Source organism: Ranitomeya variabilis, chromosome 6 (genome assembly GCF_051348905.1).
Source record: "Ranitomeya variabilis isolate aRanVar5 chromosome 6, aRanVar5.hap1, whole genome shotgun sequence".
NCBI lineage: Eukaryota > Metazoa > Chordata > Amphibia > Anura > Dendrobatidae > Ranitomeya > Ranitomeya variabilis.
The window spans coordinates 399,715,269-399,859,447 of NC_135237.1; the positions used below are offsets into that span (position 1 = coordinate 399,715,269).

The 144,179-nt window shown below is 44.7% G+C and overlaps 2 protein-coding genes across 7 annotated transcripts; one reads left to right on the top strand and one right to left on the bottom strand.

Moving 5' to 3' along the window:
- Positions 1 to 783: 783 nt before the first annotated feature.
- RNMT (RNA guanine-7 methyltransferase) lies at positions 784 to 60,173 on the bottom strand. Its single transcript, XM_077270129.1, has 11 exons — positions 59,880 to 60,173; positions 55,909 to 56,008; positions 52,583 to 52,718; positions 37,702 to 37,827; positions 31,598 to 31,710; positions 16,800 to 16,981; positions 15,538 to 15,702; positions 14,023 to 14,140; positions 6,145 to 6,246; positions 6,022 to 6,055; positions 784 to 1,221 (listed from the first exon to the last, which is right to left on the bottom strand). The coding sequence occupies exons 2-11, from the start codon at positions 55,981 to 55,983 to the stop codon at positions 1,184 to 1,186; spliced, it is 1,089 nt and encodes a 362-aa protein (XP_077126244.1). The 5' UTR covers positions 55,984 to 56,008; positions 59,880 to 60,173; the 3' UTR covers positions 784 to 1,183.
- FAM210A (family with sequence similarity 210 member A) lies at positions 60,107 to 110,924 on the top strand. 6 transcript variants are annotated; one of them, XM_077270133.1, is made up of 6 exons: positions 60,107 to 60,283; positions 80,394 to 80,504; positions 83,723 to 83,989; positions 89,005 to 89,439; positions 95,897 to 96,008; positions 109,181 to 110,924. In XM_077270133.1, exons 4-6 carry the CDS (start codon positions 89,018 to 89,020, stop codon positions 109,445 to 109,447), a joined length of 801 nt encoding a protein of 266 aa, XP_077126248.1. In that variant the 5' UTR covers positions 60,107 to 60,283; positions 80,394 to 80,504; positions 83,723 to 83,989; positions 89,005 to 89,017; the 3' UTR covers positions 109,448 to 110,924. The 6 variants fall into 6 exon arrangements, with proteins under 6 accessions (XP_077126248.1, XP_077126247.1, XP_077126246.1 ...); XM_077270132.1 differs by lacking the exon at positions 83,723 to 83,989 and having other exon boundaries at positions 60,123 to 60,283; XM_077270131.1 differs by lacking the exon at positions 83,723 to 83,989 and having other exon boundaries at positions 60,123 to 60,277.
- The last annotated feature ends 33,255 nt before the right edge of the window (positions 110,925 to 144,179 follow it).

A 144,179-nucleotide genomic window follows, 5' to 3' on the forward strand; every position in this document is an offset into this window, starting at 1 on the left:
TAAACAATTTGAAAAATGTTTCTGGATTCGCTTACTCATCCATAGAGTATTCCATGATCTGGGGTACATTGATGTAGCAAATAACACTCCAAAAAAAGCATTAAAAATGCTTTCTGAATTCAATTTGCCATCCATACAATGTGACGTGCTTAGTGGACAACAAAGATGACACAATCACACTAGACTCCACAGGGCGTGATTGGAAGAATGTCGAGGCCAGAGGAAGCTGGCATGACAATGGAGGTGGGAGGAGCCTGTGGTCTGGAAACCCTTCTTGAGGAATGTTCGGGCTATGTCCTCGAGATGGGCCACTACCACCTCCGAGGGATCGTACTATCCTTGGGGTTCCTCCATCACTTATGTGGGAGCAGGTGATAGTTCAGGTGACACAGGGGACTGTTGGCCATTTCTATATATCGGGGGCTCTGGCACTACCGGAAGCTGGGTCACTTACAGCCCAGGTGCCTTGGAATCGGGCTCCAAGAAGCAGGTAGAGGCAGTCCCATCAGCCTCCCAAGTAAGGAGAAGAAGTAGTAGACAATTGAAGGGGATTACTAAATTACCTGTATTTTTCTGGTTTTGCACTCATCCATATACCATTACGTGGTCTGTGATACATTTCAGTGTTACATATGTCACGGACGTGGTTGTGGAACCACTGTGCCTCGGACCGCATAAATCCTTGGCTGTGGGGCAAATTGATAAAGCTCCGAATATGGAGCTCCCCTATAATGTAACAGTTAATCTGAAGTGCACCAAAGAAGTGAATACCAAAACTGCAAAGTCTTTCATTGTAGCTTTTACTGGAGGTGTGAAGAAAAAGGATTAAAATGAGAAATATACTTTCTATTTTAATTGTTCCAGTCTGTAAATGTATAACCACAACAGAAAACAGGAGACATTGAATAATTGTTGCACACCCAAGTTAAAAAAATACACTCTGCATGCAAGACCTTTCCCATCCATCCCCCAACAGAAAGGAGTACCCCTGGAAGAAGGAAAAATCCCATGGTCATATTTTCATATTTACACTCCAGCCTGTCGCAGACAAGTTTCTGCATCTGACACTTTGCTGTGAACAAATATATGAGCCAAACATGATATACATAAGCAGAAACTACCAAAATTAATAACATAACATTAAAAAAAGAAAATCCAATTGAATTCTTGGAAGCATATTCATTCATGTCTGTTTTTCAAAAGCAAATAATAAATATAGACCTGGAAGATAAAAAAAAAAAGGCACATTAAGAAACACAAAGAGTAAGAAAAAATCTGAACAAGAAAAAACGCAAGAACATACAGTAGCAAAAGTTTTATACGATGTAGGTCACAAATATTCATATCGAAAATAAAAATGAATCCCTCTGATGACACCTGCAGGTGCACCAAATACCAGAGTGTCATTTTAGTAATATCTTTAAAAAAATAAAAAATAAATAAGAGTCTTGAGCTAAATGTAGGCAGTAATTATGAAATGTAGATTGCAAGTATTCCTTGTGCTGACAGAACCTTATAGATTCTGATTAGGTTACATCTACCAGACTCTAATAGGATACTGGACAGCTACAGATGTATGTGTAACACCTCTTCTGCCACACGACATACAAGTACAGTATATATCGTGTACGGAGCGGGCTCAGGAGCTGAGCCTGCATCACACACAGCAGAGGCTGCCAGTGATACACAGCTGACATCCTTTTGTAATAGCAGTTCTCGGAGTGCACTTCAATCTCAGCTGTTTAACCAATTAAATGCCCCTTTCAATCACTGATGGCACTATTTAAATAGAATGATCAATGGTGTGCCATCAGCCTCCCATGACTCAACTGCAGGTGTCCGATGGGTTGTCAAGGCAGCCGGAGGCATGCTGATGGATTCCATAGCTGTCAGCTTGGACCTCCTGTGAAGCACAGCCTGTAACTGGGCTTCATAAGAGAACCTCATTTTATCTACATATTGCCTTTATCTACATATCGCAATACAACTGCAAAATACCACACATAGGACAGCAGCTTTTCTATCAGATGAGGCTGATGGACTGATCTCGTCACAGGCTGCTCCACCAGCAGTCATTGTATGGACAGAAGTGATGGTCCATTTGTGAGAAAAGCTGCACTTTCAAAAAAGTGGTCAACACCTTTAACTGGTTTTCAGCGTTAAAGTGAACCTAACAGCTGATACATGCTGCTCAGTCCATGGGCAGCAATGTATCAGATATTGGCTGCATGATCTCAGCCAGACATGTTTGATTCTGAAATGCTCGGACATTTAAACACACTTAAAAGGGAGCTAGGGACAGAGACACTTGGGAAACTAGTCGGACAGGCAGGTCCCCAGCCGCTTCTCCCCGCCCGATGCCCTGGATTGACAGGTCTCTCCATACATTCGAGTACAGCGAGCGATATCAATTCAGGCCACCAATGCGCTCGGCCCCCAGAAGCTTTTAAATATGTTTTTCTCTTCTTAAATGCCAAAAAGTTTCAGAAACAAACGTTCAGAGCTGAGACCATACAGTTAGTGACTGATACCTGCTGAGTGTGGACGTACAGGAAGCAGGAAAAATAACTCCTAAATGGAGAAAAAAAGGCATATTTTGATTTATCACAAAGTATCTTATCTTCCACTTCAATTCTTGATTTATGGCAGTTTGTTGAAATTACAGGGTCCATCTATTTCTTTCATTGTTTGTAAAAGCTTATTAATCTATAATGTCTGGTAATATGGCACCTGTAAAACCCTATTTATACCAGCCTAACCCTTTAAGGGCCCAGATATTTTTTGCTTTCGCTCTTTTGTTTTTGTCCTTCTGTTCTTCCAAAAGCTGTCACTTTTCAATTATTCCATCAACAAGGTCATGACATGGCTTTTTTGTGGGACAAGTTGTAGTGTTGAGATACACCATTCGTTTTACTATATAAAGTACTGGAAATGGAAGGGGGAGGTCTAAGTGGTGTCAATTCCTTAAGAAAAAAAAAAACACACCCTATGGGGCCCGTGAGTTGGTGGAGCCCGATGCAGTCATTGGCATCGGGCCCACCCCCCTCAGATTCTCCCCTCTCCTTGTTCCCGGCAGGAGCCTCGAGCCCTCAGACTCTGAAACCGACGTCTCAGGGCAGAAAGGGTGATGACGTCATCACAGCGCGCTCAGCCTCTCTGTCCTGACCACTGCAGTCAGAAGAGACACTGAGTATACTGGACCTGCGGCGGGAACAGGAGAGGGTAGTTGATTTATTTTTTTCATGTATGCAGCATTATATGGGGCTCATGATCTACTGTATGGAGGACTACGTGGTGCCCATAATACCGTATGGTGGACTATGTGGTGCCAATAATACCATATGGACGACTATGTAGTGCCCATAATACCGTATGGACGACCATGTGGTGCCCATAATACCGTATGGAGATTATGTGGTGCCCATAATACCATATGGACAACTATGTGGTGCTCATAATACCGTATGGGCGACTATGTGGAGCCCATAATACCGTATGGACAACTATGTGGTGCCCATAATACCGTATGGAAGACTATGTGGTGCCCATAAAACAGTACTATACCTGTATTTCTTATCTGTGCCCACAGACTCTTTCGCTCAAGGCCCACGAAAGCCGGCCTGGTGACGACGCACTTCAAGATGAAAGCGGGCTGCAGCAGTGACAGGCAGCGTGCTGACGTCACATAGGAGTAACATTAAAAGGCCCCTGGTAGGAGTCAGCGTGATAGGCTGGCAGCCATTTAACGTAACTGTCATCAGCATCTGCATGCTGACTCCTGCCACTGGCCTTTCAATGTTACTCCTACGTGACGTCAGCGCACGACCTGTCACAGAGCAGAGCGCCCTGTCACAGCTGCAGCCAGCGGACATTTTAACGACCACCCCAAATATGAAGCCATAAGACAACGCCGGGGAGCACAGCAAGGTGAGAAGAACCCCACTTGCCCCCTCAGTGGATGTACTGAACATCATAGGGGCTGACACTGGGGTCCAGGATGGGGACTCTAAATAAAAGGGGCCCTGGATCTGGCACCTTAATAAAGGGGTGACAATTACTGTATGGGGGTTAGGATGAGGAACATACATTATTGGTTATGGTGGCAAGTGGGGACATAGTTACTGTACGGGCCAATTACGGGACATTATTACTGCTGCAATTAAATTTTTAAATTTAGCTTTGAGGATACGGTCTTCCATGGGGGAGAATAAAAAGGGGGTCCTGTTACTGTGTAGAGGAATGTGCTCTGGAAGCGATCAGCCAGAGAGAACTGTGTCTTATATTTTGCAGAGGCCAGTCCTGGCTGGAAGAAGTGAGGGTGGTCTGCACTGGATGAAGATGAGGGACTTCAACTACAGATGTCACTGGTGACTCAGTGAATTATCTGTACACTGACACTATATACTGTACACTGTGTACAGAGCTCCTATGTATAATGTTACTAGTGGTAATATTAGTGTTATTAGCATTGTGGGTTTCATTAATAATCAGTATTGCAGTATTATGTGGTTTTGATATGTGATATGGTCAAGGTATAGTGGCATTTCTCTCTTGTATATGGTATTACTTAGCCACTATGTGGTCTGGTCATGATTTGGCTGTTAATCCCCTGTATGTGGTATTATTCAGTCACTTTGTGATGATAATATGTAGTCTGGTCACGGTGTGGGGGTATTTGTTACTTGTATATGGTATTATTCAGTCACTATGTGGTGGTAATATGTGATCAGGCCACAGTGTGGCGATATTTATTCCTTATACGTGGTATTATTTGGTCACTGTGTGGTGATAATATGTAGTCTGGTCACAGTGTGTTCCTTATATGTGGTATTATTGGTCTTGGTATAGGGGATTGTGTTGTGTATGGAGGGCACTTGCTCTCTCTGATTTCAATAAGGAGAAGATTCTTGATTTCCAATAGAGATTAAATACATGGACGTTAAACCCCTCCCTGTGCTGTGACTATTACACAGTAGCAAATATGCACTTACAGGGGTTCTACGGTGAAAACAAGTAATCACCTTAACGTCATGTTCACACGTTCAGTATTTGGTCAGTATTTTACATCAGTATTTGTAAGCCAAAACCAGGAGTAGGTGATAAATTCAGAAGTGGTGACAAGTTTCTACAATACATCTCCTCTGATTATTCCACTTCTGGTATTGCCTTACAAATACTGATGTAAAATACTGACCAAATACTGAACGTGTGAACGTGGCCAAAGAATAAGTGATACATTATAGATTGGTGGAACCTGCACTGATATTGCAGAATGTGAACTTTTATCCCCATTAGTATGGAGCGGCATGTGCAACTCGACCACTGATCCATTCATTTCCTAAGGGGCTGCACTTGGCTTTTCCTGGAAGCCCCCAAATAGGATGAATGGAGATGCGGTCAGACATTCCACCTGCTGCTCCATTCTAAAATGGTGATAAGTGTCCTGTCAGGGATAAAAGTTCCCCAAATTTCCGATAGGTGCGGTTTCCAATGGTCGCATTCCATCGATCAATAAGTTATCACCGTCCTAATCCGTGGCTCAGTGATCACTTGTTTTCATCAAAGAACACCTGTACTGCAAACTACCATAACTGTACATCCCAGTTATGATAGCGCAGAATAGATGAGCAGGAGCCCCCAGTGTTTTACAGTCGATCCTCCAGTATATCAGGGATACCAGCTAACAGATATTTGCAGATAGCTGTAGGGTGGGCCTCTAGGGTCAATTTCCCCTGTGGGCCCCAGACACCCCAGTCCGACCCTGTGTGCAGGAGCCTCCTGTGTTTTATAGTCCACGCTCCACTATATCGGGGTTAACGGCTAACAGATATTTGCATATAGCTGTAGTGTCAATTCCCCATGTGGACCCCAGTCCTACCCTGGCTCAGCTCCTACGCCTACTACACACACGCCGCAGTGACCTATAATTAAAATGTACGTCACAGGTTAAGGGGTTATAGAAATATAATGTTATTCTCGTCCAAGACACAGTTACAATTAATGAAAATAAAAACAACTTACTTGTAGCATCCCATTCAGATTTGCTTAATGTACCCTTAAAAAAGAAAAAAAAAATGTTATAGACACCGTTATAGAGTGTGGGGTGTCTCTATTCTTTAGAAGAATAAGAAAAAAAATACCTACCAGTGGCAGCTTGGCATTGCCACTTTCCTTTACAATTCTAACATGTTCATAATCCGCTTCATCATTTGAAACTAAACTGGAGTTAGGAGCAGGAGGATATTGCTGAAATAAGAAGGAGACATGCCATTGTGTTATTCCTAATCCTAGAAGCTTGTATCTATCACATAAGGATGCACAAAATTGTAGGAAAGCAGAAGCAATGAAATATAATTTGCTATGCACGTCCGATTTTGGTTGCATTGTTTAATTAAACTTGGCACGTTTTAGAATGTCTTTCACGCGCCCTTTTTCCAAGACACAGCTTAATAAATCGCTTCCTTTATGTATAGTTTAGAGATTGTACTGGTTCTATATGTGGAGACCAGGCGAATATTACACCTTACTGGCAATGCTCCATGGGAGAAAACTATGCAAACTAGCTCTCATAAAGAATTTTTCTTGCAAGCACCACCTAGAAAAGATATATACCCTATAAACCAATGCATTACAACACCACCAGAAACAAATGGCAAGTCACAAACTCAACTATTCAAGATCAGTTTTCGGACCCTCCGTTTTCGGACTCTAACTTACAGGGTCACCAGGGGGTACTTGCCAGATAAATTCTTTTGTTCTACGAGTGTTCCTTTGTATAGTTCAGGGGAGACATATCCAATTCCCAACTACGCTTACAATTAGTAGAAAGGAATAAAATTAAAAAGATTTCAGCCATGCATGAAAACAATGTCCATTTCCAGTGCCGGCTTGTATGATTTATTTGAACAGCACACAACATTTAAAAACCCTATCTGACATCTATCATATGTGCAGATGTCTGGTGGGCACATATGGAGTTGGCACCCCGTTAATGGTGGACGTGGTGGGAGCCAGCAGTTTCACCTCTTCGATTTCCAATCCACAGAGTACAATCCCCATTTGGACATATCCTAACTAGTGATGAGCGAATATACTCATTTCTCAAGCACGCTCGGGGGTCCTCCGAGTATTTTTTAGTGCTCGGAGATTTAGTTTTCATCGCCGCAGCTGAATGATTTACATCTCTTAGCCAGCTTGATTACATGTGGGGGTTCCCTAGCAACCAGGCAACCCCCACATGTACTTATGCTGGCTAACAGATGTAAATCATTCAGCTGCGGCAATGAAAACTAAATCTCCGAGCACTAAAAAAAATACTCTGAGGACCCCCGAGCATGCTCGAGAAATCTCGAGTAACGAGTATACTCGCTCATCACTACTCCTAAACCATGCTGAAGGAAGACTATATTTTTTTTTTTACCACTTCATAAAAAAACACCAAGGTTACTTACGGGTAGCCGGTTTTTCCGGAACCCATGACGGCACACCTGAGAGAGGGGATCCGCCCAGCCAGGACAGGAAACCCTACTGAAAATAAAAGGGCGGTACCTCTCTGTCGCTTCAGTTGATTTTCAGAGCATGAGAGGCCCCCCTGGTTAGTACACATGGCAATCCAACACCACATTATATTAACTAAAAACACCCAAAACGATAGTGCACACCGAAAAGGTGAAAAAAGGGGGGGAATATACGGGTGCCGTCATGGGTTCCGGAAAAACCGGCTACCCGTAAGTAACCTTGGTGTTTTCCCTTCCCCCATGACGGCACACCTGAGAGACTTTTGTAGAAAGAAAAACCCTTAGGGAGGGACCACCGCTTGGAGTACCCTTCTACCAAAGGTTAGGTCAGCAGAGGAGGAAAGGTCTAGCCGGTAGTGTTTGAAAAAAGTTGAGGGTGAGGACCAGGTAGCGGCCTTGCAAATTTGGTCAATTGATACCTCAGCTTTCTCTGCCCAGGAGGTAGCCACAGCTCTGGTGGAGTGAGCCTTGATGCCGTCAGGAACCGGAGTGCCACTTGCAGAATAGGACAGACTAATGGCCTCCCTGATCCATCTAGCAATGGTACTTTTAGCTACCCCACATCCCTTTTTACTACCTTGAAAGGCTACAAATAGGGTTTGATCTTTCCTCCACTGACTAGTCATGGTTATATATTGTAACATGGATCTCCTCACATCTAGCATATGGAACTTTAGTTCACCCGGATTTTTAGGATTATTACAAAATGATGGTAATGTGATCTCCTGACTCCTATGAAATTTTTGGACTACTTTGGGGAGATACGCTGGATCTGGTCTTAAGATTATTCTGTCATCAAAAACCTGAGTGTAAGGCGGGCATATTGATAGAGCTTGTAAATCACCTACTCTACGGGCCGATGTTAGGGCTACCAGCAGGACCGTTTTCAGGGTGAGTAATTTAGGTGATAATTTCTGTAAAGGCTCAAAAGGATCTTTGGTTAAAGCCTCCAAGACTAGATTTAGATCCCAAGGAGGGATTTTGGGAATAATAACTGGTCTAGACCTGCCACAGGATTTTATAAATCGTGAAACCCATCTATTAGATGCTAGGTTGCAATTATATAGGGCCCCTAAGGCTGAAACTTGAACCTTAAGGGTGCTAGTTGCTAACCCTAGCTGCAAGCCTGCTTGTAGAAATTCTAGGATGGGACCCACTGGAGCTACATCCCCTAACGGCTCCCCTAAGAAATCTAAAAATTTCTTCCAGGTCCTACCGTAGATTCTAGACGTTATAGGCTTTCTGCTTTTTAATAGGGTGGAGACTAACCCTGGTGAGAAACCTTGGCGGCTTAGTAGCGCCCTCTCAAAAGCCAGGCTGCCAGATGGAAGCCCTTCACCTGAGAGTGGGTCACTGGTCCCTGGGTTAACAAGTCCGGCACATCTGGCAGAATCCATGGGTCTGTTAACGACATCTGCCTTAGAAGGGAGAACCATGGTCTTCTTGGCCAGAATGGAGCTATGAGTATTATTTTTGCTCGGTCCTCTCTGATTTTCCGGACTACTGTTGGAATCATCACTATTGGGGGAAATGCGTAAGCCAGAGAGAATTTCCACGGTATTAGTAGGGCATCTACTGCGAAAGGATGTTCGTTTGGGTTCAGTGAGCAAAATTTTTTCACTTTTTTGTTGCGTGAGGTGGCAAACAAGTCTATCTCTGGTGTACCCCAGGCCTGTATTATTTGTTGGAATATCTCGGGATTCAGGGACCATTCCCCTTGTCTCAGAACTCTGCGACTCAAAGTCTGCCTGAAAGTTTTCTACCCCTCTTATGTGTAGAGCTGTTAGGGAAGATAGGTGTTGTTCTGCCCAATGAAATAGTGAGTTTGACACCTCCATGAGGTTCCAAGACCTCGTCCCCCCCCGGTGATTGATATAGGCCACTACTGCTCGATTATCCGTCATGACTCGAGCATGGCGGCCCTGGAGCCGGGGAAGAAAATGTTTCAAGGACTTTACTACTGCCAATAGTTCTTTTACGTTTGAGGCATAGCTCTTTTTTTGGGGGGACCAAGTTCCTTGAATTGAATGGGATCTTAAGTGAGCTCCCCAACCTATGTTGCTTGCGTCGGTCGTGATTACATCCTCGACCGGTTTCTGCCATTGGACTCCCATAGTGAGATGTTCCTCTATGGTCCACCACTTTAAGGAATTTCTTACATCCTGAGGAAGACATAGACTTCCTTCCAAATGCCCTCTTAACAGTCTTTGGGCTGACAGAACTTCCCACTGCAGTTGTCTCAGGTGGAATTGTGCCCATCCTACCGCTGGAATGCAGGACGTTAACGAGCCTAGTAGGGACATTGCTTTCCTTAGGGTCATTGCTGGTTGATGTATGGCTGCAGTGGTCAAATTGATTATTTTGGTTACTTTGTTCTCCGGGAGGAGGCAGAGTTGACGTTCTGAATCTAGTATCAGGCCCAGGAAGGATTGTACCTTTATAGGAACTAACTTCGACTTGGGACATTTATTAACCAACCGAGTTCTGTTAGAGTTGATATTACTGTCGTTATCTGATGGGAGCAATCGGCCTCTGTCTTCCCTATCACAAGAAAATCGTCCAAGTATGGGACAATTACAATATTCCGAGAACGGAGATATGACATTATCTCTGCCATCACCTTGGTGAAGACCCTGGGAGCAGTAGATAGGCCGAATGGAAGGGCTGTGTATTGGTAATGTTTCACTTGGTTCTGTATGTAGAGTGCCACTCTCAAGTATCTCCAGTATTTGTGATGTATTGGAATATGGTAATATGCGTCCTTTAAGTCTATTACTGCCATGAAGCAGTGAGGAAACAGAAGTTTTGTGGTTGTGTTGATGGACTCCATCTTGAAGGAGTGATTGTCTATTGAAAGGTTGAGTTTTCTTAGGTTGATTATGGTCCTCCAAGAGCCATCGGGTTTTTGTATTAGAAAGAGGGGGGAGTAAAACCCTCTTCCCAACTCCTGAACCGGGATTTCTTGCAAGACATTCTTTTGAATCAGTCCGAGGACTTCCGTTTCTAGAGCTAATTGTTCCTGCCAGGCTTTCCTCCGGGGAGTTATTACGAAATTGTGCCTGGGTGGACGGATAAATTTTATTTTTAGGCCTTCTTTTATGATATTTAAAACCCAGATGCTCGGGGAGATGTTTATCCAGGCTGGATAGAAGAGGGAGAGCCTTCCTCCAACCTCTGATGTAATGTCATTGGGGGGACTTTTTGGCTGATGTAGAGGGCCCTTTGAACATATAGCCTGATTTCCTTTTATCTTTGAAGTCCCAATTTCTCCTATCTCCTGGAGGTCGGCCTCTGTTAAATCTCCTCCGAAAAAAAGAGTTTTTTCGGATCTTTCGGGAAGGTTGGAAAGGCTTTCTTTTTGTCTCCTGCCTGTTCCAAAATCTCCTCTAACTTTTTCCCAAAGAGGAGTTGACCGTCACATGGGATGGAACATAGCCTATGTTTGGATGGCAAATCTCCCGGACAACCCTTAAGCCATAGGGCTCTTCTGGCCGCATTGGACAGGCCCGCTGCTCTAGCTGTTAATCTCGCGGAGTCCACAGAGGAATCTGCCAGAAATGCTGCTGCGCCTTGAACTAGGGATATATTTGCAAGAATGTCATTCCTAGGGACTTTATCCCTTAGCTGGTCTTCTATCTGCTGTAACCAGACCATAAGAGCGCGAGCTGTACATGTTCCAGCTATAGCCGGTTTCAAGCCCTCTGCCGCTGCTTCCCAGATGTGCCTCAAAAACCCATCTGCTTTTTTGTCCAGTGGATCTTTTAGGATCCCTGAATCTTCTAAAGGAAGGGATGATTTTTTCAGGGACTTGGCTACCGCACCATCAATCTTAGGGATTTTCTCCCAGGATTCGGAGTCTTTTTCTTCAAAAGGATATCTCCTTTTAGATGAAGAAGGTAAGGTACCAATTTTTTCGGGTTTTTTCCATTCTTTTTCGATCAAAGCTTTAATTTTTGCATTGACCGGAAATGTCCGTTTTCTTTTTTCCTCTAAACCGCCAAACATGACATCCTCAAGTGACCTAGGTGTCTTTTCCTCTTTAAGTCCCATTGCAGATCTGACTGCTTTGACTAATTTTTCTACATCCTCAGTTGGGAAACACGGGCGACCTCCTGTATCACTATCTGAGGAGGAATCGGAGGACTGGATAGAGGCGGAGGAGGCAGAGGGAGATTTCTGACTCTCCTGTTTCTGAGAGGCCTCCGAATCCGTAGACACTTTACGGCTCTTCCTCCCTGATTTTTTAAGGGCCAGTTTTAGGGAGTTTTTAATTTCTGCCTGAATTATGGCCTTGAGGCTAGTGGCGAAATTAGGAGTCTCATCATGTATGGTTTTTTGAATGCAGTCAGAGCAGAGGTCCTTCTGCCACTGAACTGCAAGCGGGGCTTTACAAAGGGCACATTCGCGGTTCTTTGTTTTGCCGCTAGATTTCCTCGGGTCCTAGTGATCAAACAGAAAAAATGGACCCTGTTACCATAAGGGTGACATTCACGAAGGTCACTCACCACCGCCGTCAGTCAAGGGTACCGGTTTTGGAGGCTGGACAGATGCACGTGCAGTGTCCCTTCTGGACGCTGAAGAGTCTTGCCGGACAGGACGGCTGCTGCTCCTACCACTTGAGCAACTGCTCCTGTGCTGGTGGCTCGGCAAGGCATCTGGCGAGAGCTCCTGACGCTGCTGTTGCTGCTGTGATGGCGGCGGCTGCTGCTGCTCTGGTTGTCCCACTTCCATGCTGAAGTTTTTGGACATGAGCGCGTCTTCTGTGGTCAGACACCCATTTATGGGGGACCACTGCACTCCCCGCCTCCTCCGGTGCTCAATGGTGGCCCCGCCCCTCCTCTGCCGCGCCGCCGGAGTCCTTTTTCCACCGGCCGGCGTTTCTTCATGGGCGCCGCCATCTTGGATCCGGCTCCCGCCCCCGAGGTCACGCGGGCACGCCCATTCCCAGCGTGCCTTGCGCGTGACGTCAGACGGGCGACCCGGAAGCGGCCTGCGCACCTGGATGCCGGCAGAGGGAGGAGGGCGGCGTGGCAGCCACGGAAGGAGCCGGGTCCGACCGTGCTGCACCAACGCCCGCTCGGACGCAGAGACCCCGGGGTCCCTGCGGACGGTGCTTCCAGGCTCCCGAACACCGACGCACAGGCGCTGCCTGCTCTTCCACGCCGGGACGGGACCTGGGTGAGTGGAATCACCGCCGTGTTCAGCACGAGGGTCCCTGTCAGGACAGGAAACCCAACTGAAGCGACAGAGAGGTACCGCCCTTTTATTTTCAGTAGGGTTTCCTGTCCTGGCTGGGCGGATCCCCTCTCTCAGGTGTGCCGTCATTGGGGAAGGGAAAACTAAAAATCTTAGACCAGTGTGGCTGTTCCTTCCAACAAGAATGAAGCAAAATTTAATGACAAAATTATAATGTATGTAAAGCGCAGTGGAATATGATGGCGCTATATGAGCAATGCATAATTAATAAATGAATAAAACCTGCAGAGTAACCGCTCACCATTTACAGCACCTCCTGTAACACCAGGTCATTAAACCAAACCTCAGCCTAGAACGGACAGTAATCCCTGTGAACACGGAGGAGAGCGCTGTACAGGGACTAACAATGATATTAATTCAGAGAAAAACATGTTGGCAGACATGGAACAAGTCAGTTTCTTATACAAGTAACTAACAAAAGCCCGAGAAGCTAAAACCAGAATTGATGTTCTTCTGTAGCCTTCAAATTGGGTGACTGTATCGTAAACGCCAATGTAGAATGTAGAAGAGGAATCTAGAAGTGAGAACACTAATCTGTCACCAGGTTTTTGCTACCTCTTCCAAGAGAGGGGATGCATATTTTAGCCAAAATATCTACCAATACCTTCTGCATTCTATACATCCTTTTCAGCTTTCATTAGTGCCCATTTTCCACCTTTTGCAGGGTGCAGCTAGGCCCTATACTGTTGATTCGGTGAAATGGCGTGTCACTACAAAGACACCCAAAAAGTGACATAACTAGAATCTGGCCCTCTGCCTCTACATCATGCTGCTCTCAAACGGGGCAGCAACAATCTGCTGATAGATTCCCTTTAAGGTGAACAAACTGCTGTTCAAGCCAATGACAGTGTGCACACAGAGGAATATTAATGAATACCTTTGGAGAAGTTTTAAATGGTTTATTGAAAAAAAAAATTACAAATTGATGCAGTGTGTGTATTTGCATCCGTAAGAATCAATGTAATTACGGTATACTCGGGTTATAGTCATTAAATCGCATTTACATGGGTAACGCCAATGCCTTCATAATTAATTGTCTGCAGCAGCAAATATGCAGATTATGGCCAGGGCTTGCCTTTTCTTGGCAAGCAGAAACGTGGAAATTAATGAGGAAGATTTTCTTCTTCAGTGAATATTCCTGGGGCTTTCATGTGAATGTACCCCTGAGTTTTTCACATTTTACTTTACAAATCTAACATCACACAGAATATGACAGACAACAGTTTCCTTAGTCACCGTAACAAATTACCTCCAAAGCCAGCATTTTTCTCAGCAACATTTTCTGTTCATCATTTTTGACCTTCTCTTCAAAAAATTCTTTAAACGTTCTCTTGTAAATTAATTTCATTTTATATTTCTTGGCCATTCTGCAAAATAAGTAGATGTGTTAGTTCCGCCCACGCTCTCTACCCTCTAATCCATCATGACCCTGGTTTCAATTTTCGGCCCTAAACAAAGAAATAAAACTTTGGAATAAGCACAGCGACACCTTGTGGACAGACGCAAAACTACAATCATATTTTCAGGTCAATCTCTGACATTCTGGGAACATTTTTCTAAAAAATAACATAATAATAACGTGAACCAATGACTTAATGGATTTCTGCAAAAACGATAATATATTGCACTTTTATAGAAAGTCAATTTTCTAAAAAGGTTTAAAGCATTTGAATATGAAAATGACAAAATCAGGATAAACTTAGATAATGGGTGAAAATTCCATATAACCCGCTAAATGTATGTGTACACCTTGAGTATTTAGAGCAGATTTTTATGCACAAAAAACAGTGTTAGCAGTAAAAACATTGCGTAAAATAAGCACTTTTTTAAAGCATTTTTACTTCTGTTTTTCTCATTTATTTGAGTGGGCGAAAAACACTGTAAAAACACAAAAAATTGAAATACTGCAGATTTGGAAAAAAAAAACACTGATGGATTAAATTATTAAGTGGAGCGTTCTTCACCCTTGACTAATGTAAAAAAAAAAAAAGGCAAAAAATCAGCGTTTAAGTTTTAACAGTTATACTAAAATTTTGATGAGGAGTAACCAATTATGTGTAGGTTTTTATTTGATCAAATAAAACGTTGTGTAGGAAAAGGTTTTCTTTTATCACAAAGTTTTCTTACCAAAATATTAAGAAACAAAAAAAGTTTTGAACAGCTGAATCATGGAGTCAATAAAGAGAAAAATGAACAGAAGTAGAGTTGCAAATGGCAACGTTCTCTTTCCTCTCCTGGCAAGAAAAAGCCCTCTCCATCCCCTTCTGAATAATAAGGAAGGGGGGAATCATACAAGTTCATGTTAGTCTCCCCCCCCCCCCCAAGCTCATAAGGATCTGTACCTCGTTCATTAACACTAGTGATAAACGACCGTGCTTGGATAAGATGTTATCTGAGCATGCTTGAGTGTGAGAAGAGTATTTTCGGAGTGCTGTAGTACCATGTAAGAGTTCCCGTGGCTGCAAGTCTCACGGTAGTTCAACAGCTACAACACATGCAGGGATTACCTGCTTGTTAGACGAGACATGCAGCCACGGTGACATAAACATAGTATTCGAGCACGCCGAAGACCCTATTAGCAGACAAGCATGCTTGCTCATCACTAGTTATACCATTTCCAATTTGGAGTCCATCATTGTACAAGAAGATTATTCACAAGTGGAAAATACACAACACTGTACTTAGTTTTTCTCATGACTGTATATAGAGATTATACACCACTTCACGATAAATGTATGGAGGAAAGAGATAAATCCACACTTACTCTACGAGCACAGGAAAGTACACCAGAAACTCGGGGACATTAACCACACCTTCTAACTTAAAGTCATATTTGCATCCAAATAATGGGTAATTCCCTTTGTCTTGAAAAGTTACACTGTATACATCGTTCCCAAATGAATTGGTATCAGAAGCTTCAAGGCGTTTCCTGGAAAAAAGACAGAAAAGCATTTATTTAATGTGGCAACTACAATATGTAACAACCAAAATCTTTAAAGGGAACCTGTCAGCAGGATTGTTCTCCGTCACCTACAGACAGTGTCAGGTCAGCGCCGTTGTACTGAATAAAATGATACATTGGATGATGAAATCCGTCTTGTGGTTGTTGTTTAATCTTTATTTTTAGTTTTGACTTCATGAGATTCCCGTGCTCCAGGGCGGCCTGTGGGGGGGTCTTCATGTGGTGCCCTGCTTACATATTCATGTGTATAGCTTATGATAGCTCCATGATCCCTCAGTGACCTACCCCCCTAGTTTACATAATGAATATAATAAGTTTTGAAAGAAAAAAAAAAAATCACATTGAGCAGGCAGGTGCCATCTTGCTAAAAGAAAATTGTCTCCACCAAGATGGCGTCGGCGGCACCTGCACAGTAGCATCTATCGGAAATTAGACATCATAGATGTGATCATGCTACAGCACAGGCGTCTGTCTGCTGAATGTGATTTTTTTTTCAGCTTCTTCAAAACCTATAATATTCAGTAAGTAAAATAGGGGGAAGGCCGCCCGGGAGCATGAGCATATCATTAACTCAAAACTGAAAATAGAGATTACACAACAACCACAAGACAGATTTCATCACCCAAGGTATCATTGGAATCAGTATAATGGCGCCAACCTGACACTGTAGGTTACTGTGCACAATCCATAACCCTTTACTGACCTATCCGCAGGGTGATCCCACCAACATGTACGTACTGAAAGCATACAAGGGAACAGCTGCAGAAGCAGTTCACTAATAACTGGTGAAGAACGGGGCAGCACAGTGCAGTTATGTTCTAATCATTTTTATTATGACAGTCATTAGCAGCAGTTCATTATTCCTGATCTCATTAGTGCGCTCATCTTTCCCCGTTCTTTACTTGCCAAGTGTTAATAATCAGAACTTATTATTTGCCATCAACACTCCTCGCTAGAGCTGTCACCAGGATGCCTGTTTACCAGGGCTTGACAGCATAAAGAAACCGACAGCTCATTTTCCTGGACAGTTTAAGTAGCAATAAAAAAGGATCAAAAACACTTACACCAGCTCAAAGCCATCTGGAGTTGTGCCGATGAAATAGCCTCCGGGACAGAGTCGCTCACAAGCATTTCTCAGCATCATGTCAGCCTGCTCATAGGTCTCAAAGGAGTAATGATACACAAACTGACAGCTGCAAATGTCAAAGGTGGTGTCTGGACTCCTCAACTTCTCAGATAGAACCTCCTACAATACATAACATGGAAATTAGGAACGTGTTCCGTTACCTTAGAGTAATGGTTATTTCTATGCAGAAAAGCCAAGTATATTCAATACAGTTCATTCAGTATTCAGAGGGGACTTTGCGCACAGCCCTGGCTCCATGCTGCCACCAAAGGAAGACGGACGAAGAAACAATAGAAAAGTCGACAATTGGCACACAGGGGTCTAATTACATATGATTACAGCCCCGACCGTCTCCATCAGGAAGGTCCATGATCGCCCAGACTTCTATAAAGCTAAACACGTAGGAGATACTGAATCGTCACAGCAAATGCGAACAGCAAGCGTCCCCCACATGAAACACCATGTACATGCTACATTGTAACCACAGACATTGATATCCCCCAGCAATTGCTCCAACAAAGCAGCCCTCATATGAAGATAATGTAACATGATCATCTGTAAAGGAACTGCTGAATAGGCAGGTAACAAAAGAGGGGAAAAGACAGACACAGGTTTGCTGCGAGCTTTCTACATCACATGAGGATTAGCACCTATTCCTACTGATGGGTCAGGAAAGGGTGCATTAACCCAGTCAGGCATCACATCAGAAGTTGTGGAATATGGCTTATATGTTCATGCAGCGATCAATAATCCGGGAGCGCCAACTGTTGAGTCACAGGCTATATGAGCTTGCTGGGAGTTGTAGTACCACAACAGCTGGAGCACTGCAGATTGTTAACTCTTGCATTAGTGTATATATAGGATATGTGACTAGTAGTCAATGGATGAGGGTTCCCTACATTTGCATGGGTATTCCATACATTGATGACCAAATGCTCAATGCAATTTTCACATCTACCATACAAATGAAGGGGTGCGTGACAGAGCCCAATCAAAATGTATGCAGGTACCAGCCATGGGAACAGCACCTATCAGAAACGTAATGTATGAACCAGAACAACCCCTGTAAGACAAGCTTGCAGTCATCTGGGAACATTTATTCTAATGCGGAAAAAAAAAATAAGATATATATATATATATATATATATATATATATATATATATATATATACACACACACACATCTATATATCTCTGTCTCTATATATATACTTATACACACACGCACACATATATACACATTATATATATATGTGTGTGTATATACAGTTAGGTCCATATATATTTGGACAGAGACAACATTTTTCTAATTTTGGTTATAGACATTACCACAATGAATTTTAAGCAAAACAATTCAGATGCAGTTGAAGTTCAGACTTTCAGCTTTCATTTGAGGGTATCCACATTAAAATTGGATGAAGGGTTTAGGAGTTTCAGCTCCTTAACATGTGCCACCCTGTTTTTAAAGGGACCAAAAGTAATTGGACAATTGACTCCAAGGCTATTTCATGGACAGGTGTGGGCAGTCCCTTCGTTATGCCATTCTAAATTAAGCAGATAAAAGGTCTGGAGTTGATTTGAGGTGTGGTGTTTGCATTTGGAAGGTTTTGCTGTGAAGTAAACATGCGGTCAAAGGAGCTCTCCATGCAGGTGAAACAAGCCATCCTTAAGCTGCGAAAACAGAAGAAAAAAAACATCCGAGAAATTGCTACAATATTAGGAGTGGCAAAATCAACAGTTTGGTGCATCCTGAGAAAGAAAGAAAGCACTGGTGAACTCATCAATGCAAAAAGACCTGAGCGCCCACGGAAGACAACAGTGGGGGATGATCACAGAATAATCTCCATGGTGAAGAGAAACCCCTTCACAACAGCCAACCAAGTGAACAACACTCTCCAGGAGGTCGGCGTATCAATATCCAAATCTACCATAAAGAGAAGACTGCATGAAAGTAAATACAGAGGGTTCACTGCACGGTGCAAGCCACTCATAAGCTTCAAGAATAAAAAGGCTATACTGGACTTTGCTAAAAAACATCTAAAAAAGCCAGCACAGTTCTGGAAGAACATTCTTTGGACAGATGAAACCAAGATCAACCTCTACCAGAATGATGGAAAGAGAAAAGTATGGCAAAGGTGTAGTACAGCTCATGATCCAAAGCATACCACATCATCTGTAAAACACGGCGGAGGCAGTGTGATGGCTTGGGCATGCATGGCTGCCAGTGGCACTGGGTCACTAGTGTTTATTGATGATGTGACACAGGACAGAAGCAGCCGAATGAATTCTGAGGTATTCAGAGCCATACTGTGTGCTCAGATCCAGCCAAATGCAGCCAAACTGATTGGTCGTCGTTTCATACTACAGATGGACAATGACCCAAAACATAAAGCCAAAGCAACCCAGGAGTTTATTAAAGCAAAGAAGTGGAATATTCTTGAATGGCCAAGTCAGTCACCTGATCTCAACCCAATTGAGCATGCATTTCACTTGTTAAAGAGTAAACTTCAGACAGAAAGGCCCACAAACAAACAGCAACTGAAAACCACCGCAGTGAAGGCCTGGCAGAGCATCAAAAAGGAGGAAACACAGCTTCTGGTGATGTCCATGAGTTTAAGACTTCAGGCAGTCATTGCCAACAAAGGGGTTTCAACCAAGTACTAGAAATGAACATTTTCTTTAAAATTATTTAATCTGTCCAATTACTTTTGGTCCCTTTAAAAACAGGGAGGCACATGTTAAGGAGTTGAAACTCCTAAACCCTTCATCCAATTTTAATGTGGATACCCTCAAATGAAAGCTGAAAGTCTGAACTTCAACTGCATCGGAATTGTTTTGTTTAAAATTCACTGTGGTAATGTCTATAACCAAAATTAGAAAAATGTTGTCTGTGTCCAAATATATATGGACCTAACTGTGTGTATATTATATATATATATATATATATATATATATATATATATATATATATATATATATATATATATATATATACATATATATATATATATATATATATACATACATACATACATACATACATAGATATATATATATTCCCCCCCCCCCCCCCGTATATATATACATTTAGGTCCATATATATTTGGACAGAGACAGCATTAAAATTGGATGAAAGGTTTAGGAGTTTCAGCTCCTTAACATATGCCACCCTGTTTTTAAAGGGGCCAAAAGTAATTGGACAATTGACTCCAAGGCTATTTCATGGACAGGTGTGCGCAATCCCTTCATTATGTCATTCTCAGTTAAAGGGACACTGTCACCCCCTCCAGCCGTTAGAAACTAAAAGAGCCACCTTGTGCAGCAGTAATGCTGCATTCTGACAAGGTGGCTTTTAGTTATTGGTGCAGTTAAAGCCAAAAAGGAGATTTTTGTATACTCACCGTAAAATCTTTTTCTCCGAGCCACTCATTGGGGGACACAGGACCATGGGTGTTATGCTGCTGCCACTAGGAGGACACTAAGTAGACAGAAAGATTAACTCCTCCTCTGCAGTATACACCCCTTCACTGGATACAATTTCAACCAGTTCGGTAGTAAAGCAGTAGGAGCATGAACAAAGACAAACTATGTCAAAACCAAGAAGTAACAACAAGCCAAAAAACAGGCTAACAGGGTGGGTGCTGTGTCCCCCAATGAGTGGCTCGGAGAAAAAGATTTTACGGTGAGTATACAAAAATCTCCTTTTCTCCTACGCCTCATTGGGGGACACAGGACCATGGGACGTACAAAAGCAGTCCCTGGGTGGGGAGCAATATGCTAATACCCCATGTACCACTGGCCTACGGCTTAAGGTACTGCCGCTTGCAGAATGCGCCTGCCAAGGGCGGCGTCTGCAGAAGAGATAGAATGAATGTGGTAATGCTTGGTAAAAGTGTGCAAACTGGACCACGTCGCAGCCTTGCAGACCTGCTGTGCTGACGCCTGGTGCCGAATGGCCCACGAGGCGCCCACCGACCGAGTAGAATGGGCCTTGATCCCCTCTGGGATAGGAACACCTTTGACACGATAGGATTCTGGAATGGCTGACCGAATCCATTTAGCCAGAGTGGCCTTTGAAGCGGGAGAACCCTTCCTGGGCCCCTCTGGAAGTACGAACAGGACGTCCGATGTGCGGAAGGGAGCCGTCCTTGAGACGTACCGACGAAGAGCCCTCACCACATCAAGAGTGTGTAGAGCCCTTTCGATGCGATGGGCTGGTGCCGGGCAGAACGAAGGCAGAACAATCTCCTCATTGAGGTGGAAAGAAGAGACAACCTTGGGCAAAAAGGTGGGAGAGGTCCTCAATACCGCCTTGTCCGGATGAAAAATTAGAAAGGGAGGGCGGCAGGAGAGTGCAGCCAACTCCGAAACCCTTTTAATGGACGTAATGGCTACAAGGAAGACTACCTTCCAGGAAAGGAAGGTCAAGGAAACGTCCTGTAGCGGTTCGAAGGGAGTCTCCTGAAGAGCTCCGAGAACCAAATTAAGATCCCACGGATCCAAGGGCGATTTGTAGGGAGGCGCCACACGGGAAACTCCCTGGAAGAAAGTTTTCACCGGCAACCTATTGGCAATCTTCCGCTGGAAAAGGACTGACAAAGCCGAAACCTGACCCTTTAGGGAGCTAAGGGCAAGTCCCGACTCTAGTCCAGACTGAAGAAACTCTAGTATGGAAGGAATAGAGAATACCAGAGGAGATCGTCCCTGAGCATCACACCATGAGAAAAAAATTCGCCAGGTACGGTGGTAACTGCGCATGGAAACAGGTTTCCTGGCTCTGATCATGGTGGAGGACACCTTGGGAGTGAAACCCGCTTGGCCTAGAATCCAGGACTCAACGGCCAAGCCGTCAAAGACAGGGCCCCTGAGTTCTGGTGGTAAATCGGGCCCTGCGAGAGAAGATCCACGCGATCTGGAAGACGCCAGGGGACATCGGCTACCAGCTGAACCAGTTCGGCGTACCATGCCCGACGCGGCCAGTCTGGCGCGACGAGAATCACTGGCACCCCCTCTGCCCTGATCTTTTTGATGACCCTCGGTAGCAGGGGAAGAGGAGGAAAAATGTACGGGAGGCGGAATTGGCGCCAAGGCAAGACCAGGGCGTCTACTCCGAGGGCCCGTGGGTCGAGGGACCGAGCAAAGAACTGAGGAACCTTGTTGTTCATCCTGGAAGCCATGAGATCCACATCCGGGGTCCCCCAGCGATGGCAAATCTGCTGGAAGACCTCCGGGTGAAGTGACCACTCTCCGGAGGCGAGGCCCTGGCGGCTGAGAAAGTCCGCCGCCCAATTCTCCACACCTGGAATGTGGATCGCCGAGATGGGCGAATGGTTTGACTCCGCCCAATGAAGAATGTGAGACACCTCGAGCATGGCCGACCTGCTGCGGGTTCCGCCCTGACGGTTGATGTACGCCACGGCCGTGGCGTTGTCGGACTGGATTCTGACTGGGTGACCTGCCAGAAGGCGGTGAAACTGGAACAATGCTAGCCTGATAGCTCGAATCTCGAGGATATTGATGGCAAGGCGAGACTCTTGAGTGGACCACCGCCCCTGGGCTGTGTGATGGTTGAAGACTGCTCCCCAGCCTATGAGACTGGCATCGGTGGTCACCACCAGCCACCGTACTGGGAGAAAGGACCTTCCCTGGGTTAGGGAGGACTTCAGCGTCCACCACCTGAGGGTCTTCCTGACCCGTGGGGACAGGATGAATCGACGGTCGAGGGAGGACGGGTTGCCGTCCCAAGCCGACAGTAGCGCATGCTGCAGGGGACGGAGGTGAAACTGCGCAAATGGGACCGCTTCCATGGCAGCTACCATCTGCCCGAGAACTCGCATGCTGGTACGAATGGAGTGGGAGACTGGACGGGAAAGACTCTGAGCTCCCTGCTGCAAGGCCAAAGCCTTGTCTTGAGGGAGTATGACCAGACCGCGGGAAGTGTCCAGTATCATCCCCAGGAAAGAGATTTGTTGAGCCGGAATTGGAGAAGATTTTTCAAAGTTTATCTTCCATCCCAGGCGAGTAAGAGTATCCACCGTGAGAACGACGGACTCTTTGCACGCTGGGTAGGAAGGACCCTTTATCAGTAGGTCGTCCAGGTACGGAATTACCACCACTCCCCTGGAATGAAGAATGGCCATGGCAGCCGCCATGACCTTCGTGAAGACTCTGGGAGCGGTGGCGAGACCGAAGGGCAAGGCCACAAATTGGAAGTGTTCCCCGCGAAAAGCGAAGCGGAGGAACTGCTGATGCGGAGGGAAGATTGGTATGTGCAGGTAGGCATCCTTGATGTCTATGGATGCCAGGAATTCTCCTGTTTCCATAGACGCGACCACAGAACGGAGGGACTCCATCCTGAAGTGTCGGATTTTTACGAATCTGTTTAGTAGCTTCAGGTCTAGTATCGGACGTAGTGATCCGTCCTTCTTTGGGACCACGAATAGATTCGAATAGAAACCCTTGAATCTTTGTTCTAGGGGAACCGGAATGATGACTCCATCCCTTTGTAGTGCCCGTATTGCCTGGAGAAACGCAGTGGCTTTTGACCTTTGAGGGCAAGACTGGAAGAAGCGCGTAGGAGGGGGGGAGGAAAATTCTATTTTGTATCCGGTGGACACCAGTTCTCTGACCCACTCGTCGGAAACGACTGAGAGCCAGGCTTGGCGGAACAAGAGCAGGCGTCCGCCTACTTTGTTGGTGCCCACCGGCTGTTGCAAGGAGTCATTGAGCGGAGGATCCATGGGATGTGGATCCCTTAGACCCGGGTGGTTTAGGTCTGGGTCTCCAGGTGCGATTAGGTCTGTAAGAGACCTGGGTGCCGCGGCCACCGCGCGAACCACGTCCTGATGCGGAGGTAGAGGATGTAGAAGACCAGTTGGCATTGGGCCGAAAAGGCCGAAATGGAGGTTGCTGCTGGTACCGAAAGGGCCGGGTAGGTTTTTTCTGGGGGAGAAAATTACTTTTTCCTCCGGTAGCATCCGAGATCATTTGGTCCAATTTTTCTCCAAATAACCGACCAGCCTGGTAAGGCAGGGCTGTTAGAGAACGCTTGGAAGCCGAATCTGCTCGCCAATCCCTGAGCCACAAGGCTCTCCTGATGGAGATTGCATTGGCGGCTGCCTGTGCAGCGCAATTGGCTGCGTCCATAGAGGCGTTGACTATGAAGTCTCCAGCCTGCACTATCTGGTTAACCAGGATGCTGGCTTCTGGAGGTAAGTCACTGGCTTGGATGGTAGAGGAAAGAGTCTCGGTCCAGGAGACCATAGCCTTCGCCACCCAGGAGACGGCGAAGGATGGGAAGAGAGACGCTCCTGTGGCCTCGAAGGCGGAACGAGCCAGATAATCAATCTGGCGATCAGAGGGGTTCTTAACGGAGGAACCGTCCGAAAGAGACAGGATGGTCTTGGACGCGAGGTGTGATACAGCAGGGTCCACTGAGGGAGACTGCAGCCAGTCCTTGATTAATTACCGAGAAAAAGGGTATTTTGCCTCAATGGACCTTTGTCCCATGAAACGTTTATCTGGGTGATCCCTATGTTTTTGTACAATCTCCTTAAAGTAAGGGTGAGTGACAAAAACTTTTTGAACACGTTTAGTCCTTTTAAAAGACACCACGTGTTCGGGTTCCGATACGGAGTCCTCAGTCACCTTCAGGGTCTGGTTGACCGCCTCGATGAGAGAGTCGAGAGACTCTTGAGAGGAGGGGGAGTCCTGAACATAGGAAATGTCGGACTCATATTCAGAGTTATCAGAGGTCGGGGAAGGGGACCGAGAAGCAGAGCTTGCAGGCACTGAAGGGTCCGCTAGCTCATGGGCAGGGGATGAAACGTGAACACGTTTTCTAGATCCCCGGGTAGAAAGTGACCGGGTACGCCCCCTGCTGGTAGACGGATCCGTACCGTCGTCTGAATCCTCCGCGGTCCGACCTGGAGAGGGGCCCCTGAGGGAGTCAATTGCCCTGGCTAGGGAAGCCACAGATCGTGACAGAGAGGCTGCCCACTCAGCGGGGCTAGGCTCTACAGGGTCGACGGCTGCGGCATCGGCGACAGTACCAGCGGCGGCAAGAGGCGGCTGCACAGAGGGCGAGGCACAATCCGCACACAGTCGGCTACTGTAGGCACGGGGCAGGGCCGCATTGCAAGTGGCACATACAGTGAAAAACAATGTGTGCTTTTTGTTACCCTTTTTGGTCTCCTTGGATTGAGACATAGTGCCTTTGGAACAGAGCGGGCAGTATACGCAGGGAAGGGGGTTAAGCCTTCTTGAAGCAGCTTACCCACGGTCCAGACTGTGTCCCCAGGGAGAAATATGGCGGTGGAGCGCTGTAGAAGCGTGGGCTCCGTGCAGAGAGATTGTGGAAATATGGCCCCCGAGATTTGGAGGGCGCTTCTCGTCCCAGGCGAGAAGCGCCGGTGTAGGGGGCGGAGCTACGGCCGCGAGAGGGATTTTACCCACTGTGGCCTACTCCGGCTGAAGAAGTCGGGGACTAAATTTTTGGGGCCTGCCGGCGATGTGCGGCCGCGGCCGAGCTCTCTGAACCTCCGCCCAGCACCGCCAACCCCCGGTCGGCGGCGCCTCTCCCCAGGGACCCGGACCGCCTAACTGCCGCACAACTGCCGCACACGGGGGAGCAGGGGGGAATGTACTTACAGCCGCGGTGCTCCCCGGTTCTCACATCTGCAGTGTGTGAGGGTGTGAACTCAATCCATGCACCCTGGATGGGGATGGAGAGCTGAAGCATCCTCGTCTGATCAGAGGGGTTTGTGCGGCACATCTTCCCCTCCAGCTGCATTTTCTCCTGAGCACAATACTCTATTGCAGGCGGGAGGGGGGGGGGTTAAATCGGGACCGTATAGGAACCGTTGCCCCGGCGCAAGCTTTTCGTGCGCCATACGTCGCAGGAGAGGGACGGGGAGGTATACTCGCCGTGCTCGCCTGTTGCTGGTTCGGGGGAGAGCGGGTCCCATAAAAAAGGATCCGTCGCCCCCTTCACTCCGTTGAATAAAAAATAAAAATTTACAGAAAAATCAAAATTAAAATTAAAATAAGAAAGTTGGGGTCTGAAAACAGACCCAAGTGCCTCCTACAGACACTAAGCAAGAACTGGTTGAAATTGTATCCAGTGAAGGGGTGTATACTGCAGAGGAGGAGTTAATCTTTCTGTCTACTTAGTGTCCTCCTAGTGGCAGCAGCATAACACCCATGGTCCTGTGTCCCCCAATGAGGAGTAGGAGAAATAAAGCGTTTTATAATTTCGCCAAAATACCTGTCTTTAGCCCTGGAGGCAGGTCTTAACCCCCCTGTTGCACACGCCACACTGCCGTCATTCAAATCTTCTTCGGCGCCGGGCGCCGCCCCCTCCGCTCTATTTTCCAATGAAATCCGGCGCCTGCGCTGTTTAGTACTGGGTGGGGCAGGCGCAGTGAGTTCTGGCCGTCTGACCTCCGATGCATTTGCCCAGATAGCGTGGCGACATAAGGGATTGTATCCGAAACATTGCCACGCTATTTGGGCAAATACATCACTTTTTTTTTCTATGGAAGTCTGCTGTACTGTTCCCCCTTTTTTTCTACTACTACAAGGAGCCTTCTGAGATTGCTGGCTGGGGATGCGTGCACTTTGTTAAGGTACTGTGTTTGGTGCCGTTCCAATTTTTTAACATTTGGATTCTCCAGGTCATTACGAGCTCTGACACCAAACATGTCTAGGTTAGGCTTTATCTAAGTGGTAGAAAAAATTCCAAACTTTGCTAAAAAAAAAAAAAAAAAAAAAAAAAAACATTGTGCAATTTTCCAATACCCATAGCATCTCCATTTTTCCTGATCTGGAGTCAGGGCTTATTTTTTGCGTGCTGAGCTGACAATTTTAATGATGCCATTTTGGTGCAGATACGCTCTTTTGATCGCCCGTTATTGTAACCCCTTCACCCCCAAGCGTGGTTTGCACGTTAATGACCGGGCCAATTTTTACAATTCTGACCACTGTCCCTTTATGAGGTTATAACTCAGGAACGCTTCAACGGATCCCGCTGATTCTGACACTGTTTTCTCGTGACATATTGTACTTCATGAGTGTGATAAAATTTCTTTGATATTACCTGCGTTTATTTGTGAAAAAAAACGGAAATTTTGCGAAAATATTGAAAATTTCGCAACTTTCCAACTTTGAATTTTTATGCCCTTAAATCACAGAGATGTCACACACAAAATACTTAATAAGTAACATTTCCCACATGTCTACTTTACATCAGCACAATTTTGGAACCAACATTTTTTTTTGTTAGGGAGTTATAAGGGTTAAAAGTTGACCAGCAATTTCTCATTACATTATTTTTATGGCCACATCTCATTTGAAGTCATTTTGAGGGGTCTATATGATAGAACATAACCAAGTGTGACACCATTCTAAAAGCTGCACCCCTCAAGGTGCGTAAAACCACATTCAAGAAGTTTATTAACCCTTCAGGTGTTCCACAGGAATTTTTGGAATGTTTAACAAAAAATGAACATTTAACTTTTTTTTTTTCACAAAAAACTTACTTCAGCTCCAATTTGTTTTATTTTACCAAGGGTAACAGGAGAAAATTGACCCCAAAAGTTGTTGTACAATTTGTACTGAGTACGCCGATACCCCATATGTGGGAGTAAACCACTGTTTGGGCGCATGGCAGAGCTCGGAAGGGAAGGAATACCGTTTGACTTTTCAATGCAAAATTGACTGGAATTGAGATGGGACGCCATGTTGCGTTTGGAGAGCCCCTGATGTGCCTAAACATTGAAACCTCCCAAAAGTGACACCATTTTGGAAAGTAGACCCCTTAAGGAACTTATCTAGATGTGTGGTGAGCACTTTGACCCATTAAGTGATTCACAGAAGTTTATAATGCAGAGCCATAAAAATAAAAAATAAATTTTTTTTTCAACAAAATTTTTTTTTTATCCCCCAGTTTTGTATTTTTCCAAGGGTAACAGTTGAAATTAGACCCCAAAAGTTGTTGTCCAATTTGTCCTGAGTACGCTGATACCCCATATGTGGGGGGAACCACCGTTTGAGCGCATGGCAGAGCTCGGAAGGGAAGGAGCGTCATTTGGAATGCAGACTTAGATGGATTGGTCTGCAGGCGTCACATTGCGTTTGCAGAGCCCCTAATGTACCTAAACAGTAGAAACCCCCCACAAGTGACCCCATATTGGAAACTAGACCCCCCAAGGAACTTATCTAGATGTGTTGTGAGAACTTTGAACCCCCAAGTGTTTCATTACAGTTTATAACGCAGAGCCGTGAAAATAAAAAATCTTTTTTTTTTTCCACAAGAATTATTTTTTAGCCCCCAGTTTTGTATTTTCCCAAGGGTAACAGGAGAAATTGGACCCGAAAAGTTGTTGTCCAATGTGTCCTGAGTACGCTGATACCCCATATGTTGGGGTAAACCCCTGTTTGGGCACACGGGAGAGCTCGGAAGGGAAGGAGCACTGTTTTACTTTTTCAACGCAGAATTGGCTGGAATTGAGATTGGACGCCATGTCGCGTTTGGAGAGCCCCTAATGTGCCTAAAAAGTGAAAAAACCCCAATTATAACTGAAACCCTAATCCAAACACATCCCTAACCCTAATCCCAAAGGTAACCCTAACCACACCCCTAACCCTGACACACCCCTAACTCTAATCCCAACCCTAATCCCAACCGTAAATGTAATCCAAACCCTAACTTTAGCCCCAACCCTAACTGTAGCCTTAACCCTAGCCCTAACCTTAGCCCTAACCCTAATGGGAAAATGGAAATAAATAAATTTGTTTAATTTTTAAATTTTTCGCTAACTAAGGGGGTGATGAAGGGGGGTTTGATTTACTTTTATAGCGGGTTTTTTAGCGGATTTTTATGATTGGCAGCCGTCACACGCTGAAAGACGCTTTTTATTGCAAAAAATATTTTTTGCGTTACCACATTTTGAGAGCTATAATTTTTCCATATTTTGGTCCACAGAGTCATGTGAGGTCTTGTTTTTTGCGGGACGAGTTGACGTTTTTATTTGTAACATTTTCGGACACGTGACATTTTTTGATCGCTTTTTATTCCGATTTTTGTGAGGCAGAATGACCAAAAACCAGCTATTCATGAATTTCTTTTGGGGGAGGCATTTATACCGTTCCGCGTTTGGTAAAATAGATAAAGCAGTTTTATTCTTCGGGTCAGTACGATTACAGCGATACCTCATTTATATTATTTTTTATGTTTTGGTTCTTTGATACGATAAAAACTATTTTATAGAAAAAATAATTATTTTTGCATCGCTTTATTCTGAGGACTATAACTTTTTTATTTTTTCTTTGATGACGCTGTCTGGCGGCTCGTTTTTTGCGGGTCAAGATGACGTTTTCAGCGGTACCATGGTTATTTATATCCGTCTTTTTGATCGCGTGTTATTCCACTTTTTATTTGGCGGTATGATAATAAAGCGTTGTTTTTTGCCTCGTTTTTTTAATTTTATTTTAAGGTGTTCACTGAAGGGGTTAACTAGTGGGACAGTTTTATAGGTCGGGTCGCTAAGGACGCGGCGATACTAAATATGTGTACTTTTATTGTTTTTTTTTTAGTTAGATAATGAAATGTATTTATAGGAACTATATATACTTTTTTTTTGGGATTTTTTTTTTACACATGTGAATTTTTTTTTTTTTACACTATAACATTGCCCTATAACATTGCATGATGTTATAGTGTAAGATCGCCGATCTGACACTTTGCTGTGAACTGTGTCAGATCGGCGATCTGACGTGAACAGCTCCTGGAGGCTTCCCGGCGCCTGCTCTGAGCAGGCGCAGTGAAGCCACCTCCCTGCAGGACCCGGGTGCCGTGGCCATCTTGGATCTGGCCCTGCTGGAGGGAGGAGGAGGTAAGAGACCCTCGGAGCAACGCGATTACATCGCGTTGCTCTGGGGGTCTCAAGGAAGCCTGCAGGGAGCCACCTCCCTGCGCGATGCTTCCCTATACCGCCGGGAACACTGCGATCATGTTTGATCGCAGTGTGCCGGGGGTTAATGTGCCATCCTGTCGGTGGTCATATGGGCCCACCCCACCTCGACGGGATAATACGTCCGATGTCAGAAAGGGGTTAATGCAATGTTGCGGCGACAAAAAAAACGTAATTCTGGCGTTTTTAATTTTTTTCTCGCTAAGCTGTTTAGCGATCAGGTTAATCCTTTTATTTTATTGATAGATCGGGCGATTCTGAACACGGCGATACCAAATATGTGTAGGTTTGATTTTTTTTTTATTGCTTTATTTTGAATGGGGCGAAAGGGGGTGATTTAAACGTTTAAATTTTTTTTTTATTACTTTTGCCATGCTTCAATAGCTTCCATGGGAGGCTAGAAGATGGCACAACTCGATCGGCTCTGCTACATAGGAGCGATGCATAGATCGCTCCTATGTAGCTGAATTACAGGCTTGCTTTGAGCGCCGACCACAGGGTGGCGCTCAGAGCAAGCCGACACCAACAACCATAGAGGTCTCAAGGAGACCTCTGGTTGTTATGCCGATACATCGGTGACCCCTGATCATGTGACGGGGATCGGCGATGCGCTAATTTCTGGCCGGATGGCCAGACGCGGTAGTTAAATGCCGCTGTCAGCGTTTGACAGAGGCATTTAGCTAGTTAATAGCGGCGTGTGAATCGCGATTTCACCCGCCGCTATTGCGGGCACATGCCAGCTGTTCAAAACAGCTGACATGTCCTGGCTTTGATGTGGGCTCAGCGCTGGAGCCCACATCAAAGCGGGGGTACCGACCTCCGCAGTACTAGTACGGCGGAGGTTGGGAAAGGGTTAAAAATGGACATTATTATTATTATTGGGAGGGGGGCAAAATAAACAATGGTACCAGAGGAAAAATACAAAGTCTGACGTGCTTGGACATGGTAGCCGACATCTGTCAGAATGGGTAGTAAAATAATATGTGCCAGCAGCTGACTGCAGCCGATAGTGAGGGGTGTGCAATGTCAGAGGCCAATACCTTCAAAAGCGATCAGCAGTACTGGCCTGAAGGAGTTTTTATTACACGTTCCTATAGGACTCGGTGCTGAATGGAATTAAATTTGACTAATTCATCAGTAGAGGATGGCACAATTCTGGTTTTTGACAGAATCAGAAAATAGAGATTTTTGGTACTCTTTCTCGTGGCCTTCACTCGGGCACACATGAACCATGGGTTAATGTGCTGACACTAACAATACATCTGGGCAGCCGACAATTAGGCAGTAGAAAGAATAAAACCACTCCTCATAAGAAGGGAGGGTACTAGGTCACGCAATAATGGCAACGAGCGAGATTTTACAGTGAGTACCAAAAATCTTTACATCTCAGTCAAATAATAGGGGGCTATGGGAACCATGCAGTACTGCAGAAGGAAGAAAGAGGAAAAGGTTAGCTCCTAAGGCTACGCAGACCCATGTCTGCCTCCGAATGACACCAAGCTAAACTGTATAACTGGGTGTCGGCTGCCCAGGTGTAAGCTGATGGGGAGGATTCAGTAGTTTGGGGGTTTTTTGTTTCTAAAATATATTATTAGTGTCGGCCTCTAGGTGGCAGCATATTCACCCCATGGTTCCTGTGTCTCCCAATGAAGTGACCGAGACATTGATTTTAGCTCCGCTCCCTGTTCTCCTTGAGTAATTATCAAACTGAATGCCAAGTTAATTCCCCATTCTTAAGCCCCTAAACAATGAAAATAAAGTGCACCTTTGTAGAATCTGCAGTTACAAACTCCGCTTCAAAAATATAGTCCCGGTGGTTGCGTGCTTTCATATCGGAGTACCGCTGCTCACACTGCTGGACTGAAACTTCTGCTATATCTGTAAAGATGATTAAACAAATACAATGAACCTTAGCAAAGGCGACAGCAGCATGTGTTTTGTTATAATCCAAAGCTGGTCTACGACTCCAGCTAATTAGTGGTAGAAGTGATTAGGTCTCGGAACAATGGCGACCGCCTGGTGCACACTGGTGTGAAAACCGATCCGTACATAATTAATATTCTCTGCGGGCTACCATACACAATGAAGAACTTTCTTACAAAAACAAAGAGCTGTAAAATGTGCCTCATCATTGCTACCTGCAAATATAAGAGCAGCAGAACAGTGGCTAACAAATAAAGGATGGGGAAATACATACAAAAGGTGCACAAATCTGGGAAGTGTCACACATCCAAAGTAATCACAAGTAAAAATGTGAAATAAGGCTTCTACAGGTAACGGGCAGCATCAATAAATATCAGCCAGAATACACGGGGTAAGTGTTCTATTACCACAGGCATATGCTGCAATGCTTTCAGGTGAGAACAGCTTTTCCTGGACCATGGCAAATGCCACAATGCTACAGACACAATGGGGCATACACTGGCATGTAAAAGTATGGGCACCCCTGGTTAAAATTACAGTTAAGCAAGTTGAAGATGAAATGATCTGTAATAGGCCTAAAGTTAAAGATGACACATTTCCTTTGTATTTTAGGCAAAAATATATATTTACATTTGAAAAATTACAAAAAAGGAAATTGGCTGTTGCAAGAGTTTGGGCACCCTTGGGAGATTTAATTAGACCTTAATTAGCCTGCTAGAGTTATGGCTTGTTCACCATCATTGTTAGGAGAGGCCCAGTGATGCAAAATTGCCCAGCTTTATAAAAACCTAGCCTCCTCTAACCTTAAGCCAAAAAAAAAAAAAAACAGCAGTCATGGGTTCTCCTAAGCAGCTGCCTAGCACTCTGAAAATGGTGGAAGCCCACAAAGCAGAAGAAGGCTATGAGAAGATAGAAAAGCATTTTCAAGTTGCCTTTTCCTCAGTTCAAAATGCAATTAAGAAATTGCAATTAACAAGAACGGTGAAGGTGAAGATAAGGTCAGGAAGACCAAGCAAATTTTCAGTGAGAGCTGCTCGCAGGATTGCTAGAGAGGCAAATCAGAACCCCTGCTTGACTGCAAAAGACCTTCAGAAAAACTTAGCAGACTCTGGAGTTGTAGTACATTGTTCTTCTGTTCAGAGACACCTGCACAAATATGGCCTTCATGGAAGAGTCATCAGAAGAAAACTTCTCCTCTGTCCTCACTCTAAAATTCAGGCTCAGAAGTATGTAAAAGAACATCTGAACAAGCCTGGTGCATTTTGGAAACAAGTCCTGTGGAACGGTGAGGTTAAAATAGAACTCTTTGGCCACAATGATCAAAGGTATGTGTGAAAAGAAAAAAAGGCATTGAATATCAGGAACATCTCGGCAACCATTAAGCATGGGGATGGATCTATCGTGCTTTGGGGTTGTGTTGCAGTCAATGGCATGTGAAACATTTCAAGGGAGGAGGGAAGAATGTATTCAATGAAATTTCAACAAATTCTTGATGCAAACATAACACCATCTGTGTAAAAAAAAAAAAAAAAAAAAAAAGCTGAAATTGTAAAGCGGATAGTTTTTACAAATGGATAATGATTCTATACACACACATCAAAATCCACAATAGACCACCTCAAAAGGTGCAAGCTGAAGGTTTTACAATGGCCCTCACAGTCCCATAATGTGAACATCATTGAAAATCTGTGGCTAGACCTCAAAATAGCAGTGCATGCAAGACAACACAGGAATCTCACAGAACTGGAAGAATTTTCCAAGGAAGAAAGGCGGAAAATCCCTCAAACAAGAATTAAAAGACTCTTGGCTGGCTACAAACAAGCGTTTACAAGCTGTGATACTTGTAAAAAGGGATGCCACTAGGTGCTAACCATGCAAGTTGCCCAAACGTTAGCACTAGCCCATTTTGCTTTTTGTAATTTTTAAACTGTAAACGATGAAAATATATATATATTTTTGCCTAAAATAAAAAAGGAAATGTGTCATCTGTAACTTTACTCCCTTTGGAGATCATTTAACCTTCAACTTGATTAACTGTGCACAATAACAGTAATTTTGACCAGGGGTGCCGTAACTTTTACATGCCACTGTACTAATTTTGGCACAAATTTATAGCACAAAGTAAGCCAACGAATAGGTGGTGTACAGCATGCATCCAGTATGAATCCCTATGATAAATCTGGTGCATTTTAAGACTGTCTAGGTTTGCACCTTAATTGGCTGAAAAAAATCAGCCCATCAGAATGTGAATTTTCTAGAAATCCATGATTGGCCTCAGCGAACAGACATGTTTATTTCTATAAGTCACTAACTTCTCATCTGCTTTCTGTACTACAACCCATCCGAAACATGACCCAAGGTTAGCAAATAAGGATATATACAGTCGCGTGATGGCCGCTCAAACTGGCAAGCGGAGCCAAATTCTAGCACTGTGGATACTACACTGTTAGGATTTTGCAAGCTGCAGTGTTTGTGGAAATGTCAAAGCAGAATAGTCCTTTAAAGTCAACAACTGGAGCAGTTTGCTCTTGAGGAGTCGGCCAAAATACCTGTGGAGAGGTGCGGAAGTCTCATTGACAGATACAGGAATTGTTTTGATTGCAGTGATTGCCTCAAAAGGCTGTGCAACAAAATATTAAGTTAAGGGTACCATCATTTCTGTCCAGGCCTATTTCATGAGTTTTATTTTTTTTTAAATTCTGTGGAAGCATGGTTGAAAAGCAATATCTGACTTTCATTTGCTCATTTTCATAGATTTTTTATTTACCGTATATACTCGAGTATAAGCCGAGATTTTCAGCCCAAATTTTTGGGCTGAAAGTGCCCCCTCGGCTTATACTCGGGTCACGGTCGGCGGTGGGGTCGGCGGGTGAGGGGGAGAGGGCGCTGAGGCATACTCACCTAGTCCCGGCGATCCTGTCGCTCCCCCTGCCCGTCCCACGGTCTCCGGGTGCCGCAGCCTCTTCCCCTGAGCGGTCACGTGGGACCGCTCATTAGAGAAATGAATAGGCGGCTCCACCTCCCATAGGGGCGGAGCCGCATAATTCATTTCTCTAATCAGCGGAGCCGGTGACCGCTGTCAGAGGAAGAGGCTGCGGCACCGAAGACCAGCTGTCCGGGGGAAGGAGCGGGACGCCGGGAGCAGGTAAGTATCGCATATTCACCTGTCCGCGTTCCACACGCCGGGCGCTGTCTCCATCTTCCCGGCGTCTCTCCTCACTGACTGTGCAGGTCAGAGGGCGCGATGACGCATATGGTGTGCGCGCCGCCCTCTGCCTGATCAGTCAGTGCGGAGAGACGCCGGGAAGATGGCGCCGAGGAGCTGCAAGAGAGGTGAGTATGTGTTTTATTATTTTTATTGCAGCAGCACAGCTATGGGGCAATAATAGACGGTGCAGAGCACTATATGGCAGAGCTATGGGGCAATGGTGCAGAGCACTATATGGCACAGCTATGGGGCAACGGTGCAGAGCACTATATGGCACAGCTATGGGGCAATAATGGTGCAGAGCACTGTATGGCACAGCTATGGGGCAATAATGGACGGTGCAGAGCACTGTATGGCACAGCTATGGGGCAGTAATGGTGCAGAGCACTATATGGCACAGCTATGGGGCAATAATGGATGGTGCAGAGTACTGTATGGCACAGCTATGGGGCAGTAATGGTGCAGAGCACTGTATGGCACAGCTATGGGGCAGTAATGGTGCAGAGCACTATATGGCACAGCTATGGGGCAATAATGGTGCAGAGCACTGTATGGCACAGCTATGGGGCAATAATGGTGCAGAGCACTGTATGGCACAGCTATGGGGCAATAATGGATGGTGCAGAGTACTGTATGGCACAGCTATGGGGCAGTAATGGTGCAGAGCACTATATGGCACAGCTATGGGGCAATAATGGTGCAGAGCACTGTATGGCACAGCTATGGGGCAATAATGGTGCAGAGCACTATATGGCACAGCTATGGGGCAATAATGGTGCAGAGCACTGTATGGCACAGCTATGGGGCAATAATGGTGCAGAGCACTGTATGGCACAGCTATGGGGCAATAATGGTGCAGAGCACTATATGGCACAGCTATGGGGCAATAATGAACGGTGCAGAGCACTATATGGCACAGCTATGGGGCCATAATGAACAGTATGGAGCATCTATTTTTATTTTTGAAATTCACCGGTAGCTGCTGCATTTTCCACCCTAGGCTTATACTCGAGTCAATAAGTTTTCCCAGTTTTTTGTGGCAAAATTAGGGGGGTCGGCTTATACTCGGGTCGGCTTATACTCGAGTATATACGGTATTACTGCTTTTGTCAGATTCAAGTTATTTCTGTGACCATTGTGGGTTTTTCTGTCATTAAACGAGTGATACCAACAATTTTGACCACGTGTGTAGCTGGCAAAGGAGAAGACAGAAGTAGTAATAAACCACATCTGTCTTCTCCCCACAGTCCTTGGCTGTGTCTGACAGCTGGAGGGAAGACCTGCTCATGCTAGATTGCAGGAGCTTTAACCCTGTGCCGCAAGTTTACAATGGCACCTGGTTACATACTGGGAACAAGCTTGGTTGCTATCTGGTCATCCTAATACAAACTGCATAGAGTATGTAATAGATCTTAGACCTGATGATGTCGTTGAACTTACTCTCATCATCTATGTCCGATTAACCTGGTTCTGAACGTTTAAATGGAACCAGTCAGAGATAAAAGTTTATCTTATCTTTTTGTTTTAAAACCACATTTTTTTGTTCTTTGCTAACATTCCAGTATTTTCTGTGGTAAAAACGGTAAAAAGAGATTTTATATATACTTCTCTGGCTTTATATTTCTAAATCTGTGTGGTTTCAGCAATGAAAACCCAGTTGCAATGAGAAAATTACCTTTAATCCTCCCGGCAGAATCAGGATTTCACTCAGAGGCGCAGCTTCAGTCACCACAAATCGTGAGTGGCAGCTGTAACCATGCCCGACACGGACTGACAGTTGGCTCTATACTAATGCACTGCAGATCCAGCTGTCAGTCAGTGCCGGAGCGTGGTTACAGCCTCCACTGAGCTGAGCAGTGACTGCACCTGTGCATCTATGACTGAAAGCCCGAGACTGCCGGGAGGAAGAAAGTTCATTTCCTCCTGGCCGGACGGCTTCTGAAGGTTAATAACTTGAAGGTTAACAGCATTTTTCCTAACAAGCTACAACTGTCACTTTGGCTGGGTGAAGAGGAGACAACATCTATTACAACTTATCAACTCTCTCACTTTTAAGTTTATTATAACATTTCTAACACCAGGATTCTAAAATTGATTTTCAAAGTAAGTACACCAGCCATAAGGTCAAAGAGATTATTTAATAATTAAGAGACAAATCTACTAGGAGATCAAGTGAGACCTAGTAGCTTAAAGGGAATCTGTCACCAGCTTTCTACTACCTATTTGAGAGCAGTATAATGTATAGACAGATGTATGGTTGATTAAATTACTGTTTTTGTAGTCCTCTGTATTCATGACCTCCATATAACCCCACTCCCACCAGTGAATTGCAGTTTTCTGCCTATGCACAGTGTACACAGAAAGGTACTAAATCAGTGGTGTGAACGGAGTTACAAAAAGCTCAGCCATTCAGAGAACTGGTAGATCTGCAGCAGATAAAACAGGGATTTCATAAAAACTGCAGCAAGCAGCCCGGTAAATGATACATCGCTGGATTCAGGGTGTCTGTCCTTAAATCGTGCTGCTCTCAGAAAATATAGCAAAAACCTGGTAAAAAATTACCTTTAAATCTTTTTAATTGATCAGTCCCTAAAATAGGAAAAATAGTGAACATGGATTTAAAAAAAATCTGAAAAGATATCAACGATGGCTTAGTAGAAGAGAATAGAGAAGAGAACTGTAATGTAATGGTCAGAGAAGATAAAAGCGGCTTTCACCAGATCATCACCACATCATACCTGTACACACAAGCTTATCAATTCTGCCTTTCTTCCACTTCAGGAGATCTCCACCTTTCCCACAACCCAGATCCAGCACTGTGATATTTTGATGATTCTTCCGCCGTACTCTATCCAAAAACTCACCTAAGGATCAGAAGATACAGAAAAATCACTGTCACTTTTGCCTTCTCACTCACAGATATATCATAAATAGCGAGCTAGGTTTTCTCTCAAAGGTCAGAAGATACTAAATTAGTGGTGGTCCACACTTGTACCATGGTTTCCATCTATACCATAGTTACATAGATAATACGGCGAATCTCTCCCTCCCGAGTCCTCCATGCACAGGGGCACTGGGTACGTCCTAGCGCTCCTGTGTGCTCTATGAGAGACAGGATGGACAGCCCGGACTAAGGTTTTGGCCCCTAAATTTAAGCAGGATGGATACTCCTTTTCTCGAATATCATCTACTGGGGGAGAGTTGAGCGGGTCCAATACACATTAGATGACCAGTCGATATTGGTGTATTGGGCAGACATTAGCCTAACGTTTCTGGGGACTTAAAAGGCTGGATCCGTCCAATATCATCAAGGCTAATGGAAGGGAATGTATGGAGCATTACGCAGGCTAGCCAGACACCATTAGCAGTGACCATATTAATCCAGTTTTCCCTTCTCCTATCTGAGACTATCGTTAATAGGAGTGGGACAACTTTCTTTATCTTGCATTGACTTATGACACCACTATTGGTGGGCTTACGCTAGTTCACTAATATATTTTTTTTCACGGGTAACAGGGTGTATTGGGACATTTTTTCCATGATAGGGATTAATAGGGACTTCAGGGAAAGCCGCCAAGAGTGGGGGCGCCATACCGCAGAAACTAAGGGTGCAACCTCCACTGCCAGGCACGACTCAGTACAGTGACCTAGTAGGATACATATTTTATATATATATTTTTTTCTTCCCTGATTCAGACCCACTCCCTATATTTGATTTATTTCATTTGTCCTAAATTTGAAACATGATTTTAGCTTTGCTCTGACAAAAGATATATTTTAGGGGTCCTTGTTCTTTATGGTATTTTGCCAGTGACCATATTACAAGGATGCAAATTATTTAAAAAAAAAAAAAAGTAAAATTCTACCCAAATAATTAATTAAATAGGTCAACTCGATGAGTGTAATAAGCAGATTTGTACTATTAATTAATGCGGTATCACGGCGTACCCCAATATGATGTGACAACTCTGTGTATGAGAAATACCTGCGAGCATCTCCAGGCTTCTCACGGTGTGCCAAGACATCACTTCACTCGTCCTCTCAGAAAGGATCTATGTTTTCTTCCAACTTGCCTATAATGGAAACTGATCACAAGGCTCTGACAAATGGAGGCGATGTTGACTGCATAGCTGTCCTGTCTGGAAGATCTATATGAGGAGAGAACCCGCCTAGAGCTTGGCCATTGATAATGTGCAGTGCAGGAGTGAGGTGGCGTGCAGGGAGCTACTTTCCAACTGCGCAAGCGCGGCCAGGAACGCCATAGTGGCGGTAATGGATACCTGAGTGACCAATACCCTGCACATGAGGTACGCAATATAACTAAAAAACAAGATACAGAATATCTAATTGGGGGTAGTTACTAATACTATTAGTACTACACCTCGCAAATACTGAAATAGGATCTCGGAGATGGGAATACCAATTCAAGAATCCTATGGAATTGATGGTATAGTTTCCCATTGGTTCATTTCCTTCCTGGGTGGAAGGCCACAAAGTATCTATTGGCTCCTCATACTCTCTGGGTTCTCGTTCTAACGTGGTTTGCAACTTACTTTCTACCATTAGGCAAAATAATCCAGAACGACGGTCTGGCATTCTACGGCTATGCCAATGATACACAATTATACCTGACATTCAAGCCAAGAGCAAGTGACCCAACTCCAGCGTTAAATTCCCACAAGTTCTTATGGTTAGAAGTCAGTACAGACTAGGTATGCAGTTTAGGTGTAGATACGGCCATGGACCTGTTATTTATAAAAAAAAAAAAAAAACTAGCTATTGCTAAGCCTTCATTTTTCCATCTAAGCAACATTAAAAGAACACACATCTGTGGTCTGATCAGGATAAAGAGTCCTTGCTCCAACAGAGGCAGGACTGCTGCGCCCTGGAAATCACTGCAGTGGCCATGACTTGAGCAGCATTAGATCCAATCGGTTGGGCAACTTTTCTTTTTGTCTAAACAACCCTCTTAAAGCAGTTTTTCCCATGAACAAAGTTAATTTTAATAAACAGATCTTTTAATAAAAATAAGAACCATAATTGGATGTGTCTAAAAATCTTTAAAAAAATAAATCTAAAAAAATAAAATCATTTACAATCCTGGGCTGTAATGTCTGTATACTCTTGTTTACTCCCCTGCCCAGGTGATGTGGTATGATCAGACACAGCCATTGCACAGTACACAGCAGGGGCACATTTATAAGATCATCTCAGCACAGGAACATATTTTATTAATACATCCATACGTGGAACTTATTTTTCTTCCAAGATCTATTCATTAAAAAGTACTTTGTGCATGGGAAAAACCCCTTGAATCCATTATTTCCTCTACCCGTAAAATGTTCCCTGTGCCATTGGCTGCACACAACCCCAAAGCATGATTGATCCACCAACATGCATAATGGTTGGCGAGATGTTCATGACATGTGCCCGCAAGAGGCGTGGGCGGATCACTATTAACTAGTTAAATGCCCCTGTCAAACTCTGACAGCGGCATTTAACGCACGCTTCCAGCCATTGGGCCGGAAATGCACGGATCGGTGACCCCCATCACCTGATCGGGGGTCATCGGTGCGTCAGCATGGCAGAGGTCTCCTTGAGACCTCTATGGTTGTTGCTGCCAGATTGCTGTGAGCTGGCGCTCATAGCAATGCTGTAATTCTACTAAATAGTGGCGATCTGAGCATCGCCTCTATGTTGCAGAGCCAATCAAGTTGTGTCAACTTCTAGCCTCCCATGGAGGCTATTGAAGAATGGCAAAAGTAAAAAAAAAAAAAAAAAAAAAATGCTTTTAAATATATAAAAAAATAAAAAAATATAAAAGTTCAAATCACCCCCCTTTTGCCCCATTCAAAAAAAAAATAAAAAAATCAAACCTACACATATTTGGTATCGTCGCGTTCAGAATCGCCTGATGTACCAATAAAAAAAAAAAGAAGGATTAACTTGACTGATAAACGGCATAGCGATAAAAAGAGTCAAAACGCCAGAATTACGTTTTTTTTGGTCGCTACGACATTGCATTAAAATGGAATAACGGGCAATCAAAAAATCGTATCTGCACCATCTGCAATGGTATCATTAAAAATGCCAGCTCGGCACGCAGAAAAAAGCTCTCACCCAACCCCAGATCACAAAAAATGGAGACGCTACGAGTATCGGAAAATTGCGTAATTTGCTTTTGTTTTATCAAAGTTTGGAATTTTTTTCACCACTTAGATAAAAAAAAAAGAACCTAGACATGTTTGGTGTCTATGAACTCGTAATGACCTTGAGAATCATAATAGCAGATGAGTTTTAGCATTTAGTGAACCTAGCAAAAAAGCCAAGCAAAAAACAAGTGAGGGATTGCATTTTTTTTTTCAATTTCACCACACTTGGAATTTGTTTTTCCCGTTTTCAAGTAAACAACCTGGTAAAACCAATGGTGTCGTTCAACAGTACAACTCGTGCCGCAAAAAAACAAGCCCTCACATGGCCATATTGACGGAAAAATTAAAAAAAGTTATGACTCTGGGAATGAGGGGAGCGAAAACGCAAAACCGAAAAAAGTTCCAGGAGTTAAGGGGTTAAACTTATCGGTTAACAGGACTTGTTTCCAAAATGCATCATGCTTTTTAAAAAAAACAAACTAACCAAAAAAAAAAAAAATCAGATAATTTTTTTTTAAAAAACTTAAATAACAGACAATCTCATTATTGCCAAATTTAGCAGGGTCACAAATTTCACAGTAAACCTTCCTTCCCCTCCCATTACACACATGAACAGCAAGTGATTGATAGTACAACCTTCAGTCGGGATCATCTTCTCTCCACCCATGGTGTCCAATATGTCTCAAATGTTTTTCCCCCTTTTCTTTAAGCATAAATACCATTTCTGTGTTCACAATAGAATCAGACTAAGAAATTCTCTCAACACCAGCGGTTCATTATTTATCCAGTATCTGGCAATTAGTTTCCGCACAATATATAATAATCTAGCTATTGCCACTTTATATTTATTATGTACCTGAATCTCCTCCACATAACCCAAAATACACACCACAGGATCCCTCTCAATCCTACAGCTATACGCTCCCTCAATGGCACTGGCCACTGTCATCCAATACTGGTTCAGCCTTGGACACTGCCATAGCATATGAAGGATCCCTAGCCCTTCAGCCTGGCATCGAGGACACTCAGAAGTCTGTCTGAAACCCGCTCTATACAGCCATTCTGGAGTCCTATATACTCTATGAAGTACATATATCTGCGAGAGTCTGCCCGGGCCCACTGAACGACAGTTGTGGTACATATTCCATAATCACCTCCCATTTGTCCTCTTCTATCCTTCCCAACTCCTCCTCCCATTTTCCTTTTGCGTTAATTGGATAATTATTTAAGACGGTATATAATAAATCCTTATAGATATCTGACACCACCCTTTTTGTTCCACCCACGGCGCACATAGTCCACCAGTATATCTTTATGGATCTCCAAACTGACAGTTTTGCTCTGAGTTACATATGCATGTCTAAGCTGTCCATACTGGAACCTACAGACCTCTGGTAGCCCATAGTCTTCCTGTAACCGCTCAAAAAACACTAGTCCCTGGCAATCCCGTATCTGAACCACATATTGTATTCCCAGCCTCTTCCAATTTTTAAATTCCCCCATTTTATCAAACTCCAGCAATGCATCATGCTTCTTTAGAGACCAAACCGCTGCATGACCAGCTCTATCCTCACCTACTGTATTCTCACCCATCCCTTGTAGATTGTGAGCCTTCGCGGGCAGGGTCCTCTCTCCTACTGTACCAGTTATGACTTGTATTGTTCAAGATTATTGTACCTGTTTTTATTATGTATACCCCTCCTCACTTGTAAAGCGCCATGGAATAAATGGCGCTATAACAATAAATAATAATAATAATAATGTTCTTTTACATACTTCTGATGCTGAATTTTATTTTGAGGACGCAGGAGAGTTTCTTCTGATGACTCTTCCATGAAGGACATATTTGTGCAGGTGTCTCTGAACAGTAGAACAATGTACCACAAATCCAGAGTCTGCTGAATCTTTCTGAACGTCTATTGCAGTCAAGCAGAGGTTCTGATTTGCGCCTCTAGCAATCCCTCGACCAGCTCTCGCTGAAATTTAGACTATATCGTGACCTCCACTGTTCTTGTTAACTACCATTTCTTAAAGGGAACCTGTCACCCCCAAAATCGAAGGTGAGCCTAGCCCACTGGCATCAGGGGCTTATCTACAGCATTCTGGAATGCTGTAGATAAGGCCCCCCCCCCCCAGATATCACCCCCCCGATGTCAGTGATAACAAAAATTCCCCATTCAGGGTATGTGCACACGTCCGGATTTCTTGCAGAAATTTCCTGAAGAAAACCGGAAATTTTCTGCAAGAAATCCGCATTTTTTTTTTTGCGTTTTTTTGGCATTCTGCAAGCGTAATTAGCTTGCAGAATGCTAAAGTTTTCCAAGCGATCTGTAGCATCGCTTGGAAAACTGACTGACAGGTTGGTCACACTTGTCAAACATAGCGTTTGACAAGTGTGACCAACTTTTTACTATAGATGCTGCTTTTGCACCATCTATAGTAAAAGATGGAATGTTTAAAAATAATAAAAAAAATAAAAAAAATGCTTATACTCACCCGCAGACAGCTTATCTCCTCACCGGCGTCCGTTCCGTATAGATGGTGTGTGCGCGCAGGACCTTCCATAACGTCGCGGTCACGTGAGCGGTCACATGACCGCTCACGACCAATCACAAGACAGTGACGTCATCACAGGTCCTTCACCGCACACCAGCTACAGGAACCGAAGCGGCAGCATGCAGCTGAGAGGCGGGAAGACATCGAAGGTGAGTATAGGACTATTTTTTATTTTAATTCTTATTTTTTGACCACTTATATGGTGCCCAGTCCGTGGAGGAGAGTCTCCTCTCCTCCACCCTGGGTACCAACCGCACATAATCTGCTTACTTCCCGCATGGTGGGCACAGCTCCGTGCGGGAAGTAAGCAGATCAATGGACTCCTAGGTGTGCGGAATCCCCTGCAATTCCGCATTTTAATGAACATGTTGCTTTTTTTTCCTGCAATGCGATTTTTTCGCACAAAAAATGCGGAATACACTGAAAATAATGGGAGGCATATGTTAGCATTTTTTTCGCGTTTTTATCACGTTTTTATAGCGAAAAAACGCGAAAAATACACGAAAAATACTGAACGTGTGCACATGGCCTCAGTGTCACCTGCTTAACCCAGCAGGAAGTACGGCGACGTCTAAAAATCACTAAAATTGACAAATCTCCGGGCCCGGATGGGATACACCCCCGAGTACTGCAGGAATTAAGTACAGTCATTGATAGACCATTATTTTTAATCTTTAAAGAGTCCATAATAACAGGGTCTGTACCACAGGACTGGCGTATAGCAAATGTGGTGCCAATATTCAAAAAGGGGACAAAAACTGAACTCGGAAATTATAGGCCAGTAAGCTTAACCTCTACTGTGGGTAAAATCCTGGAGGGCATTCTAAGGGATGCTATACCGGAGTATCTGAAGAGGAATAACCTCATGACCCAGTATCAGCACGGGTTTACTAGGGACCGTTCATGTCAGACTAATTTGATCAGCTTCTATGAAGAGGTAAGTTCCGGACTGGACCAAGGGAACCCAGTAGATGTAGTGTATATGGACTTTTCAAAAGCTTTTGATACGGTGCCACACAAAAGGTTGATACATAAAATGAGAATAATGAGGATAGGGGAAAATATGTGTAAGTGGCTTGAGAGCTGGCTCAGGGATAGGAAACAAAGGGTGGTTATTAATGGAGCACACTCGGACTGGGTCGCGGTTAGCAGTGGGGTACCACAGGGGTCAGTATTGGGCCCTCTTCTTTTTAACATATTTATTAATGATCTTGTAGGGGGCATTCAGAGTAGAATTTCAATACAGGGGAGGACAATTTTATATTACAGGATGATTTATGTAAACTAGAAGATTGGGCTGATAAATGGCAAATGAGCTTTAATGGAGATAAATGTAAGGTCATGCACTTGGGTAGAAGTAATAAGATGTATAACTATGTGCTTAATTCTAAAACTCTGGGCAAAACCGTCAATGAAAAAGACCTGGGTGTAAGGGTGGATGACAAACTCATATTCAGTGGCCAGTGTCAGGCAGCTGCTACAAAGGCAAATAAAATAATGGGATGTATTAAAAGAGGCATAGATGCTCATGAGGAGAACATAATTTTACCTCTTTACAAGTCACTAGTTCGACCGCACTTAGAATACTGTGCACAGTTCTGGTCTCCGGTGTATAAGAAAGACATAGCTGAACTAGAGCGGGTGCAGAGAAGAGCGACCAAGGTTATTAGAGGACTGGGGGGTCTGCAATACCAAGATAGGTTATTACACTTGGGGCTATTTAGTTTGGAAAAACGAAGACTAAGGGGTGATCTTATTTTAATGTATAAATATATGAGGTGACAGTACAAAGACCTTTCTGATGATCTTTTTAATGATAGACCTGAGACAGGGACAAGGGGGCATCCTCTATGTCTGGAGGAAAGAAGGTTTAAGCATAATAACAGACGCGGATTCTTTACTGTAAGAGCAGTGAGACTATGGAACTCTCTGCCGTATGATGTTGTAATGTGTGATTCATTACTTACATTTAAGAGGGGACTGGATGCCTTTCTGGAAAAGTATAATGTTACAGGATATATACACTAGATTCCTTGATAGGGCGTTGATCCAGGGAACTAGTCTGATTGCCGTATGTGGAGTCGGGAAGGGATATTTTTTCCCCATGGTGGAGTTACTCTTTGCCACATGGTTTTTTTTTGCCTTCCTCTGGATCAACATGTTAGGGCATGTTAGGTTAGGCTATGGGTTTGAACTAGATGGACTTAAAGTCTTCCTTCAACCTTAATAACTATGTAACTATATGTATGTATCCTGAAAGATGAGAAAAAGAGGTTAGATTATACTCACCCAGGGGCGTTCCCGCTGTTGTCCGGTCCGATAGGCATCGCGGTCCGGTCCAGCGCCTCCCATCTTCTTACGATGACGTCCTCTTCTTGTCTTCACGCTGCGGCTCCGGCGCAGGCGTACTTTGTCTGCCCTGTTGAGGGCAGAGCAAAGTACTGCATTGCGAAGGCGCCGGGAAAGGTCAGAGAGGCCCGGAGCCTGCACACTACAGTACTTTGCTCTGCCCTCAACAGGGCAGACAAGGTACGCCTGCGCCGGAGTCGCAGTGTGAAGACAAGAAGAGGACGTCATCGTAAGAAGATGGGAGGCCCCGGACCGCGATGTCCATCGGACCAAAACCGGACCAGGACCACCCCTGGGTGAATATAATCTAACCTCTTTTTCTCATCTTTCAGGTTACATCGGGGGCTTATCTACAGCATTCCAGAATGCTGTAGACAAGCCCCTGATGCCGGTGGGCTTAGCTCACCTTCGATTTTGGGGGTGACAGGTTCCCTTTAAATACATTTCAGACTGAGGAAAGGGCAACTTATAGCCTTCTCCTGCTTTGTGGGCTTCTACCATTTTCAAAGTGCTAGCCAGCTGCTTAGAAGAATCCATGGCTGCAGTTTCTTGGGACAAGGTTAGAGGAGGCTAGGTTTTTATAAAGCTGGGAAGTTTGCATCACCTGGCCTTTCCTAACAATGATAGTGAACAAGCCATAACTAACAGGCTAATTAAGGTCTGAAACCGTGGTCAAAGTTATCGGAGCACACAAATCTCCAAGATTCCAAACTTTAGCACTGGTCCGTTTTCCTTTTTCTAGTTTTTAAAATGTAAAAAAGGACAATACTTTTTTTTTTAACTAAAATAAAAAATGTGTCAAATGTGTCATTTTTTACTTTAGTCCTTTTAGAGATCATTTAATCTTAAACTTGCTTAACTGTTCACAATATCAGTAATTTTGGCCAGGGGTGGCAAAACTTTTACATGCCAGTGTATGGCAAATAGCCTTGACTATTTACACAATGTTTACTATTTTCATATGCATGTGTGGTACTGCCTTATGTCACTATTGATTACAGCCTTATGTCATGTTTCATATACACAGTTTTTTGTACCTTGCACAATATGGTCAGAAATTACCTCCACCCAACCCTGTATATGCCATTTTCCATGCCTGCAATGCCCATGGTCTCCTTTTTTTTATCTTTTTACATTGCTTTTCTATACATGTCCGGCATTTTCTTTTTCTCCATTTTGATGATGCAGGGATAAAAGGAGTTATTTCTATTTTGGAACTCTAGGATCGGAGTCACCCATCTTTAATGGGCACCAAGCAGTATTCCATGGACAAGTGAATTGTTGTGCTGTTTGGGAAAGTGTGCTGTGGTCATATTTATTCTTATAACAGGACTAGAAGACAGTGTTACATCTCCTAAATAGACAGGAATGTCGTATGAGTACAGAGACAATTGATCTTCCATATTACAACATTTCAATCCAATAACCTCAGGAAATTATCTAAGTAACCATGCAAGTGGCCCGATCGCTAATGTGAACCGGAGGGGAGACAGGTAGCACCCTTGCAGCGTGCCCCTTCTCATCGCAAACACGTACCTCCATTAGCCCATAATCTGGCAAATGGCAGCCTATACAGCAATTTAACGTAGAACAGAAATCCTAATCTAAATCCCATTTTTCCAACACTGTCCACACGTAGTCGCACTCTACACTGTCAGCTCCTGTGCAAAGACCGCTCTAGCCCCTGTATCTGCAGAAGAGCATTTCACAAATTAAGACTAGTTTGGCATGAAACCTACCTGGTCCTCATATACACAACCTCATCGATAAAAATATATCAATCTATTAGCAAGGACCTTAGCAGTGAAATGAGATGATGAGATGCTAACAAACATAGGTCCTTAATCAGTTTAAATGTGACCCTCACTCCCCAAACCTAAATGCGAGTATATACAGTATTTCCCATGTATAGCCACAATACAGTAACTTCTCTGTTCTGCAGCTGCTGCCTCCCCCAGTCAGTTTGGTCACCCATTCCCTTCTCCAAAGTCTGGCAGATGGCCTAAATGTGTTATTAACCTAGCCTGAAGAAGTAAAGTTGGCGCAGTGGTTAACACTGTAGCCTTACAGAGCTGGGTTCCTGGGCTCAAATCCCACCAAGGAGAACATCTGTAAGGTTTGTATGTTCTTCCCGTGTTTCCATGGTTTTCCTCCGGGTTCTCTGGTTTCCTCCCACACTCCAAAAATATACTTATAGGGACTTTGCTTTGAGCCCCAATGGGAACAGCAATGATAATGTCTGTAAAGCGCTAGGCGGAATATGATAGCGCTATCTTTCTCTAATTCCAGGCTGTTAAATGCAGCTTGGACACCTGAGGAGAGAGAAAAGGCCCTTGGGACAGAAGATCCTGCTCCTCAGGAAGAACCCACGGATCCGATACAGACATTGTCCTCAGCCAAAAGAACCACGGTCTTTTTGGCCAAAAGGGAGCTATTAGGATACAGTTGTGCTCAAACTTTACATACCCCAGCTGAATTTTTGCTTTCTTGGCCTTTTTTTCAGCGAATATGAATGATAGCACCAAAACTTTTTCTCCACTCATGGCTAGTGGTTGGGTGAAGCCAATTATTGCCAAACTACTGTGTTTTCTCTTTTTAAATCATGACAACCCAAAACATCCAAATGACCCTGATCAAAACTTAACATACCCCATTTCTTAATACGGTGTACTGCCCCCTCTAACATCAATGACAGCTTCAAGTCCTTAGCGGTAGTTGTGGATGAGGTGTTTTTTTTTTTTTTTGTAAAGCGGACCACTCTTTTTGGCAAAAAGCCTCCAATTCCTGTAAATTCCTGGGCTGTCTAGCATGAACAGCGTGCTTGAGATCTCCCCAGAATGGCTCAATGATATTGAGGTCAGGAGACAGATGGCCACTCCAGAACCTTCACTTTATTCTGCTGTAGCCAATGACAGGTCGACTTGGCCTTGTGTTTTGGATCATTGACGTGTTGGAACGTCCAAGTATGTCTCATGCACAGCTTCTGGACTGATGAGTGCAAATTTGCCTCTAGTATTTGCTGATAATGTGCTGCATTCATCTATTCTTCAACTTTGACCATATTTCCTGTGCCTTTGGAGCTCACACATCCCCAAAACATCAGCGATCCACCTCCGTGCTTTACAGTAGGAATGGTATGCCTTTAATCATAGGCCTTTGTTGACCTCTCTCCAAATGTAATGTTTAGGGTGGTGGCCAAAAAGTTCAATTTTGGTCTCATCACTACAAAATTACCTTGTTCCAGAAGTTTTGAGGCTTGTCACTGTGCTGTTTTGTGTATTGTAGGCAAGATAGTTTGTGGCATTTGAGCAGTAATGCCTTTCTTCTGGTGACTCAACCATGCAGCCCATTTTTCTTCAAGTGCCTCCTTATTGTGCATCTTGAAACATCCACACCGCTAGTTTCCAGAGAGTCCTGTATTTCAGCTGATGTTATTTGTGGGTTTTTCTTTGCATCCTGAAAAATTTTCCTGGCAGTTGTGAACGACTTTCGTGGCCTGAGACAACTCCCCACCAGGTGTGGAAACTGCCCACTTCAGCAGCTGCGGATGGCCCCTTCTCCACCGGCGCGCCGATGTACTCCGGGAAAGCGTGGCTGCAGGCACCGGTAATCAGCTGCTGGTGCCTCGTTCACTCCCTTTCAGGGAGGGCACCCACTGTGACCTCCTTGGTGCTACCGGAACCCTGGCAATGGCCGTAGCAGAACCGTGCCTGCCAAACCCCGGCAGCCCTAGGCATCCTCTTCTCTTTGCATCTTCACCGCCGATTAAACTGAGGGTTTCCCATCAAGGACAGGAAACCAACTGATGCAGAGAGAGGAGCCGCCCTTTTTATCATGAAGGTTTCCTGTCCTTGAAGAGCGATTCCCTCTCTCGTGGTGCCGTCATGGGTGAATGAAAAATGGTGATAACCATATCCTACTCCCAAAAAGGAGGCACCCACCCTAAGATTATTTACTGGGCCTTGGTTTGTACTGAGATCAGCAGAAGCACATCGAAGAAAAGAAGTACCCTCCATGGATATAAGGAAAAGGTCCTGCCTTAGGGTGTCTTCTTGTGAAGGTCAATTACAGTGAAGTGACTGTGACCAAGCGCAGTAGGCATCCCTAGGATGCAACTCCTCCCCATCCTGAAGAATCTCATTTCAATCTGCAGAGAACTCCGTGAAGGCCATTGGCGTCATTCTCCGACCGATTCATTGTTTTTCTCAGCTCAGAGAGCCGGAAAACGCTTTGCATTCCATGGTGGATTACAACCAGAATGGACGTCAATTAAAGGGGACCGATGTCCCACATCACTACCAGATATGCTCACTGCATGCCAGCATAAAGAGAAGGAGGAAAGAGGCTTGGGAGATGTGAGTGTACCCCAGCCCACCTCCGATCAGCATTGCCCAGAGGCGCAGAGAAACGTAGTGGTCAAGATCCTCGGGACAAAGGAGCAGATGGAGAGGAAGAAGGCACCGCTCCCAGCTTCTGCTGACCGCAGAAAACCAGGATGACGTCTTCCTGTCCCTAGGGAAAGGAAAAACACTGCTGACAGGAGATGGGGAGGGGCTACATAACCGCTGTTTCTTGACCCTAATAGGACGGGGAGGCAACCTTCTATTGTCCTGTCGTGGAGGGGAAAAAACAACATTGGTAAATGGCTTCCACATCATTTTTAAACACCATGAAACCTCCAGTCTGTGACTGCAGTTTTCAGAAAACAGATTAAAGGTATTTCTATGTAGGGTCTTTTGTGCAGTCTGCCAACTAGTGCAGGGAGACTTCGATGGCAATCAATGTTCCCTGGGAAAAAGGTATGCAATTTAACTTTAGTACAAAAGAAAGAAAGATGGCTTACTAAAGTCACCTATTGGAAGTTTCTACCCACTAAGTCAATCCTTTAGTGAGCATTGCCAGATGACTTAAGATTTAGGCAAGCCTTTTGCACACAGCACTTTTGGGATACTGACCCTGCATCAGTGCACAGCAGGACGATAGTAAATTTTTCCTGTTGGAGGAAAAGTAATTTGCATGCTTTTCCCTAGGAGAACTGCCTGGCCTATATGTGCTCAAAAAGAAAAACCCCATCTTCCTAGACCTCCATCAAAGGTCTCTCAAATAATTAAACAGTAACTTGCCATGCACTGAAGAAAACAGAGCACCCCAAAACAGTCTTTGGATGGGTGTCTTTACCTGGATATTTCAGTTAGGCTAAATATGGCAAGTCATGTGGCAAGGCTCTATAGAGAAAAGCTTTCCTCCTTAAGAGGAGAACCAGTTTGCAGATTTATGAGATCTTCCTTCATTACAGTGCAGAGATTCATACCAGGAAGCAGTAGTGTGCTCGTAACTACGAGGAGCGATGTACTGCAGGAGGAGCTGTATATAGGGGGCTGAGTAGAAATACTGAAGGATAAAGCTGTATACAGGTGGTTGAGAGGAGTTATATACTGCAGCAGGGGGCTTTGTGTACCAGGACCAAGATTAGTCGAGGTGTGCTTGTTATCTGCTGCTGAGAGATCAGTGATGTGAAACTGCAAATATTGCTCTATTGATGCGTATGGCAGAAAATTCTCTTCTGCTATATGCATCATTTGTTGTTTCAAAAAACTGATCTGTTAGAAGCAGGCAGCAAACACAGCTCTGTACTGCTGTTGTAGAGGGGTGCAAGAGAGTTGAGCTCTGCAATAACCAGATAATGATGTAAAACCACACTGCAGTTATTCTGATGTCGATGGCAGAAAATAAGATTGCTTAGCCAGGGTTCTGTATATGAAAAAAATGTGTACAGAAGCTTAAGATGAAGTCTATACTTGGCTTAGCCAAATGATAACTCAGAAGTCGGGCTAGTTAGATGCACACAGGAAAGGTAGAGGGGTCTGCAGCACTGAGAGGAAGCAAGTGCTGCTGACAAATATAGTTTTAGTGGCGAAGAAGCTGGACAGCCCATTTTACGATGTGAAGTTGGATGCATCAAGGGGCAGATAAGAAATTTAAAAAAACAAAACAAGTGTACTAGAAATCAGTGTGCTTTGTGAAAAATAATGCAATCCTGGTAATAACCCTTTAAACAGCACAGCTCCGTTATGCTCAACAACACCCTGCTATGCCATCTCAATGGTTGTTTCAAGATTTGTTGTGAATACACAGTAGACAGGCGTGAAGCTGAGTTGCGCTTGATACCAGCTAACAGATCAATAATTGAAAATGGCAAGTGCTGATCTACAGATGTATGTAACATCATAAAATGTGTAGTGTATCAGAGCATATACAGGAACCAGAGGCATAGGCTATGCTAATGTAACAATGCAAGTGCTGCTGTATAGAGGACAGGCACTTGCAGTAGCTACATGTTGGGATTTGTCTATACATTGCAGACACTGTGCTTTGTTAAAGAAAAATAAATATTGACATTGTGAGAGTAATTTTTTAAGTGATGCCTTCGCCAATAGGGGAAAAAAAGATGCAATAATCCTTCAAAAAAGAGGAGTGCCTAGTTTTCAGGATACATTACAAATATGTTAAAAGTCTGCCTGATGACACTAAATTTTACATATAAATTGTACATATCAACCACCTATCAGAGCACTTTTCATCCAGTTGTTGAAGTTCCTTAGATGAACGATTCGGGACTGGTTGCGCTGATTTAATCCGCACTCCTGGAGTTCATTGTAGTGTGCAGCTACTGCTGAGCTGTGACCTTCTGATGTTCGCTGTGCACAGAAAAGAAAAAAGCAAAAAGATAAATAAAAAGCTAAAATAATACAAAAACAGGTTACATAATTATATTACTAAGGCTTTATTAGGTCTGCTATAATGGGGAAAAACTAAAATGTTGCACTTTTTACAGTGTTATACCTTAGTGTATGTTTAAACATAGCAGCAGGGTATCGGACCACTACCATACAGTTTTTTGCCCCAATATGTCCCTACAGATTATATATGTTATATTGGACCATACAGTGTTCACTCCAAAGTAAGAATGAGAACCACTGCAGAGATCAAAATAATCAAGAAGATGACTTCTCTTTATCTTTAGACAAACTTTTGACATTTTACTCCTGCCGGCCAACAGGTTTCCTCTTATTCGGCAAGCTGGGCCAGAACATCACAGCTCTATTCTTTGTGTAGTGGCTGTTCACCCTAAGAGAAGGTGGTCCTGACTAGAGTTGAGCGAATATGTTCTGGTTCCCTCTTATTCGGCAAGCTATAGCGCTTACCGAATATGCTCCAGAGGGAACTCGGATACATGGAGCGCCGGCTGATCAGCTGTTCGGCACCGCAGCTGCATATGTCGCGGCTGTGGCGCCGATCAGTTGATGAGCCGGAGCGATCCAGGAAGCCAGGTTCCCTCTCGAGCTGTGATGTTCTGGACCAGCTGACTACTTTGGCCACAGCTAGAGCGAGAACAGTGCTGGGTTTCACACTCCCACCTCACCCATAGGTGAATGAAAATACCTTAATCCTGGAAACCCCCTTGATATAGCATGTTAAATAAGTTTTACAGAAGAAGAACATAAAAAAACCCACCAAACTGGGGCCCCAAGTACATCCACACAGTAGTCCACATTGATGGAGTATATACACAGATGTACATAAGCACTAACCACAGGTTGGCAGCAATTCTTTAACTTTAAATGCTGACCTATGTGCTGACACCTGGGACCACAATGTTTAATGTATATCCACAAGTAAAAGTATGTTCACACAAAGCATTTTTGCAGTGGTTTATCTGCGCTTTTTGTGTGCTGAAAAAATGCTGTTTTATGTTACCAGCAAAGTACCGTATTTTTCTGACCATAAGACGCACTTTTTTTCCTCCAAATTTGGGAGGAAAGTGTCGGTGCGTCTTATGGTACGGATGTAACGTGGGGAGGGGGCAGCAGTGAGTGGGATTGCACTGGGAGGCAGAAAAATGTCCCTGCCAGGCTTCAGGAATCAGGCTGGGGGAAACCACATGGTCCCGATCGTTAAAGTGCAGTGAATATTCATTAGCTGCTTCCCCGCCCACCTGTCAGCTGAGCAGTGATCAGGGAGCAGCAAATGAATACTCCTTCACAGGGACACACATGGTTTCCCCAGCGCTGGATTCCTGCAGCAGCTGGGGAGATCTGTGTGTCTGGTGGAGGAGGAGGCAGCAGCAGCAGCAGGGGCCAGAGGGGAGACACAAGATCGCTGCATACCTGCCTGCCGGGGCTGTGCTGGGTGCTGAGTGCTCCAGCACAACGACCTGTGTGATGTCATGAAGAGGGCGGGCTGGAGCATCACATGGCAGCACAGAGCCCTCCGTCTTCAGATGTCATCACAGGTCCTGCAGACACCACACTACAATCTGCAAGCTTCCTCCTGTGCTGTGGAGAGGCAGGGAGAGCTCTGTGGTGTCATGGGATGGGATGCTCCAGCATTTTACCTCACCACAGCTGGCTGGCTGCAACAATTAAAAGGTTAGTCTTTACAACACAATAAAGCACACTTCCACTCCTGTGGTGAACTATAACTCCCAGCATGCCATAGGATCTGCAGGACATGCTGGGAGTTATAGTTCTCTAAATGGGATCTTAAAGCAGCACTCCAGTGTTATTTTTCAGTGCTAGAGTGGTGCTTTAAATATAAGCCCTGTGCCCCCATTCTTATACTCACCCTCCAGCGTCTTCATATAGTACTTTACAGACACTACACTAGCTTCCAACATAATAACATACTATTTTATATAATAACACATATAATAATAGTATGTTTATGTTATTAAATATTTTACCACCTTTTTTACTTCAAATATTTTTTTTCCCTATTTTCCACCTCTAAAACCTGTGTGCGTCTTATAGTCCGGTGCGTCTTATAGTCCGAAAAATATGGTATATGTAGTTCATAAAATTTCCTTCACACGCTGTGGTTCTCTTTCCGTGCATCCTTTCAGCTGCTACGTGTTTTCTTTCAATTCCAATGCATATTAATTCTTACAGATTTTCACTCAAATGGATGGGGGAAAAAAAATAAACAAAAAAAAAACATGTAAAAATGCACGTATTTTACACAGCATTTTTCCGACCAACACTCTGATTTTTGGTGCAGAAAGATCCGCAGCAAAAATGCTGCATGTGACGATACCCTTGGGATATAATCATACAATGCATTTTTGAGACTTATTTAAAGGGAACCCGTCAGCAGGTTTTTGCTAAGTAATCTGGGGCAGATGTCACTTATTAGGTTATGTGCAGATGTTTCCATACAATGAATGTTTTAATCACCAGATTATCACTGCCCAGACTAGTTGCCTCATCCCGAGTGGTCCGACACCCCCCTCAAGTGATAAGCAGCTCACTGTCAATAGACCATGTACATAGTGCGCTGTGGTATGGGCGGGGGAAGCTTTTCGAGCTCTACAACATCTAAAAACTCTGATATTGTGTCACAACTGCTCCCAACAAACTTGATGATACATTGTTGGAATCAGGGTCTCTTTTTCTATATTATGCTGCTCTTAGATGAGGTGGGAAAAACCTGGCGACACTCCCTTTAACGCAGCACATTTGGAGCATAAGGTGCACAGCATTTTACAGTACCAGCATAACCAATGAGATTTGCAAAATTTCATGAACAAGCGGCATTTTTTTACATAAGGATTTGTGGCTCTGCGGTGTTTTTGCCAAAAGGCAGCATGTGAATTCATACAGCATCTTTACAGTGCTCTTCACCCATCCCAATGAATGAGTGATAAACACAAAAAAGCTATACAAAGCGCACATAAAAAGATGGGTATTGTACAGTGCAAAATGAGTATATATCCATACGCTGCTAGCAACCGTAGGATCAGAGGCAATCAGGGTGCCTCTGGGGGTATGAATATGGTAACTTAAAGGGATTGTCCAATATCAATAACCTTTTCTCAGAGTAGATACATACAATTCTCTTAGACGGTTGATCCTGGGCATCAGACTTCCTCTTCTGCGAGGACACTGGTACACTTTCAGCGTCCATTTCATGTGAGTGAGGACCCTCAGAGCTAAAAACAAGAAAAAAAAAAAAGATTTTATTATGTATTAAGCATAACAAACAGCTGGTCCTCACTCTCCCAAGGTCCAGAACTGCATCTGTGCCGCTGCTCCGGGGACTGTCAGCAATCACTTAGAAGTGATGGAGACACACTGGCACTGGGGAGGGCGAGTACCAGCTGTTTCCATTATTTTTATCACAGGCACGCTGATGGCCTGCAGAATGCTGAAAAGGGATAACCAACCGCCTTGTGGCCTGAGATTTCTCAGCAAGCAACGAGATAAACCGACTACACCTTACCATTCAGATCCCACGGGACTCCAGCTCAGATGCTCCGTCTATTAATGAACATTTCTCATGTTTCTAACCATATGCCGCCAGGAAATCTCCCAAAGCCCAGAGAAAGCCCTTTAACTTTCCATATACAATAATTTCACTTTATCCGCATAAATGTGAAAAACTAAGAAATAAGTACTTCTAAGCTATGAAAACCGAGTTAGGTCATGTGTACACGTTCAGTATTTGTAAGCCAAAACCAGGAGTGGAACACTCAGAGGAAAAGTATAATAGAAGCATATGCACCACTTCTGGATTTATCACCCACTCCTGGTTTTGGCTTACAAATACTGAGGTAAAATACTGACCAAATACTGGCAGTGTGACCATAGCCTTATGGAACAGGGGCACAGCTGGAAATAAGCTTATGGAGATGAACAATTTTCTCCTATAATCATATTTATAGACTGGCTTAGATGTGGTACAATTATTTGCAAACAAAGAAATCCACTGCTAAAATCTGCACGTGAATGAGATTTGTGGTCTAACCGATTTAGTACTCACAATTTACAAGTTTTGAGGATTTTTTACTTTTTATACAAAAAAAGAGGAAAAAAAAACATTCATTTAATTGGGATTCAATCTAAATACAGCATAAGGCCAAGTTCAGACACGATGAGATTTTTTTTTGCACTTGGATCTGAGGTCTGTGTGGAGAGTACTGTGGCAAGTGATGCCCACTGAGGACACAGAACTTGGCCCATGGCCCCCTCAGGTACACCGTGTTTGGAGGCTGAAGCGGTCCGTGCTCTTCTATCGGTGTTCACCATGAGGCAGACTCAGCTCCACACTGTGGTTTCTGGCAATAATGGAAACCACTGCCCAGATGTGAACAGCGCCGGAGCGTCCCACCAGCATTTGGATACTATTACGATACGACTAAGATTTTCTGGCCGCTTTATAATGGACAAAGAGTAGTAATGTATAAACCAATGCAGTTTCCCACACGGAATAACTGATCTAAAATTTGTGATTCCACTCGATGGTCTACACCATCTATCTCAGAGAAATGGCCCTTCCCCAGCAGTATTCGGTGAGGTGATTTTAGGACCACCACACAGTTACCGTGCTGCCGATTTTCAAGCACATTATGTTGTAAAGAGTATTACAGAAGCTGCATTTTCATCAATTTAATCTACATTTGATGAAAAATCAGCAGCCTACGCCGACTGACAGCGCGGATTGCAGGGCAATTTATGCAGCTAATTTCAGATTGAAATCGGCTATAAATCCATTACATTTTTTATATGAAGTTTGCAACTAAAAACTCGCAACTCAGTGTTGTGTTTGCCGCTGCGGAAGACCCTTGTGTGGAGGGACCCTGACAGAAGACAAAGCTGTGACATTAACTGATCTTTTGCCATTTATTTTTCCTGAAAAGCACAAGGACATCACTGACTATGATGTGGCCCACTTTTAACAGAAGTGCAGCGTGCAGAACTTAGATTTAAAAAATAGAGAAAACAGAAACCAGGCGGTCCACATTATAGTCGGGGGGCTCGTCTGCTTCAGATTTGATCCCCTGTGACATGGAACCATTTCCCACGTTAATTATATTTCGCTGCTCTTAAAATAGAAGCGAGAACGGGAATTCTAAATGTGAACTGATCATCATCAATTACAATATTTATACTGAAAATGATCCTGATACAACCGTGAAATAACAAGTGCTCCAATACAGGATCACAGAGCAGTCAGGGTTAAATCTGAGAAAAATATTGATTCCTGTTTTTGATTAGAGTTTGACTAGAAGGGGTCAGACATCTTAGCGCATTCCCTCAACAATTGTTTTTGATCCTCTCATATGTGTTTGGCCGAACATTTAATGGGAATCTGTCAGATTCATGCAGTCTGAGCCACGAGCAGCCCGAGCCACGGAGCAGCCGGAACCCCGAGCAGCCTGAGCCTGGCTCCACGGTACAGCCCAAGCCACGAGCAGCCTGAGCCTGGCTCCACGGTACAGCCCGAGCCTGGCTCCACGGTACAGCCCGAGCCACGAGCAGCCCGAGCCTGGCTCCATGGTACAGCCCGAGCCACGGAGCAGCCTGATCCCCGAGCAGCCTGAGCCTGGCTCCGCGGTACAGCCCGAGCCACGAGCAGCCCGAGCCATGGAGCAGCCTGAACCCCGAGCAGCCTGAGCCTGGCTCCATGGTACAGCCCAAGCCACGAGCAGCCTGAGCCTGGCTCCATGGTACAGCCCAAGCCACGGAGCAGCCTGAACCTGGCTCCATGGTACAGCCCAAGCCACGGAGCAGCCTGAACCTGGCTCCATGGTACAGCCCAAGCCACGGAGCAGCCTGAACCTGGCTCCATGGTACAGCCCAAGCCACGAGCAGCCTGAACCTGGCTCCATGGTACAGCCCAAGCCACGAGCAGCCTGAACCTGGCTCCGCGGTACAGCCCGAGCCACGAGCAGCCCGAGCCATGGAGCAGCCTGAACCCCGAGCAGCCTGAGCCTGGCTCCATGGTACAGCCCAAGCCACGAGCAGCCTGAGCCTGGCTCCATGGTACAGCCCAAGCCACGGAGCAGCCTGAACCTGGCTCCATGGTACAGCCCAAGCCACGGAGCAGCCTGAACCTGGCTCCATGGTACAACCCAAGCCACGGAGCAGCCTGAACCTGGCTCCATGGTACAGCCCAAGCCACGAGCAGCCTGAACCTGGCTCCATGGTACAGCCCAAGCCACGAGCAGCCTGAACCTGGCTCCATGGTACAGCCCAAGCCACGAGCAGCCTGAACCTGGCTCCATGGTACAGCCCAAGCCACGAGCAGCCTGAACCTGGCTCCGTGGTACAGCCCAAGCCACGAGCAGCCTGAACCTGGCTCCATGGTACAGCCCAAGCCACGGAGCAGCCTGAACCTGGCTCCATGGTACAGCCCAGTATGTTTTTCTATGAAAATTTTCAGAGAAAACAGAGTATTCAGATTTGGTCAGGGACGATAGGGAGACACCAGTCTAATCCAATTATGTCCTGGGTGCTTCTAGCAGCACATAGATGAGGGACAGGTTCCTCCCTATGTACATGAGAGACCTGTCGATCACCTGGGTCAGGAAGAAACCTGCCGGGGCCGCACCAGACTGGTCTGTCCCTGGACCTCCATAGGGGATAAGCTGCTGCCAGACATCTCCGGTGGGGCTGTGTCTTGTGGTCGGACATGCTGATTTGAGAAATCAATAATAAGGGGTATTCTATGAATGCCAAAGGCATCACGTGCTGATTGCTGGGGTCTGCCAATGTCTGGACTAGCAGCACTGGCCGGGGCGGGGGGCACATGCCCGACCACTGCTGCTTCACCTTCTCTATGGATGAAAAGGAGTTCTAGGACTTTGCAGCTATTACCAGTGGGGGGCGCCTGCAGCACCCACAGCTCGCCTGGCACAGGCGGACAGCCCATCGGAGTAACCCGTGCAGCCCCACAGGGGCCCATGAGCTAAGGGGCCACATGTACATCCGGAGCAGGCGCTACTGGGCACAATGACGAGCTCTTGGACCTACAGGGGCCTCTTCTGTCTGTGCCCGCTTTGGACACAACGCTCCACTCACCTGCCCGCAGAGATTAGCAGCAGCTACGGAGAAAAGCTGCAGACAATGCGGCAACATCAGCAGACACAGCGCTAACCGGAAGTCACTACTGTGTACAACTCCTGCCCCGCAAAGTATCCGGGATATCCTGAGACAGCGAGAAAACGAAAACGCCACCAGCGGCCCGGAGGAGACATTACACCCTGCAACGTTCAGCCAACGCAATAGTTTGCAATATCCCGGACTACATTTCCCGTGACGCTCGGCAGCTGCTTGCGCATGCGCAGACCTTCCTCTGCTGGCAGTGGTTGAGTCACTGGGCGGGTCTGGATCCAGCGCGGTGCACGGGCTCAGCCTGGAATCTGGGGACTTTCTTGTCATTTGCAGCCGCTGAATGAAGGCAGAGCAGCCGAGGACAGGTGCAGGTACCGGCAGAGCTCCGCTCACTGGCAGTGCCCTGGGCGGGGCGGCCTTCATACCCTTGAGGTGACATGTGGGGGTCAGTACATAGCTACATGCCAGGGAGCAGGCTCATTGCATGGCGTGCTGCTCAAATCACTGGCAGGCTGGGAAAAGTTTGTGTACTCCAATCCTACATATGATTACTCCCGGCCCTCAGGCAGTAGCCAATCTGGCAGCAGCCCCGCTGGCTGTAGCCCCCAAGGCCCCGCAGGCTGTAGCTCCCAAGGCCCCGCTGGCAGTAGCCCCCAAGGCCCCGCTGGCAGTAGCCCCCAAGGCCCCGCTGGCAGTAGCCCCCAAGGCCCCGCTGGCAGTAGCCCCCAAGGCCCCGCTGGCAGTAGCCCCCAAGGCCCAGCTGGCAGTAGCCCCCAAGGCCCCGCTGGCTGTAGCCCCCAAGGCCCCGCTGGCTGTAGCCCCCAAGGCCCCGCTGGCTGTAGCCCCCAAGGCCCCGCTGGCTGTAGCCCCCAAGGCCCCGCTGGCTGTAGCCCCCAAGGCCCCGCTGGCTGTAGCCCCCAAGGCCCCGCTGGCTGTAGCCCCCAAGGCCCCGCTGGCTGTAGCCCCCAAGGCCCCGCTGGCAGTAGCCCCCAAGGCCCCGCTGGCAGTAGCCCCCAAGGCCCCGCTGGCAGTAGCCCCCAAGGCCCCGCTGGCAGTAGCCCCCAAGGCCCCTCTGGCAGTAGCCCCCAAGGCCCCTCTGGCAGTAGCCCCCAAGGCCCCTCTGGCAGTAGCCCCCAAGGCCCCTCTGGCAGTAGCCCCCAAGGCCGGGCTGGCAGTAGCCCCCAAGGCCGGGCTGGCAGTAGCCCCCAAGGCCGGGCTGGCAGTAGCCCCCAAGGCCCCTCTGGCAGTAGCCCCCAAGGCCCCTCTGGCAGTAGCCCCCAAGGCCCCTCTGGCAGTAGCCCCCAAGGCCCCTCTGGCAGTAGCCCCCAAGGCCGGGCTGGCAGTAGCCCCCCCAAGGCCCCTCTGGCAGTAGCCCCCCCAAGGCCCCTCTGGCAGTAGCCCCCCCAAGGCCCCTCTGGCAGTAGCCCCCCCAAGGCCCCTCTGGCAGTAGCCCCCCCAAGGCCCCTCTGGCAGTAGCCCCCCCAAGGCCCCTCTGGCAGTAGCCCCCCCAAGGCCCCTCTGGCAGTAGCCCCCCCAAGGCCCCTCTGGCAGTAGCCCCCCCAAGGCCCCTCTGGCAGTAGCCCCCCCAAGGCCCCTCTGGCAGTAGCCCCCCCAAGGCCCCTCTGGCAGTAGCCCCCCCAAGGCCCCTCTGGCAGTAGCCCCCCCAAGGCCCCTCTGGCAGTAGCCCCCCCAAGGCCCCTCTGGCAGTAGCCCCCCCAAGGCCCCTCTGGCAGTAGCCCCCCCAAGGCCCCTCTGGCAGTAGCCCCCCCAAGGCCCCTCTGGCAGTAGCCCCCCCCAAGGCCCCTCTGGCAGTAGCCCCCAAGGCCGGGCTGGCAGTAGCCCCCCCAAGGCCGGGCTGGCAGTAGCCCCCCCAAGGCCCCTCTGGCAGTAGCCCCCCCAAGGCCCCTCTGGCAGTAGCCCCCCCAAGGCCCCTCTGGCAGTAGCCCCCCCAAGGCCCCTCTGGCAGTAGCCCCCCCAAGGCCCCTCTGGCAGTAGCCCCCCCAAGGCCCCTCTGGCAGTAGCCCCCCCAAGGCCCCTCTGGCAGTAGCCCCCCCAAGGCCCCTCTGGCAGTAGCCCCCCCAAGGCCCCTCTGGCAGTAGCCCCCCCAAGGCCCCTCTGGCAGTAGCCCCCCCAAGGCCCCTCTGGCAGTAGCCCCCCCAAGGCCCCTCTGGCAGTAGCCCCCCCAAGGCCCCTCTGGCAGTAGCCCCCCCAAGGCCCCTCTGGCAGTAGCCCCCCCAAGGCCCCTCTGGCAGTAGCCCCCCCAAGGCCCCTCTGGCAGTAGCCCCCCCAAGGCCCCTCTGGCAGTAGCCCCCCCAAGGCCCCTCTGGCAGTAGCCCCCCCAAGGCCCCTCTGGCAGTAGCCCCCCCAAGGCCCCTCTGGCAGTAGCCCCCCCAAGGCCCCTCTGGCAGTAGCCCCCCCAAGGCCCCTCTGGCAGTAGCCCCCCCAAGGCCCCTCTGGCAGTAGCCCCCCCAAGGCCCCTCTGGCAGTAGCCCCCCCAAGGCCCCTCTGGCAGTAGCCCCCCCAAGGCCCCTCTGGCAGTAGCCCCCCCAAGGCCCCTCTGGCAGTAGCCCCTCCGGCCTCGGACTACGGTTGTGAGTAATGGAGGGAGCTCAGCGGACAAGGCTGAATGAAGTCCTGTGCGTGGCTGCGCAGTGAGTCAGAGCCCGGCCTTGTATGAAGAACCTTTGGCTGTGAAGAATGTGTCATTGCCCTTTTTTTCCGTCACACGCCCAGCTACTTCCCCATAAAACAGACGTATGAAGGAGTTTGTTCCTTCTTACATAGAAAGTATGTGATGACTGAAAGTGCGAGGGGTGCACAGAGGGTGATGCCAGTCACGGAATGGCCACCTGGCACAGATCGCACTCACCGTCCTTGTGCAAAGTTTGTATTGTAGAAATGTACTGAAAGAGGACCTGTCACCTGGTCAAAAGTGGCGCGCCTCTGCTCTTATTTTATGCCTGCTGCTCCCCTGAATATTCTGTGTTTTTTTGTTGTTTTTTTCTAAATCCGTCATTCTCAGTGGTGTAACTAGAGTCCTGTGGGCCACTGTGCAAAACTTGGACCTGGATCCCTATCAGCATGTTATTCTACTGTGTGGCCCCCTCTCGTGTAGTTGGCACAGGAGCGAGCTTCGCATGACTTCACTGGCAAGCCAACATCTGCTGCTGGCCACTAATTAGCTGGTGGCTTGTATTGCAGCGCAGCGATCACAATCCATTTCACCTGAATGTGCTCCAGAGATGTGAGCCATTGTAATTAGTTCTCATTTTAATGGCCAGAATAATGGACTCATATAATGCTCCATAAAGAATAATGATCCACACATATATTGCTCCATATAATGCACCATACAGTATAATGCTCCATACAGTATAACGGGCCCCATATATTGCTCCATACAGTATAATGGGCCCCATATAATTCTCCATAAAGAATGAGCCCCGTATATTGCTCCATACAGTATGAGACCCATATAATGCTCCAAACAGAATAATGGACTCATATAATGCTCCATAAAGAATAATGATCCACACATATATTGCTCCATACAGTATACTGGGTCCCATATAATGCGCCATACAGTATAACGGGCCCCATATAATTCTCCATAAAGAATAATGAGCCCCGTATATTGCTCCATACAGTATGAGACCCATATAATGCTCCAGTTTGATGGACCCCATATAATGTTCCATACAGTTTATGATGGGCCCCATAAATTGCTCCTTACAGAATAGGTCCCATATAATGTTTCATACAGTACATGATGGGGCCCCATATAATGTTCCTGTGGGTCATTCCATGGTAACTTACATTACATTCACAAGCCAAAAACTGGCTACAGACTGTTCTTTGAAGGCAGGCACAAAAAGGAGTGAAAGTATATTGTACATTAAACTATTCTCAATAGATTTCAACACAGTTTGATTTTTCAACAGTAAAATTAAATACAAAATACAGTGTTATTACTTGGTAACTTACTTTACAAAAAAAGGAAAGGCAATTGTCCTTCATGAGTCTGACAAATTTTCTGTTCTGGTAAACAGGGGAGAAGCACAATTTTTTATTGTATTAAAGCACTATAGTCCCAGCAACTTTAAACAATTTATTTTAACCTCTCAAGTTAAAAGCAACAGTTTTTATTACAGGAAATATAGATAACTTATGTTACCGCACAGTATAGTTACTTGCGTTACTAAGCTGATGGTAACTTACGTTTCAATATGTTACCATCCATTGGATTAAACTTATTGTAAGGTAAGTTACTATCATCTTTGTAACGTAAGTTACTATATTGTGTTGTAACGTAAGCTACCATGGAATGACCTCAGTATGTAATGGGCCCCATAAGATGCTCCAGTATATGATAGGCCCCATAAGATGCTCCATATATAACGGGCCTCATATGATGCTCCATATAGAATGCTCCATTTATGAGCCCCATATGATGCTCCATATATGATGAACCTCATATATTGCTCCAAACATAAAAAAATGAAATACTGACCTCTCCTCGTCAGCCGCTGCTCTGCTCCGGACTCCTCAGCGTCGGTGTCTTCCGGATCTATGCACTGTGACTGTTCAGGCGGAGGGTGTAAACTAGTCACGTCATCGCTCCCTCTCACCTGAAACATCACAGTTAGGAGATGCGGAAAAGACCACAACGGTGGAACTGGGAGAGGTAAGTATCGCAAGCGGGGGGCCCACTCACGAGAACAAGCCCTGGGTCCCCATAGTGTGCCGGTGTCCCCGACGGCTAGTGGGCCCCTCGCCAGCTCAGGGCCACAGCACTTGACTGGGTGCTGATGCCAGCCCTGTGTATGGCGAATTGTAAAATGTGAGAGAGCCCAATACTCAGGGGAGCTGAAGAAATAACATCTGTAAGGCTATGTTCACACTTTGCGTTTTGTTGCTGCGGTTTTTTTTTAATGCAAATTGAAAACTGTGTTTTACAGTTCCAGCTCAAGCTATGAGATTTCAGAAATCTCATGCACACACTGTTTTTTCACCCTTGGGGTAAGTTCACACTGGGAGTTTTTTCTGCAGCAAAACCTGAGTGCTTGGCAGGAAAGAAGCTGCGGCAAAAACACAGGTTTTGGTGCGTTTTTCATGATTTGTTAGTTCAATGGGTGAAAAGCTGAAAGTGCTGTATGTCCTAAAACCATGCATAGCACAAAATACTGATGGCCAAAAAAAAATTGTATGTATGAGCTTTCTGAAATCTCATAGGCTTTGCAGGTATGGTGAAAAGCAGCTGAAAATTAGCATTAAAAAAAGCAGCAAAAAAAAGCTCAGTGCAAACTTAGCCTTAGAAAGTAATGAGGAAGTGCAAAAATGCGGGTATCTGGTTTTGCTGCATTTTTAGTGAAAAAAGCAGGTACAGCAGTATGTGAAACCCATTTATTTTTGTGATTTATTTTTTTTTTCCCCAAGTGTAAACCAGGGCTGTGGAGTCGGAGTTAGTTTTGGTTGGAGTCGGAGTCGGTAGAAATGTTCCGACTCCAGCTTTAAAAAAATGTATTAATATTTCATAATTGAACTTTCATATGAATTTTATAAATGTTACTCAAATATATATGTTCTATCAAACTATGAACAACAGCGATAAGCAGTTCTGCTGGAGATAGAGACATTTCTTACTTCTTGTGTGTCACTGTTCTCCACTGCCCTTATCTAATCTTATACTTGGTTAACCTCATGCTGCCCCAACCCCCCTACTTACAATGTATGAAACTGAAAGTGAAAATGTGTTGCAAATTCTTAGTAGTAAAGCTCCTCCTCTAGACTAGATGTTTACTAGGTGTGCGTCTTCCAAGCATCTCACAGCTGCTACTCAGAAGAGGAAGACTGTAAGAACTGAAGTATTATCCTTTCAACAAACTTTGCATCAGTTAACTGTGAGTACATGAGGAATAACAGTATTACTGACCACTATGTCAGTTGTACGACCTGGCAATAATTTTGTACAATTGTTTTTAGGAAAAACAATTGTCATTTGGATTGTGAATGCAGAATTAAAAACCTGAGAATGTCAAAGAAGCGTCACATTAAATCAGCTGTATTTGAACATTTCACCATCACTCAAGATAGAAAACATTATGTCTGTCAGTGTATGACAAATGATCCAGGCGAAAACAAATGCTGTGAAGCCAAGATCAGTGCATAGTCAGGCAAAGATAAAAATGCTCCTAACAGAGCTTCTAATCTAAAGAGACATTTACAGCGCTTTCATCCAGAAGTACTGAAAGCAGTGGATGAGAGAGACTGCATCCAAACCAATGAACCAGTGCCCAGCTCTTCCAGCCAAACAAAGGAGCAGAGAACTTTGCAGCCATCAGTTGCAAGATATTTTGTCAGTGACAGTTATGTGACAATGACAGTAGATACATTTAAAAAAACAGATCCTAGAGCTTGTTGTAAAGGATAGTGTGCCTATTTCATTATTTTCACGACCAGCTTTTATGTGTCTGAATGGGGAAATGGCCCGCAAGCTTGGTGTTTCTCTGGAGAGAGAGTATTAGAAAATTAGTAATCGAAGAAGCTTTTAAACAAAAGGAAGAACTTAAAAAAGGGACGCTTTCTGTTTCTCAAAATGGATGCCTGCACACGTCACAGAGTGAACTATTTTGCCATCAATGTCCGGTTTGTTTGTGACAAAAATGAAATAGTTACCAAGACATTGGCAGTAAAAGACACCAAAGCTCATCACACCAGTGAGTTTCTCCAGGTCTTGGTGGAAAATGTTCTGCAAGACTATGAACTTAAAAAAGAGCAAGTTCTTTCTGTCGTAACTGACAATGCTTCAAATATGATAAGTACTATTAAGCTAATGAATGAGAGTAATGATGGTGACCAGCAGCTAGAAGAACATTCTGGGTCCACAGATACAGAAATGTTTGAAATAGAAGTATTGTAACTGAGGAGCAAACTGAAGTTGCTTCAGATGAACAGCAACATGATAGTTTAGATGATCTTGTTGAAACTGTGTCAATACGTTCTTTCATTCATCACATGCGCTGTGTTGTGCATACGCTACAGCTGACTATAAGAGACAGTCTGCAAGAAGGACGTGCTGCTGCACTGATTGGCAAGGTGAGAAAATTGGCTACTGTGGCCAGAACCCCTAAAGTTGACTCAATTTTGAAGAGACGTGCTGGAAAAGGGGCAATTATTGATCAAGCCACATGATGGGGCAGTACTTACTTAATGATTCAGCGCTTGGTTGAACTGAAAACCTTTCTTGTAGACATGGCTAACCCTCAATTGACGCTAACTGAAAGTCAGTGGAATCAGGTGACTGAGCTGGAAAAATTGCTAGAGCACCCATTTACAGTGACTAAAAAATTACAAGCAGAGGACTTAACTCCAGGTATTTTCTTAAAGGAGTGGAAGAACCTGATGTTTCGCCTGTCCCAAAGAGGAGGGTTAATTGCAAGTGGCATTGCTACATCAATGAAACGGAGAGAGGAGCTACTATTACAAAATAACATTCTTTTGGCAGCTGTTTATGTAGACCCAATGCATCGGATTCTTCTAGATGATCAACAGCTAACTAAAGGAAAAGAAGCTCTGTTTGAAATAGCAGTAAGGATGAAAGGGTTGCAGAACAGTCAGGAGGAACAAGAAGAATTTGGTCGTCCTGCACCCTCATCAACTGATGAAGAATTTAATTTCGTAAAATATTTGGATCACAAGGACCGTGCAAAGCGTTCCCGCATAGAAGAAGAGTCATCCCCATCAAAGAACACAGCCAGTACATTTCAGCAGAATTTTTCTTGTGCACTAAAAGAAATTGAGAAATTTGACCATTCATCAAAAATAACAGTGCAACAAGCGATTCCTCTGTATCCTGACATTGTCAGAGATGTTGCCCGAGTGGTTACTGCTTTGCCACCAACCCAAGTTAGTGTAGAGAGGTTGTTCTCTGCTCTCAAAATAATTAGATCAGATTTGAGGGCATCCATGAAGGAGGATCTGACAGAGGCAATACTTTTTCTGAGGACAAATTTATAGATTTCTTCTTATTAACTGCATAAGTGTTTATTGCATATTTACTTACAACAGTTTAGAAAAGTTTATAAAAGTTATTTGCTATATTCTAATTGTATTCTAATAAATATAGTTTTTGCTCTAAGTGGTCTGATGATTACTTATATGATGGTGAGAAACTGAATAAGCACGATGTTAATATTTTACAACAGTAAATTTATTGTTACGAATTGGCCATTTATGAAGGAGTCTGAGTCGGAACCTGATCAAATCCAGGAGTCGGAGTCACAACTGTGGCTTACCGACTCCACAGCCCTGGTGTAAACCATAATGTCTTGGTGAAATCACCTGAGAATATGGCAGCTAGGATTAGTTCGGGCAGCACGGTGGCTCAGTGGATAGCACTGCAGCCTTGCAGTGCTGGAGTCCTGGGTTCCCAGGACAATATCTGCAAGGAGTTTGTATGTTCTTCCCGTGTTTGCGTAGGTTTCCTCCGGGTACTCCGCTTTCCTCCCACACTCCAAAGACATACTGATAGGGAACTTAGATTGTGAGCCCCATCAGGGACAGCGATGATAATGTGTGCAAACTGTAAAGCGCTGCGGAGTATGTTAGCCCTATATAAAAATAAAGATTATTATTATTGTTATAGTACAGTTTAATTTAATTAGTGATACGTGAAAAGTAAACATTGGCCAACCAAGGTGTGATACTGCACAATACCTGATTGAGGCTACTTTCACACTAGTGTTTTTCGGCGGACGTCGCAATGCGTTGTTTAGGAGAAAAAACGCATCCTGCAAAGTTGTCTGCAGGATGCGTTTTTTCCCCATAGACTTACATTACTGACGCATTGCGACGTATCGCCACACGTCGCAACTGTCTTGCGACGGTTGTGTTGTGTTTTGGCGCACCGCCGCAAAAAAAGTTACATGTAACTTTTTTTGTGCGTCGAGACCGCCATTTTCGACCGCGCATGCGCGGCCGAAACTCCACCCCCTTCTCCCCGTACCTTGCAATGAAGCAGCGGAAGCGTCTTAAGACTGCTTCCGCTGCCAACGTCGGGCATTTTTTGCACAGTATGCGTCTGTACGTCGGGCGCGACGGCCCCGTACAAACGCTAGTGTGAAAGCAGCCTAACTCAAGGGCTGACCAAAGTGTGAAAGTAAACCCTGTCCTACAAACTCAATGCACTGCCATTGTCATAAGTAAACTATTCCTGACCAATTCACCTCCCCCGCTGTTACATTTGTAACTGTGTATTTTTTTTCATGAACCCATTTGAACTTTTTTATTCAGAATGGTCACTGTTTTCTCAGACATAAAAATCTTTTTCCAGTAAGCAAATTGCCTCTTCAGAGAAAAAGAGGACTTGAACTTTATAGCACACCGTGTCTGCAAATTGAGATACTGATTTGGTTTTTATCCTAAGTCATATTGCAAGACTCGTTAAAGGGTTGATTGTGACTTGTAGGATCACTACTTCCAACAGGTGGCGCTATAGAGTTCAGGTCCTCTTTTTCTCTGAAGAGGCAATTTGCATATTATATTTCCCAGAGGAGCATTGGGAAAGCCTCCTTACCTTGACAAGCCCGTGCTGGTATGTCACTGTCCACAAGGAGAAACCTTACCCCTTAGGCCTTTTTCCAGTAAATAATTTGATCAAATTGCCGTTTTTCAAAAAATGATTTTATGGGTTCACATACATCTTGCATTGATGACCTGTGTTCATGCTTTTGAGGTGGGAAATAAAAGCTGAACTTTGGGATCCTGAAAAATGCAAGAAAACCTGCTGCAAGTGCTTCTCATTAAATTAGAATATCATAAAAAAGTTTAATTTATTTCAGTTCTTCAATACAAAAAGTGAAACTCCTATATTATATAGAGTCATTACAAACAGAATGATCTATTTTAAGTGTTTATTTCTGTTAATGTTGATGATTATGGCTTACAGCCAATGAAAACCCAAAAGTCATTATCCATCTCCAATAAGCTTGTCGGCAGAAGGAAGCATGAAGTGCTCTAACATTTCCTAGTAGACGGCTGCGCTGACTTTAGTCTTGATAAAACACAGTGTACCTACACCAGCAGATGACGTGGCTCTCTAAACCATCACTGATTGTGGAAACTTCACACTAGACCTCAAGCAGCTTGGATTGTGTGCCTCTCCACTCTTCCTCCAGACTCTGGGACCTTGATTCCCAAACGAAATGTAAAATTTACTTTCATCTGAAAGCAACACCTTGGACCACTAAGCAACAGTCTAGTTCTTTTTCTCCTTGGCCCAGGTAAGATGATTCTGGTATTATCTATTGGCCATGAGTGGTTTGACACAAGGAATTTGACACTTGTAGCCCATGCCCTGGATATGTCTGTGTGTGGTGGCTCTTGAAGCAATGACTCCGGCAGGAGTCCAATCCTTGTGAATCTCCCCCAATTTTTGAATGGCCTTTTCTTAACAATCTTTTCAAGGCTGCAGTTATCCCAGTTGCTTGTGCACCTTTTTCTACCACACTTTTTCCTTCCACTCAACGTTCCATAAATATGCTTGGATGCAGCACTCTGTGAACAGCCAGCTTCTTTAGCAATGACCTTTTGTGGCTTACCCTCCTTGTGGAGTGTGTCAGTGACTGTTTTCTGGACATCTGTCAAGTCAGCAGTCTTCCCCATGATTGTGGAGCCTACTAAAACAGACTAAGGGGCCTTTTTAAATGCTTAGGAAGCCTTTGCAGATGTTTTTGTTACGGTAATTATTTTAATTTACTGAGATAATGACTTGGGTTTTCATTGGCTTCAAGCCGTAATCATCAGCGTCGGGCTGGAGCACCTTGGGCTCACCGAGAAAATCATTCTTTCGGCCCAATGTGTCATTGGGAGTGCCGCATTGGCCGCCATTAACGCACGCAGCTCAGGATATATAAAGCTGCTTATTGGCCCCTGACAACACGCCCCCTGAAGAAGCATTGAGCGAAACGCCCGTTGGGGTCTTCCCTGTCCACGTCTGCCTTAGCTTGGGCTATATATTCTCTTGGACCACTTGTTTACTCTCAATAGTCGTATCCATTTCACTTCACCCAGTATGGGATTCACTTCCATTGGTCTATAGGGTTATATTTTGAAAGTATAGGTTTTATTTGGCTAGTGCACTTTGTTTTTCCAATTAATGGGGTTCCACATGGCTCTTGCCAATGGTACTTGCATGTATGGCTATATTAAGTTATTAACTGCACAATACACTTTGCGCTCTATTACGGTATATTTATTCTTACCTACCTATTCTGATGTGATTTGATTACCCTGTGGTTTTTTCAGCCATACTTATTCACACACACACACACACACACACACACACACACACACACACACACACACACACACACACACACACACACACACACACACACACACATATATCCCATATACCATAGAGTGGGTTGTATGCATGTAATAATTTCCTAGATTGCCAATGGCTTTTAAAGGGAACCTGTCACCCCCCCCCCCCCCCCCCCCCCGCCCAGGCGTTTGCAACTAAAAGAGCCACCTTGTGCAGCACTAATGCTGCATTTGGACAAGGTGGCTCTTTTAGTTATGCGCCCTGCTCACGCTGAAATAAACACTTATAAAATGTGCCTCCTCACACTGTGAAATCGCCAGGGAAGCGGGCCTTTCCTTCCTAATCACACGCAGCACAGCCGTCATTCCTACCCCCTTGGCGCCGGGTGCCGCCTCCTCAGTATTGTTTGAATCTGTCCCGGAGCCTGCATTGTTATGTTATCCCTTGGGCATGCGCAGTTAGCGCTGCCTGTCTTCTGACATAATTTGATGTCAGGCTGACTCCGCCTGTGCGGCCGCGCTGCCCAAGATCCCGCCCCACAGTGTCTTCTGATTTATTCTCACTGTGGGGCTGGGATTACTGGGCATGCGCAGTGCATATCTTCGTCTCTCACTCATCTCCCTCCGCCTTCTTCAGACTGCGGCGTCAGCTGATCCCTAATCGCCGTCGCATGTGGATCCCTGCATCTCCGCTTCGGTCCCAAGCTGCAGGGATCGCAATCAGGGTTTTCCGCCCTTCAGGGGCCCACCACCGGGGCCCCGATTCAGCAGCATTAGCGGGCAGTGTTAGCCACTCTCAGCTGCGGGTAACGCTGCCCGCTATTAATATGAAATGGTATTCACTCCTCTCCACGCCCATGGGGGCGTGGGGAAGCGTGAATATTCATTTCTCTTTAGCAGCGGACAGGCTCCTGTCTCTAGCTGCTGCTCTCTGACACTGGGAGGCTCCCTTGACTCTGGAGCTGTGGGGGCCCTAGGCAGCTGCTGGCCAATAAGCCAGCATGTGTCAGTGCCATTGGAGAATCATTACGACCAGTATGACCCTGATCAACATAAACAGAAATAAACACTTGAAATCGATCACTCTGTTTGTAATGGTTCTATATAATATACAAGTTTCACTTTTTGTATTGGAGAACTGAAATAAAGTAATTTGTAAGGGTATGTGCACACGTAAGAATTTCTTGCAGAAAATTCCTGAAGAAAACTGGACATTTTCTGCGTGTTTTGCGCGTTTTTTCCGGATCTTTCCCAATACATTATATAGCAAAAAAACCACAAAATTAATGAACATGCTGCGTTTTTTACCGCAATGCGTTTTTTCCGCGGGAAAATGTGCACAAAAATTGCAGAATGCATTCTAAATGATAGTATGCATATGTATGCGTTTTTATCGCGTTTTCTCCTTCGCCACATTGGGGGACACAGGACCATGGGTGTTATGCTGCTGTCACTAGGAGGCTGACACTAAGTTGAGACAAAAAGAGTTAGCTCCTCCCCGCAGTATACACCCTCATGCTGGCTTCCAGAGACCCAGTTCAAGCTCAGTGTCTGTAGGAGGCACACTGGATTTCAATCTTTTTTACCGGACGAAGGGGCGACGGAACCTTTCAAGGCTCCGATCTCCCCGAACCAACAACAGGCGAGCACGGGAGTTTTACCTTTCCGTATCCTCTCCTGCGACGTGGGATGCCACTGCCTGAGCTGATTCTTTGGGGGCGACGGGCCCCTTTCAAGGGACCGATCTCCCCCCCTCCTTACAGACGAGCACATGGAGTGTCCTCCACATATCCTCTTCTGCAGCCAGGCCTATTGCCGGACATTCTGCCCTGCCCACCAGGTTTTACCCTCGGCTGTTCAGAAGCTCATTTTCATTGTGGCGTCCGTGCAGCCCCCACTGCATCACCACTGAGAAAGCGGATGATGGAAGGAGGCAGACGGTTTCTCTCCACCCCCCTCTTATGGGGATGGTGGATAGAGGCTCCCTCAACCCTGCACCATCCTAACCACCCTGGGCACAGCTAACCTGCTGCAAGCTGCTCTGCAATTCCCCTCCATTCGGGGTAAGTGCCACCTGGGGGGGGGGGGGTCGGTCGTTCCGGCTGTTCTGGAGGGCTCATTTTTCAGGGTCTCCACAGGGCTCCTAGGCGCTCCGCGCGCCGGGCCGAGGCCATAAATTTAGTCCCCGGCTTCGGCCTAGTGCGGGCGACATCCCGATAGGCCCCGCCCACCGTTCGCATCATCCTGCGGCTCCGCCCCCGGTCCTGGCGCTTCTCGCTCTCTGCGAGATTACCCTCTCAACCCCCGGCGGCCATCTTTCTTTCACTGCACACCGCAGCTCCAGCTACCCTGCACGTGCCAGCGTTTTTCCTTTTTGGACGCCGGTCGTCTAATCCATCAGCGCCGCCTCACCTCTTTGCGGGACACAGGACCCGGGTAAGGAGACCACGTTAGGTGCTTCTCTGCAGCGTTTCCCTCGCTTCCATACTGTATAGTCCCTGAGGACTGTTACTTATATTGGGGTACATCATGTCGCAGTCAAGGGCCAAAAAGATCATCAAGGTGCATACCACCTTTTTCACTGCGTGTACCACCTGCCAGGCTCCACTCCCTCGGCCTCAAAGTTCCCCTCTCTGCTCAGCCTGCGATGCCCTATGTACCCAGGAGCCCTCTGCCGCCACCGACCCCAGTGTATCTAGCCCCCCTGAGTGGGCCGCGTCACTGTCACAGTCCATGGATTCTTTAGCCAAAGCGATTAAATCCCTTCATGACCCCTCTGGGGAGCGGGGTACTCTTTTTCATGGGTTAAGAGATCCCTCCATAACAGGGGAATCGTCGGCCAGCAGGGGCCGCTCTCACCGGAAGGCGGCACGGTCATCCAAAAAAACGGATCCGCACTACCTCTCCTGAGCTTTCACCACATAATTCAGCCTCTGGTAGCTCCACTTCTCGCTCACCCTCTCCAGGGGCCCGTAGCGACCACGACTCCGAGTATGAGTCTGATGCATCCTTAGATTCGGATACTCCGGAGTTTAGATCTACTGTTGACTCCCTCATCGAGGCAGTCAATCATGCACTAAAAGTGGACGATGACCCGAATTCCGCTCCGGACCATTCTGTCTCCTTTACTAGAACCAAGCGTTCCCATAAGGTGTTCGCCTCCCACCCAGATTTCCTGGATATAGTCCGGCGACACTGGGAGCGTCTGGATAAGCGTTTTACGGGCAAAAAGGCCCTGGAATCGAAGTATCCCTTTTCTGCAGATCTTGTTAAAGATTGGACGGAACCTCCACTAGTAGATCCTCCGGTATCGCGCTTGGCTACCAAAACGCTCTTATCCGTACCTGATGGTGCTTCAATTAAAAATCCCACAGAACGCCAGCTAGACTCCCTAGCTCGCTCAGTGTACGAAGCCTCGGGTTCCTCTCTACCTCCTTTCTTCGCTGCGGCTTGGGTTGCCAAAGCAATGGTTTTCTGGGCAGATGCCCTTGCAAAATCCATTCAGGAACAGGACCTTCCGTCTCAGGCGGGAGACCTTGGCAAACAAATTGCCATGGCTGGAGATTATGTGATGTATGCGTCTTTAGACGCAGCGGACTGTGCAGCAACTGCGGCTTCAAACGCCATCACCATTAGGAGAGCTATTTGGCTTAGAGAGTGGCGTGCAGATTCCTCCTCAAAAAAGTCTCTGATTTCCCTTCCTTTTCAGAGCGGACGCCTCTTTGGAGAAAAATTAGACCAGCTTATTTCCGATGCTACAGCAGGGAAGAGCAAGTTCCTCCCGCAACACAGGCCTAAAGCTGCCTTTCAGCGCCAACAATATTTTCGTTTTCGGCCCTTTCGCAGTAGCCCATTCTGGTCCCATTCCGCTGCCTCGTCCAGATCAGAACGATCCCCACGCACAGACAGAGACTCTCGACCTTCATACAGGCCGAATCAGTCCTGGCGAGGAAAGCCTAGGCAACCTAGAACCAGAGGGTCCAGGCCTGCCAGATTCCCTTCGCAATGACTCGGGGACTATTCCAGTCGACACCTCCAAAGTAGGCGGACGTCTTTTTCAACAAGTCTGGCTTTCCGTCGTCCACAACGAATGGGTCAGAGATCTAGTGTCTTCTGGTTACAATATAGAATTCTCCGCCTCCCCTCCAGCATGCTTTTTTCCCTCTCGTCTCCCAAGTTCGGGGGCCCAATCTCACGCTCTTCACCGCGCCATCGAATCCCTCCGCCACAACGGGGTCATTGTTCCGGTCCCAGAGATTCAGAGGTTTTTACTCAAACCTCTTCGTCGTTCCGAAAAAGGACGGGATGGTGCGCCCTATTTTGGACCTAAAGCTCCTAAACAAATATGTAAAAGTTCGGCACTTCAGGATGGAGTCCCTTCGGTCGGTCATTTCCTCAATGGAGACAGGCGAGTTCCTAGCATCAATAGACATCAAAGATGCTTATCTTCATATCCCAATCTTCCCGCCACATCAAAAGTTCCTCCGTTTCGCCATCCAAGAGGACCACTTTCAATTCACGGCCTTACCCTTCGGCCTTGCCACTGTGCTCAGGGTATTCACAAAGGTCATGGCGGCTATCATGGTCATTCTTCACTCCCGAGGAGTGGTCGTGTTGCCATACTTAGACGACCTCTTGATAAAAGGTCCGTCTTATCAGGCCTGCGAAGCAAGCGTCTGCATTACCTTGGATTTTTTCGCGCCTGGGCTGGTTAATCAACTTGGACAAGTCCTCCCCGTTCCTGCCCGACTGATCTCCTTCCTAGGCATGATCCTGGACACGTCAAAGGGACTGGTCTTGCTCCCTCGGTCGAAGGCCCAAGAGCTTCAGCAGGGAGTTCGGACGCTCTGTCATCCTCGTCCACGGTCCATTCGGTTTGCCATGAGGATCCTGGGGAAAATGGTGGCCGCAATAGAAGCGGTTCCCTTTGCTCAACTCCATCTCCGCCCCTTGCAACAGGCTCTGCTGGACAATTGAGATAGGAGCCCCTTATCCCTCGATCGGCCATGTCCTCTGTCCCCACGGATCAGGCAAGACCTCACATGGTGGACGCTGGGATCATCTCTCCTCCAGGGGAGGTCTTTTCTCCCGATCCACTGGCTGGTGGTAACTACCGGCGCCAGTCTCCTCGGTTAGGCAGCGGTGTTTCGACACCACACTGCCCAGGGGCGTTGGACAATTCGGGAGTCGAGGCTCCCTTTAAACATCCTGGAGATTCGAGCGACCAGACTCGCCCTGAGACATTTTCATTTCCTGCTCGCGGGTCACCCAATTCGAGTTCAATCGGACAACGTCACAGCGGTGGCGTATATAAACCATCAGGGGGTACCCGCAGCAGGGCGGCTTTGCAGGAGGTCTCCCACATTCTCCGTTGGACCGAGGCCAACCACTCCACCATTTCCGCAGTGCACATTCCAGGCGCCGAGAACTGGGCGGCGGATTTTCTCAGCCGTCAGGGCCTCGCCTTGGGGGAGTGGGAACTCCATCCAGAGGTTTTCCAACAAATCTGTCTTCGCTGGGGAACTCCGGACGTGGATCTGATGGCGTCCAGACTGAACGCCAAAGTTCCCAACTTCATAGCACGTTCTCGGTATCCCCAGGCCATCGGAGTGGACACACTGGTATCCCCGTGGCATCGGTTCCAACTCCCGTACGTGTTTCCTCTGCTTCCCTTACAGCCGAAGGTGATCCAAAAAATCAAGACGGAGGGGGTTCCGGTGATTCTTGTCGCCCCGGATTGGCCACGTCGCGCATGGTACGCGGAGCTCGTTCAACTCGTATCCGATTTCTCCTGGTGGTTACCAGACCGTCCAGATCTGCTTCGCCAAGGGCCGATCTACCACCAGAGCTCCGGTGCCCTACGTTTAACGGCGTGGCTGTTGAAACCTGATTCTAACTCAAGCTGGTTTCTCCCAGCAGGTCATTCCCACCATGATAAGTGCTCATAAAGCGTCTTCCGCTTGCATCTATCACCGCACCTGGAAAACCTTCTTCTCATGGTGCAGGCTCCGAGGTCGCCCTCCGTTTGTTTTCTCAATCCCTACCATTTTGGATTTTCTACAGTCCGGCCTGGATTCTGGCCTGGCGCTCAGTTCCCTCAGAGGTCAGATCTCAGCGTTATCTGTGTTGTTCCAACGTAAGATCGCTGCCAACTTGCAAGTCAGGACCTTCATTCAAGGGGTCTCCCACGTGGTACCCCCCTACAGAATGCCGTTAGAGACCTGGGATCTCAATTTGGTTCTGAGCGTTCTTCAGCAACCTCTGTTTGAACCTCTGCAGGACGTCCCGCTAACTGTCCTCTCCTGGAAGGTTGCCTTCCTTGTGGCAGTAACTTCTATCAGACAGGTCTCAGAGTTGGCCACTCTATCTTGCCGGGCCCCTTTCCTTGCCTTCCACCAGGACAAGGTAGTCCTATGCCCATTTCCGGCTTTTCTCCCTAAGGTGGTTTAATCCTTTCACCTTAATGAAGATCTCATTCTTCCCTCCTTCTGCCCACAGCCAAAACAGAGTCGAAAAGGCCCTTCACACCCTGGACGTGGTACGGGCCCTTAGGAGGTACATTTCCAGAACTGCTCATTTCCGCAAATCAGACTCCCTCTTTGTGCTACCGGAGAGTCACAGAAAGGGTTTATCCGCGTGTAAGGCCACGATAGCCAGATGGATCCGGTCTGCTATTCAAGAATCCTATCGGGTCAGGGGCAGTCCTATCCCGGCGGGGATTAGAGAACACTCCACTCGGTCGATGGGTGCTTCCTGGGCCATCCGGCACCAGGCAACGGCGGAGCAGGTTTGCAAGGCCGCAACGTGGTCTAGCCTGCATACTTTCACAAGACACTACAATGTCCACATTCAATCTTCTGCGGATGCGGCCCTTGGCAGACGTATTCTGCAAGCGGCCGTCGCGCATTTATAGTCAGATGGTACACAGTTATTTGGTTGTATTGTTTCCCACCCAGGGACTGCTTTGGGACGTCCCATGGTCCTGTGTCCCCCAATGTGGGGAAGGAGAAATAGGGATTTTTGTGTACTCACCGTAAAATTCTTTTCTCCGAGCCACTCATTGGGGGACACAGCACCCACCCTGTTAGCCTGTTCGGCTCGTTACCTTTTTAGTTCTTGACTTTCTCTGACATGTTATACTCTAATGTTATGTAATATATTATTATTATTATTAATCTCCTACTGCTTTTGCACTGAACTGGGTCTCTGGAAGCCAGCATGAGGGTGTATACTGCAGGGGAGGAGCTAACTCTTTTTGTCTCAACTTAGTGTCAGCCTCCTAGTGACAGCAGCATAACACCCATGGTCCTGTGTCCCCCAATGAGTGGCTCGGAGAAAAGGATTTTACGGTGAGTACACAAAAATCCCTATTTTATAGCGAAAAAAACGCAACATGTGCACACAGCCTAATTGTATTTGTAAGCAGCTTCTTTACTGCCAAGAGAGCAGGTTTTGTGTGCAGAAAAAAACACAACGTGGGAACATAGCCTAAATCTGCTGCATTTCTGCAGTGGAAGTTGTACCAATAAAAGAAATGATGCTGCAGGATCTTACTGGATTTCCGTAAACTTGAGGGTAAGTTCACACTAGGTGTTTTTCAAGCCTTTTTTTTCTGCAGCAAAATGTGATCTCTCGGCAAGAAAGAAGCTGTAGAAAAAAAGCATGTTTTACTTGTGTTTTTTTGTTGTTGCTATTTTGGCATGCTAGATTTGTCTGTTTAGTGTTAAAATAAAAAGTCTTATTCTATAGAATCAGGTTTTGGCACAAAAAAAGCAAATCCTGATAGCTGTGGGGTTTTTTCAACGGTTTTTTTTTTCACCATCCATTTCAATGGGTGAAAAATGCTGAAGTAAGTGACATTCTACAGTGTGCAAAAAAAACATGCAATGCACAAAATCCTGAATACAAAAAAAAAGTGTGCGCATGAGATTTCTGAAATCTGATAGCCTAATAGTATCAGCAAAGTCTATGTGCACACGATGCGGATTTGCTGCGGATCCGCAGCGGATTTTTTCGCACAAACGCTGCAGATCCGCACTGTGATTTACAGTACCATGTAAATCAATGTAAAAAATCAGAAAAATCAGTGCGGAATTGCTGCGGATTTCAAAGAAGTGCATGTCACTTTTGTGCGGATCTGCAGCGTTTCTGCACCCCTCCATGATAAAAATCCACAGTGGCAAAAACTGCACAAAATCCGCATCAATTCCGCCGCAAATCATCACAAAATCCGCATAAAAACTGCGGCAAATCCGCGGCTGTGGATTCTGCCAGGAGATGCTGATTTTGTGCAGAAAATTCTGCACTTCTTTTCCTACGTGTGCACATAGCCTAAAACACCACTGAAAATTTGCACAAAACTGCAAAAACGCCGAGTGTGAATTTAGCCTAAAGGTACCGTCACATTACGATGCCGATCGCTGCAGCGTCGCTGTGTGGTCGCTGGAGAGCTGTCACACAGACAGCTCTCCAGCGACCAACGATGCCGAAGTCCCCGGGTAACCAGGGTAAACATCGGGTTACTAAGCGCAGGGCCGCGCTTAGTAACCCGATGTTTACCCTGGTTACCATTGTAAATGTAAAAAAAAAAACAGTACATACTCACCTTCTGATGTCCGGCAGGTCCCTGGCCGTCTGCTTCCCGCACTGACTGTGAGCGCCGGCCGTAAAGTAAAAGCAGAGCACAGCGGTGACGTCACCGCTGTGCTGTGCTTTACGGCCAGCACATTTTTACCAGCACAGTTTTTACCATATTGTGTGCTGAAAAATGGGGAAAAAAGTTCCAAGTGCACTGAACTTGAAACAATAGTACCATTCCACAACTGTTTTTTGGATTTTTTTTTTACTATGCTTACCAAATGCTAAGATTGACCTGCCATTATGATTCTCCAGGTCTTTACGAGTTCATTGATACCAAACCTGTATAGGTTGGTTTTTATTTAAATGGTTTATGGTCCGTTTTTTGTTTGTGTTGGTTTGGCTTTTTTACAGACGAGGATGACAAATGCAGCCTGTCTTCATTTCTCCATCGCTATAATGCTTGAACCCGGTTATTTTAATACTCAAAATATAATAAAAGTTTTTCTTAACATTTTTATACTAATATTTTATACTAATATTTTTATTTGGTATAATTTTTTATTTTTTTTCTTCTAGGAATCGTTCTTGATTGCACAGTATGTTGGTCTCGTGTTCAGCAAGTTTATGACAGCACGTTGTGTTCTTGGTTTTCCTTTACTGGCTATATTTTATAGATGGTCAGATCAGGTAAGAAATGCTGTCCACTCATCGATCGTCCTTATCGTAACCGAGATTACATACTGTAAGCAATAGATTACATAAAGCAATGCTACCATTTTCCTTGTTTTATGATAGGGGTACATATAGGGGAGTGTTTTGAGTAGGGGCAACATTTTCTTATCCGCTTGCCAAACTGTTGCACCATGAGCGGGGGCAAATAGAGAGATTTTTCGGCACCATTATCCAAATTCAGATCCCGGGTAGGCTATGTTTAGGTAAACATGCTAAATTGTGAGCCTATCGCTTTGGGTGCAGAAAAGTAATGTGTTTCATAATGGAAACTAGCACTGTCTGGCACAATGGATATCACTAGGGTTGAGCGAAACGGGTCGTTCATTTTCATAAGTCGCCGACTTTTGGCAAAGTCGGCGTCTCATGAAACCCGACCCCTGTGTGGGGTCGGCCATGCGGTACGCGATCTAGGCGCGAAAGTCGCGTTTCGTATGAGAGAGAGAGAGATTTAAAAAAAAAATATTAAAAAAATTTCTTCATTGGGAGAGAGAGAGAGAGAGAGAGAGAGATTTTTTTAAAAAATAATATTAAAAAAATTTCTTCATTGGGTTTCGTGTTTTGGCCGAAACCTACACTCAACTTTTAAGACAGTCGGGTTTCACAAAACCCGACTCGACCCTAAAAAACTTAAGGTCGCTCAACCCTAGATATCACTAGTACATGCAGTCAGTAACTTACTTTTCGAAAGAAAAATGCCTGTACGATTCTGCTAGTTAGAAGTTAAGATGTATATAGTGCCTTGCAAAAGTATTCGGCTCCCTGGAACTTGTCAACCTTTTCCCACATATCATGCTTCAAACATAAAGATACCAAATGTAAATTCTTGGTGAAGAATCAGCAACAAGTGGAACACAATTGTGAAGTTGAACGAAATTTATTGGTTATTTTAAATTTTTGTGGAAATTCAAAAACTGAAAAGTGGGGCGTGCAATATTATTTGACCCCTTTAACTTAATACTTTGTTGTGCCACCTTTTTGCTGCGATTACAGCTGCAAGTCGCTTGGGGTATGTCTATCAGTTTTGTACATCGAGAGACTGAAATTCTTGCCCATTCTTCCTCGGCAAACAGCTCGAGCTCAGTGAGGTTTGATGGAGATCGTTTGTGAACAGCAGTTTTCAGCTCTTTCCACAGATTCTCGGTTGGATTGAGGTCTGGACTTTGACTTGGCCATTCTAACACCTGGATACGTTTATTTGTGAACCATTCCATTATAGATTTTTCTTTATTTATGTTTCGGATCATTGTCTTGTTGGAAGACAAATCTCCATCCCAGTCTCAGGTCTTTTGCAGACTCCAACAGGTTTTCTTCATGAATAGTCCTGTATTTGGCTCCATCCATCTTCCCATCAATTTTAACCATCTTCCCTGTCCCTGCTGAAGAAAAGCAGGCCCAAACCATGATGCTGCCACCACCATGTTTGGTGTGTTCAGGGTGATGAGCTGTGTTGCCTTTATGCCAAACATATCATTGGCATTGTTGCCAAAAAGTTCGATTTTGGTTTCATCTGACCAGAGCACCTTCTTCTACATGCTTGGTGTGTCTCCCAGGTGGCTTGTTGCAAACTTTAAACAACACTTTTTATGGATATCTTTGAGAAATGGCTTTCTTCTTGCCACTCTTCCATAAAGGCCAGATTTGTGCAGTGTACGACTGATTGTTGTCTTATGGACAGACTGTCCCACCTCAGCTGTAGATCTCTGCAGTTCATCCAGAGTGATCATGGGCCTCTTGGCTGCATCTCTGATCAGTCTTCTCCTTGTTTGAGATTTTAGAAAGTTTAGAGGGACGGCCGGGTCTTGGTAGATTTGCAGTGGTATGATACTCCATCCATTTCAATATGATTGCTTGCACAGTGCTCCTTGGGATGTTTAAAGTTTTGGAAATCATTTTGTATCCAAATCCAGCTTTAAACTTCTCCACAACAGTATCACGGACCTGCCTGTTGTGTTCCTTGGTCTTCATGATGCTCTCTGTGCTTCAAACAGAACCCTGAGATAATCGCAGAGCAGGTGCATTTATACGGAGACTTGATTACACACAGGTGGATTATATTTATCATCATTAGGCATTTAGGACAACATTGGATCATTCAGAGATGCACAATGAACTTCTGGAGTGAGTTTGCTGCACTGAAAGTAAAGGGGCCGAATAAAATTGCACGCTCCACCTTTCAGTTTTTGATTTTCTACCAAAATTTAAAATATCCAATAAATTTCGTTCAACTTCACAATTGTGTTCCACTTGTTGATTCTTCACCAAAAATTTACATTTGGTATCTTTGAAGCATGATATGTGGGAAAAGGTTGAAAAGTTCCTGGGGGCCAAATACTTTCGCAAGGCACTGTATATACTGTATATATACAAACACAATGATGAGTGTATATGTATATATATAACACACACACTATGAGCATTCCTTGTGCAGGAGTCTATTGCATTTTTTTTCTAAATACAACTCGTTCTAAGTGCATATCTTTTTCCACCATCTGCCCAAAAGTCTGAATAAAATGCTACAAGTGTGTGAGGGAAGCCTTAGGCTATGTGCACACGTTGCAGATTCTCTGCGGATCCGCAGCGTTTTTTTGCGGTGCAGAAACTCTGCAGATCCGCAATTGATTTACAGTACAATGTAAATCAATGAGAAAAAAAAAAAGCTGTGCACACGTTGCGGAAAATCCCACTGCGGAAACGCTGCGGTTTAAAAGAAGTAGCATGTCACTTCTTTTTTGCGGATCTGCAGCGTTTTTGTACCCATTCCATTATAGAAAACCGCAGGGGTAAAAAACGCAGCAAATGTGCAGAAACGCACAAAAAACACTGCAGATTCGCACAAAAAACGTGACAAGTCCGCAGCTGTGTTTTCTGCCAGGAGAGGCTGAATCCGCACCAGAAATTCCTGAGGCTAATCCACAACGTGTGCACATAGCCTTAGGGTTTATGTGCACATAACAGCTTTTTCTGGTGGATTCTGCACAGAACCCACCTGAAAAAGCGCCCAAAAATATTCAAATATGCATTGAAATGTAATAACGACTTAGTTTGCATTTGTTCAGCCATTCAGAACTACTTTTACACAGTGTTCCAAATTATTATGCAAATTGGATCTAAGTGTCATAAAGATTTAATTGTTTTGTTTTTCAAATAAACTCATGGATGGTATTGTGTCTCAGGGCTCAATGGGTCACTGAAGTCAATCTTAAACACATGTGATATGCCAAAGGAAGATGGCCGCGCCCACCGATCACCAATGAAATAACGAACAGCGCGCTCTTTTAAATCCCCTGGCAGAGGATTCGGGACCTTGGGCATGCGCACACCACTACGCCACCAACGGAAAACTACGCAAAATCTGGGGGAAGACAACACGCCCTTTTGACCAGACCAGCCTGATTGACAGGCGAAAACGGAGACTTTGCAAAGGTATTTCGGCAACTTAGGTGGGTAATAAACGCATAACAAACACACTAATGTAACGCCCACCTCTGCCCCTATTTAACGCTATTTTTATCCCATCTTCCAAAAACGTGGTGACAGGTTCCCTTTAAGATAGCGGGTCTAAAAAGCCATTACAAACAGGTATTTGAAGCTGCTGGTGCCTCTGGAGTCCCTCGAACCTCAAGGTGTAGGATCCTTCAAAGGCTTGCTGTGGTGTATAAACCTACTATTCGGCCACCCCTAAACAGTGTTCACAAGCAGAAATGGTTGCAGTGGGCCCAGACATACATGAAGACTAATTTTCAAACACTCTTGTTTACTGATGAGTGTCGAGAAACCCTGGATGGTCCAGATGGATGGAGTAGTGGATAGTTGGTGGATGGCCACCACGTCCCAACAAGGCTGCGACGTCAGCAAGGAGGTGGAGGAGTCATGTTTTGGGCCGGAATCAAGGGGAGAAACAGCTGTTAGGGTCCTTTAAGGTTCCTGAAGGTGTGAAAATGACCTCTGCAAAGTATATAGAGCTTCTGACTGATAACTTTCTTCCATGGTATAAAAAGCAGAAGCGTGCCTTCAGGAGCAAAATCATCTTCATGCATAACAATGCACCATCTCATGCTGCAAAGAATACATCTGAGTCATTGGCTGCTATGGGCATAAAAGGAGATAAACTCATGGTGTGGCCACCATCTTCCCCTGACCTCAACCGTATAGAGAACCTTTGGAGTATCATCAAGCAAAAGATCAATGAGGGTGGGAGGCAGTTCACATCAAAACAGCAGCTCTGGGAGGCTATTCTGACTTCATGCAAAGAAATACAAGCAGAAACTCTCCAAAAACTCACAAGTTCAATGGATGCAAGAATTGTGAAGGTGATATCAAAGAAGGGTTCCTATGTTAACATGTAACTTGGCCTGTTAGGATGTTTTGGAGTTAAATAGCTTTTTTGTTCAGTGAATGTGGCCTCCTAATGCTGCAAATTCCACAAATGAGCATTTTCAGTTCTTTAAAACATATCAAATGTTTAGAAATTCTTCTGTGCTTAATACTTTGGAACAGTGCATTTTGAGTGTTTATTCAGTTTGGAGATTATACTGTTATCATTGGGAGGTTTCTTCAATAAAATTCAATATATACTCTAACGGGTGATGACTTTTATTAGACTGACTGTCATTTGCACCGACCATTTAGGAAAATCAGTGAAAAATATAATTTGCATAATAATTTGGAACATGGTGTAAAGGGACTCTGTGAGCGCAGAATGACTGCGAAGTGCCGCCACTCGGTGGAAACCAAGCAGGTGGGAAGGTGTGTAAATGGTTGGCCCCACCGTGAAGCACCGAGCGCCTGTACTTAGTTTGAACAGTCATTCTGTGCTGACAGTCCCTTTATCCGCATTATTCTTCCAAAGCATTGAACTTGTTAAAAGTGGCCTGACCATTCTTCTGGAGGCTTTTGCTTGAAAGTGGCTCACTATTATTACATACAATTTAATAAAAATAATAAATACGCCAATGGCAAAACCGCCACAGAAACTCGACGATTCCGCTGGTGTCTAAAAGATGCTGTGTGCACATAAGGTGTCTTTGTTGCAGGTTTGAAGCGGACAATAATTAGCACAACAAAATCGTTGCTGCATATGGTTGACAAAAGGGGCAGTGGGCACATGACACAGGTCTTCTGTGCGAATATCCCAATACTGGGATGCTCATTATGTTGTCTCCATTTGTAACTTCATAGTTAATAAGTATTTGTAATGGATCTTCACCAGTGTAGTATAATATGGTAGTTACTGTGCAGATCTGGGTAGAATGTAATATTTAGGCCCCGATGTATACAACATTAGGGCTATATGTACAGAGCCTGTACTGCAGCATAGGCCTCTCCATGGTGTCTATAGTTGGTGAGAAAGTGTCTGTTTCTACTGTATGATATTGGATGCGTAGAGGTACACCATGGGTCCACATCTGTAAGTGCTGTCTAATAGGTGTGCTTAAGCCCTTACTGTGATTTGTGTCACCATTCATGGCCTGAAGGATTTTTAGCAGCGCAGACGTGTACTTATTTCACTCTGACATTAGACCACAATTGTGCTTTTACTGGAAGAGACTTTCCATTGTATAGCATTGACCAGCACAATCATGCGGAGCAATACAACCCCTGGCAAAAATTATGGAATCACTGGCCTTGGAGGATGTTCAGTTGCTTAATTTTGTGGAAAAAAAGCAGATCCCAGACATGGCACAAAACTAAAGTCATTTCAAATGGCAACTTTCTGGCTTTAAGAAAACACTAAAAGAAATCAAGAACAAAATATGTGGTAGTCAGTAATGGTTACTTTTTTTTTAACCAAGCATAGGGGGAAAAATTATGGAATCACTCTGTAAATTTTCATACCCCAAAATAACACCTGTATCAAATTAGATCTGCTTGTTAGTCTGCATCTAAAAAGGAGGGATCACACCTTGGAGAGCTGTTGCACCAAGTGGACTGACATGAATCATGGCTCCAACAAGAGAGATGTCAATTGAAACAAAGGAGAGGATTATCAAACTCTTAAAAGAGGGTAAATCATCATGCAATATTGAAAAAGATGTTGGTTGTTCAGTCAGCTGTGTCTAAAATCTGGACCAAACACAAACAACATGGGAAGGTTGTTAAAGGCAAACAATACTGGTAGACCAAGGAAGACATCAAAGCGTCAAGACCGGAAACTTCAAGCAATATGTCTCCAAAACAGGAAATGCACAACAAAACAAATGGGGAACGAATGAGTGGAAACTGGAGTCAACGTCTGTTACCGAACTGTAAGAAACCGCCTAAAGGAAGTGGGATTTACATACAGAAAAGCTAAACAAAAGCCATCGTTAACACCTAAACAGAAAAAAACAAGGTTACAATGGGCTAAGGAGAAGCAATCGTAGACTGGATGAAAGTCATATTCAGTGATGATATAATACATTTTGGCACTCGACTTGTAGAATGAATGCGTTTTATTGGCAGTCACTGCCACCAGTGACTGCCAATAAAACTCATTCATTCTACAAGTTGAGTGCCAAAATTTATTATATCATTATTCTGGTGTGGGAACCTTCTTTTGAGCACCACTACAGCTGTGCCACAATATACATTTATATATTCAGTGATGAATCCCGAATCTGCATTGGGAAAGGTGATGATGCTGGAACTTTTGTTTGCTGCCGTTCCAATGAGACTTACAAAGTTGACTGCCTGAAGAGAACATGCATATTGATGATATGGGGCTGCATGTCAGGTAAAGGCACTGGGGAGATGGCTGTCATTACATCTTCAATAAATGCACAAGTTTATGTTTATATTTTGGATACTTTTCTTATCCCATCAATTGAAAGGATGTTTGGGGATGATGAAATCATTTTTCAAGATGATAATGCATCTTGCCATAGAGCAAAAATTGTGAAAACATTCCTTGAAAAAAAGACACCTAAGGTCAATGTCATGGCCTGCAAATAGTCCGGATCTCAATCCAATTGAAAATATTTGGTGCAAGTTGAAGAAAATGGTCCATGACAAGGCTGCAACCTGCAAAGCTGATCTGGCAACAGCAATCAGAGAAATTTGGAGCCAGATTGATGAAGAGTGCTGTGTGACACTCATTAAGTCCATGCCTCAGGGACTGCAAGTTGTCATAAAAGCCAGAGGTGGTGCAACAAAACACTAGTGGTGTGTTGGAGTGTTTTCTTGATTGTTTGTTTTTCATGATTCCATAATTTTTTCCTCAGAATTGAATGATTCCATCATTTTTCCCTTATGCTTGGTTAAAAAAGTAACCATTACTGACTACCACATTTTTTGTTCTTGATTTCTTTTAGTGTTTCTTAAAGCTAGAAAGTTGCCATTTGAAATGACTTTAGTTTTGTGCCATGTCTGTGATCTGCTTTTTTTCTACAAAATTAAACAACTGAGGGAACATCCTCCAAGGCCGGTGATTCCATAATTTTTGCCAGGGGTTGTAGATAAATGCAGGATGGGCAATCCCTCATCAGCAGTGGAAGAGCCTTGTGATCTGGACTTTTGAAGCCAAGATCAAAAACAAGTGCAAGAAAGAGAAGAACAAGAAATGGTTTTTATGGTATTTTTAAAAAAAATATATATATATATATAAAAAGAAAAGCGAAACATGAATAAAAATACTAATTAGATTATAGTATGTGCATTCTCCATAAAGTAATTGCCCTTTTTAAAACTGGAAAAGCTATCTAAGAGCTTTTAGACTGTTGTATTTAAAGGGAACCTGTCATGTGCAGAAATGCTACGTCTCTGCAGTTAGAGGGACCATATATCCTGGCTGTAGCCACTCACTTCCTGTCATCGGGGCGGTGCAGGCAGTGGGTACAGTTAACCTTCATTACACAGTGAACGCTTTGTAATCCTCCCCCACTTTGACAACCTGCTCTGCCGTGTGTGTGTGTGTGTGTGTGCGCTGAGAACATTAGTCGCACTCACACTGTAGTGACCAGTGACTGTAACTGCTCCCTGCACCGCTCCAATGATTTGAAGTGAACAGCTACAGGGAGGATATAAGTTCATTTTCTCTCAGTAGCTGCTGCTCCGTAAGGCAGCCAGGTAGCATTTTAACCCTATATCTGCAGATAGTGTTTCTGGACATGTTGCCTTTAAAAAGAGGCAGAACTGACCTATATGGCAGCCTGACCTGCTTGTTGACAGTTTCTAAGAAAGAAGTTGCTTTTTTTTTGTACTCTACGGAAAAGTAAACGAATCAAAGGCAGTGAACCCCTAATCTGCTTTGTACAAAGAGGATAGATTGTACATTTGCTGACTGTTATATGAACGTTGCTTAGCTGACACATGACCTGCTTGTTATAACCCCTGTGCACAGGAGTTTTTAGGTGGGATACATTATTCCCAGTGTTTAGTAATGGGGGTAAACATTACTTTCTACACCCCTCTTTTCTATGGAAGCTGTGCATGCCTGCTATTTGTACATTATGGTGACTTTTCTCTCTCTCACTCATAGGCTTGATGTCAGCATGCATCTACTGAGGACTTTGTTTTTGAGATGCAATTCCAGGATAATTTCCGTTTCCACTTTAACATTAAGAGCACACAGACCACAAACATGCCTCATCCCACCAAGGATTGGAGGCCAGGTTTTAATGTTTCATGGACAAAACCAATGGTTTCATTCAGCCCCTAGACTTGATTCATCACAAGACAAAGGAGACCACCAGATCCATTCTCTTCATACCGGTAACTCTGAGAAGAGTAAAGAGACAAGCTCCGTTACCGATGCTCCGGTCCCTATAGATGACACCGATCCTTTACAAGACAAGTCCATTGGCCTAGTACAGAGGTTTAAAAAGACTTTCAGGCAGTATGGTAAAGTGATGGTGACAGTCCATGTGCTGACGTCCAGTGCGTGGCTGGGAACCTTTTACTATGCTGCTGTGAAGTAAGTATCTACAGAGAAAGGGTATCAATTGAAAACCACAGTGTTTTTTTTGCAGGATTGCTGGCATGTTTCAGCCGATTCTTGTAGGCTACTGAATTGGTTCGAAGACAGTTTCTACTGTCTTCTTAAAGGGAACCTGTCACACACACACACCTATGTGTTTTTAAATAAAAGAGCCACCTTGTGCAGGCTCTTAAGGCTGTAAGTTCGAAGGGCAGCACCACTGCGCATGCCCGAAAAAAAAACTTACAGTGCAGGCGCCGGGGACGCTAATGAAGGAAGAGGAGGCGGCACCTGGCCCGCAGAGGCCCTGAGTGACTGCTTGGAGGCGTTTCTGTCCGGTGGAAAAGACATGCCCCCAGGTCTGTTTCAAGGTATCAGGGACAAATTATAAAAGCGATTATTGCAGCGTTTGCAGGGACCAGAACTAAAAGAGCCACCTTGACAGAATGCAGCATTAGTGCTGCGCAAGGTAGCTCTTTTAGTTAAAAACACCTGGGGGGGTGACAGGTTCCCTTTAGGCTGTGTGCATATGTCGCGGTTTTTCGCTATAAAAACGCTATTAAACCGCAAAAAAAACGCTCACATTAAGCATCCTATTTAATACAATGCAATTTGCATTTTTTGTGCACATGCTGCGTTGTTTTCCTGAGCGGAAACGCATTCCAGAAAAAAACGCAGCATGTTCATTAATTTGCGGAATCGCGGGGATTCCGCACACATAGGAATGCATTGATCCGCTTACTTCCTGCATGGGGCTATGCCCACCATACGGGACGCAAGCGGATCATGTGCGGTTGGTACCCAGAGTGGAGGAGAGGAGACTTTCCTCCACGGACTGGGCACCATATAATTGATAAAAATAAATAAATTTAAATAAAAAATAGTGATATACACTCACCTTCTGATGGCCCCCGGAGTCCTCCCGCCTCTCAGCGGTGCATGTGGCAGCTTCCGTTCCCATGGATGCTTTGTGTGAAGGACCTGCGATGATGTCGCGGTCACGTGACCGTGACGTCATCACAGATCCTGCACACAAAGCATCTATAGGAACGGAAGCCGCCGCGTGCACCGCTGAGGAGATCGGGGGCCTTCAGAAGGTGAGAATAACCATTTTTTTATTATTTTTAACATTAGATCTTTTTACTATTGATGCTGCATAGGCAGCATCAATAGTAAAAAGTTGGTCACACTTGTCAAACACTATGTTTAGAAAGAAGGAATATAAACCAACTCGCCCGTGATGCATAAACCAATCCTCGGGAGCACGGACCCACTGTGTCCAGGTGTATAAAGTCCAAAAAAGAAAAGAATGTCCAGCTTCACCGAGTCCGTAAAAAAGAGTTTTCTTTATTAACAAACTTTAAACATGGAGGATACAGACTTCAGCACGAACCATATGGGTAAGAATCTCGATGCGTTTCTGGAGACTAAGCTCCCTTAAAGGGAACCTGTCACCTGAATTTGGCGGGACTGGATTTGGGTCATATGGGCAGGGTTTTTGGGTGTTTGATTCACCCTTTCCTTACCCGCTGGCTGCATGCTGGCCGCAATATTGGATTGAAGTTCATGCTGTGTCCTCAGTAGTACACGCCAGCACAAGGCAATATTGCCTTGCGCAGGCGTGTACTCCGGAGGACAGAAAATGAACTCCAATCCAATATTGCGGCCAGCAAGCAGCCAGCGGGTAAGGAAAGGGTGAATCAAACACCCAAAAACCCTGCCCATATGACCCAAATCCGGTCCCGCCAAATTCAGGTGACAGGTTCCCTTTAATCATGACCATGGTCATGATTAAGGGAGCTTAGTTTCCAGAAACGCGTTGAGATTCTAACCCATATGGTTCGGGCTGAAGTCTGTATCCTCCATGTTTAAAGTTTGTGAATAAAGAAAACTCTTTTTTACGGACTCGGTGAAGCTGGACATTCTTTTCTTTTTTAAACACTATGTTTGACAAGTGTGACCAACCTGTCAATCAGTTTTCCAAGTGATGCTACAGATCGCTTGGAAAACGCTAGCATTCTGCAAGCTAATTATGCTTGCAAAACGCTATTGTTTAGCAGGAATATGCATGCCAATTCCACAAGCGATATACCCGCGGCAGGAGTTGCAGAATTGTCGCGGAAATTTCCACAGCAATTCTGCGACGTGTGCACTTAGCCTAAAAGTGGAATATCCATGTTACGTATCTTCAATATATGTCATGAGTATATGATAGTTATGGGTCCTACGTCTGCCAGCTCTGTGTTTCTAGTGAGGTAAATTCACCGCACACGCTTGTGTTGAATGCAAATACTTTTTATTTCAAAATGCAAGTTGAGAATGCGACAAAACATTTCGTCCCGATCCTGGGTTTTGTTCAGAGTTGCTCTTGGTGTGCTGAGCATGTTGAAAGGTGCTACTAGTCCCTAGAGGGGTAGTGTTTAGAAGTTTCTCCTGGATCATGGTGTCTTGCTGTGCGCATCTACAGCCTCTGGTGTGCGTGCCCTCAGATGCGCACAGCAAGACCCCACAAACCAGGATAAACCTCTTTACTCAACCCCTCCAGGGACTAACAGAACCTTTCAACAAGCTCAGCACACCAAGAGCAACTCTGTGAACAAAACCCGGGACTGGGTCGAAACGTTTGGTCGCATTCACAGCTTGCCCTGTATGCCTAATCTGAGCTTATGTTTACCTGTATTTTTAAGTAAAAATGATTTCCACTGTACACAGGAGTGTGTGGTGAATTTACCTCCCTACAAGTCACAGGAGCCCACTAACCCCTTCCGCCGACACCTCGCCTCGACCACTGTGTGCACGCCAATTCTTCTACAACTCTGATTTAACAACACCAATGTTTCCTACTTTTGCAAATAATGTCCGACCTGGGCAAAGTGCGGCCCATGCCACATACGGACATTTGGCTGTTCAATCGGGAATGCCAAAGGTCTGGTTACAGTGGCGTCCAGCACCATGTGGCCAGTCGCAGCATAGTGTCTGGCTTTCACTGGTGCCTGCCTCCTTGGGATGTGGATATCCGTAAAAACAATGATGCAACAGGGATCCATCAGCTTCCTCTTCTATCACAGAGCCTGTGCTTCTGAGAGCTCGGCAAACGCGATGTCACTGCACTGCACCAGCTGTACCACAGTACATAGCGAAGGCCAGAGCAGCCAGGGAACAGGGGTAACTGAGTAACCTTATTTTTTTGACTTTACATTTGGGAAACTAAACATAACTATAATACTGTTCAAGGGGGCTGTGTGGGGACATAATACTCTGCAAGGGGGCCTGTGTGTGGGCATATTATGTAGGGAATCTGTGTAGACATTGTTGTGTAGGGACGTCATACCATGTAGGCGGGCTGTGTGAGGACATTATTCTGTGAGGGGACATCCTGCACTGTGATACTGTATGGGGGCTGTGTGGGGACATCATACTGTGCAAGGAGGCTGGGTTAGGACATCATTCTGTGTGGGCAGTCGTCATACTGTGTACGGACATGGTGGGGATATTGTACTGTGTAGAGGTGCTTGGTGGGGACATTATACTGTATGTGGCGGCTTTAGTTAGACACCTGCTGTGTAATGGGGTCACATCATACGATTTGTGACCACTGTGGTGGAGCGATCGATCAACGTACAATGGTTGAGAAGCATGATTTAGAAACATTACAAAAATCAGTAATTTATATGGTTTTGATTAGCTGATGGAGGTAAGAATGTTACAGTAAGCCCTACAATAACAGCAAGTCAACAGACTTAATTTTGTTCAATATTACCATAAAATATTATGAACAGAATTAAGATAATCCATTTGGTTTGGCCTGCTCAACCCTCACAGTATTCTGTGTCCTCTTGGAAAAATTAATTGTCTAATTCTGATTTATAGTCTCCAGTTAGATCACCTTAGAAGAAATTCACATTTTAAGTCTTTTCTTGAAGTCAATTTTAATAATAAAAACTATAATAAAACAAAAAAACTGCCTGAAATATTCTTATATCTCAGGTCAGTTAAGACATATTGACAGTCATTAAGAGGGTAAAAGCCGCAATTGGAGCTCTGATCTCTGCCGGGTATGGTGTATGCTCAGCTTCTGAGCCCGCTCCATGCATAGCCACATAGGACCTGCTATGCATTGAGCCTGTTTACATGGGCCTGTTTACACAGACTGACCAGTGTCACTAAACAACTACCATTTGGTAAAGCTTCACATGGGCAGACTGCAGTAAACAATGCACAATAGATTGCTCAGTGCCCGTAGTCTGCCATAATTGACAGTCCTGATTACACAGGATCATGCACTGCTGAGAAGGATGATCTTTTGTGCTGCTCAGAAGGTTATTTCACCAGATGAATTAGCGTTTTGTTTGTTCATCTGGTGATTGGCAGCTGGTTTCCAATAAAAGATTGTCGTGAAATGAGTTTTTAAGATCACTTGTTCTCAATTATCTATTAGTGTAAATGCAGCTTATTTCAGGGAAGATAATCCAAAAAAATAATTAAAAAAAAAATCACTTTGATTCTTCTTGTCTTCAGGCTCCGGCGCAGGCGTACTTTATCTGCCCCATTGAGGACAGAGCAAAGTACTGCAGTGCGCAGGCGCTGGGAAAGGTCAAAGAGGCCCGGCACCTGCGCACTGCAGTACTTTGCTCTGCCCTCAACAGGACAGACAAGGTATGCCGGAGCCGCAGCGTGAAGACAAGAAGAGGACGTCATCCTATGAAGATGGGAGGCCCCGGACCGGACCAGCAGCGGGACCGCCCCTGGATGAGTATAATCTAACCTCTTTTTCTCATCTTTCAGGATACATCGGGGGCTTACCTCACCCTCGATTTTGGGGGTGACATTCCCTTTAAATGAATGCACCTCCCCTCTTGTTCCTGTCTCTCCCCTTTGAAGGAAACATGTAGGCTTTGCTGAGCGTGTATGCTGGCAGATGAGCATTCACGTATGGGATGAACAGATTTCATTCTTCACAATTTTTCTCTTCCGTTTTTTTACCCCCAGAGGCGGAAAGTTCTTATGTAACTTATAGTTCAGACGGGTGAAGATTTGCTGCAATGTAACCAGTCTAGACGAGACTACTCTTCTAAGCATATCAACAATGCAGATCCCCTGTCCTGTGCCGACAGCTCGCTGCAGACTGTGTGTGTTTCATGGGGGAGAGGGGAGTAGCAGGGCCTGGAGACCCTGGGGCCAAACACTGTGCTGGGCTTCATCCCATGTGTGGCTGTTTATACTTTCCCTTATGTTTCTGCTCCTGAAGATGACTTAATCTCCCATCTTGGAGAGGGTGTGTGTCTGTTCGCACATCTGTTTGTGCTCCGTTTCTGGTGTGCGCCCCTCGTGCGCTGCCTCCTCATAGCCCGCCTGCAGCTGGAGAGCTGAGCAGTTGACATCAGCGCATATTATAGTACAAGTGTTTGTTTTCGTTACCCCCCAACCAGCTGGCATTATTGCCCTTTCTAGCTGCTACTGATCGCAAATGTCAGTCTAAACTTAGCGTCCTCCTTTGCATTATATGTCCCAGCTATTAAAATATCAGCGGATTGTGTTGTGTCCTGACAATGTGGATCTCGCTTTGTGTCCACTCACCGGGTTTGGAGGGTTTTATTTCGCTTTCACCTTTTGCTGGATTTTTTTCAAAAAGTAGAATCTGTGTCTATTTCCATTACCATTTACAATCCACTCTAGACATTGGTGTCAAAAAAGGCGTCTAAAATGACCCAAATTGCCCGAATTGTATTTTTCACTGCTGCCAATTACCGTTTAGTAAACCGCACACGTTTCACCACAAACTGCCGCAACTTTGTGACGTGGTGTCTGGTCACATGGCGTCACAAATGTACTTAGCCAAGGGGGTGTAGTCTTTAACTTATGTTTATTGGGGTTTTCTTGATGACCACACTTAGACTTGATATAGGGAAGAGGGAGCATATAAGGTAATTGAGACTTACAAGAACAAAATATAAACATCTACAGATTCAAGAAAACCGCGGCATTTAGACAAGGTAAAAATGACATTGATAGCTCGTGATCAGTCATTTATAAAATCATGTCACTTGTGGGCAATTTTAGTTACTTTTTTTTTTTTTTTTAAACAGTAGAAAAATCCCATCTAGCTGTGTGTAGCAGAGCATTGTGTAATTCTAGTCTAATTCTGCAGATACATAGGATAAGGGCTTACATTACTGACTTTTACTAACCAATATGTAGCATTTTGCCGTGCTTGGTAATTGTATTGTGGGATGATGGTCTACAGTCATAGACTTGGAATTTCATGACTCCGGAGAGCCAGCAGAGGGCGATCTTTCTCCATAAGTAACGCTCTTCGTCAGCAGCACGCCGCCTGACTGTAGTAAGGTTCTGATGTGTAATGCGATACATCGTACAGGATTAAGGTCATTCATTATTTGTATTTATTTTTTTTACTATTATTATTTGACTTAATTTTTTTTATTTTTTTAAATAGGGGAATCAATGTGGTTCCTTTCCTGGAGTGGGTTGGATTGCCCGAGAGTATAGTGAATATTCTTAAGAATTCTGAGAGCGGAAATGTCCTGACAGCGTACGCCTTGTATAAGGTAGGGATCCTCCGGGTATACGGGGTGGTCAGTGAGTTCTGTCGCATGCTCTGGTTGTCAGTTTCCAGCATTAGACTCTGCCCAATTACCTGACATGACAAACTAATAAAGCCGTCATATGGAGGAATGTGTAGCAATGCCTGGGACCACTGGACGCACGGACCACCTTCAGTCACTGGCTGGCTTGTCTGTGACCCGTATTCATTCCCCTCCACAATCAGAGTTCGGATTAATGCTAACTTGCCATCAATTATCTCAGTATGTCCTTCAGTCATTCTGTGCCGTGGCCAGTACATACTAAATCCCCTTTTTGTCGGGATATATTTCTATAACAAAGCCACATTATTGCCTGCTCATTATAACACTGGCAAGTTTGACAGCCCGGTGGTAGAGGAGTCATGGTGATGAGAGTCCGGGCTGGTGGGGGTGTAGTAAGGGGTCTTTCTTCATTGTTTTTTTTTTTTATTCTCACAAATATTTGACATTGACACATGCTTTTAGTGAAAATTCCCTCTGGTTGCATCATTGGGAAGCACTGTGACATGTGGGGACCAACCTAAAAATTGTACACCAGCTAGAAATGGATGTAGAGTTCTTACCATTTATATGTATCAAATCATCCCGCACCACACAGGATATTATTACAAGATGTCTGATTTGGAAACGTATTCATAGCCCATCCTTCAAGGGGTTATCCAAGACTTTTTCAAAGTGAGCACAATGCAGGGGATACATTGAAATACATTCTTCTCGCCTGTGATTGGCCCAATCGGTCACGTGTGCTGTCGGAATATCGTCACCTTACACAGCGCAATTCTGTTGTAAAGGAGTTTTCCAATATTTTTACTTCATAGGCTCCTACTGTGTAGAAATAAAGTGGTGAGATACACTGACCCTGCCCTGCTTCATTGCTCGTTCTTTACCACTGATTCCGCTCTTTGTTGACAAACGTCAGCAGTGATGTCACAACGACAACAGCACTGCAGCTAATCACTGTGCTCAGCAGCTCTGTTGTCATGGCATCACTGCAGCAGCCTGTCTCCAAAGACCGCAGGTTGCCTAAGAATTAAAAAAAAAAAAAAAAAAAAAAAAATCATTCATAGAAAACTCCTTTTTGATGAATTTCTGTTAATGCTTCATTTTCCCTAAAGTGGCGTTGAAGAATTGACCACCTGCTGTGGGAGTTTTCATATTACAGCTGGTTACTGTAGAGCCAAGCAAGATGGCCAACATTAAAGAGGTTGTCCACTACTTGAATACTCGTTCTCAGTCCATATGTTTCTTATAAAGTAATAACACTTATAGCCACCTCCGGCGCTGTTCCAGCAGTGTCAGCACTGTCTCTCCTGGGAGTCCAATATTATGTCACAATATCACTGTGGCCATTCTGCGCTGACTTTACTCTCCCTGCCTTGGGGCAAATCACATACAACTGGAGCAGGTGAGAGCGGCTGCAGCTCCAACATCCTCCGAATGTATGTGGTACATCTAAAGGCGGGGAGAGTAAAGTCAGCGCAGAATATGTGACTCCCAGGAGAGACCGTGCTGACACTGCTGGAAGAGCGCCGGAGGCGGCTATAAGTGTTATTATTTTATATGGGGGAAACATACAGCTTGAGAAGGGGTATTCAAGTAAGGGACAACCCCTTTTAACTCCTTATCGACCGCCGATACGCCTTTTCTGGTTGATTTTTACTGACCCCAGTGTTGCAATAGCTGTTATAAATGGCATAACAGTGACTGCAAAAACAAGTATGATTTCCCATTTAATTTGTGCGATAACATCAGAGGAGAGAGAAATGGGGTCCCCCCGGGACCTCAGGTGTCCCTGGATCCTCCTGCATCCCCCCCCCGTGTTGTCCCCCGCCAGCGGCGTCTTCTTCCGGGAAGCGAATGGCATGCGCAGTGCGCCCGCCGAGATCTGCCGGCAAGCACCCGGCAACAATAGGAAATTTTTCCTATTGGTTCATTTTGATCATGGTGATAGACCCTATCACAGTGATCAAAGTAAAAAAAATAGTAAATCAAACCCCCCCTTTATCACCCCCTTAGGTAAAAATAATAAAATAAAAAAGTATTTATTTCCATTTTTCCGTTAGGGTTATGGTTGGGCTTATAGTTGGGGTTGGGGCTAAAGTTAGGGTTGGGGCTAAGGTTAGGGTTGGGGTTAGGGCTGGGGTTAGGGTTGGGGCCAAGGTTAGGGTTAGGGTTAGGGTTGGGGCTAGGGTTAGGGTTGGGCTAGGGTTAGGTTTGGGTTAGGGGTGTGGTTAGGGTTACGGGTGCAGTTAGGGTTGGGATTAGGGTTATGGTTAGGATTAGGTTACGGGTGTGTTGGGTTAGGGTTGGAGTTAGAATTGATGGGGGGGTTCCACTGTTTAGGTACATCAGGAGGTCTCCAAACCCGACATGGTGCCGCCATTGATTCCAGCCAATTTTGCGTTCAAAAAGTCAAACGGTTCTCCCTCCCTTCTGAGCCCTGCCATGTGCCCAAACAGTGGCTTTCCCCCACGGGGTATTAACGTACTCAGGAGAAATTGTACAACAAATTTTGTGGTCCATTTTCTCCTTATACCCTTGTGAAAATAAATAAATTGGTTCCAAAGTAATTTTTTTGGGAACCCCCCCAATTGTAACCACTCCTAACCCTAACCCTAACAATAACCCTAACCACAAACCTAATCCTAACACACCCCTAACCCAAACCCTAATCATAATTCCAATCATAACCACAACCCTAGCTTTAGCCCGACCCTAACACTAATGGAAAAATGGAAATAAATATATATTTTTTATTTTATTATTTTTAATTAACTAAGGGGGTGATAAAGGGAGGTTTTATTTACTACTTGTTTTATTTTGATCACTGTGATAGGATCTATCACAGTGATCAAAATGAACCAATAGGAAAGATGTCCTATTGGTGCCTGCCGCAGATCTCGGCTGGCGAACTGCCCATGCGCCTGCCATTTTCTACCCGGAAGAAGACGCTACCGGTAGGAGGACTTCACGGGGGGTTGCAGGGACACCGGAGGTACCTAGGGGGATTGGGGGACCCCATTTCTCTTCTGATGTGCGATCACATCAGAGGAGAGAGAATTTAAATGGAAATCTGACTCTTTTTTTTTTTTTTGCGGTCGCCGTTATTCCGTTAATAACATTTTTCCCGACCCGCATCATTTTCTCTGGGGTCTCAGCTACCCCTAGTAGCCGAGACCCCGGAGAAATTCCAACTCTGGGGGCACTATACCCTTATTTCTCAGCGCTGTTAAAAAAGCGGTGCTGAGGAATAAGTACCCTTAACTGCCGCCGTTAAAAGATGTATCGGCGGTCGTTAAGGGGTTAAGTACCAAATTAGCTCTGTCACTAAAGGGTTAATGAACATTCTAGTTTATCATTTTCCAAATAAACATCCACAATGGAGGTTCCACAGGCTGCAGTCTTCTCTAGTATTCATCATTGCTATTCGTTTTCTATGTACTCCAGTTGTATGAGCAGGAAGTGGCGTTAGTCACCATGATGTCCTACATAGTGAGTACACGGCCTGTGTATGGGGTAGAAGTGCTTCATTCTGCTGATAGAGAGAGACCCTGTGTTCACTTCTTACAAGACCTTTCTGTCTGGCAGGGAAGAAGGATTTCCTCTCACACGTTTGCCAGATTCCTGAGTTGGGCTTGCAGGTGTGATTCTAATCTAGGACACGAGACTAGTCTGGAGCGGAGTCATTTCTGGATGTGCTCGCAGCTATGCGATCTGCGGGTTCCAGCATGCTTTCCCTCATGTCTAGACTGTTAAGCAGGCTTTTCAGCTTGATCAAAGCTGCTTACCCTCCAGTGCTTAATGTTGCTACATCCGCTGTGTGCTCTGTGCACAAGTGAAAGTGCTGAAAATGAAGATTAGTTGTTAATTACAGGCCGTCACATATAGAAGTGCCATGTACTGCACTGTGCTGTGGGCCTGGTTAGTCAGTGGCATGTTTCTAAGGTCTGGTTCACACTGCGTGTCTGCAGTAGGCCCAGGGTTATCTGAATTCCCCTAAAAGCAGGATTTGGACAAATTGCCAACTGGGCCATAGATTACAAACTTTGATTTTTCTCTGAACTTGTCTGTTTGTTCAGAAGGGCACAGAAAGATAGTCTGCTGTGTTTCTGTGCCTGTCCGAACAAACGGGTATGTTCACAGAGATAACAAAGAGTTCATGTGAACCCAGTGTCATTGTATTCTATGGCCCCATCAGAGGGAATACAGATGGGACCCTCGGGCACATTGCTGAAACACAGTGTGAATAGGGCCTAATAATAAAGTATAATCATTGTTTTGATTTCTGAAATAATTTATAGCCCAAATGAAGATAAGAAACTTTTTAATAAATCTTTTTCAGAGCAATCTGCTTCTTTCCCTTCCTTGACTCATGTTTAACTCTCAATTCATGGAATGCAGATTTTCCTATTGTTGAGAGTTGGTTCTTATACAGTTCTATGAAGAGTGATGAGCTAGAGGCAGACACATTCCACTGCAGGGTCTACTAACATGACAGTTATAGTCCTGCATAGAACTTTATGGACACCAACTGCCATCTATCTAAGTCATGGGAACATCTGTGTTCACTGATTTCAGAATTTAGAGAATGAAAGTTCATTCGTGGCGGAGAAAAAAAACTGATTTATCTCATGATATAGATTACAAAGTTTATTATTTTTATGTGTACCATTAATTAAAAAAATGACTATTTTTCAACGTATTCACTTAACAGTGAGACAATGCGAAACCATAAAGGGAACCTTTCAGAAGCATGGGTAACATAAAATGCCAAAAGCTCACTCCTTACAAAGAACTGTTTTACCCCAGCAATTCAGTTTCAAAGACTGTTTTTTCTCTATTTGGATACAGTGACGTGTCAGTCAAGCTGAGGCAGGAAGATGGCAGAGTTCAGCCACCCAGCGGACTTTTGTTTCAGAAACATTTTCAATGAAATGCTGCGTAGTTTGAGTAAAACACCAAGAGAGGAATTTCAGTGCCCGAGCACCAGTTTTATGGCCCTAAAGAGTCTTAATTTTATATTTATATATACATATATGAAGAAATCTGCAGTATTAGTCCAAGGGAAGGCTGTTCCCTGTTCAGGAAATATGCTGCAAATGGGTCGGTTCTGAAAAATCTGTAGCTTACACAAGCAAGCATGGTAGCAATGCTAGCACCAGGGTCGTAGAGTCGGTAAGCCAAAACTTCGATTCCTCAATTTCCCTCTGACCCCACAGCACTGCCTCACTACTGAGCATGTACATAAAGTGCAGCACAGATTCATCTCAGCTAACAGCCGAGATCCTTAGATCAGGAACAGAACAGACCTTTATAGGACATTTCATAACTTTCCCAGATTCTTATGAAAACATTTACAGCACATCTTGCACTGAACTACTGAGCCCAATTTATGATGTATTTTAGGAGTCGTAGTCGGTCCATTTTATGCCAACTCAGACACCACCAAAATGGACACAGACTCCGACTTTGATTCCACAGCCCTGGCTAAACTTATTACCAGAGAGCAGTGGAGGATTTTGACATGAAATGGGGAGTACAGCGAGCTGCTGCTGGAAAGTCCACCTTTCTCTGGAGGCCAAAGGTATGGGGTCTGTATAGAGTGAGGAGCCAAGTATGACGGCTCCCTGGGGTTTGATGGCTTGCAAGGGAGACCAAACCCAGTAAAAAAAAGATTTTAGCGTTATGTCAAAAGCAAAAGAAAAGTCAGATGCTATAGGATTTTTATGGGATGAAAAGGGTGACGTGGGCAAAAATGATGTTGAGAAAGTCGAACTTTTAAATTCCTATTTTGCATCTGTGTTTTCTAAGAAAGCAATTGTAACATTAACTGATCTTCACGGTGCCATCGAACGAATAAACTAATTCACTCCATAAACAGAGATGGTGAGGAAACACATGGCTATTTACATGAATTTAAATCTCCTAGTCTACATGAATTACATCCTAGGGTACTGAAAGAGTTAGCTGTGGCCAGCAGTGGTTGCAGGTCTGCAGTTCACATGGGCAGCAAGGGTTGCCTAGCCTGGGCCTTTTTTTGAGACCGGGGATGAGTGAGAGCCCGTCAGCTGTTACGGAAGTGGACATGTCAGCTTTTTTTGACTGATCTCCGACACAGAGCACATCACATCTTTCTCAATACCCCATAACTTCTCTGCCTGCATGTCATTCACAGTCCAGCAGTTTGTCATGTTCACCCTACTCCACCCTCTCTCAGCACAGCAGCCAACCTTCGGTCCCGCAGTTGTGGTCATGAAAAAGAATGTTTCCTCCTACACATGACAAAGCTAAGAGCTTGAACTTTACAGTCTCCAATCTGTTGGCCACGGAAATGCTGCCTTTCCGCCTAGTTTATAAAAACACTTTCTGAAAGCTGATGGCTGTTGCAGTCCCCCAGTACCAGTTGCCCAGTCGCCATTAGTTCCCTAAGAAACCTGTGTCTGTGCTACACCAGAATGTCACAGACAAAATCACCCTTTCCTTAAAAAAAATCTGCCAGGGTGCATTTCCCCACTGACACCTGGACAAGCAAGCATGGCTAGAGGCTTTACATCTCAGTGATTCGGCACTGGGTGACTCGTAGCTGTGGGGGAAGGCAGGGCAGGGGCTGCTCCACAAGTCTTGGAGTCCCCAATGCTTGCAGGGCACTTGCGGTTGGAGAACTAAACCACTAGACACCAAGGGATGGATAACTAAATCACTACACTTCAGAAGATGGAGAACTAAACTACTAGACAACAGGGGTTGGAAAACTAAACCACTACACGCCAAGGGACGGAGAACTAAACCACTAGATACCAAGGGATGGATATCTAAACCATTAGACACCAAGTCTTGGAATCCCCAAGGCTTGCAGAACAATCTCTATATCTAAGACTTCCTCCACTGCTTCTGCTGCCTCCACCTGCACCCTCAGCCTCTCCCTTAATGAGAACGCATTCTAACAATGCAGAGGGAATCCCTCTCCCCCATTCCCGTACTGTGCAGCCAGGGCTCACCGCAATTAGGCAATGTTTAAATTGATATGCCTTGGAGATCGCAGTCACACAGCTCAAGAGTTGTGGACCGCTATCCAGGCTGAATTTGAGCAATGGCTGCCTCCACTGAACTTGAAAGCAGTGAAGGCAGTGTGTGATAAGTGTGAACCTGGTGGCGGTCCTACGCAGAAGCAACCTCACACACGTGCCTTGCATGGCTCACCTACTTAACCTGGTGGTACAGCAATTTCTCTGCCACTATCCTGGCATGGATGCGCTACTGCGGAAAGCAGGGTAACTATGCGCTCACTTCCGCCGTTCTCACCCTGCCGGTCATCTGCTTGGATCGCTACATAGGTCTTTCCGGAAACCGGTAGATATGCGATGTGCTGACACATTGGAAATCACTTTGCACATGTTGCAGTGACACTGGCAGCAGCAACAAGCGCTGGTGCAGTATGTCCTTTTGCATAGCCTGGGCCAACGCAGTCAGGACGTGGTGCAAATCACACTTTTGGAGTGGGCACAGATGAAGGACCTCTGCGCCCTTCTGCACAGTTTTGAAATGACTGCTAAGGTTGTTAGTGCTAACAATGCCATCATCAGCATCACTTTTCCGGTCATCTACATACTGGAGCACACCTTGACTATTCTGTTGGAGGTGGTAGTGGAAGAAGCAGAGGAGATAACTATCTCTAAGTTCGAACTGTTGCACAAGCAGGTGCCATGGGAGGGTGGATTACAACGATCAAGGGAGGGATCACGGTACCGGACAAACTGTTTGTGAAAGTGCAGGAGCCGAAGAACAAATGGTGGAGAACTACGAGGAAGAGTTGATGGGCGTGCAACAGTCAGGAGATGGAGGATAATGATCCCCTCTCTGTTGTCCATGGTTGGCGAGAGGGGACAAACGAAGCAACCTTGAGTGTTACCCCACCAAATGAGCGCCTTCTTGTTGCACTATCTGCTACATGATGAGATATTTGTTAGGATTAGAAATAGTGCTGACTACTGGGTTGCCACTCTTAGATCCACAGTACACGAGTAAATTTTGCCGGATGCTCCCCCAACCCCCATGGAAAGGGATGCGCGCATGCTGAAGTATCAAAACATGCTTGTAGACAATCTGAAGAGTGGTTTTCCTCAAGACAGCAGTCAGCAGTTATAGACTTCCAACACTGGAAATGTTGAGTCATCAACGCAAAAACATTAGCAGCAGTGTAAGGGGCAGAAGCAATTTCTGTGGGTCGTTTCACACATTGTTTAGACCAGCCCGTGCACCAGCAGAACAGAGTACAAGTCTGACACCTGAATGACTGGAGAAGACAGTGCAGGAGTATCTGGAGTTCAATATCAATGCCATTGGGGGGGGGGGGGTTTGGATGGTTATGCATTTTGGTCAAAAATGGAAAAGTGACCTGTGCTCGCCTGTCACGCTTTGGAGGTTTTGTCGTGCCCGGCAGCCAGCGTTCTCTCAGAACTTTTCTTCAGCACTGACTCTGGTGTCCTGATGAATAAGTGCATTCGGCCCCAAGTTGTGTCTCCCATCTAGTTTGTTGCCTGTAGTGGAATGGGTGTCAGAGCCCCATTATACTATTTCTACTGTGGAGAAATTTATTCCACTTTAGTGGCATCTGCCCTAATTTTTGGAAATGTTTGAACTCAAAGTTGGGTCTCCTTCATCTGTGTTACCTGAATTTGGCAGGGCTCTCAGAGCACCAGGCCTACACCTGTTACTGATCAATGTGTAAGCTAGAAATGCTGGTCCAAGCCCTGTCCCATGCATTCGTGCTGCGTACTATTTGTACTCTAGGTCTGTTGGGCAGTTGGAGTTGTGACGCAGGGGGAAACTAGGGTTATTGGGGTGCCACCTCTGAGGATTGTACTGTGTGTGATTAAGGTGGGGGAAGAGGAGGAGAAGCCACTTGATGCAGCGCTTGCCATCCACTGGAGCAGGTGCTCTTTCTTGCCCTCATCTACAAGGCGTACCGCTGTGCGGCTGCCAAAGAAAGGAAGTCGAGTAGCCTGTCCAGTAACACAAGTTGTCAGTTGTCTTTAGATAGGACGAGCCGGTGTTTCTTCAGTAGAGCTTTCAGTTACATTACCACCTACCCCACATACACCTGGAACACCGAGCCTAGTCCCCCTTGCACCACAAGCTCCCTTTTTCCCACTAATGTTGTATGTACCCTTCTCCTTTTTAAACCAGCTTTTTTAGGTCCAAACCTGTCCGTTGCCTGTCAGTAAATTAACAATCTGTATTTATTTCCTGCCATTTGAACACCATGTTATTTTGGATGACACCCCATTGCGCTTTTCTTCTTCCCTAATTATGTTGCTCTTGGTAAGAGACGTTGGCTGCGGTACTGACGTCACCTCGACAGCGCAGCAGCCATTCATTGAGCTCAGCGGCCCTGCACGGGGCATTACAGTGCAGTCTGACTGCGCCACTGAGCTCACTGGTTGTCGACATGATATCAGCGCCACAACCAATGCTACATATTGGAAGCTGCAATGGAGACTCTGCGGTGGACCTGAGGAAAGTGAGGACAACGCACTTCTGTTTTTAAAAACAGAATTCTGCCAAGGACGACTTGTATTTGAAAGACAGCAACTCCTTAATATTCAGCACAATTACTTTCAGCCCTCCACAGCATTCACAAGGCTCCTTGGAAATCTTAATTGCCCACCTCTGCTCTATTTCCTTCACTTCTTTAGGGAAAAAATTACAAATAGTAAATTAGTATATAACTCTGTAAATGGAAATCTGACTTATTCCAATGCACTTTGCCTTGTCAATGTATATATGCAGTGCCTAGGAAATAAAAGCGTACATCATTATGCCATTGGACAAGTAAGTGTTCTTCAGGCTGTTTTTTATGGCTCATGGGGCTGAAAATGTTGGAAACCACTGTACTAGAATATGATTTCTTTATTGCATGTGCTATTGTGTGTTAATGATGGTTATCTTGCCACTGAATACATCACATTTAATCTGTCACAATACCTCTCTGTTAGCTTCCTCTGACTAACATCCTGCTTTGAGTTTTCTGACAGAGGATGTGATTATTTTTCCCTTGGCTCCCCACTAGATACTTGGATATCTTGATAATTAGACCATTGTGGCAAAGGGACTAGAAGCATGTATATGTCAAATGCAGCTACAGAATCCTTAATGAATGGAATATGTCAACTTCTTCTTTGCCAGAGACTTGGTTTTACTGTCATGAAAGGAATATAGGATTCTTGTCTGCATTTCACAGGAAATCTTTGTGACTGACATGTCCGCTCCAGTAGATGACTACTAGATCTAGCCATTACTTATTCCTGATGTACCCTGCCTAGTATGTAAAAAATGGCTCCGTATGTCCAAGAACAGCTGTGGAGTAAGGAGCTGGTGAAAGATTTCCCCTGTAATGTTTCTGAGGATGGTACACCTCAAATCTACTCCTAGGACTTGTGTGTGAAAATCTGATGTCATATTAGGTCACGTTTGTTCACAAAATTTCCAGCACCACTGTAAATACTGCAATAAAGACAATTAAGGCTATGTTCACACGATCCTTTTTTTGATCCTTTTTTTGATCCTTTTTTTTTCAGGTCCTTTTTCCATGCAGGGTACAGTCCAATGTTACTCTATGGAAAACAAAAACCGCTGTGCCCACTATCCTTTTTTTCTCAGGCAAATCCGCGAGGATTTGCCTGCAGAAAAAAAGAAGTACCATGTCACTTCTTTCTGCGGATTCAGCTCCTGTTTTCAACAGGCACCAATAGGAAAGTGCTGTTGAAAACCCGCAGAGGAATCTGCAGAAGAAACTGCAGGAAAGTCAGCAGTGCAGTTTTGCACTGCGGGTTTTCCAAATCAGGACCTGAAAAAAAAAGGATCAAAAAAAGGATCAAAAAAAGGATCGTGTGAACATGGCCTAAATGACTTCAGGCTCAAGTTCCCTAAGTGGATACAAAAAAATAAACAAATAAAAGAAATGTTTTAAATACACCCCCCCCCCCACACACACACACACACACACACACACACACACCTTTTTCCAGTTTTGTTTTGTTTGTTTTTTAAAGGCATATTTATCGTCATATCCATAAATGTCCAATCTGTCCAAATATAAAATTATGCAAGCAATACGTTAAACACTGAAAAGAAAAAAAAAAGCAACATTGCTGTAGTTTAGTCTCAGCACCACTCCTATAAGAATGCAATAAAAAGTTATCAAAACATCGTACATAACCCAAATTGGCATCAATAAAAACATCTCCCCACATAAAAAAACAAGCCCTCGCACAGTATTGTGCATTGATGGAAAAATAAAAAGTATGAGATTCAGAAATAAACCATTTTTTTTCTTTTTACTTTTTGTTATAAAGTTTAGATTTTTTTTCAACCACTAAAATAGAAAAAAAACAACTTTAAAAGGAGTTGTGTGGTGTAAAATAAGTCTGCAGTCAGTGTGTGACTGCAGACTTGTGAATCCTCCCACCGCATGTATTGTGACTGCAGACTTGTGAATCCTCCCACCGCATGTATTGTGACTGCAGACTTGTGAATCCTCCCACCGCATGTATTGTGACTGCAGACTTGTGAATCCTCCCACCGCATGTATTGTGACTGCAGACTTGTGAATCCTCCCACCGCATGTATTGTGACTGCAGACTTGTGAATCCTCCCACCGCATGTATTGTGACTGCAGACTTGTGAATCCTCCCACCGCATGTATTGTGACTGCAGACTTGTGAATCCTCCCACCGCATGTATTGTGACTGCAGACTTGTGAATCCTCCCACCGCATGTATTGTGACTGCAGACTTGTGAATCCTCCCACCGCATGTATTGTGACTGCAGACTTGTGAATCCTCCCACCGCATGTATTGTGACTGCAGACTTGTGAATCCTCCCACCGCATGTATTGTGACTGCAGACTTGTGAATCCTCCCACCGCATGTATTGTGACTGCAGACTTGTGAATCCTCCCACCGCATGTATTGTGACTGCAGACTTGTGAATCCTCCCACCGCATGTATTGTGACTGCAGACTTGTGAATCCTCCCACCGCATGTATTGTGACTGCAGACTTGTGAATCCTCCCACCGCATGTATTGTGACTGCAGACTTGTGAATCCTCCCACCGCATGTATTGTGACTGCAGACTTGTGAATCCTCCCACCGCATGTATTGTGACTGCAGACTTGTGAATCCTCCCACCGCATGTATTGTGACTGCAGACTTGTGAATCCTCCCACCGCATGTATTGTGGTCTGCGAGGATTCGTTGTGCTTACTCCGTCTAGTGGGCATGCCAACCACCGACACTGCAGACAGCACGAGCCGCTGGGCCAGTGATTGGCAGCAGCACTGTTGAAAGGATGTCACCGCTGCTGCCTGTGTGGGAGATGCAGCGCTGGATCTGGGGGTAAGTAATGAGGTTTTATTATTTATAGCACTGCCATTACAAACTTATCAAAAGAAAAAAAAAAGTTGGATGGGTGAAAACCCTTTTAAGGGATTAGTATGTGGTTTTTTTATTACCTTTTTTGAGGAATAGAACAACAATTATGTATGGTCTGAAATGGAAGGCTAAACGTTTCACATCACTTTCATTGGAGGTGTATTTTAAGCCTTTAACCGCCCCTTTAGAGTAGCCCAGCTTTGACCTGCCGGCATAGCCATCGGAGCGTGCTCTTGTTTAGTACATGGCCCATCTGTCTGCTATTATTCAGTCAATACCACTGTATATTTGAACCTCATCCTAATAGATCAGTGTTGTGCGACATTAGTGGGAAGATTGGCATTGAGCGTTGTGTTAATCGCACACACACAGCATTCTTATCGTCTTTTTTTCACTGAATGGCTCCATAGAAATCAATGTCTTCTATTTTCTGTTTTGTGTTCATTCTAGAATGTAAGGAGACAATGAGCATTACATGGGTGCGGAGTCATTCTTGCGCCGCACCATTCACATCTCCACTTTCTGCAGTATGGTGACTTGTGTTGCTCTTTCTCCCGTGATGCCTTTTTTCCATTCATTCCTTTGAATAGTGTTCTGTTCAGTGTGAGAGGAATACTGTGCTGGTTGGGTTGTACGGACATTACCGATGTGGGTGGAAGTGCAGAAACAACACTGATATTCTTACTGTTTTATTTCTTCTTCAGATTGCGACTCCAGTCCGATATACTGTAACATTAGGCGGGACTTCTATTAGTGTGAAATATCTGCGGAAATATGGCTACATGTCCACGCCGCCATTGGTAAAGGACTATATACAGGACAAAATGGAGGAGACAAAGGAACGTCTTAGTGGGAAAATGGAAGAAACCAGAGACATGATCAGTGAAAAGATGGAAGAAACAAAAGACAGGATCTCTGAAAAGCTCCAAGAAACCAAAGATTCCTTCACTTTTCGGAAGAAGAATGAATGAGATGATTTCATATCGTCAGCATGGCGGACTGTTCTTGGTGTTGTGCACAGAATATGACAATTGTTCTCAGCAGTTTTGCTATCTGATATTGTCGTCCTCTGTCCACCGTTGCACTTGTTTAGTTTTGAGCACTTATATGTAGAAATCCTACACATTCTCGTGTCTACGGCTTTTCACATTATCGTCACATCTTAATATATGCGTACAGTTAGACGTCATACTAGAAGCTTATCACTGAAATCCAATATAATTAATGTCTCATTCTGCAGCAAGTTGTAATAACACCGCAGGTGAATCTGCGAAGAGATTCCTCACGAGAAATGTGGATCATGACTTTCTGTACTTTGTCCTGTTATTAAATGGGTCGGGTGTGAATATTTTGGGTTTCAACTAGGAAGTGTCAGTGCCGCGAGTGTGCACACCGCTATCAGCAGTGATCGTAGGCAAGTGACCTGTTACGCATCAGACTACCCCCATATCGGTGTTTTTTGGAATCATGCAGCACAGCTTCACCCACTGACCTGATTAATGCCATGGGACTATCGGTCTGAAAACAGAATATCTGCTAGGTGGCAGCCAGTGATTTATCATTATTGTGGTGCAAACACTCAGATGTTCCATATAACGTGTAAAAGGATGGGATTAGGATTAGTCTATAGGATTATTTATACTACGTAGGTGCAGTAACCTATCCTGGCCAAGTCTGGTCTGCTGGTATGATATAGTATAAGATGTCCCATTTACCTGCCCTCTTGTAATGATATCCATTCTGGGAATAGGACGATAAGAAAGACTTGTGGCCCAATAAACTGGACCACCAAGTTATTTGTATTACGAAGTACATGGTCATAACTTTTATAGGTTATTAGTACAACCTTATTGTGATGCAGTATTGGAAATCAATGATAAGACGTGCCCGTGAGCCGGTTGTATGAAGCAGTCTAGTTAATATGGACGTATGCACAGCTCGCCGGCTTTTCTCCATTCAATAAATCCGGTGTTTGGTAAAATCATCACATATTCTTCCCCCAGGGAGTAGTGACCACATTTACATGGTATTTGCACACAGGGTCAATTTGTCATCTGGATATCTTCTATGAATCTGGCCACAAAACTGAAGCTTTTCCACAAGATATAAAGCTATGTGAATTGCGATGTGGATTTGCTGCGGATTTCACCCCATGTTTTGGAAAGGGTGATATCCACACTGAAAACCACCAAAAGAATTAAAAAATAAAAAATAATCACATGACAATTTCCAGGCTGAAGAATTCCAAATTTTGTAAATCTCATTTAACGGGCTAGTTACATATTATGCTGAAAATCTGCAGGAAATCCGCAAAGTGTGCATTTACCCTCAGGAAAGTGGTGTTTACATTTCCTTAGAATCAGATCCAGCATTACAGACAGAAAACTAAGAAATTTTTATTGTTAACCATAATTTTGTTAATTAAATTTCTATAGCACGATCAAGTCATCCTCCGTGTCCTCGTCTTCTGTTGGTTTCTAGCAGAACCTTGTGAATCATGAGAAAAGCATCTTTTCTCCAGATTTTCTGCTGAAAATCCTTGGCTGTGCCATGCGACCATGAAGAAGCACATATTTTGCAGACAGTTGTTACTCTTGATGGGAGAAATAATATAGTATTTTGTAATTGCTTTTAGGATTATATTTAGTTTATAACGCCACACACTCCCCAATTTAGTTATGCTAAAGTATAATATATAACAAACGTTCAAAGAACTTTTAAGAACAATTTGTATTTGTATGATATTTCTAACCAATATGCTATGTATCCTGCAATTGTAGAACTTTTCCCATTTGCAGGGTCCATTTCTAAGTAACTGTTTTTCCTAAGATTAGCTCCACCGTGGGCAGAGACTAGCTGCTATTCATGTCTCTCATACATGGAACACAGAGGATAGTTCAGTACTAAGCAATGTAGCTGTGAATCAAGCACTACAGTGAGGACTGATTCTAACTAGAAAGCGGCAACATTACCTCTCCCTCTATCCCCCTTGAGCAGCAACTCCTTTTCCCTAATCAGACTTCTAACATCTGCAGTTTGAACTTTCTCTTTACAGTTTTCTTTTTATTAATTGGTAAATAAGTTCAGGGGGCTGGTGGGAGAAGTGGCCTTTAAAAATGAATCTGTCACCAGGTTTTTGCTCTCTCATTTGAGAGTAACATGATGTTGATGAAGCTGCTTTAACCCCTTACGAACCTTGGACGTACTCAGTACGTCATGGTCGGCTGGTACTTACCGACATTGGACGTACTGAGTACTTCCAGGCAATTTTTTTACACACAACAGCTGATCGTGCGCGATCGCCGCCTGATGTCAGCTGATTCAGACAGCTGACACCCGGAACTTGGTGCAGGAGTGGTGCCTGCACCACTACCGGAACTTTAACCCCCTAAACACTACAATCGCAGCATTTGGCAGGCGCGCAAAGGCATGGAGCCCCCATTGCACTCTGATCAGTGCCCCCACAATGTCATAGCAGCAGCCCTATTGTTGCCAATGGTGACCCGATTGTCATCATGATGACATTCGAGTCCCCAGTCTACGGCAAGCCCCCGAGACCATGCGCAGAGCATGGTCTCAGGGGCTAGTGGTATTGAAGCACCCAACAGTTATCCATTGCAATTTTCTGAAATGCGTGATTCAGACTAAATCCCCGGCGGAAGATTCCTTATGAGGAGGCAGATGGAGGCACTGTGTACACTGTCTGTACTGTGATCTAGCAGTGTCCATCTTTTTATGCGAGCAAAAAAAAAAAAGTTCCGCCTAAGTTTTGTGCACTTCTGAAAAAACGGAAACCGCTGAACAGAGGCAAAACGAAGTGCAGAGTAACTCTGCTGCCTCATTATAGTGCGTGGATCCTTTGGGGGTTTAATCTCAATCACATCACTCGGCAATTTAGATGCAAACCCCAAAGTAAGTGCTCAGAGTACAGCACAGGATATATGTGATCCCAAACGTTATGTAAAATGTTCCCAATAAAAGTTTCAACTCAATCCACAAAAATTTCCAAAGGCGTATAATTTCCAAAATGGGGTCACTTGAGGGTGGTTCTGCTCTTCTAGCACTTTGTGGATTCCATATACAGATCGCCTAACTATTCTATGAAAATCTGTACTCCAAGCAGTACTGTACAGCCATATGTAGGGTGTTGCTACATTCGGCAGAAATTATGTGACAAATTTTGGTACAATTTTTTTCCCATTTCTCCTTGTGACAATCTAAAATCTTGGGCTAAAAATAATTTTTTGTGGTAAAAAGGTAATTATTTTTTTCTTCACAGCACAACAGTATAAAATTCTGTGACACACCTGTGGTGTCAATATGATTGCTGCAACCCTAGATTAATTCATCAAGAGGTGTATTTTGTAAAATAGGGCCACTTATGAGGAGTTCTGCTGTTCTGGCACCACAGAGGCTCTCCCAGTGGGTCATGGCACCCGCAAACCATAACAGTAAAATCTGCAGAATAATATGGTGCTCCTTTGCTTCTGAGCTTTGCACTGTGACTGAAAAGTATTTCCCGTTTACATGTAGGGTATTGGCGCACTCAGGAGAAATGTTTACAACAAACTAAGGTCCATTTATTTTTCCTATTAGCCCTTAGAAAAATTAAAACGTTAGGGCTAATACAACATTTTAGTGGTAAAAAATTAAATTATTCTTCCTTCACCGCCCAATAGTATAGTTTTGTCAATATGATCCCTGCTCCCCTGGATGAAGTCTTTGGGTAGTGTAGTTTGTAAAATGAGGTCATTTATGGGGATTTCTGCTGTTCTGGCACCTCAGGGTCTCTGCCAATGTGACCTACGTGGCCCCCTCAAGCTATTCCAGCAAAAGCTGAACTCCAATATGGCGCTTCTTCTCTTCTGAGCTTTGCACTGTGCCTCAAAAGTAGTTTTTGACCACATATGGTATATCATTGTACTTGGGAGAAATTGCACAACAAATTTAAGGGTCCATTTTCTACTGCTATCCTTGTGAAAATGAAAAAAATGGGGCTAAAACAAAGTTATGTGAGAATTTTTTTAGCATTTTCACAGATCAACATTGTAAAACTCTGTGAAGCACCTTTGGGATTCAAGGTGCTTACCACATATCTAGATAAATTCCTTGAGGGGTCTAGTTTTACAAAATGGGGCCACTTGTGGGGCTTTTCCACTGTTTAGGCACACCAGTGGCTCTCCAAATGCATTCTGTGTTCAAAAAGCAGTACTTCCTTTCTGAGCCCTGCCATGCACCCAAACAGTAGTTTTCCCCCACATATGGGGTGTCTGCGTACTCAGGTAAAATTGCGCAACAAATTGAATATGCAATTTTTCCTTTTAAGGCAAAAATTTTGGGCTAAAAAAAACATCTTTGTGGGAAAAATTTGATTTTTTTTTTTTTTTTTCTTCTAAATTTTCACTGCTTAGTTAGAAACTTCTGAGAAGCACCTGGGGGTTTTAAGGTGCTCACTAGTGAAGAGCAAGTATACTTGTTGCTCCGAGTATTTCTGACTGCTCGGAGATTTAGTTTTCCTTGCCGCAGCTGCATGATTTGCGGCTACTAGACAGCTTGATTACATGTGGGGATTCCCTAGCAACCAGGCAACCCCCACATGTACTCAGGCTGCCTAGTAGCTGTAAATCATGCAGCTGTGTCAACAAAAACGAAATCTCCGAGCAGTCACAAATACTCGGAGACCACCCGACCGTGCTCGGGAAAACTCGAGCAACGAGTACACTCACTCATCACTAGTGCTCACCACACATTTAGATAAATCTCCTAGGTCTAGTTTCCAAAATAGTGTCACTTGGGGGGGATTTCCATTGTTTAGGTACATCAGGAGCTCTCTAAACGCAACATGGCATCCGCTAATGATTCCACCAAATTTTACATTTAAAAAGTCAAGTGGCGCTCCTTCCCTTCTGAGCCCTGCCATGTGCCCAAACAGAGGTTTTCCTCCACATGGGGTATTGGTATATTCAGGAGAAACTGCACAACAAATTTTGGGGTCCATTTTTTTTATGTTAATGTGAAATTTTTGTGAAAAGAAAATAAAATTCCTTGAGGGGTGCAGTTTTTAGAATGGTGTCACTTTTGGGTATCTTCTATTATATAGACTCCTCAGTCACTTAAAATGTAAATTTTGTTGGAAAAATAAGAAATTGATGGTTAGCTTTTAACCTATATAATTTCGTTTGAAAAATAATTGTTTAAAAAATTGTGCTGATTTAGAGTAAACATGTGGGAAAAGTTATTTATTCACTATTTTGTGTGACATAACTCTGATTTGCATACAAATTAAGTTTGAAAATTGGTAAACTTCTCAATTTTTCGCCAAATTTCCTTTTTTTTCACAAATAAATTAAAGTCGTATCGAACAAATTTTACCATTATCATGAAGTACAATATGTCACGAAAAAAAAAATCTCAAAATCAGTGGGATCTGTTGAAGCTTTCTAGGGTTCTTACCTCCTAAAGTGACACTGGTCAGAATTGTAAAATTTGGCCTGGTCAGGAAGGTAAAAACAGGCTTATTATTCCAAGATCTATTGATTAAAATGTACTAAGTAGGTGGGAAAATATATTTCTAAAAATGGCTGAATTTACGCAGGTGCCAACCAAACTGGTCACCATTATAACGCTAACAGCCGTTGAAACAAATTATATACGGCACTCATAAAAATAAGGAGAGAGGTGCTCAAGTAGGGTATCCGGCCCAATCACGATATAATTAAAAAAAAAACAACTTGGCACTCAAAAAGGAAGTGATGAGAAAAAAGTTCCATTTTATTGTGAACACATAAGTTGAACGTTTTCGGTCTACACCCAGACCTTTATCAGAACTGTGTGCTTCATTGTGAGGAACCCCAGAATCCAGCGCAAGGGAATGTGAGCTGTGTCGCAAGGGAGAGAGACCTTTTTGAGTGCCAAGTTTTTGGGTTTTTTTTACTAACAGCTGCTGACCTAGATCATTGAATCTGCCTAGTAATGCCATCGTCTATCTTCTGTAACCTTTTGCTGCATAACAAGACTGGTTTGCCAGTTTTCTCTGAAATGGCTGAATTTAATGTTTAACAGAAGAGGACAAACTTTAGAGATCTCCCCATCATCAATCTAGCTTAGTGGCCATTGACAATTATATATTAACAAGTTCTACACCTGGACCTGCCATGTAAGTAAGAATCAGGGGGTGTATTTTAAAGTAAGACTGTCAGCCTAAACTGACAATATAAACTAAGCACATACGGGCCAATTCATCAAACCTATGCCAGAAAATGAATGTAAAATCTTTGAATATTTGCAAAATTTATAGGTAACTCCTGGTTGCGCAAAAATTTAGCAACTTTTGCCATTTTCACACAGGTTTGAATCGACTCTGCATAAATGGAAGGTGCTAATGTGGGACAGGCGCATGGTTATGCCCGCTTGTCAAATTAATCAACAATGCTGGCATTTTGTACAACAGAAATGCTACTCTAGTCCCTGACTGGAGTAACATTTCTGATGCAGCGCATGCCACTCAGAAGAGGCATCTAATTCATTAGGTAGTGTGTGCCTTCTACTCCAACAAGACTGGTGCTGTGGGAGCTATGATGAATCGGCCCCTATAATAATTGCTCTGCCGCTGTTCTGCAGAAACTAAAGTTTAAAGGGGTTGATCAACTCCTTGTCAATCTGTGTGTTTGTCTCTGGTAAAATAATAACACCCATACTCCCCTCCGTGCTAGCACCGTTCCAGTGCTGTCTGCACTGGCTCTCCCGGAAATTGCGTGACATTTTTATCACGATACTTATAGCCAATAAGTGCTGACTTCACCCGCCCTGCCTTTGGATGTATCGCATGCGTCCGGAGTGAGAGCTGTCTGAAGGCGGGGAGGGTGAAGCTAGCGCTTATTGGCTGAAGAGGTTGCGTGATATATAATGTTACGCGATCCCTGCGAGAGTCAGTGCTGATGGCACTAAAATGGTACAGGCACCAGAGGTGAGTATAGGGGTTATTATTATTTAATAAGGAGAAAACCCACGGATTCAAAATGTGGTGTTTGAGTAGTGGACAACCTTTTTAATCAAACGTGATAATCTCGGTGCACAATTGTTGTGGCCAAGAAGCTCAGCGCACCATTCCTCCATTGCATGTCACCGGCTTCCTGATTGTTGAGTTACACTCCTGACCTGTACATCTACGACCGCTATATTGGCAGCTTTCTTCTGTTTATTTTTATCCTATCCATGATAAGTAGAAGTTATGTGCACAGAATCTACAAACCCATAACATACAACAGTTACAGCACAGGCCATAAGGGAAGACGTAAGTAATAATGATGCCTCACTGTATGGTGCCTTCTCTAGTTTTCTGCACATCTCCTTACAAACCTTTCTAAAAATTCTACAACCCACATTAAAATAGAGACTTGTGAGTAAAAGCTACATCTTACACCACTTATCATCCACACAACCCTGCAAGTGAAGCAATGGCCACAACTACACAGGGCCGAGGTACAAATACCAACTGTCATTACATGGAGTGACATCATTCATTTCTCCGCATTCTTGGACCTCCACACTGGTATCCCCCCTGAGGGATGAATTGTCTCCAGCTTTCATAGATTGAAGACAGTGAATAATACCCTTCGGCGTGTTTCTAGCCCACATCCCACTTCACTTCCAATAGCGGAGCTCATTCAGTTGAAGAAGGAATTTATCTGAACAGTTGCATTTGAACCTGGGGTTGACTAGTTCAAGACATGTATCAAAATAGGTTGGACACAAGCCAAAGCCTAGACGTGCTGGAATGACTCATTCCAAAATGGAATGGATGGGACCTACTGGGTACGAACTTAATCATTTTATGTGGCAATAGCTGGGATGACTGTTCTCTCGGCTGATGAGGGTACATTTGCTTGTCTTTTCAAAAACCTACCTTTTGTTAGTTTGATTAATTTGAACTTTTGTTTTCTCCATTGATCTACGCTCAGCTCTGCTATAAACTAATGGTAATAAGACAACTAATAAGCCTGTTAGTAAATTGAGCGCTAACCATTAATTTCAGCAAATCTAAATATAGACAGAAAAAGTACTGATTTCCATTATTATGATGGAATCGCAGTGATCCTGGTATGGCATGCATAAATAATATTTATAGGATAATACCTCATTTGGGTTTATAGCGGATCCATCCGAATATAAAGCAGTTCTTCGGTGTAAATCACTAAACCGCAGGGAAAATTCACAGAAAACTATTGATTATAGCTCCCCTAACCCTATTCAGCAGATACTTTTTTAGCATTCACAATTTAAATATTATGAAATTAAAAATTGACTAATTAACAGGTTTTCTTCACCTATAAATAGTGATGAGCGAACTTGTGGATGTCCGGGTTCAGCCAGACTTTTTAAAAAGTCCGGTTCGGGCCCCGAACTTGATTCCAGACACTGAACCCTATATAAGTCAATTGAGACCCGAACTTCAGTGCTGTATAATGTCTGTAAAATGGTTGGAGTGAGGGCTAGGGGCTGCAAAAGCAAGGAAAATGGGGTAAATGCAGGACAAATGTAAACAAATGTGGATAAGGAAATGACTTAGGCTAGTTTTGACGGTGCGACGACCTGCGCCGAACGCAACGGGTTGCAATTTCGTTTAGTCGTCGCACCGTCAAAACGACACATGTGGCGGCATCCGCATACATCCGCATGGCCTGCATACCCAATGTTAAAGATAGGGTACACACGCAGCTGTAGGCGGAGCTGAATGAAGAGGTGCGGCAGTGGGCGGGGCTTCACGGAGGAAGTCCGCAGCCCTGCTGAACGCTAGTGTGAAACTAGCCTTAAAGGGTATCTGTCACCATAGAAATCATGATAAAATAGTAAGTAAATGGATAACATTACAATTTTAACAGTGCCCTCATAGAGACTGAGACCTGCTGCCGCCAGTCCAGTTAAAAATTTCACCCACAGGTCATGGGACACAGTTCCCCTAGAGAAGCAGCTTACAAATATCACCCACAGAGCATAGGACACAGAATTAATTCAGAAGCAGCTTGCAAATTTCACCCACAGAGCATAGGACACAGTACGGGTATGTTTCCACGTGGCGTATTCCGAGCACTTTGGACGCAGCGGACACCCCTTTCCAAAGCGCTGCTGGCTTTTGTACACATGGTGATTCCACATGTGTTCATTGAACACATGCTGAATCACCACATTCTATACATAGAACGGTGCTATCTATCTTGCGGAAACTGTGCGTCTCCGCAAGATAAATAGACATGCTGCGGTCTATAAAGACACGCCGCATGTGCGTATACACAGGTTTGCCACATGCGTCTTTTTACGCATAGTGGATATGGGATTTCATAAAATCCCATCCACTATGCTGTAACATCGGGACGCTGCGGCTATATGCAGCTTCCATGCTGCAGCAAATAGGCCACGTGGAAACATACCCTACCCATTCAGAAGCAGCTTACAAATTTCACCCACAGATCATGGGGCACAATACGCCTACAGCTCCAAAATGTCACCTCCAGTAGCGTATGTTACAAATGCTACTGATAGCTGGTAGTATGATTTTGGATAGAGCTGGTAGTCCGCCACAAGACTTGCTACCAGCAGTCCAGTTAAAAATTTCACCCACAGCACGTTTTCACATTTTCCCCAGATAAGCTGATTAAAAATTTTCCACCCAGATAATAGGGCACAGTGCCCCCACAGGCAGGGTTGCATAGTACACACACAGAGGCTTTTGACACAGTAATTCCACAAATGGGTTAAAGGGAACCTGTCACCTGATTTGGCCAATATAAAGTACTGCTTCCGCATTTCAGGGCTTATCTACAGCATTCTATAATGCTGTAGATAAGCCCCCGATCTGACCTGAAAGATGAGAAAAATAAGTTTTATTATACTCACCCAGGGGGCAGTCCAGTCCGATGGGTGTCGCAGATCCGGGTCCGGTGCCTCCCATCTTCTTATGATTGCCGCCCTCCTGCTTGCTTCATGGCTTCCCGGCATCGCGCACCTGCACAGGTGTACTTATCTGCCCTGTTGAGGGTAGAGCAAAGTACAGGAGTGCGCAGGCGCTGGGCCTTTCTGACCTTTCCTGGCACCTGCGCACTGCAGTACTTTCCTCTGTCCTTAACCGGGTAGATAAGTAAGCCTGGGCAGGGGTGCGATGTCAGGGAGCCATGAAGCAAGCAGGAGGGCGGCAAGCATAAGATGGGAGGCGCCAGACCAAGATCTGCGACACTCATCGGACCGGCGGTGGCCATATCTTATATCGGCCAAACCTGGTGACAGGTTCCATTTAAAGAATACACAGCAGCTTTTGGCACAGTAGTATCACAGACATGGTTGCATAAGAGTAAGTAAAAAAATATGTTTAGATGCACATCACTCCCACCAACATAGTTGAAGATTGTAAAAACTTTTGGTTACGCACGGTACTATCAGACACGGGTGCAGAGTACACATAAAGACTGTTTTTGGAAAATTGAGCACACGAAAAATCTAATCCTGTCCTGTCTCTATGCTAAGCAGAGCAGAAATAAAAAATAAGAATCTTGAACCAGGAGGAACAGGTCCAAGTGGAGGAGTAAAAGATGGACATGGCGGTATAAGTGAAAGAGGCAGGGCAACGCTCAGTGTTTAGCACTGCAGCTTTACAGTGCTGTGGTACTGGGTTCAAATCCATCCAAGGACAACATCTGCAAGGATTTTGTATTGTCTCACCGTGTTTGCGTGGTGTTTCCCCAATGGGGACAGTGCCGATAATGTCTGTAAATCGCTATGGAATTAATAGCACTACATAACTGAGTAAAATAAACAAATAAAAGTCATGTGAGGAGTAATCCAACACAATTTTTTGTATTTTTTTTTTATGAAACTGACTTAAAAAAAACTAGAATTTGCTAAACTAAAATTAGCAATTAGTGATGAGCGAGCTTGCACAGATAAGGTGTTACTCGGGCATGCTCGAGTGTTAATAGAGCATCTTCGGCATGCTCTAAAACGCTCTAAAGTTTGAGTCACCACGACTGTATGTCTCATGGCTTTTCAACAGCCTCAACACATGTGGGGATTGCCTGTTTGTTAGGCAATCCCTGCATATTTTGCAGCTGGTGAACAGCCACAAGACATGCAGCCGTGGGGACTCAAAGATAGTTTTAAAGCACGCCGAAGATGATCTAGCATGCTCGCTCATCACTACTAGCAATCTATAACTAGGAGGTCCAAGTATAGGAAGAGGTGGACGTGATGGTATGGGTAGAAGAGGCAAGTGAGGAGTAATCCACAAAATTTTATTTAAAGAAAAAAAAAATATGGAACTGACTTATAACCTAGATTTAACAGAACTAAAACTAGCTATCTAGAACCATGAGGAGTAGGTCCAAGTGGAGGAAGAGGTGGCGGTGTAGGTGGAAGAGGTGCAGTAGGAGGTAGCCAAAAAAAATTTGTTGGGTTTTTATTTCGGGAGGAAGCACCCAAATAAAACTAATGCCAAATACTGACTTGAATACTGGCTGGGGGCGGCTAATATACAAGTGCTTCTCTCTAAACCATCAAAAAGTTAATTTATTTCAGAGCTTCAATACAAAAAGTGAAATCCGTATATTATATAATAGAGTCATTACAAACAGAGTGATCTATTTCAAGTGTTTATTTCTGTTAATTATTCTAATTTACTGAGATAATGACAATATTAACAAAAAAACACCTTCAAAGGCTTCCTAAGTGTTTAAAAAGGTCCCTTAGTCTGTTTCAGTAGGCTCCACAATCATGGGGAAGACTTCTGACTTGACAGATATCCAGAAGGGAGTCATTGACACACTCTACAAGGAGGGTAAGCCACAAAAGGTTATTGCTAAAGAAGCTGGCTGTTCAAAGTGCTGTATCCAAGCATATTAATGGAAAGTTGAGTGGAAGGAAACAGTGTGGTAGAAAAAGGTGCACAAGCAACCGGGATAACCGCTTCCTTGAAAGGATTGTTAAGAAAAGGCAATTCAAAAATTTGGGGAAGATTCACAAGGAATGGACTGCTTCTGGAGTCATTGCTTCAAGAGCCACCACACACAGACATACCTAGGACTTGGGCTACAAGTGTCGCTTTCCTTGTGACAAGCCACTCATGGACAATAGACAATGACAGAAGCGTCTTACCTGTACAAAGGAGAAAAATAACCGGACTGTTGCTCAGTGGTCCAAGGTGTTGTTTTCAGATGAAAATAAATTTTGCATTTCATTTGGAAATCAAGGTCCCAGAGTCTGTAGCAAGAGTGGAGAGGCACGCAATCCAAGCTGCTTGAGGTCTAGTGTGAAGTTTCCACAATCAGTGATGGTTTAGGGAGACATGTCATCTACTGGTGTAGGTCCACTGTGATTTATCAAGACTAAAGTCAGCTCAGCTGTTTGCCAGGAAATTTTAGAGCACTTCATGCTTACCTCTGCCGACTAGCTTTTTGGAGATGGAAATTTCATTCTCCAGCAGGACTTGGCACCAGTCCACACTGCCAAAAGTACCAATACCTGGTTTAAAAACAACAGTATCACTGTGCGTAATTGGCCAGCAAACTTCCCTGGCCTTAGCCCTTAGAGAATCTATGGGGTATCGTCAAGAGGAAGTTGAGAGACACCAAACCCAACAATGCAGACAAGTTGAAGGCTGCTATCAAAGAAACCTGGGCTTCCATAACACCTCAGGAGTGCCACAGGCACGCCACTCCGCACTGATGCAGTAATTGATGCAAAAGGAGCCCCGACCAAGTATTGAGTGCATTAGTAAACATACATTTCAGTAGGCCAACATTTCGGATTTTAAAATCATTTTTTAAGCTGGTGTTATAAAGTATACTAATTTACTGAGATAATGACTTTTGGGTTTATATTGGCTGTAAGCTATAATCATCAACATTAACAGAAATAAAAACTTGAAATAGATAACTGTTTGTAATGACTATATAATATGAGTTTCAATTTTTGTATTGAAGAACTGAAATAAATTAACTTGTTGATGATATTCTAATTTAGTGAGAAGCACTTGTAGTTGTCTAGTCATCCAAATGTATGGACAAGTCCTGTGGGATCAACGCTTGTTTCTTTTTAAGGAATGTTCGGTTCCCCACATTGGATGTGGACACGCAGATGAGCCTATCCATGATCACACCACTTGCCATGCTAAACATACGTTCCGACATAACACTTGCTGCAGGGTAGGCCAGCACCTCAAAGGCATAAAAGGGCCATTTGTCCAATTTGGAGACCCAGAAGATAAATACGGTAGACCGATATACATGGAGACGTGTGGACACATACTCTTCCACCATGTTGTTGTAATGCTGGCTCCTGCTAAAACGGACCCTATTACATTTTGGTGCTGTATGTTGTGGCGTGCTTATAACTTTTCTGCTGGAGGTACCCCAGCTGCGTTGTTTACTTTCTCCGCCTCTGCCTTGTTCTTCCACTGATCCCCCGCAGGTGGGTGGGAAAGCCATCAGTAGTTTCTCTACCAGCGACTGCTTGTATTCACACCTTTGGCATTCCCGCACCAGTGATGGAAGAAATGATGGTACCTTGTAGCGGGGAACAAACAGTGTGGCCACCCAGTAACCTGTACTGGTGACAATATGGGCAACTCAGCAGTCATTGCGCAGGCACTGCAGCATGTATTTGCTCATGTGTGCTAGGCTGCCCAGAGGCAACGACAAGGTGGGAGGTGTATCGCTTGGGTTCTCTGTATACCCCACCCAGCCACACATTAGTGATGCCCATGAGCTGATCTGAGTGCCACCCTGCTCTGAACACTGCTGTTCCCAGTGGTGAACCGACAATGGTGGCAGGCCACGCAACTGCTATGTGCCCGGTGGGCATCAAGCCCTAGCGGCAGGCTTCTGCCGGTGCAGTAACTGAACCTGCATCCGAGACGCAGGTTCAGTTAAACTCTATTGGCGTGCAGACCCGCATGGCAATAGTTAAAAACCGCCAGCCAATCGGAGGCTGGCAGCTGACGTCAGCACGCACGTCCTTAGTGTATGATGTCATTGTCATTCGCCGGCGAGCGCGCGCTTGAACTGCATGGAGGGATCATCGCTGCAGGAGAGCAGCCAGTTAAGCAGAAAGGGAGAACTTTTTTTTAATTTTTATTGAAAGTGGTAAGGGGCAGGATGGGTGACACAGGTGGAAGGAAGGGAGACACAGGAGGCAGGATGGGAGACACGGGGGCAGGATGGGAGACACGGGGGCAGGATGGGTGACACAGGTGGCAGGATGGGAGACAGGTGGCAGGATGGGAGACACAGGAGGCAGGATGGGAGACACAGGGGGCAGGATGGGAGACACGGGGCAGGATGGGAGACACGGGGAAGGATGGGAGACACAGGGGGCAGGATGGGAGACACAGAGGGGAGGATCATAGAGCAGGATGGAGACAGATGGGGCCGGATCACAGGGCAGGATGGAGAAAGATGGGGCAGGATCACGGGGCAGGATGGAGACAGATGGGGCAGGATCACGGGGCAGAATGGAGACAGATGGGGCAGGATGGAAACAGATGGGGCAGGATGGAAACAGATGGGGCAGGATCACGGGGCAGGATGGAGACAGATGGGGAAGCACTCTGGCACTTGTGGTCGGTGCCCCCACACCATTCAGGCATGAAAGGAGCAAATAAGTGTGGAGGAGAGAAGGAGGTCTTGGGAGAACCGGAGATTATGTGAGGGAAGATATCAGAAGATTAGTTCAGAAATATATGGAGGAGACAGGTTATGGATGGCTTTGTAGGTTAGTATTAGTAATCTGAACTGGATATGCTGAGGGAATAGGAGCCAGTGAAGAGATTTGCAGAGGGGGGAAGCAGAGGAGTAGTGAGGAGAGAGATGAATTAGTCGAGCAGCAGAGTTAAAGATGGACTGGAGAGGTGCAAGGGTGTTAGCAGGAAGGCCACAGAAAAGGATGTTGCAGTAGTCAAGGTGGGAGATGATGAGGGCATACACAATCATTTTAGTAGATTGACTGTTGAGAAAAGGACGGACATCTGGACATTTAACTGCAACTATTTAGCTCACAAAGTATGCGTATCACAAAATATATTTTGCACCCAGTTTTAGTAGCTTAACCCCTTTCTGACATATGACCTACTATCCCGTCGAGGTGGTATGGGCGCGTATGACCACCAACGGGATAGGACGTCATCACCGATCAGCCGTGCTCACGGGGGGGAGCGTGGCCGATCAAGGCTGGGTGTCAGCTGACTATCATAGCTGACATCCGGCACTATGTGCCAGGAGCGGTCACGGACTGCTCCTGGCACATTAACCCCTGGAACACTGCGATCAAACATGATCGCAGCATTCCGGCGGCATAGGGAAGCATCGCGCAGGGAGGGGGCTCCCTGCGTGCTATCCTGAGACCCTCGGAGCAACGCAATGTGATCGCGTTGCTCCGAGGGTCTCCTCCATCCTCCTCCCTGCAGGCCCCGGATCCAAAATGGCCACGAGGCTCTTTCTGGGTTCTGCAGGGAGGCGGCTTGCAAGCGCCTGCTCAGAGCAGGCGCCGGCAAGCCTCCTGCAAAGTGTCAGATCAGCGATCTGACACTATATAATCATGTCCCCCCGGGACAAAGTAAACAAGTAAAAAAATATATATTTACATGTGTAAAAAAAAAAAAAAAAATTCCTAAGTAAAGAAAAAATATATATATATTTTTCCAATAAATACATTTCTTCTAAATAATAATAATAAAAAAGTACACATATTTAGTATCGCCGCGTCCGAAACTACCCGACCTATAAAACTGTCTCACTAGTTAACCCCTTCAGTGAACACCGTAAAAATAAAAAAATACGAGGCAAAAAATAACGCTTTATTATAATACTGCCGAACAAAATATGGAATAACACACGATCAAAAAGACGGATATAAAAAAACATGGTACCGGTGAAAACGTCATCTTGTCCCACAAAAAACGAGCCGCCATACTTCATCATCAGTAAAAAAATAAAAAAATTATAGTCTTCAGAATAAAGCGATGCAAAAATAATTATTTTTTATCTAAAATAGTTTTTATCGTATAAAAGCGCCAAAACATAAAAAAATGATATAAATGAGGTATCGCTGTAATCGTACTGACCCGAAAAATAAATCTGCTTAATCAATTTTACCAAACGTGGAGCGGTATAAACGGCCCCCCCCCCAAAAAAAAAAAAAGAAATTCATGAATTGCTGGTTTTTGGTCATTCTGCCTCACAAAAATCGGAATAAAAAGCGATCAAAAAATGTCACGTGCGCGAAAATGGTTCCAATAAAAACGTCAACTCGTCCCACAAAAAACAAGACCTCACATGACTCTGTGGACCAAAATATGGAAACATTTTAGCTCTCAAAATGTGGAGACGCAAAAACAATTTTTTGCAATAAAAAGCGTCTTTTAATGTGTGACAGCTGCCAATCATAAAAATCTGCTAAAAAGCCCGCTATAAATAGGTAATCAAACCCCCCTTCATCACCCCCTTAGTTAGGGAAAAATAATGAAATACATTTTTTTATTTATTTCCATTTTCCCATTAGGGTTAGGGTTGGGGCTAAAGTTAGGGTTACGGTTGGGGCTAAAGTTAGGGTTAGGGTTGGGGCTAAAGTTAGGGATGGGGCTAAAGTTAGGGATGGGCTAAACTTAGGGATAGGGTTTGGATTACATTTACGGTTGGGATTAGGGTTAGGGGTGTGTCAGGGTTAGGGGTGTGGTTAGGGTTATGGTTGGGATTAGGGTTATGGTTGGGATTAGGGTTAGGGGTGTGTTGGAGTTAGGGGTGTGGTTAGGGTTGGGATTAGGGGTGTGTTGGGGTTAGGGGTATGGTTGGGATTAGGGTTAGGGGAGTGCTCGGGTTAGGGGTGTGGTTAGGGTTATGGTTAGGGTTGGGATTAGGGTTAGGGGTGTGTTTGGGTTAGGGTTTCAGTTAGAATTGGGGGGTTTCCACTGTTTAGGCACATGAGGGGCTCTCAAAACACGACATGGCGTCCGATCTCAATTCCAGCCAATTTTGCATTGAAAAGTCAAACGGCGCTCCTTACCTTCCGAGCTCTGCCATGCGCCCAAACAGTGGTTTACCCCCACATATGGGGTATCAGCATACTCAGGACAGATTGCACAACAACTGTTGGGGTCCAATTTCTTCTGTTACCCTTGGGAAAATAAAAAATTTGGGGCGAAAAGATCATTTTTGTGAAAAAATATGATTTTTTTATTTTTACGGCTCTACATTATTAACTTCTGTGAAGCAATTGGTGGGTCAAAGTGCTCACCACACATCTAGATAAGTTCCTTAGGGGGTCTAATCTCCAAAATGGTGTCACTTGTGGGGGGTTTCAATGTTTAGGCACATCAAGGGCTCTCCAAACGCGACATGGTGTCCTATCTCAATTCCAGTCAATTTTGCATTGAAAAGTCAAATGGCGCTCCTTCCCTTCCAAGCTCTGCCATGCGCCCAAACAGTGGTTTACCCCCACATATGGGGTATCAGCATACTCAGGACAAATCGCACACCAACGTTTTGGGTCCAATTTCTCCTGTTACCCTTAGTAAAATAAAACAAAGTTAAATGTTCATTTTTTGTTAAACATTCCAAAAATTCCTGTGAAGCACCTGAAGGGTTAATAAACTTCTTGAATGTGGTTTTGAGCACCTTTACGGGTGCAGTTTTTAGAATGGTGTCACACTTGGTTGTTTTCTATCATATAGACCCCCTCAAAGTGACTTCAAATGTGATGTGGTCCCTAAAAAAAATGGTGTTGAAAAAATGAGAAATTGCTGGTCAACTTTTAACTCTTGTAACTCCCTCACAAAAAAACACACAAAAAAAAATGTTGTTCCAAAATTGTGCTGATGTAAAGTAGACATGTGGGAAATGTTACTTATTAAGTATTGTGTGATATATCTCTGTGATTTAAGGGCATAAAAATTCAAAGTTTGAAAATTGCTAAATTTTCAAAATTTTAGCCAAATTTCCGGTTTTTTTTCACAAATAAACGCAGGTAATATCAAATAAATTTTACAACTACCATGAAGTACAATATGTCACGAGAAAACAATGTCAGAATCATCAGGCTCCGTTGAAGCGTTCCAGACTTATAACCTAATAAAGGGACAGTGGTCAGAATTGTAAAAATTGGCCCAGTCATTAACGTGCAAACCACCCTTGGGGTTAAAGGAGTTAATTTGACATACAAATATGCTGTCCAGTACCGCAGAATTTTGCTGCATTTGGCTTTTTGAACACCTACCTAGCTTTTCTTGTTCAGTACTTTTTGGGAAGGCATGCAAAATTGTAAAAAAAAAAATAGCTAAACAATTTTTAAACAAATCCATGCAATTGAGACTTTCTGTATTGCCAAGCTGTTTTGGTAGTTAAGCTTGAGATCTGTACACACCAAACTAATACCAGTACTGCAGCCAATTTGGTTCTTCAGGTTTCTACCTACCTAGAATTTCTTATTTAGCCCTTTTTGGGAAGGAAAGAATGACTGTTTAAAAAAATAAAGCAAAGAAAAAAACCCCAGTTAATTCAGACTGTGTTGTTGCACACCTCTTTTAGTAATCAAATTTGACACCTGCATATGCGACACCAATACTGCGGCCTGTTGCCATTGCTAGCTTTTTGAATTTGTCCATAGCATTTTTGATTAGTCCTTTTTTAGAAATCAGGAATAATTGGGTTTGATAATAGTGGCAAAAGGTATAGTTTGGAAAAAAATAATAGTAAAAGAAAGGATATTATTGGCAATGGCCAGGCAAATGTTAGGCTAGCGCTGAAGAGAAAGAAAAGGCTGCACTCACCGATCTTCCAAAGCAGTTTCTTTATTTACTCACATAAAAGTCTTCACGGCCGGGGGTACATTCGCACAGAGTGCTGCAGGCCTGACGACGGCCGTTTCACGCCTACCTGGCGCTTCTACGGGTCAGTGAGTGCGCGCACTCCGGGCCGGGGGAAATAGACAACCGGAGGGCAAACTCCTCCTCTGTCCAAGTCACCTGGCCACGCCGGAACGCCCACCCAGGTACAAACATGGTAAAAACACTAAAAAACATATTTAACACCATTTCCTGCACTAAACGCTTTAACAAAGATACTATTGTATCAAGACGACTACACATTTGAACGACTACACATTTGAAATATACATCGTGCTTCCAATATTAACTCTGCCCCTACCGGCCGATAATGCTGCGGGCTGGCGATATTCATTCATTAGAGAGCCCCTCCCAACCTGAGCCCTGCCAGGGGGAAGACAACTCTGGTCTCCTCACCCAATCTATCACCATTCTCTGACACACTTTATATGGTACCATGTATCTGTACCTGGAAGGGCAAGACGGGACTAGCCACCCCATGGAATGAACATGCCACTAATTCCACAAATATCTTTATAAGAAAATGGACATATCGACCCGATCATTGAACCCTAACGGACCCATGGCTCCTGTCTGCATAATCCATCGTGCCTCTCTTCTCAACAGCATATTATGCAAATCGCCTCCCTTCTCAGGTAAAGTTACTTTCTCAATTCCTGCAAACCTCATCACTTTGGGGTCTCCTCCATGGGTGTCATGAATATGACTAATCAGTCTAGGTACTCCCTTATTTGTGGAAACTGATTTGTAGTGTTCACGAAACCGTACATGCAGGCATCGTATAGTCTTCCCTATATAAAAACGCCCGCACGGGCAATATAGCACATACACTACATACTTTGTTTTGCAGGAAATTAATTCCTTCACTGTGTGTTTTATTGCACCTATAGTCAGGGTATGCCCTGTAATATGATGGTTACAGTACGCGCAATGTCCGCACCAATGGTTACCCTTCAGGGTACTTTGTTCCAACCAATTATTTTTGTCTACAGCTATTCGATTACGGACCAACAGATCCCTTAATCTCGTGCTCCGCTTATTTTATGTTAACGGACCTCGGGTTACTATTTCCCCTAAATCTCTGTCCTTCTCTAGAAGATGCCAATTCTTTCTAATAGCCGCCCTTATATGTTGATCCATGGGGCTATATTTGAAGCAGAAATTAAAACGCTTACCGCTAATTGTATCTGCTGTCATTCCTCTATCATCTGTAAGAGTTCTTCTCATCGCCTTCTGCATCAATTTTTGCGGGTACCTCCTTCTTCTTAATCTACCGCCTAACTCGGCTGACTGCGATTCAAATCCTTCTTGTGTGCTGTTTACACGCTGTACTCGCAACAACTGGCTGTACGGTAGTGACTGTTTTGTATAGGGGGGTGATAGCTGTGGTAATGGAATACTGAATTTGACGCTGATGGTTTACGATATAATGACGTACATAGTCCTTCCTCTTTAACCTCTACAGTCACGTCTAGAAAGTCCAAACGTGATCCCCCAAAAATAGATGTGAATGTCATGTTTAACGTGTTGCTGTTAAGATACTCAACAAACTCACCAAAAATATCTTCAGACCCGTCCCACACAAAAAACATGTCGTCGACATAACGGCAGAATAATTTGATATGCTTCAAAAATTTGTTACTGTTGGCATATAAATATTTCTCTTCAAACAGGCCTAAAAATAAATTTGCGACCGTACATGCTGCCGGAGTCCCCATAGCAGTCCTTGTTGTCTGGATATACCATTGATCCATGAACATGAAGGAATTGTGTGTCAATATAAATCTTAATCCTTCACAAACAAAATCAACAAAACTCTCGCTTCGATCTGTGGTATTTAGTATATATCTGATGGCTTCCACCCCTTCCTCTTGTGGTATCCTCGTATATAAATTCACTACATCTACTGATGCTAGTGCAAACCCCGGTTGCCACTGGAATCTTTTAATTTGTCTCAAAAATGCATCGGTGTCCTTTGTGTATGATGGGATACTAGTTAACATGGGTCGTAGGAGCCAATCGATATACCTGACAACGGTTCAGTGACCGATTCTATCCCGGACACTATGGGTCGACCAGGTGGGTCGGTCACTGATTTGTGAATCTTAGGGACATGATACCAGTGCGGTTTAACGGGGAACTCTGGCAGCAATTTCTCGGCCTTACTCTGGGTAATAACGTTCCTCTCGACCGACTGGTTCAAGAGTGTACGTAATTCACCCCTGAATTTTTGTGTGGGGTCTCTCGACAGTTTTTTGTACGTGTTTGGGTCTGCTAATTGTCTAATAGCTTCTTTAATATACATAGTTTTGGGTATCAGTACTGTTTTTCCACCTTTATCAGCCTGTCTCACTACTGTGTCCGACCAATGAGTTATTTCATGCAATGCCTTTTTTTCCAAAGCTGTCAAATTGGATGGAGCTTTGTGATAGACTAAGGCTACTTTCACACTAGCGTTTTTTTCAATACGTCGCAATGCGTCGTTTTGGCAAAAAAACGCATCCTGCAAAAGTGCTTGCAGGATGCGTTTTTCCCATTGACTAACATTAGCGACGCATTTGCGACGCATTGACACACGTCGCAACTGTCGTGCGACGGTTGCGCCGTGTTGTGGCGGTCCGTCGGCTGCAAAAAACGCTACATGTAACGTTTTTTGCTGCCGACGGTCCGCTAGGGTTCAATGATCGGGTCGATATGTCCATTTTCTTATAAAGATATTTGTGGAATTAGTGGCATGTTCATTCCATGGGGTGGCTAGTCCCGTCTTGCCCTTCCAGGTACAGATACATGGTACCATATAAAGTGTGCCAGAGAATGGTGATAGATTGGGTGAGGAGACCGGAGTTGTCTTCCCCCTGGCAGGGCTCAGGTTGGGAGGGGCTCTCTAATGAATGAATATCGCCAGCCCGCAGCATTATCGGCCGGTAGGGGCAGAGTTAATATTGGAAGCACGATGTATATTTCAAATGTGTAGTCGTTCAAATGTGTAGTCGTCTTGATACAATAGTATCTTTGTTAAAGCGTTTAGTGCAGGAAATGGTGTTAAATATGTTTTTTAGTGTTTTTACCATGTTTGTACCTGGGTGGGCGTTCCGGCGTGGCCAGGTGACTTGGACAGAGGAGGAGTTTGCCCTCCGGTTGTCTATTTCCCCCGGCCCGGAGTGCGCGCACTCACTGACCCGTAGAAGCGCCAGGTAGGCGTGAAACGGCCGTCGTCAGGCCTGCAGCACTCTGTGCGAATGTACCCCCGGCCGTGAAGACTTTTATGTGAGTAAATAAAGAAACTGCTTTGGAAGATCGATGAGTGCAGCCTTTTCTTTCTCTTCAGCGTTGGATTCATTGACTATTTATACAGGCTTAAGCACCCGAGATCAGGCAGCAAGACTCCGAATGCAGGCAAATGTGCTCAGCTATATTTGTAAGCGGTAGTGCGGTCACTCTTTTTTCTATTGACATTAATGTTAGGCTAGGTTCACATTGCGTTAGTGCAGTCCGTTCAGCGCATACGCTAACGGACTGCGCTAACGCAAGTGCCGACTTTGGCACAGCGCTAGCGCAGATGGAGCATCTGCTAGCTTCATCTGCGCTAGCAGTGACGGACCCGGAAACGCTGCAGCCCGCGTCTCGGGTCCGTCACTCAATGACAGCACATCGCCTAGCGCACGCCCATTGTGGGCGTGTGCTAGTGATGCATCCGACATTGCTTTCAATGGCGGCGTTAACGGACTACGTTACACCGCGTTATGCCGTGGTGTAACGTAGGCTGTTTAACGTACAGCCATAACGCAATGTGAACTTAGCCTAAGAGAAAAAAAAATATCATACAATAGTTAAGAGTGTTGGAGCCTCAAACAGCACCATAACTGGCACCTGCCATCGCACATCACAAATGTGCTCCTTCCAGAGGTATTTCTAGTTTTCTGGCACCCGTGGCAAGAATTCATTTTGGCGCCCCCCAACCCTTCCCAAGGACACATGTGATTTGCACACTTAGGCCAGGATCACAGACAGCGAGATACGGCCGAGTCTCGCAGGTTAAAACCAAGCTCTGGCGCCGGCACTCCAGAGCGGAGCGTGTGGCCGAATAGCAATACATGGAGCCGCATGCTCCACTCCGGAGTGCCGGTGCCAGAGCTTGGTTTTAACCTGCGAGACTCGGCCGTATCTCGCTGTAGTGTGACTCCGGCCTTAGTCATGTACCCACGAGCTCCTCTCCCTAATGCTCTGAATGTTCAGTGAAAAACAGAGAAGCAGGAAGAGAAGCTCGTTGTCACAGGACCACAAGTATGAAAATCACATATGAGTGAAGTGTCCATGTGATGACTACTGGAACCTGCAAAGCTAAATCCTGACATTGCAGGCTTCTGAATTCTCACAACTAATGCACTACACACTTTTAGGATTCTTCCCTGCCGGTGGACAGTCATGTCAGCACAAGCATGTGATTTCTATACTTCTGGCCACATTCCGACTAGACGTGCCTGGCCTCACTCAGTTCATTTTCATTGACTGAGGCCACACATGTCTAGTCAGCACGTGACCGCATGTATGTAAATCACCAGCACGAGAGAATCATGACAGCGTGCAGTGCGCACTGTGAGAATTCAGAAGTCTGCAGTCATAAAGAATGACTGCAGACTCATTACAAACCTGGACATCCGCTTTAATGCTCCTAACATAAATAAAAACATGAAAATTAGTCAGTATCACAAATAACATTTACATCCAGGTATCTTATAGATGACGTCATCTCTGGAGTTGTTCTCCTTTTCTTCTTGATGAGTTTTGTCATCCACAGCTCGTCTTTGCAGACTTCCATCTTCTTCGTTCTTTTGCAGAAAATCTCCACATGATGCCCTTAAAGATAGAAGTGTAATTATAATGCTCCTGAATAAAAAATTGCCCCTCACTATATTGTCAAAATATGACCCCTACACTGTCCCTCTTATGGTACATGCTCTTTAGGCTGCCGTCACACTATCAGTATTTGGTCAGTATTTTACATCAGTATTTGTAAGCCAAAACCAGGAGTGGAACAATTAGAGGAAAAGTAAAATCTATATATATAATTGTCTAAGGGTTTTTCCATCTGTCTGTCTGTCTGTGCCGTTTATTCATTCGCTGATTGGTCGAGGCCGCCTGGGCCTCGACCAATCAGCGACGGGCACAGTATCGACGTAGATGCCATAATGGTTGCCATGGCGACGATGATGTCATAAAGGTTGCCTCGACCAATCAGCGACGGGCACAGTCTGCTGCGAATTCTGGAATCATCATTGTCCATATACTACGGGGACATGCATATTCTAGAATACCCGATGCATTAGAATCGGGCCACAGTCTAGTAGAAACATATGCACCACTTCTGCATTTATCACCCACTCCTGTTTTGGCTTGCAAATACTGATGTAAAATACTGACCAAATACTGCTAGTGTGACGCCAGCCTTACACTGACCTCTCCTTTCCATACCAGCCCCCTCTTCACATTGTCCTCTCATACTGTGTACCCCCTATAGGGCACAGTATTTATACTGTACCCTCTCATCACACTCCCCCTCCTTGGTATACTGTCCCCTCCTGGCTATGCCCTTACCCTGTCCCCCATGCTACGCCCCCACTACTCAGTTTCTATTCTGTGCCCACTCACTTTTCTCGCCCCATACTGTCTCCTCACACTATTCCCCTCCCTCCTCATACTGTCTCCTCACATCCCCCCTGTTCACCATACTGTCTCCTCATATATTTACCCCCTTCACTTTCTATACTGCCTGCTCACCTGACTCACCATACTGTGTCTGCACAAATCCCATCACCCTCACTCCCTATACTCTGTCCGCATACATTTTTCACATCGCTACCTGTTTGCTCCCCATACTGTCTGCACCCATCCTCCATACTGTTTCCTCATATATGCCCTCCATTCCCCCATCCTTCCATCATTGCCTTCTCCACCACCACTATCATTGCTTTCTCCTTCACCACCCCATATCATTGCCCATTCCACCACCTCCACCATTTCCCTCTCCCCCACCACCCCCATTATTGCCCTTTCCACCACCACCGTCCTTTTTCACCGCCACCATCATTGCATTCTCCCCCACCATCCCCATCATTGTTCTTTCCACCACCTCCATCATTGCTTTTTTCCCCCTCCACCCCATCATTGTCCTTTCCACCACCACCATCATTGCATTCTCCCTTACCACCCCATCATTGCCCTTTCCATCACAGCCTTCTCCTCCACCACCCCCATCATTGCCTCCTTCCCCACCATTCCTATCAGTCTTTTCCACTACCACCATCATTGCCTTCTCCCCCACCACCATCATTTCCTCCTCTCCTACCATCCCCATCATTGCCCTTTCCACCACATCCATCATTTCTTCATCCCCCACCATCCCCATCTTTGCCCTTTCCACCACCATCATTGTCCTTTCCACCACCACCATCCTTGCCCATTCCACCACCTCCATCATTTTATCCCCCTCCACCATCATCACTGTCCTTTCCACCACCACCATCCTTGCCCATTCCACCACCTCCATCATTTCCTCCCCCCCTCATTATTGCCCTTTCCACCACCACCATCATTGCATTCTCTCCCCACCACCACCATTGCCCATTCCACCACCTCCATCAATGCCTTCTCCTCCCACTCCATCATTGCCCATTCCACCACCTCCATCATTTCCTCCTCCCCCACCACCCCATCATTGCCCTTTCCACCACATCCATCATTTCCTCCATCCCCATCCTTGCCCATTCCACCACTTCCATCACTTCCTTCTCCTCCCCCTACACACACACACAATTTTCCTCTCTGCACATTCCCCCGCAGCGCTACGCATGCACACAGACACACACACAGCACCTCTCACCTCTGTCCGCACACACTCCAGCAGCTGAAGCATCACCGTCAGCAGCTTCCTCTCTCTGGCACAGCCGGCCGCTGAATGATGTCATCCAGCGGCGCTGCTGTCTGTGTGAGAGAGGAAGCATGGGCAGGAAGCAGGACAGATCGCTGCACATGCGGTATGTCCGCCCATGTCCCTGGGAGCCCGCACGCTGCAGCTTCTCTGTGCCAGCTATCAGTTTGACAGTCGGCACACAGAACAGCAGACTCTCAGTCTGGGGGGTGGCAGAATGCAGCCGCCGGGGGAGACACTGCGGACCGCCGCATTAGGCGGCCTGGCTGCGCCCAGGGCACATGCCCCGGCTGCCCCCCTAGATAAGTCTTTGGCTCCTTCGCCTCTGGCAATCATATTAGTGGAAAAAAGCACAGGACGTTATGAAATATTTGGCACATCACTTATGTCAATCTTAGCAGGATGCTGTGATGTTGCCACTAACGGCGACACTGTCAGTTTGAGTCAGTGTTCTGCACTGTCCTCCTCTGCCACCATAACAGTTATCTTTTATATTGTAGACTTTTCATTCCTTCAATTACATCTTTATTTGTTCTGACTCTTAGTTCCCTAAGCCACAGCACTCTGGAAGCTACTAAAGATATTTCACAACAACTTCAACATGATTCTAGAGGTGGAAATCTGGAGGTGGCAAAGAGACCAGGACATTTACCACAGTGAGACAATTGTCAGCCACGTCAGAGCAGAGGATGAGGATGTTGACTGTGTGGTAGACAAGACATAGGAACCAGATCGAGGTGATATCATCAGAGGATGCTGTTTTTTTGTTTTTTTTTATCAAGAGCAGAGCAGATGACCAGCCAAAAGAACTTCTGCAGTCAGCGGGTGATGCTGTTGATAGAGGAGGCTCAACAGCACTTGAAAGCTATGGTTGTGATGGAGGTAAACCCTATTTGCGAGCATCTCGGGTGTGGAAATTATTTTCCACGTTGCCAGAGGACAAGTGTTTTACAACGTGCAGGCTCTATAGTAGGAAAGTAAGCTCTGGACATCCCAGCTCAAGTAGACTTTGTACTCTCACTTGGCAGAGACCATTGGCCATTCTTTGGAATGGACATTGTGCTGCAAGATACACTTCACAATTGACAGCAGCTATTGGGGCCATGTTCTCTACATGTCGTTCGTGGCCAATTGTATCAATGAATGGCAGGGATGCACTAATGCAAGTATTCTTTGGTTACACCTTCTCACTAGGCAACACTTATGCACCTCCTTCCCATCCTCATCAAAGGACATCTCCGTAACAACAACAGAGCAGAACGTGGTGTCAAATGTAACATTGGATGGCTCCACGTCAACTTGACAACCAGAAACATCAGATTTGAGCAATGTAACACATGATTGCTGCATGGTGGTCATCCTCAATTTTTTCATGCACAAAAGGCAACTTTTAGTTTTCAACAAAAATTTGTGGGCTTCTTGGGGATCAAATTGTTTTATTTACCTTTATAGAACATTCAATGACTACAATTTTCCTCACCATCAGTTTTCGTGTAAACAATTAATTTTGAGCATCAACTGGACTGAGTTTCCTTGGTAGGACTCAGGATCAGGTACCTGATCAGGATCAGGCACCTGAGTAGCCATGGTTACAAAAGGTCTTTTTTTTTTTTCAAAACAAAATTCATTGGTTTCCATTATTACTGTACAATTTTCTTTACCATGATCCTCACTCTTGGTGAAGATCAATTTTGTTTTTTGTGTGCATCGAGTGGGATGAGTCTGCAGTGTCGCCAGGCTTGTGTCCCATCGGGCACAGCTGGGAAGTCATTGGTTGGCAATTGGAATAGGGAGCTGCCAGCGGCGGATCTTGCTGATTTGACCAAGTACATTAAGCATGACAGATATTCCCCAGACAACCATTTATGACCTCTTTCATAGCAAACTAGATATGTAAGTTTATGTATTTCTGCAGGTGGCGTTTGTTCGTACTTAATACAGAATGAAGCAACATGCTCAGGTTTCTTTCATCACTTGCATATTTTTAACATATTATTCATCTTGTGATTTTCATAAATCCACGACTTTTATATTTTGTTGTTGCAATTTCAATGTTTAGGAGTGTATTTAATAATTAATGAACATTGGTTTGTGAAATCTGGTGGCATATCCAATTTAACACCTATAACTAACATTGTATTGCTGTTTAAAATTAGTTGTGGCACTGGATTTTATGATACAAACTGTGTACATACATAATAGATCTCTTAGACCTAATGAGGCTGGTGTACTTGCTTTGATAAAAAAAAAAAAAAACATCAATGTTAGAATGGCTGTACAATTTGAATATTAAGATTTGCATTTTATGAGTCCAGATAAACCGTGACTCCGAAAATGCTCATTTTAATGTCAGGCAGGAAAAGGATTATATAGCTAGTCTGACATGAAGTTTCAAAGTAAGTATATGAGCCTAATCAGATCCGAGAGATTATTTAATAATGTATGCAATTTGCATTGTAAATTCTGGTGACAGATCCTCTTTAGATGTACCTTGAATTCTGACCCATTATCATTCACAGCCCTGCTATGGGGAAGGTTATAAAAAAAAAAATACTATCCAACAGAAAAGTGTAAAAAATACATTTCATGTGAATGGGCAGTCTAAAAATCATTGTGCTTTCCATCATAAAAAAAATATATATTAGTTGTAGGGGGTAATTATTTTCTGTAAGTTTTAATTCCTTAATTAATAAGACCACTACAGTGATAATGTCCTCAGTTTCCAAGTCTACCAATATTTATGTAGCAGGGAATCATCTTAAAAGTGGGTGGTGAGGACCCCCTAGGGCACCTACACCTTATCTGACCTCCCACCTCAGTCGCCAAGACTTCTCTCGTGCTGCACAACTTTTCTGGATTGCACTACCCAAATTATCTAATTAATCCAAAGCCCCCATATTTTTAAGTGTGCTTTAAAAATACATCTTGTTAGACAGGTCTATCACCTCACTACACTAATCTAAGTCATGTTCCAGATTTCTAAATTTTCCCTCAGGATCGGGTCCAACCTATTCATCTGTCTCTACATCCTCCATACACCCAACAGCACTTAGTAACTGCACTTACACAGATACTGGCAGATGACCGGATCATGCAGCTTTATATGAAAAGCCTTATTTATTATAATGATGGCTGGACCAGACATGACAGCACTTTCTACCTATTGTGTCCCCCTATTTCCTTACAGATTATAAGCTTGTGAGCAGGGCCCTCACTCCTGTAACTGGTGAACTGTGTGTTATTCTGTAATCCGTTCATTGCCTGAACACATCTCCCTCATTTGTACGGTGCTGCAGAATATGTTGGCGCTACAGAAATAAAATTATTCAGCCTTGTGCCACTTTTTCAATAGGGCAGTTTTGATGCAGGACACTCATTGTATTCTCAATGACAAGTTTTGCTTAGAAGACGTCACTCATTATTTTAGTCCTACCACTATATAATAAAAGCTCTGTATACTGTTGCTTTCTTGGTCCAGATTTTATAAGAAAGCCATGCAACTAGCATTGTAAACCATTGCTCCGAGATAAGAAAAGATTTCTAAATGTTAAATATCCCATTATGTAATCTGGACTCTGGAAATAATTGCTCTGACCTGCCTACATTGTATCTCCATAGAGGCAAGACATTATTAGCCTCTAGTTAGGCTGCAAGTAGAAGCAACAGGTTAGTAATCAGAGAGCGATTCTTGGAAATTCCCCATAAATTCTATTATTTATCATTCAAGCCATGTGGGAGCTGAGGAACAGCAAAATCTTTTGTTAATAAAATCATGCTACGGAAGCAAACACTATGAAAAAGACTGGAATACATTCAACTTGGCCGTTTTAAAATGTGCATTTTAATTAAAATGTAAAATGGTGCGCTCAGACATAACGATAATGAGAGATGTGTAATGAATTTTAGCAGAACAAAGTCTCATTAGAAACACATGAAGCACGAATCTTGGGAGTGCTGGAGATGTGCAACTCGGAACTATCGGGAGTCCAGACAGGTTTCTTCTCCCTTCACAGCTCGTAATCATTATTAATTTCTTAGACATGGAGGCAGAAGATACAGGTTGACAAAGGCAATGTGATTTATGGCTTGACCTTGGGAGCTCTTCATAACGACTCACCAAGCTCAGTTCATTAATATGCATTTTACCTTTAACTAATGGTGAAATATGCCAAAAAGTAAGCAAGCAATAACCTACCCATTACAGTTCTAGGTTAACACATGCAAGATGTCTTCACGTTGCTTAATAAGGCTGGGTTCAATGGAAGGTGGCATCATCTTTTATTTTTCCTTACTAGTTGATTAAAAATGGGTCATGGATGGAATCTACACCTCTATACGCTTCCATGTGGCATCTCTCTAGTTTATTTAAAGCGGAGGCTACTTCCACACTAGCGTCGTGCACTGCACGTTGCTATGCGTCGTTTTGTAGAAAAAAACGCATCCTGCAAAAGTGCTTGCAGGATGCGTTTTTTCTCCATAGACTTGCATTAGCGACACATTGCCACACGTCGCAACCGTCGTGCTGCGTTGGACCGTCGTCACCAAAAAACATTGCATGTAACGTTTTTTTGGTGCGTCGTGTCCAGCATTTCCGACCGTGCATGCGCGGCCGGAACTCCGCCCCCGCCTCTCACAATGGGGCAGTGGATGCATTGAAAAACAGCATCCGCTGCCCCCGTTGTGCAGCGCGTCCACAGTATGCGTTGGTGCGCCACAACGTCGCAGTGCACGACGCTAATGTGAAAGTAGCCTAAAAGATAAAGTGTTAATGTGCTTGGAGGAGGCCATCGCTGGATTCAGACATCCGGATTTCACAAACTGCAGTAGACCTGTGACGTCGGATTGGCGGGGGTCTCTTAACCCATATCAGACAGGCTTTTATGCTTCGGTATGGTAACCCACGGCCGGTCCATGCAACATGGTCCAAATATACACCACAAAACACAGATGTATGAATATGAATTTTCATCATGCTGCAGCTACAAGGCCAAAACCAATGGCCACATGAATCTGCAGGCAAATGGAAATATTACATCCAAAATCTTCGATCCAGCATTGGGTGAGTTTTCGTCAGGCAACAGAGGCATGAAAGAGCAGACTTGCGGTTGGTAAATGTAAAGAAACCTCACCATGTGCCGTATCGGTGTGTTTTTCTATTGAAATTAATAGGACACATACTCTGAGTATTTGGAATTTTTTTTTTAGTTTAAAGCAGATCACTGTAGAAAAAAAAATACTGCAGAAGTGGTCTTCTCAAAGGATACGATGGAATTGAATATCTGTTGTAGGAAATCTGATCTAGATAAATGTGGTCTTAAAAGAGATGGGCTTTTTTGGTGAGAACTCAAGGTAGTTTCAAGATACTTTTTTGCATTTAGTCCATTTTCTTTAATTTTCTTGGTCATTTTACTGTTACTTTTGCAATTAAAAAAATGAAATTATATAATGTAAAAACATTTACTTAAAACACAAAACATTAGGTAAAGAATGCTAATGGTGTCTTTAGTATTGGGTCTGAAGGCGCAAAGAGGCCTGCGAGGAGGTATCGAGTCTTAATGGTACAATTATGACCTTGACAAGAGATAAAGTGAGCTCTTTCCAGTATATTCTCATAAAGATAGTGGCACGTTCTGGCTGTTTTAGTGCAATTACTTTGTGTACGATTCCCGCTTTGTATCATAAGTGATCGTGAATGGACACTAAACAATAGTTTCCAGGACAGTGATTGGGCATGAAACAAATATGTGGAGTGGGTGTCTAAGGTCTGAACAACACCCAGGGCAGCTGTATTTCACCGCTGATTTAAAAAGTTCAGATTAAATGGACAATAAATTGAAAATCGTAATTTATTATGTTGGACATAATTTTTTACTGCACAATTTATAGTCTAACACATGTTGCTTGTCAGACTCCAATTACTTCATTGCTCTCCTAGATGCGAAAAGAAGATCCTGAATATGTGGTAGGTAAATTAGATCTGTAATATATTGTCTAATGATAGACCACACTTTTACTTTAAGCATTTGCAGAGGGCATTCCCACTTAGTAGTTAGGCACATATCCCATAAAGTGAATTAGACCAATAAATAAAATAGTAAGTCAGAGGATTGCACTTTACAATGGAGAACAATCAGTGCAGATCTGGTTATAACATTATCTCAGCTATTTGTTTGAATGTGATCTGTCTACATACACTACTCAAAGAAATTAGGGATATTTGGCTTTCAGGTAAAATTAGAGGATGACCCTAAAATGCGCTCCTACCTTTTCAGGTGAACATCATAAGACCTTCTCTAAACTTATGAATGCACTTGTCCATCTTTTCAATGTTTCAGCACTTTTTGCACAAATTGCTGTTCCCTAACAAGGAGTTTAATGGTAAAGGCCAGGATCACACATAGGCGAGATATGGCAGAGTCTCGCAGGTGAAATCCCCCCTCTGGCGCCGGCACTCCGGAGCGGAGCGTGCAGCCGCACAGCAACACATGGCGCTGCACGCTCCGCTCCCAAGTGCCGGCGCCAGAGGAGGGATTTCACCTGCGAGACTTGGCCGTATTTCGCGTATGTGTGATCCCGGCCTAATAATCACAACAGGCGTTTGATCCATGAATCGCACAAATACATTTCAGAGTTCAATAAGAATTTGTATTAAAACAATCCTCCTCATCATCATCATACTGTTCCCATTTTGACATCATTAGACCAAGACAACACATAACAATTGATCAACAGTACCTCGCCATTGCGAGGCTTCAAGCAGGATGTTCTCAGACAGAAGTAGCCACTGACTGTCAGCAGGTTGCAACAGAGGTACACACAGACTAGAAGAGTCACAGAAAGGCAGAGAAGTGGACATAATTTGGCCACATCCCACACTGATGTGATGATGAATGCCACACAACTCCAGGCACATGCAAGGGAGGTGAGAGGCACCCAACTGTCATGTCAAACAATTGGAAACAGTTTACATCAGAGTGGTCTGCGTGCTTAACGACTTGCAAGGGCACCTGATCACCCCACCATCATCTTGCATGGACCAGAGAGAATCTACGCTGGACGAGGGAGCAGTGGGCCACAGTGCTGTTCAATAATGAAAATCGATTAACGCTGAGCAGAAATGATGACCACCAACAATGTTCAATGTTGGATATGTCAAGGAGAGCACTATGCATCAGCACCGGACAATCCTCGGCTGGTGATGCTACAATGTGGGCAATTGAAAGGTGTTGTGTTCAAAATAATAGCAGTGTGTTCAATTAGTGAGGTCAATCATTCTGTGAAGAAACAGGTGTGAATCAGGTGGCCCTTAGGCCAGTTTCACATTGTGTTCCTGGCATCCGTTAGACGGACGTTACACCGCTGCATAACGCAGTGTAACATAGTCCGTTAACGCCGCCATTGAATCCAATGTCGGACGCATCGCTAGCGCACGCCCACAATGGGCGTGCGCTAGCGATGTGCCATCATTGAGTAACGGACCCAGAGATGCGGGCTGCAGCGTTTCCGGGTCCATCACCGCGTGCACAGATAGAGCTAGCAGATGCTTATCTGCGCTAGCATACCGGCACTTGCGTTAACAGCTGCCCGTTAACGTATGTGTTGAACGGGCTGCTGTTAACGCAATGGAAACCCGGCCTTATTTAAGGGTGAAGCCAGGACATGTTGTACATGCATTTCTCCTTGAAAGTCTGAACAACATGGGACGTTTGAGCCATTGTTCAGAAGAACAGCGTACTTTGATTAAAAAGTTGATTGGAGAGGGTCAAACTTATAAAGAAGTACAGGCAATGATAGGCTGATCAGCTAAAATGATCTCCAATGCTTTAGAATGAAAAGCCAAACCAGGGAGACAATATTCATTTTTGTTATCGTCTGTAAAAAGTAGTTAAAAAGGATATACATTTCCCTTCATGTTTTGAATTAGAAAACAGTGTGCAATGTTCTGAATGCATGGAAATAAAAACAGGAGTTAAGCACACATTTTTATTCTAGTCTTTGAGCACACTGCTATTATTTTGAACACTACTGTACAGTGACAAACCCTTATTACTTAACCCCTTTAGCCTCAACGGTGGTTTGCACGTTAATGACCAGGCCAATTTTTACAATTCTGACCACTGTCCCTTTATGAGGTTATAACTCTGGGACGCTTCAACGGATCCCGGTGATTCTGACATTGTTTTCTCATGACATTGTACTTCATGATAGTGGTAACATTTTTGATATGGCTTGCGTTTATTTGTGAAAAAAAAACAGAAATTTGGCGCAAATGTCGCAATTTTCCAACTTTGAATTTCCATGCCCTTAAATCAGATATACGTCACAAAAAATACTGAATAAGTAACATTTCCCACATGTCTACTCTACATCAGCACAATTTTTGAACCAAATTTTTTTTGTTAGGGAGTTCTAAGGGTTAAAAGAAAGTTGACCAGAGATCTCATTTTTACACCACCTTTTTTTTTTTTTTTTTTTTTTTTAGGGACCACAACACTTTTGAAGTCACTTTCAGGGGTCTATACGATAGAAAATACCCCAAAGTGACACTATTCTAAAAACGGCACCCCTCGAGGTGCACAAAACCACATTAGGTTATTAACCCTTACGGTACGTCACAGGAATTTTTGGAATGTTTAAAAAAAAAACACAAAAAAAAACAAAAAAAAACAAAAAACACATTTATCTTTTTTCACAGATCCAATTTTTTTTTTTATTTTTCCAAGACTAACAGGAGAAATTGGACCCCAAAGGTTATTGTACAATTTGTCCCGAGGACGCTGATATCGCCGTATGACTTATTAAACGCAAAATTGGCTGGAATTGAGATCGGACGCCATGTCGTGTTTGGAGAGCCCCTCATGTGCCTAAACAGTGGAAACCCCCCCGATTCTAACTC

Coding starts and splice junctions, on each gene's coding strand:
- FAM210A (XM_077270133.1), top strand. CDS start 89,018: ATGCATCTACTGAGGACTTTGTTTTTGAGATGCAATTCCAGGATAATT. Junction 89,440..95,896: donor TTTTACTATGCTGCTGTGAA/GTAAGTATCTAC, acceptor TTTTTTAAATAG/GGGAATCAATGTGGTTCCTT. Junction 96,009..109,180: donor CAGCGTACGCCTTGTATAAG/GTAGGGATCCTC, acceptor TTTCTTCTTCAG/ATTGCGACTCCAGTCCGATA.
- RNMT (XM_077270129.1), bottom strand. CDS start 55,983: ATGGACGCTGAAAGTGTACCAGTGTCCTCGCAGAAGAGGAAGTCTGAT. Junction 31,711..37,701: donor TGATAAGCTTGTGTGTACAG/GTATGATGTGGT, acceptor TCATCTTTACAG/ATATAGCAGAAGTTTCAGTC. Junction 6,247..14,022: donor GAAAAATGCTGGCTTTGGAG/GTAATTTGTTAC, acceptor TTCTTATTTCAG/CAATATCCTCCTGCTCCTAA.